General features: G+C 40.3%; 6 protein-coding genes across 7 annotated transcripts; 4 read left to right on the top strand and 2 right to left on the bottom strand.

The window, feature by feature from the left end:
* Window positions 1-83,768: 83,768 nt before the first annotated feature.
* On the top strand, window positions 83,769-115,197 carry LOC140994851 (chromodomain Y-like protein 2). The gene is made up of 7 exons (XM_073464668.1): window positions 83,769-83,893; window positions 99,489-100,089; window positions 104,583-104,800; window positions 112,245-112,417; window positions 112,506-112,716; window positions 113,352-113,495; window positions 113,593-115,197. The coding sequence occupies exons 1-7, from the start codon at window positions 83,870-83,872 to the stop codon at window positions 113,749-113,751; spliced, it is 1,530 nt and encodes a 509-aa protein (XP_073320769.1). The 5' UTR covers window positions 83,769-83,869; the 3' UTR covers window positions 113,752-115,197.
* Window positions 115,198-118,594: 3,397 nt separating this feature from the next.
* Window positions 118,595-120,632, bottom strand: cmc2 (C-x(9)-C motif containing 2). The gene is made up of 4 exons (XM_073464666.1): window positions 120,355-120,632; window positions 119,551-119,667; window positions 119,386-119,457; window positions 118,595-119,277 (listed from the first exon to the last, which is right to left on the bottom strand). The coding sequence occupies exons 2-4, from the start codon at window positions 119,629-119,631 to the stop codon at window positions 119,194-119,196; spliced, it is 237 nt and encodes a 78-aa protein (XP_073320767.1). The 5' UTR covers window positions 119,632-119,667; window positions 120,355-120,632; the 3' UTR covers window positions 118,595-119,193.
* Window positions 120,633-122,096: 1,464 nt separating this feature from the next.
* On the top strand, window positions 122,097-125,600 carry cenpn (centromere protein N). Its single transcript, XM_073464894.1, has 10 exons — window positions 122,097-122,409; window positions 122,632-122,677; window positions 122,774-122,833; window positions 123,142-123,215; window positions 123,334-123,507; window positions 123,628-123,729; window positions 124,305-124,359; window positions 124,511-124,620; window positions 124,776-124,899; window positions 125,174-125,600. The coding sequence occupies exons 1-10, from the start codon at window positions 122,239-122,241 to the stop codon at window positions 125,293-125,295; spliced, it is 1,038 nt and encodes a 345-aa protein (XP_073320995.1). The 5' UTR covers window positions 122,097-122,238; the 3' UTR covers window positions 125,296-125,600.
* An 836-nt stretch (window positions 125,601-126,436) lies between these two features.
* Window positions 126,437-134,785, top strand: atmin (ATM interactor). Its single transcript, XM_073463748.1, has 4 exons — window positions 126,437-126,792; window positions 129,650-129,775; window positions 130,513-130,712; window positions 130,799-134,785. Exons 1-4 carry the CDS (start codon window positions 126,508-126,510, stop codon window positions 132,570-132,572), a joined length of 2,385 nt encoding a protein of 794 aa, XP_073319849.1. The 5' UTR covers window positions 126,437-126,507; the 3' UTR covers window positions 132,573-134,785.
* Window positions 134,786-136,093: 1,308 nt separating this feature from the next.
* Window positions 136,094-138,593, bottom strand: LOC140995058 (uncharacterized). 2 transcript variants are annotated; one of them, XM_073464954.1, is made up of 3 exons: window positions 138,284-138,593; window positions 137,956-138,195; window positions 136,094-136,983 (listed from the first exon to the last, which is right to left on the bottom strand). In XM_073464954.1, the coding sequence occupies exons 2-3, from the start codon at window positions 138,160-138,162 to the stop codon at window positions 136,150-136,152; spliced, it is 1,041 nt and encodes a 346-aa protein (XP_073321055.1). In that variant the 5' UTR covers window positions 138,163-138,195; window positions 138,284-138,593; the 3' UTR covers window positions 136,094-136,149. The 2 variants fall into 2 exon arrangements, with proteins under 2 accessions (XP_073321055.1, XP_073321056.1); XM_073464955.1 differs by having other exon boundaries at window positions 137,956-138,295.
* A 391-nt stretch (window positions 138,594-138,984) lies between these two features.
* LOC140995286 (protein phosphatase 1 regulatory subunit 3E) lies at window positions 138,985-143,691 on the top strand. The gene has a single exon (XM_073465265.1). The coding sequence runs from the start codon at window positions 139,269-139,271 to the stop codon at window positions 140,190-140,192; it is 924 nt and encodes a 307-aa protein (XP_073321366.1). The 5' UTR covers window positions 138,985-139,268; the 3' UTR covers window positions 140,193-143,691.
* Window positions 143,692-144,179: the final 488 nt, after the last annotated feature.

The following is a 144,179-nucleotide window of genomic DNA, read 5'->3' as shown; positions in this document are numbered from 1 at the left end:
GAGTCCCATCCCCCGTTTTATTTCAATTAAAGCTCTCTCTTTGATTCAGAGGCATCCAAATCTCAAGTTTCTTTGATCTCCTAACCATAAGACAGACAGGAAAATAAGAGTCTCTTTAAACGGGTGGAAAAGAAAGTTGTAATTCCAGAGCAGGGGACACCTTCTTTCCCTGCTGTGGTTTTAACTGGCACAGGGGTACTTAAAAGACCTCACGCCTGGTTTGGCAGTGGCGAACAAAACAATCCACTATGAGAAAGGGAAAAAAAAACCCCACACAGTCTGTCAGGGGCTGAGAGGCTTTCTTTCATTCTGAATCTCACTTCTCAAAAAAGCGACTAATCAAGTGTCTTAATATGTACACAGAGAAGCAGTAAGACACAGCCTCAGACGAATATTAATAAGTGCTATGAACACTGACACATCACCATCAGGTGAAAGAAAAACCTTTACGGTTCTTCTTACAGCTCTTTCCTGATTTAACAAAGCACCTTCAAATCAAAAGGCTGCTGCTGATTTATTTCAAATGAATGTGTGTGCAAGAAAGAAAACTGAACTCAACAATACTATGACACATCAATCATGTCTTCTGAAATAAAATCAAATGTGATCCTAGCAAAGAAAAAAAAATGTTTCATGTACAGAAAGAGAGTTTCTTTCAACTGATCTAAACTTTCATCTTACTTGACATGTCTGTACTTAATATAATATACTTAAATCTCATCGCTCAATCTGTCGGCTGCCTCCATTTGCACTTTGATCCTCTCCCTTGCCCACCAAGGCATGAGGGGACGGCTACATGACAGCCACTGTGTGAGGGATTGTGGGTATTTTCTCCACTCAGATTGAAGGATTATGGGCTGCTAACTGCTTTTGTATGAAAGAAAAACATCAGTGTGAACCGTGTTTGAGCCCCGGCGAACAACAGTGGCTCCCCGGAAGCCTGGATGTTCTTTGATGTGCCGCTGAGCGTTGCGGGGCCACACAAAGTAGAGGAGCACAATCAGTCATCTGTTAGAGAAGGACGAGTAGGCCTCAATACCAGAGAAGGGTCACTCACCACTGGCAGGAGGGGGAGACAGCACTAAGAGCAGACCTTCACATGTTGTCGCTGTTTATTCAAGTGTCTACCTCTCCTCCCTTTGTTCTCAGCATAAGGAAATAATTAACACATCATTTTGATAATTCTGTGTTTGTCTGTTGTGAGTAATATTAATCCATTTAATCAGTGTTCTGTGACTGGATCTCTAAGCATTTTCATGCCTTTTCTCGCAGTGCTTTATATGATGCAAGCATGCATATTAAAGCAAGGCAGCCAGCTGTGAAAACAGCTTAATTAGTAGTAATCACTTCTGATGGAACATGTTTCCAGTATTTGCCTCCATTAGGGATGCCTTATTTCTCTTGCTCTATCAGTCAACTGCTGCCAGGTGGGGCGACTGGAATAATTAATGTTTCTCGGAGGTGAATTTCTTTCACTAAAAAAAACCTTGTTCAAAATATAAAACAGAAGCGCTCATCATGTAAAAATATCAGTAGCTGTGTTTCCATCTAATTGTGAAGTGAACTTTTGAAATGTTGCAAAAAAAGAAACATGAATAAAGTGTTTCCATCAACTTGTTTGGAGCAAAAATAACAAAGCTACAAGAAGCATATAGCTTCGTCAAAAGTTGGCCGTATAGGCTGCATTACGTTTGCAAACTTCTCCTCTCACAGTTGAAACAGCTGATTAGTCATGTGAGTCCATGTTCACTACATCAAAACTTATTTGTAAAAGGTCTTCCATAACTTGATAACTTGAGGAATATTTTGACGTTTTCTTGATAAAATTATTATGGAAAGGCACTGCAACACAATCCAAAAATCAATGTGACAACGCGGACTGATTAAAAGAACTTCCTCTGGATCCAGCGACACAACAAAAGTTACGCCATCAGAGCAGGTAACAAGGAGATTTCACCTCCCACAAATCAAACTGCCTGAGCACTGAAGCAGAGCCGAGAGAGCTGGCGATTCAAAAAATGAGAAATCAATGGTATTAACAAAACATTGATGGCCAAGACAATAGAACATTGAAAATCATTTAAGGCCCCTAAGTTTGATTTACAGCACCTGTTTCCACTTTGTCTTACCATCTAACCTGACACAGTTGAATCGATGGCAGCGCTTGGTAGTACAGGTATTCTTACGGTTCAATGCAAGATTTATCAAGAGGGCAGGATCAGCATTAGGAGACACAAGGAGAATGATGGAAAGATGAGGAAAGCGTGAGAAAGTCCTTTCCAAACTTGAACACATTTAGAGTTAATCACATTTCCATTTGATTCAAACAGCTGTAACCTTCGAAATACTACGACATAATGATGAAAAATACTACTAACCCAACAAAGAAACAAAATCCAGCATTCTTTTTTACAGCACATTCACATCCGATAATTCTAGTTTACATATTTTACAGACTTTATCTTTATCCTCATTACTGTTATTTACTTCGACATTGGTGTCCATTTTTCCCCAGCTGTGTCAGTCATCAGAATCTATAGACTAAACTGCTGTTGATGTGTGTCAGCTGTTTGAGTTGTGATGCATTTTTCTTGCAATATATCTTGTGGCTTCCCCCTTCCCAGTCACGCCACCATTCGATGTGTCTTTGATACTTTGTGGTTGGCAGGGATCCTTAACCATCCTCCATCCTTGGCATTGGGCCATTTGATATTATATCTCACACACACACACACACACACACACACACACACACACACACATCACGGAGGACACAAAAACAGTTAAAGTGAGAAAACCTACAGAAATGTTCCCCAAATACTAACATACAGGAAGCGCAAACACTGAAACCATCGATGCAGATTACACGTCTCTGTCAAGATTCATTTCTGTCGATATTTTTGAGGCTGTAGTTTCTGGTCTTTTATTTGAAATATTCTATACAGTGACGTGTTTTTAATATCTTTGCTCCTCCATTTAAGTGAATGAGGTGAGCAACATGTTAGAGACATTCTAATGCAGTACATCAGGCATTTTTAAGGACAGATGTTTTGGTGTGGTTGAGTAGAAAAGCCAAGGTGTAATCAATAACACTAAAAATCCCTGCAATGGAAGCCTTCATTAATGTTTATCAGTTATACCTGTGCTTTTTTTTACTTTAAATAATTGGATTGCAAGACATTAAACTTCCTGTGCTTCTTTTGTAATGTATCCTCAAGTTTTTCTCTATAACCAGTCAAGTAATTTACCAAATCAGCATTAAAAAGAATATATTCTTGTGGACAGGAGGTTGACTGGTGGCCAGGTGCCTTATTATGTTTCCTGTGCAGTATCTTGATCTACAGTGCAGCTGCTAATTCAACTATTAGATAAACAATGAAATCTCATTAAACCCACTTGGTTATTAGTCATGTATACAATTAGCTTTTGATAATGTTTGTACACCATCTACTGTATGTCTATTTCTTGTTACTTTATTACCTGAGTGTTCGCCAACTCAAAGGCCACCACATGGAGTCATTTGCAGGCGGGCATGCTGTGTGTATGGCACCATAAAAGTCAGCCTGCCATACATGTTTGAGTGCAGTTGAAAAGGGTTTTATGTGAGCCTATTTGTGTTACACGCTAAAAGTGTTACCGCCGGCTTGTCAGTGACCACTTGATAGGCAGAATGGACTTACTATCACTCTTTAACATGCTCAAGCAATCTATCACATAAGCTTTCAGTCAAAATGTATAAACTTTAGGCAAACAAACACACACTCACACTCACACACACACACACACACACACACACACACACACACACACACACACACACACACACACCCATACACACCACCAATACCCATAAAAGAAGCAGATGCCCAAAGGAAAGGACAACATTCAAGTCAATACAGTTAAACATTTCTGCTGATTGGACATTACTGTGCATGGGGATTAGCACTTTGCCCATGGGATAAAGGACTATGTGTGTGTGTGTGTGTGTGTGTGTCTGTGTGTCTGTGTATGTACATCTGTTTGCGTATATAATTCAAAAGAGAAAGATTAATTTAAGAGGACCTTGGAAAGAGAACTCACGTTAGAACTTCACTGTTTGAATCAAAGAGAGAATGAAAATGTGTAAACAGTTGGAGAGATGAATTTGCCTCAGCGCATATCAAGGATGGTGCAATGTAGGGATGGGCAATATATACGATATATATCATGATTGTGTTATGAGACCATAGCATTATCAGGGAAGTATTAAGATGCATACCTCAATCTACTGCAGCTGACTTTAACACAGAAGCTGAGAAGCAAGCCAGTGAAAGTAACTAGCAATGACATAGCGTTGTGGAGATAGGTGCGGCTATGTGAGACTATAGAAGTGCTTGGTCCAGTTTGTCTTTTGCTACATGACGTAGCAACATCAAACATAAAATTTCATCCCAGAGACATCCGAGGAAAGATCTCTGTTAGTCCATTTTCTTGTGGTATCAAAGACCACAAAAGTAATTTGTCATTTTGAAGCATCCATGAAAGGCTTTTCAAATCCAGTCAACATGTATTATGCCTTAGGGATACATACATGTTGTTGTGGTAGGAAAACAATGAGTGCAAGCAAAACAAGGTTTGATTGCAATGAAAACTCCACAGGATACATAACCCCACTGATCTAATTAAATCTGTTCATTTCAAAGTCAGTCCGTGCAAATACTGAGGTGGAGAGATGAGGCAGTTACAGGCAGGGAGGGAAACACTAATCACACACACTAAGACATTAGACCAATTATCTGACAATACGCAAAAACAACCACTTAGGAGAGATACAACAGACCCAATACAAAAGAATGATTCTTCACTGGCCAGCCTGTCCTAGTTGCATTGATGAGGTGTGATGCAAGGAAACCCAATGGGAACGCTCAGTGTCACTTATGCCCCCCACCCAACCAAGAGAAAACACTGATCAATGCTCAGCAATGAGCAGATTGATCACGCATGATATCACTGGCCAAATCAAGACAGATAACTTCCCTTCATTTCCCAATGTGCTGCTGAGCCAACAGGTGGTTTTTCACATCCTTAGATAAAGATACTGTTGAGACTTTAACCCAAAACTCATGACAACGCCAAGAGAGACAAAATATAGTGTGTAATTCAGTCATGACTTGTTTGTACAGTATCTCATCAGCTGCCAAACCTGAACAAGAGCTCTGTTTCTATTCATAAGCAGCCAGGGATAGCTCCAAAGAATGGCTTCTGTAAAATAGCTTAATAAAAATGACCAAAGCCAAGATAATTTAGTAATCATGATAATTCTATTTTCTTTTCTCCTATCTCTTTCAATCTTCTCTTCTCTGTGCTGGTGTTCACAGTCCAGCCTTGCGGCCAGTAAGTATATGCACCATGAACACATTTAATTTTCCCTGTTAGTCCACAGCGCGGCCAGAGGTGAGCTTTAATAAGGATCAATGGCACTTTATCTGGGACAGGACCCACTCCCGTGCATGCAAATCACAACACCAGCAATGGATTCAATTAAAAAGAGAACCTCCAACCACCGGCACTGGAAATTCAATTAAAGGATTTATGCAAAGGTTCACTGGCTTTTTTGTGTTGCTGTTTCTGTTTATGTAATGAGCTTTTCATATCAAGAATCAATACGTAATCTGGAGTGGGGCCATGGGGAGGGTGGTGGGTTGCTTTCTCATATGCATTTTGGATATCATTCAAGAACAGGCGTTTCTATAGAGCAGTTAGCAGGATATCTGACCACATTACTCCACCCACTGGGCAAGGACAGGGGTCTCCTCATCCTGTGGTGTTCTCTTGGACCGCATAACATGCTTCATGCTATAGCCACATATAAAGTTTACGTTATGTATTGATTGGGACACACTTTGAAGTACAGCGATCCTCAGTAAAACCACTTACAGGACTCCCCCTCCCAATTGGCCCAGTGAAGAGGCTAAAAGGCTGGGGCCCCTGCAGCAGCCCCTGTATGCACCCTGAGGTGTGTGTTTTAGCCTAATGAAATGGGATCTCAATAGACAATAATCCTTGTAACAAGATTGAATGGGGACACCCATGTCAATATTAGCAAATGGGATTGCTGGTTTGTGCACCCACACACAGACACACACACATGCTGTCTGTATGCTCTCATACCTGTGTGCCCATCTGTGTAGAAGTGCTCTCTCATTGCTTCTCCACCTAAGTGGAACACAAAAATAAGAGTGTTCTGGCTGGACCTCAAGGCTGTGGGTGGGGACCCATAACATTTTCCCACACCTACACGATTAGAGGATATAAGCCCCCCCGAAGTTCCTCAGAAGTTTTTGATTAATCTGCCACAGATGCGCCAAGAGGGGTTGTTCCAAGATAGAGGTGTAAAAAAGGGATGCTGTGTCGACAGAAAAGAGGCGCATAAAATAAAAGCTGTACAATAAATATCTGGCCAGTTAATGAAGAGGGGCACAGACATTAGCTACCCCACTACTTGGCATCCCCACAACAACTGCCACAGTGGCAGTCTTACACATTACGGGTCAAAGCTCAGTTCGGAGGCACTAAGTGTTCAGTAACATTACTTAAAAGGTTTCTGTCACTCCTATACTTCTAGGGTGCAGCATAAATGTGTGTGAAAAAGAGAGAATGTGGACTGTTGAATCACATGGAGTCACCAGAAAAATAGAAACACCAGTCCGACAAAATGCAATGCAACACACCAGTCCAAATCTTTAAAAAGTTTAGTTTTTGTTGGTTTGACTACACAGAGTATTGACATTTTAAAGTGCTGCATTATATTGAAAGTTGTCTGTCATATTTTGTCCACCTTGTTTGCAGATATACAAGAAACGTTTTTCAATATAACAAAAAGTCAACAACTAAAAATCATATGTTCCACAAAAGGACTGTTGCATTGGATTCCATTAGACTGTACAAGGTTTTTTTTTGTTTCTAGTCATTAAGTTTAGTTTGTGTACACAGACATATTTGCACCGTTTCAAACCATGTTTTACTAATAATATAATTCAAGCATCAGTTACATACAGCTCACACTTTATGGATCTCTTCAATGGAAATCAATCAAAATAACTTTATCCAGGCAACACACCACAAAGAGACAATGTTGAGGGCTCTATCCTACATCCCATCAGCACTCTCAGTGAAGGAGAGGGACGAGATGTGGAGCAAAAGAAGACTAAAATTACCGTCTGTATGAAAAGTGAAACTAGACAGTCTATTCACATCCTGGCCCGGCTATAAATAGGGTAACACACACAGCTAATGTGGTGGATTAGTAGCAGGAAGCAGACAGGCAGTCATCACAGTCCTTGTCGTCCTTAGCCCACCAGGTCCTGGATCCCAGCAGACGTCACCCTATCTACCAAATCACTATCAGCCTGGGGCCGCGTCCATTCACAAAAGCAGCTCCATACAACTCTCAGCCCAGTCGTGTCATTCACAAAGAAGGGAAAGGGTCCTGTTTCAGTAGTTGATATTCTGTCAGGATGTTACTTCCCCTTTCCTCTTCATTGCACCATATTAAGTAAGTGTGTAACACTATCCACACCAAAGGGCCCTTTCTTCATATTTATATAGAGGTTGATGGGAGGAGATCAGGGCTAAAGTGCCTATTTTCCTTCAGATGCAATCACAGAGAGCTCACCAAAGCTCTGTCTCTGACGATAAGGTCTGATTGATGGATACCCCTCTACAGTTCCTGGTTTGACTCCAACCTCATTTGTTGCAGATAAATAAATACATGACAACACTCAAGTCAAGTCACACAAGTAACATAAACACTGTTGAGGAGGATTGATATATTTAATAGAAATTACAATTTGCTACAATTGTGTTGAAATAAAAACAGTAATTATTTATTCATGTGTTTATATTACCACAGTTTATAGTTGTCTTTTTCATCATCTGTTTATGGGATGCAGATAGTGCAGTAAACAGTGACGCATCTGCATAAAAACAGTAATTGCTGTTTTGTTTCACTGAAACAGTGAATACAGCAGCCTGCTGCTTCATCCTGCAAACAGCAGACTGCCAGTAGACACTCCCTCACCTTTTCCTCTCTCCTAATCACCAATTAGGACTCCATTAGTCTGGCCTGGCAGCTCATTTGCTCTGGAGGCGGCTGAGGGGGCCTGGTGCGTGGGACCTCTGCCCACTGCGTTCCGCCCCAGCGACCACGGCAAGGCACGGCTGTCATGGTAACACTGCCACCATGTCTCCCTGTTCCACAAGTGAAAGTCCCTCTCCTCCTCCCTTACCACTTCCTGCCTAACAATGCTTTGCCGTGGCAATCCTCTTCCACACTGGCAGGCTGCGCACAGAGGCTCTCCCTCTGAGGATAGAGGGGAGCGGGAGATGCGAGAGAAAGGCGAAGGGGGGGAGCAACTAAAGGACAGTCAACGCATATCTGTGGAGCCACTTGTTAGGCACTTCATTAAATGTCCGTCCCTATGGTGAACGGGTGAAGTGGGAGCCTTATTAACAGAGTAGGGAGACATCCTTCAAGAGCTGGGAGATGGCTTACAGCCCCAGTGCCAGCTGCCTGAGAAGGGGGGAACGCAGGACAGCCAGAGGTAGAGGGATGGTGGGGAGCTGGGGAAGGAGTTTGATGAGAAAGGGAGCAGGTACTGAGTCACATTCAAAGCGCTAAACAGCCCCTCAGCAACATTGTGAAATTACCCCACAGGCACGCAAGATGAGGCCCAAAGCTCTCAGGAACTTGTTAAAGCCTCTGGCTCCCTCTCCCCCTCCCCACTGCTCTCTCCGCTAATGTCACACCAGTGGGCCTTGGTCAAAAGTTCAGCACGTGCATATGTAAAAAGGTGGGTGAGTGCCAAAGGCAGCAGACGAGGAATGAAATAGGAATAGACCAAGATGCCATTGAGCAAAATGTGTAGGTGTTTGTTCGTGCTCATGAAAAAATGCATGTGTCAACATGGTTGAGTGAGTAGGTGTGTATGAGGAAAGAAGGAAAGAAAAAAATATATATATATATACTGTATATATATATTATATATATATAATATATTAAAATAATATATATGTATATGTATATATCATAGTTTAAATAGACTTTATTTATATAGCGTTTTTTTAGTTTTAGCAAATGCTCAAAGTCCTTTACAACACAAGTCAGCATTCACACATACGTACACTGGTGGCAGAGGTTACAATGCAAGGCGTCACCTGCTCATCAGGAACAATAACCATTCATACTGTACACATACTTACCTCCTGAGCCACAGCTGCTCCTTTTTTTGCATTATTCCCGCAGCATGTAGCGGGAATGATCATTTTTGCATCACAATTTTTATTTTAAAGAAATTAAAAAACTGTTTTATCACACCTTTGCCAAAAAAATTGCAGGTTCTGTGAGTTGCACTTGGCCATATTGCGATTTTGATAATGTTTTGATTAATTGGCAGCCATACATGCCACTTACATATTTATCAGTTTAACCAAGGCCACTCAGAATCAAATTTAATGAATGGTTACTTCAACAGTATCAGTGCTTTTTTACACTTATTTCCGCTCTCCATCTATAGAGCTTGTTGGAGGATCACGAGCTTTGACCAAATTGCTGTCCACCACAGAGGTGCATGTTCAACATAAACAGTATGAAACTGACACACAGTATTATGCTACTTTCATACACTGTGTTGTCTTATATAAGTACTATGCTTGGCTTGCCCGACTACCACAGCTTTCTTGAATGCATTAAGGATATACAATCACTGTAAGCAATTTTGTCAAGTGAGTGCTGAACAAATCAAATATAGCTAATGTATATTTTGGCTTTCTGTAGTTCCGTTTTGTTAGCCCATTTCCAATATGCTGGCATCTGCAGTCTCTGTAATCTCCATGGATCCCAGGAGCATGTACAAGCAATTAAAACAATAGCGTCTTTACGCCCCTGCAACCAATAAACAAGCTAATGTCACTGCTCTATAAAGACACTTGGCGTCTGGGGCAATACCCCAGCTGGATTAGAACACAGCTCTGTGCTTTTAATACCCCATCATAAAGACGGTTTAAAGAAATGCATGCACTTTATTAAAGAGACTCCAAGGAAATAATATCAAATACATAACCAAGACAACATACTGAAGTTAGGGTGTAAATTCAGAGAGAATCCCATTTAAACTGAAGTTTATTTACCAACAGTCATTCTGCATTGTTTGTGTCTTGGGACAGTTTTCTTCAAATTCTTTTTGAAGGAATCTTAAATGTGGTTATTTCTACCTCTCAATTAACCAAGGCATACTTTAAAATAAGTGTAGGTTCCTGAGTTTACTCCGGTCTACTGCTCGCTAGATATTCAGCCATTTCAGTATAAAAAGAGGGTGATATACTGTAACAGCCAGTGTTCAATGTATATGCACAACATCCATGAGCTGAGATTTGCCATTAGTTTTAGCCTGAGGCCTGAAATAAAACCAGATATGGTTGTTGAACTTTTGTGGTGCTGACTGGGCATTGGCAAGGGAATCTCCAGCTCTAACCTCTGGAGGGGAACAAGAGAGCAATGGGATCCCACACAGCCACAGGTGCCATCTGGGTCCGAACCTGAGAACTTCCCTCTGCTCGACCGCACCACAAGCCCAAGGGCAAGGAAGTCCTTTCCATGAGTCAGTGCATTTTTCCTGCTAAATCCTGACAATAAGAAGAGAAAGGCATTGGGGGACATGTGCACAGGGTGTATATTATGGAAGGAGAGAGAGAAATGGAGAGTGTACTGGCGTTGGTGGGAGGAAAGAGACATGAAGTGTGTGGGACCACATCTCAGGTTCCTAATATGCTGCTTTCATTGGCCCTGCCCCAAAGGTTTAACAGTGCTGTCCTGGGAGCGGTCCAGTACCTTCAGTTTCCTCTTACTCTGGCAGACCATGGATTTGCCCTCACCCTGTTCTCTTTTTTTTCCTTTTCAGATTACATTTTATTCTGTGTTTTACGAAAGGTCTGATGGGACTTTCCTTTACCCCAGGTAAATAAGCCTTGCAGCTGGGCAAACAGAACCCCAACCTAGCACCGGGGTCAGTATAAAATTGGGTAAGAGGAGAATGAAAGAGAGACTTAGAGAGGGAAAGTTAGAAAAATGAAAATAGTACAGTAAATGTGAAATTTACACACACACGCACAGTGTTCCAGGTTCTGCTCTGGGCAAGGAGACAAGCTCCATAGCCTCCAAGGCCAGGTTATGCAATCTTCTGCTAAAGTGATGGGAAGAGCTGGCCAAACTGAGCTCCAAAGGAGCCTCGGGGAATGTGGCGGCAAATTCAGTCAAGACAGACAGAGAAGCAAATCTTGAAGAGTGAACTAAACTAGAAGATACTGTCTGAACCGTAATCCACTGCAAAACTAAACCAGCATATATTTTCCCCATTCTGATGTATCACTGCATCATGTTCCAATAAGTTTGCCTCTTTCTTGTGCAACTTTTCTTCTATTGTGTATGTACAGGTTTACAGTATATTTATATGGGGTCTTTGTGGCTATATGTGCTCAATAGCTAAATGCAGTATTGGAAGACTAGCCCTTGAGGTAAAAGATACCCAAATTAAGTTACATAACTGGACTTAAGTAAGTATAATTCAATACTGATGTCACAGGCCTGGAATCACCGTCAATCACACATGGAATCAGTTTGAGTATCTTCCCCCACCCACTTGTCCTTGTAGCCACCCAACAAGTGTGGTGACAGAGGTGGTTTTGAGCATCACACTGCTAAAAAAAAGTCTGGTGCAACACAAGAACTAAACTTTACAGAATTCAAAGAAAATGAACTGAGGAAATTTGGGTTTAATTTTACTATTAACTTGTTAACATAACACAATGAGCCCCTGATTAAATATCATGCAGCTTTGCAGCCCACATACTATGCCAAGACAGGCCTTTCTGCTTTTTTGTGTGGGATGGAGGATATAAAGAGTCAAAATGAACCGTCTAAACCACAAGCCTTTCTTTCTCCAAGCCTTTTCAAGGTGACTGAGATGGAGCATTACATCTGTTAAACTTATCACAACACACAGCATTTGGTACGATCACAAGAACTGACGAAGAACACAGTGTTGAGATTCTTCTGACTTAGCGAAGGCCTTAATGTCGCCATCAGTTACACAGTTACACAAGTACCGTAAATGTATTTTCGTTTAAAGGAAGGAGTGCTGCCAAATAGTTTCAGTTGCTGTTGGGCTCATCCTTGGCTCCTACTGAAGCTATGAAAAGACAAGAGAAATGTTAACAGCAGCAGCCACAGGAACTTCTGCCTCGGTCAAGGAGAGGTTAGACAAGAACACAAGAAGAGACCTGCTGTTCTCAGGCTTTTGTCTGAGGAAGGCAAGAGAGATTTCCTGTGACAAAGGGAGAACTTGCTGCTGTCTTGTCTATTGTGAGAAACACCAACGAAGGGTAGATAAAATGGAAATCATGTTTCTGTCTTTCACAAACTGGAATTCAGCACTTTGGAGGGAGGCTACAGCTCTCACGTTGCATCATGAAGGACACAGGGCACTTTGCAAAACACTGCAGGTGTTGACTGTCTTTTTCTTGTAATGTAAGAAATTGTGCTCTGTCACATAGTCAATCACGTAGTACTGTGGTATTTAGGCAGATCTTCAGCGTTAAAAAAGCATCACCAATTTCTTTCAACATCAAGAGTCAGTCAGATAATTCGAGATCAGATTTATGAGCAATGAGGTCAGAGCTTTACTGCTCACTTTAGCTAGACAGTGTATATCAGTCACTCTAATTTAGGCAGGTCCAAGCACCTAGTGCAAAAAAAAACTTACATGGTAGTCTGGTCCTCCCTTCGCACAAGGGTGAGAACTGGCTTTTGGGACTGACTGTGCTTAAGCAAAAGTTTATATCATGTCAGAAATGGATTAAACACTAGTTGTGTTGTTCTGGTTGGAAAGATGGTGTCGCAGACTGTTCCTCCTAGAGCACCATGTATACTGAAGAAAATGTCTGATCATTTCAAGTGGGTCATCGGGAGCCAAAACTGCTGGAGCACTACATTTGGTGGCCTAATAAATAGTAAGTAAGTTATTAGCAACAAAAACAACAACAAAAATAATCTGCTACACTATTCTGGATTTAAGGTAAATTAAGGGTCTTGCCTGTCACCTCAAGCAAGGACACACTGAATAGCTTCATGGTGGTTGCCACAAACGACCGACCATAAGCAGGATAAGATCTGTGTAAAATACACAAGAATATCTGCAAGGCTACTTTGACAGAGCAGAGAATGATTCCAAGTAACAGAAAGAGCAGGTGGGGAGTTGCAGGATCATGAAAGGTAGCACTGGGAATAGCATAGCGCAGCTTTTTGCTCTAGGACCTCAGTACTGGGCAAGAGTTGTTCCTCACACAGTCAGTGCTGCCAAGAAAAATTTTTCTATTCTGAATGACGGATGTGCCCCGCTATACTGTACCTTTGAGTTTACTTTTGTTTTCCATTTGCAGTCTACATGACCTCTTTTTAAACATTATCTTAAAACACTGCTGTGGCAGTATATGAAAACAAAAGGTGAACAAAACCTTATGTACTGTATGACTATAATAAAGAAATCTTTTGAAAATAAGAATATGGTCTTGTTTATCTTTGGGATGTTTGGAATTGACTATAAAGCTAAGGACAGACAAAGCTGTAAAAGTGTTCTCACTTATACAGCTGTGAAAACCGCAGCCCTGTCATTGTGGAAAAAACCTTGGCTTAGTGTACCTGGTTCAAATGATGAAAAGGTGATATAATGGTGTGGTTTCAGTACACTTTGTTAATAAGAGCTGATTACCACAGTAGTGTCTTTATAGTTCTTAATGGAAGATATTATTTGATGCGTCCATCACGTCTGAATGTCACTTTCTTATCTCTGATCCTTCCAACAGAGCTGGCAACAGTCAATGCTTTAGATGGCTTCAAGGCATGTAAAGAGGGTTTTCCAATGCTTAACTCCAACCCAACACATCACAGGACACCATGATCCAGAAGAACATGACAATGATTTAAAAAATACAATGTGTGCTTCCAAAGGAATGTGCATACTATTTTTTTGTTTTTAATATTTTATTTTTAAAGGTGTGTTTCATCCTGCACTACAGTACTGCTCATGACTATAGCTTAGTAAAGGCACTTCATTGTCATAACATCATTTCTGTGTCAATTCTTAAAATTTCAGTGTTTATTTTATGAAAATTGACCAAAAAAAGTGTAACTGATAGAACTATGACAAACACAACTAGATGATAGACTTGTGTAATTCCCAAACATAAAACAGAGAACTCACAGTGTACAGTATATGCAACAGATGGATCTGTTTAGTAGCTCTAGGCCTATTCATCTGTTCACAGTATCGCTTCAGTGTGTGAGCATGAAGAAGTATAAAACAGAGATGAACGCAAGCCTTGCGGGCACACGAGCGGAGAGGAACCAGTGCCAGACAGAGTGAGACTTGGCGTTGGCAGAGCATCGGGATGTTTTCACAGCACATTATGTTTGAGTACACATCAAACATGCCACGCGCCGCTCTTTGATTGTCTTTGGTGAAGCTGCTTTCTGACAGGTGTTAGACGAGGTCCCTGGGTAGAAAGGCGAGCATGCTGTAAATACACACTCGTAATGACACATCATGCACTTGGCAAATAGAGAGATGACAGGGAGCTCCCAGATGATGTTTATGTTGAGGTAAAGTTTGTGAAAGCAACACAATTGATATGCCAGTTATACTTTAATCAGATAATTGTCGAAATAGAACAGTGTCAAGCTTTTAACGAGCACACTTGTTAACCAGTGAACTCCCCTCAGCTACAGCTTGCGAAATGTTTGAATGAAACCAACAACAAACCCCAGCGACTTTTCAGTAGCATTCAAAAAAAGGTCAGCTGTAACGTTCCCCTTATTTGGCCAGCCTCACTGCATCACTACACCAACAATAAGAGCCACAAGCTGTTTAATATCAATTTGATGAGAGCAGGTTTACACTAAACAGACGCCATACAGAAAGAACAGACCAGACCACGTATATTGAGTATTTCCTCAGTGCCTGTTATTACTGTTTGTTCAGTTTAATACATCTCGTCTCTCTGCGCCTGTTTCCATTCCCTCATCATCTCAAACCACAGTGAGTTAGATATTAGACAATCTTCTAATTAACAGTAAAACCACAGCCTAGTGGTCACATGTGTAATTTCTCCATCGGACACATTCTCCACCCCCAGTGATCTGTGTGTGGAAGCTATGGGCTTTAATCGCATTGCCCCTTACGCTAGAATAACTGTGAGTACTTTCTTGGCAAAGGCGTCCACAGCTGAGGGGTTACTGCATGGTCGATCCTCCAGCGAGGTCCTTTCCATTCTGATTCAATCAATCTTTATTCCATCCTCTGCCAAAATCAATTGCACTCTGCCTGGGATGCCTGGTTAAAATGTGGGGAGCACAGAGTAAGGCAGGGTACTCCATGCTACTGCTATATCTCAACAGCCTGAAAGGGTTCCCTTACTCAATAGACAGTGTAATGTGCAGGACCAGTCCTACGCCTATGATCAGACAATCACGCTTTATATTATTTTTGTATCATCACACTTAAGTGCTGCGTTCATTTAAGTTTCTTCCATTTGTTTTTTTACCAGCCAACAGAGTTGCGGTTGGTAATGTTTTCACTTTGTGAGTCTGTATGTGTGTGTCATCATGGCAAAATATGGTTTTGAAGACACCTTCAATCCTGAATCTTTGCAGCTGTGTAGTTGAGATCAAAATAAAAGCTGAGTTTGAATATGGGTGAAATCCAAGCAAGGGTGCCAGAACTAGGGAATCTGTTATTGAGGTGCAGCTACATAAACGTCAATTTCAATTTTGAAAAAATTATGTCAGTCAAAGTCATTTTGTTTGGTGGAATGCTCCACATTGATAATTTCCCCTTATTTTGATACTCCTATCAGTGCTTTTGGATTTCTACAATGTGAGAAACCAAATACTTGCACTAGAAATTAAAGCCTTGAAGTTGCAGACTGACATGCTTTGATGCACAGTCTCTGTACTTTCAATAGTTTGTGGCTGGTTCTAGCCAGGCCCTCCCCCCAACTGCATGGTTTCCTTGTTGTAACCTTGCAGTTTCCACCCCTGCCTGGTGTAGACACACTGGCCTCTTCATCCCAGTCCATGGCCGCCGTCACACACCTGGCAGCTGAAAAAATATGAGGCCTTCTTAATGAGTTCTTTAAGAGAGTTGGAAGTGGCTGACGTTCATGGTCCAATGCCCAGGGTTATGAGATAACTGAGGGCCTCGACAGACTGAAGCTCTAAGCCTCAACCAACACTGAAACTACAGATGAAGGCCTGCAATGACAACTAAAAACCTTGTTTGAATGTTAGTAAATCTTGTGGATTCATACTTTGTTAGTTTTCTAGTCCAAATTTACTCGTAGTCCTTGTTTATTTTGAATTTTAAAAAAAACATAAAAATTAGATGAAAACAATCAAACAAACAAATAAACTGTAGCTTATCTATACATACATATTTGTTTATTCATCTAATTCTTTAGTGCACATTCAGCAGTTCCTTTGCACTTCTTCATCATTTTAAGTACATATTTTTATTTTCAGCTGTAAACGGTGGTGTCTTTAAGCAGCTAACAACAACTTTGGTTGTGTGAGGACATAAAATCCTGTTCAAAATCAATTCAAACCAAATGCTCCTTTTAAAACTACCAGTATGATGAGTATGAGCCTTAAATATTATTCATAACTCCTTTCTCATCCGTTTAATGTTCTTGCTTTTCTTGCATATCTACAATATGACTCCCTCCGACAGTTGATGATGAAGTGATGGAAAGATGGAGAAGTCTCTTTGAGGCAAGGTAATGACTGCCCCTGATTTAGCTGCTTTGCAGCAACCATCCCATATGGGAAAGGAGGGCAGATAGAAGAGGCTATTGGCCCCCATCCAACACAAACACAGCCTTGAATCCTTAGCACAGAGCTCTCTGCCAAAACACTGGTTCTCTGTGAAGGCAGAAAAAAGGGGGATAGGAAGGGAGGAGGAGAGGAGACTTGATTAGGAAACCTTAATGGGACTACCCTGTCACATTGCATGGGTGTCTGGGCCATGGTCCAAAGCATTACTGACACTGCACTAAAGTAACAAGGAGAAGGTGAGGATCATACAGCTGCTGCACTAAGAGACTTCCCAAAACTCAATTCCTCACTTACACTATGTGTGAATAATGCTATTAGACTCAGGTAATTAGTCTTTAAAATAAACTGCAGGTGCGACAGCACTTTACTGCACAATACAACTGTTACCGTAAGATGGGCTATGTAACCAGAGAGGCTTTGTGCCTCTACTTGAAGGCCTGTGCCACAGAGTAGATTTTGTTAAAAAAACATCTTCTTTAAACAATATTTTCATTCATTACACCGAAGAAAGTGACTGAGTGTGGACTGGGAAAAAACAAAAAGGAATGGTACAATGTCCAAACTGGAGGTTTAGCCACTTGAAATATAACCATGGTGCCACACGCTCAAACAATTACACAACTATTTAAAATGTTGGCATGTAGATGGCTAATTTGGCCGCTTTGATTTTCCCTTTCCTGAGTCTAAATGCAGAATGCCGAGGTCCAGTGAACAGATGAAATGCATGAGGTGCCTGGGCGGCCCCAGTGCAGGTTCACTGACAGCTGGGAATGATGAAGGCTGAGGTGTGGCCTCACAGCACTGACACACCATGTATCAAAAATCAAATAGTCAAGAAAGACACTGCTTTTTTTCTGTTCCAGACAGGTTAGGCGAAATACATTACACATTTTATAGTGGAAACCAGAAATTCATAAGAAGAGCTATAGTTGTAGTAGGTTCTTGACTTCTCCTTTGCATCACAACTATATTGAGTAAAAGATTGTTGTTGGCTGGAAAAGACGGTTGACTATTAAAGCAAACTGTGAGATACAAGATAAACAAAGTTAAATGAAAAGGGTCGAAAAGAGCGTAACTCAGACCATGGTAATTGCTCATTTGTAACCCAAAGCCTGGCTCCCCTGGTGGGTGCAGTGGAGAGAGTGATGGGGTGTGCTAGCTGGGCCCCAGTGTGATTGGGTGCTCTGAGCCAGCACACCCTCACTTGGTTTCCATGTATGGCTTGCTTGATTTGAAGAGTGACCTTGAGTGAGACAGCGCTCCTCTTTCGTTCCTGCTCTCCTCCCTAAACCATCTTTTCCCTCTCTCTGTCTAGGGAATGAAAGCTTTGCCAAGCCACCGTCAACACAAGAGCTTCAGAGGAATTACAAGCTGCCTGAACCAGGGCTGTTTCGATGAATGAGGCTAGTGTCCTCACTCCTACTGTGTCTTTATCCCTTCAATCCTCTGTCATCCTGCTCCAGCACTGTGTTCAACATCAATGAGCAGGTAAGCATAGAGAACAGCACAACACTGCCTCTCTGGGATACTCAGTTCCTTTTGGTACAATAAATATCATTTAACGAATCCTGACAAGGATGATTTTTCCTGAAATGAACCAGGTACAGTGAAGAGCCAGATACTAGAGGTCCTTGACACATGACTTTGTAAGGGACTGGTTGCATCTAGCCAGAAATTCTCCTCTTACCCTTCTCCAGACCGCTGGCAAAACATGGTCCCCAAGACCGAATGTGAGGTGAGGAGGAAAGGGTTACAGCTCCACCCAAGCTCCCTGGAAAAGATGCATCCAGCCTTCAGAGAGCCATTTCATGTGGATTTTCTTCAAGGATTTATCTCCGCTCACTAGGATTGGGTACTGTTGACATTTGAACCGATAAGGTATTACAAAAATGTAATATCGGGACATAGTATAAAATCTCTAATACTGTTTTAGAGTACTCAAAGGCATTTTGGTAAGGAATTTCAAATACAGCCAGTAGCTGAGCTTTGGCTAACGCTAGTAAAAATGCTAAGATAACATCAATCAGGACAGTAAAAAAAGTGCAGTTATCTTAACTATATACCAGCAACAAATTATACAACTAGCTAGAATCGTAGAAAAAGTCTGAGGCACTCCAGAGGGTAATGAGTTAAAAAGCCTTTAATTAATCATCATCAGCAACATCAGTAAAAACATGCCTAAGCGTTTCAGCCATTAAGGCCTTCATCAGGGCAGTACACTTAAGGTTTGGCCGTTCATAAAGGGGTTTAACTCTCCATTAACAAGCGCAATGCTGGCTGCAGGCGTGCTAATATCAGCTACGGGCGTTGTGGGGAACTTGGGGTTCAGGCAGTCAAACACTGAGTGTTGTCCTGACCCACTGTGACTCTTTGCAGGGTTGACATCTCGCTCTTTCTCTTCCTTTCTATCCGCTAAAAATTTGGCAAATATATGATAAGGTTTGATTTATTGTGAACGGATTCTCTGTAGTACCGACGTAATTGGGTCGGTACTCTTAAAAGTACCAAGTTCAGTATCTAACCCTACCACCCAACTTTAATAATCTATCATAAAAATGTGTGTTTTTATATAAAATTCTTGATCTCGTAGCTATGTTACTTCCAAGGCCTTCAGTCTCAACTAGATAAAATCCTTATTCAACTCCAACCGTTCCCAAATTAAAGACAGTTACTGAATGGCGGGTGCAAAGAGACCAAAGGAGGGAGTCTTGAAAGTCATAAGAGCTACAGCCCAGAGCGACACAGTAACACTGGATCCAGTAATGCAGAGTACAGATAAGTATTTCATGAAACAACCAAAGACATTGGAAAATATGGCCCCATGACGACACAATAATGACAGGATGACAAAATAATAATAGGAAAGAGGAATCATCCTGAACAGGCCTTAAAGCCCCCTACATTTAGCCCATCATATCTTTTAACATGCACAAACTGCCATAAGCAGAAGGAGCAATTTCCACTACTACAGAGCACTGTCTGGGTTTAGATGAGGATTAAGGTTTGGCTGTCGAGTCAGTATCCAAAGAGAAGCCTTCTATAACAAACTGAAGTAATTAACAGCTCACTTCTAAGGCTAACCTCTTTCATTTAGTGTCCTACGGAGCTGCCTCTTCCCAGGAGTGAAGACCTTAACAAATGGCTTTAATAGGCAGACCTTCATAATGTAAACCCGTAGTCTTGTGGGACAGCTCAGGGCTTTGACCACAGAGCAAATATGAGTAATTTGTATACACGTCTGCTGGGAGCCATAACAACCGCACTGGGAGGAATTACTTTATGTAATTACTTGAGAAAATATCTGGGTAAGACACACGCATGGCTATGTCATGCTATGAAAGAGGAAAAACAGAGGAGGAGATGGAGAAAGAAAAAGCGAGAGAGAGATTATGTGATCTATCCCTATGGTGGTTAGGGCGCTCGCTGGAGAGGCTATGAGGCAATCACAAAGGCTCTTCAAATGCACCCGACAAATTTACTCACATGGAAAATTAAGCAGGGACGGCATTCTGTCCCCCTAAAGACTTTAAGATATATGGCTGCTTTTGTAATTATCATGGGTCAGGTCCTAAATTGAGATATGTTCATATACCAGTGATTTCAGTGTAAATCTTCCTGTGTGTGATGATTCTTTCAACAGCTTACTTGCATGTGTGTCTGGCTTTTCATTTTACATACTATGTTATCTATGTGTGTGTGTGTGTGTGTGTGTGTGTGTGTGTGTGTGTGTGTGTGTGTGTGAGTGCATGCATGCATTTGTGTGTGTGCATGCAGTGGGTGATATATGAGTTGCGGTAGGATTGAGAGAACCCTGTCGACAGCTGCTGGCTGCCATTCACACCTGAGAGGACCCATGTCCTGATGAGAATTAATGTACTCTGACATCCTCTGGGACTCTGGCAGCCCCCAGAGGGCCTAATGAAGAAATACAACCTTGCCAAGAGAGAGGGGGCATATCAAAAGGCTCCCTCAGGCCCCAGGAGAGGGCATATAGGGAGGGCATGGACAGACAGAGGAGACATGGGACAAGGATATTTGGGAATGAAAGCGGAAAGACTGAGAATATTCTTGGGCTGGTAAACATTTGTTGAGCGTCACATGTTCATCATTATGCTGATCTGCCTCGCTGTGTTAATTAAACATGCAAAAAGTGTCACCAACATATGCTGGGGATTTCTCACCTGCTCATTAAAAACGTAATAATCAATCATATTTTTTTTTTTTTTAACTCTTGAGAATGTACCAATTGCCTGCAGGTTACATTTTCTGACCTACCAGCAAACCAGTATAGAGAAGGTCTGCAAGGTTAGAGGACCAACCTCTTTGGGTCATCTGTGTCCTAGTAAAGGTCACATACGGTCTATCTAGAAGGACCTGTGTTTGGGATTTGAGTATTGGTCATTATGCAAAATCTATTCGGGTCCCAAGTGATGTATCATCCAAGTACCAATTAAATTTCTTCCCTTTCAATTCAGGGTGACTTGTGCATCTCTGAAGGGACAGATGGTAAAGCATAATGGTATATTTGTCCAGCCCAGCTCTCCATAGACCACAAAGTCAGGGCAGGAGGTAAAAACATAGATTCCAATCCTTCAACCTCGGCCCTTTCTCTCCCTAAATCCCTCATTTGCTCATCACTTTTCTTCCCCCACATCCTTCCCTTCAATCCGTCTCCCTGAAACAAAAACCAGTACATTAGATTTCCAGCACTCTGCCACTCTTGGCAAAAAGGGGGGGCTTTCACAAGTTTTTTCCTTTTCACGAGAATCAAATCTCAGAGGAGAGTGTGAAATTCTGAAATAAAGACTCAATATGAAAGTCTGACCAACAGGAAGACAGACAGACATAGTAGTGAGGGAAAACAAAGAGGGTGGGGTTGTTTTTGGATGAAGATGTCAGCACAGTACATTCAGTTGTTGACTGTAAATGAGACCCAGGGCTTTGGCTCCAGGAGGGGGGTGCCTGGGGGTAGCCTGGGGCCAGTACAGTTGAGGCGCTCCCAGAAGTTCAGCAGAGGACCAAGGCAGAGAACAGAGTACACTGGGAGCTCATCCAGGAGGACCAGCAGCCTCTGGATCCCCTTATGATGTTGACTAGCCATCCACAAACCACCAGGAAATGGCGGTAAGAGCTGACCCAGACAGAATTCCAGGCGTGTGACCATGTGACGTCAGTGCAACCAACATCTATCATTAGCACGTCCACAAGCTCTACCCGCATGTCCTTCTGTCCATTCTCCAGTGTAGGAGAAAGCCCTGTGATGGAGCCGACTGGGGCTGTCAAAGTGACCAGATGGCTGTCTTTTTGCTATTGCGCAACAGCTAATTTGAAGTTCACTTCAACTGCTTTTTTAACAGCTGCTCAGTAGTTGCACAGCAACACTCATTGCCAGGATATCCCTGTCTGAATTTGGCTCTGCCACTAATCCCTGAAAATTACAGTGTAACTGCATCCATGGAAAGTCACGGTGGCCACTCAGACCATCCTGTTCACTCACAATGAAAAAGCCTAGAAATACACGCATTTTCACTGAACTTATGTAGAAACATATTTCCAAGTTAAGATTTAATCCTCTGCTCCCAAGCTGCAGACGTCCTTTACAAAATACGGTTTGCCACACGGCCAAGTCTTCAAATGGGATTTTTTCCTGATTTGTTTTGAAAAAAACTTTTGTCGGTTGCAACCCTCAAAAAGACTTTGCTGCATGTGAATGAATTAAAAAATGCATTTTTCATTCAATTAATGGCCAACAGATTAAAACTATCATCATTCAAACCTTTGAAAGAGTCAATTCTTTAAAAATGCATTTGTCAAAAGCTAAATGTCTGTTAACATGCGCAGCCGTACAGTGACGTAGAACAGAAAGGAGGTGCTTTCTTCTTAGGCTCTAATGTTTGGACAGAAATTACTCTTTCATCCTCCATTAAAATTTCCCACAGATTTCTGTCAAAACAATCCTTTCAAAGTCTCCTGTCAAACATGTATGCAGATGAGAAACACTCTTACCCAGTCATCCTGTGGGCAAACATTACTTCCAGCTGAGCAAACACACCCAGACAGAACAAGCGATACATGACAGAAGGCTCCAGTTTCTTGACTCCATATTGCTCAAACACTATTCATATACTGTACTGTGTTCCATGTTACAGCCTCCAGCGTTATGCTGCTGCAGTTATACTTTGTAAGCTAAACTAAAGGATCAAAATTAAAGTGATGAGCTACAGGTCTCAATATTTGTTTTATAGAAACAATAATCTGCGTATAACCAAGCTAGACCTCTCAACTAATGCAAATTCTCAGTCTCACGTAGCCAACTTCCTTCCGAGTCACTCCAACATTGCTTATATCACACAGATGAATAAATTTTTTACAAAATAAAACATTACAAAAAAACCCAGAGGTACTACTTCATATATTGAATGGCATCAACTTAAGAGTGACTATTATTTAGGCCATAACCTGCAAATTAAATCAATCACAAGAGAAAAGTTCTTACATCCTGCTGTAAGCCACACAGGAAGTCCTGTATCTAACTGTTAGATGAGTGGAAACCTGGTAAAAAAAAAAACAAGTTGAGGTTACGTTCACGTAGAGCACTGGGGTTGTTATGTACTCTATACTGTTTTCGGATGGTCCTTTATCACTCTCTTGTTATCGTTTATATTTCATATCTATTTTTTGTGGTTTGGGCGTTTTCTTTGTTTTTTGTTTCCTGCCCATGGTTATAGGAGCTAATTGTGGCTTACTATGATTTATGTACTGGTCTCTGCATGGATTTGGAAGCTGGGGAAGTTAATAAAGGATTTTTTTTTTCAACTCTCTCTCTCTCTCTCTCTCTCTCTCATTAAAAGAGAGAGACAACAAACCTTAATCAAGGTTTGGTCTTAATTGGCTTAAGTGCGGGTTTATGGAAAAGTCAATGAATCTCTAGATACCAGTTTGATGTAATCATTTTGCAGCTGCAGGGTGGGTGAACTCTGACCCTACGTCCCTACAAGATAATAGTGAGAGCAGACCCTTGGCCTCTTTCAATATCAAACCGCTCATATTGGTCACAATGGCCACGTACAATGTCCACCGTGACCAATAATTGATGGTGTATTTTAAGCCTCTCTTATTTCATGAAATGCATCATTTTAATGAGGATGTGTGTGTCTGAGAGAGACAGAGAGAGAGAGAGAGGGACAGAGAGAGAGAGAGATGCATTTTTTCTAAAAAATAAGAATGTATGAACAACATGTAAGCAACATGTTCAGTTGAGAACATGGGCTGGCAGTGCGCTTGTACCTGTTCCCCCTAAACCAGGAAAACAAAGAACAATCAAACTCCCTCTGCTTAGATACACCCTTAAAACCATTTTTTTTTTTTTTGCAATAGCTGTTTAATTGTAACCCTTCACTAAAGACAGAGAAATTGGACAGCTTCTCTTAACAATATCCAACTACATCGAAGTTGCTCTGTAGATCTTAGGGGCGGTTCTGAAAGTCCTCGTTATGTCATATAGGAGCACAAAAGCAGCTAATGCAGCAATCTGTCTAAACAAGCTCAGCACATTACATTCTTCTCCTATGGAGCTTCACACCCACTGCTGCCATGGGAAGGAGGGTGAGAATCTGAAGTATCTACCCTATACAAAATAATGCAGGGACATTTTTTATTGTGCACTATTTTTGGCAGACAGTATGGAAAGGAATGAAGATTCTACTTTCTAACATTAGAAAATGAAGCCAAATAAGTAATTGGTTGTCATATTAATTTATTCATTTGTATCACTTGAAGGTAAAGAATATAGTATGATGGAAGTGGGTGGTGAGATTAACTATCCAGTCATGGTTTGAATTTTTTTTGAAAAAGGAGGAAGACTGAGTCTAACTATGAAGACGTTTTGGGACTCTGAATAAGAAACTGTGGAGTGGTGCTTGCAATCGTGAGAGTGGGTCTTGGAGAGTTATGGCTTTAGCTAGCCTGTAGTTTATGTGCACTCTGGGTAAAATGCAGAGCACTTTGAGAACATTTATCATAAAACACAGGAAGGGACCGGGATGTAAAATGGCTGCTCTGCTCAGCCTCAGTATCTGCGATCTGATATAAACTCTCCAGATAAATAATGCATGACTGCACTGTTGAAAAAATGTCAGAGTGCCTCTTATTTCTTGCTCTGACAATTATAATGCTTTGTAAGGTTTTTGTTTTCCTCTTTTTTCATTTGGGAAAACTCTACTTCTCTTTTATTGTACTTAGAGCCAGACATTGTTTTGCCTGTCCTAACGTTAACTTTACTATACCTCAGAACCTTTTTTATTCACATTGGTGTGATGTGTTTAAGGAAATTTAAGGCGGGGGACTGAGGAGATGGACGGGCTAACAGTGCTCGGATAAAGCTCAGATGGGGGATAGATAAATGTTTATATCATGATAAAGTTTATTTAATATTTCATGCACTTTGTAGAGCATAAGGGTATCTGACTAAATCTATAATTAATTTTATGAAAAAATACAGACTGTAAGAAAACAACTTACAGGTGATGATAAATCAATCAGGAAATCCCTACATACAGATAAAATGAACGCTGTAATTATTTTCCATTATCATTTAATCTGCCAATTGTCTTTAATGAACTGATTATTCATTTAAAATGTTAAATGTTACTCTTCCCCATTGCACCACACCTTTTCTTGTGTATTTTCACAAAAGACATAAATACAACCTACATCCTCCCTCTCTCTCTCTCTCTCTCTCTCTACAGAACGCAGGCAGCGGGAACTCCATGCACATTGGCAGCATTTAGCAGGTGACAAATGGAGTTTCCCAGGCTGAACCAGCCCAGAAGGCTCACTCAGATGGGTTGATGAATGTAGACTCGAGCCCCGACAGGCAGGTTTATTTTTATTACGTCTGTCATCGTACCTTTGCAGTGTCTCCACAGCAAACACACATACACATTATGCTATTGCAGGAGGAGGAAGTAGTCTTGAATCACACTGAAGGCTGTATAGAGTTGCCATTACAACATTTGCTTTCACAAAATGTTCCACAACATGCCTTGCATCTGAAAATGTTGCATGTGACATAGAATACGTCATGAGCAAAGTGGTTGAATTATTAAAAATAGCCAATTTCCTTGTTGTTTCCTCGAAGACAACATTGAGGGATGAGATGGTAGGAGGCAGAGAACAATGAAAAGGAAAAATGTAAGGTTGATATACAAATAGATGGTAAGCACTAATCAAATATATTACAATGACAAACAAAATCTTCTGTGTACCCAACTACTGACAGAATACCAAAACAAGACGACAAACGGACAGCATACAAGCAGTGGCAAAAGAACATCCACCATCATTTCATTCCTTTTCTCTCCCAACGAGAGAAACACATGATGGCAGGGAAAAAACACAGTTTCTTTATTTGGCTGCACACAGAGTACTTTATCTATTTGACAGAGGATGTGGAATCACAGAAAAGGAGAGTGGAGAAAGGAGGGAAATATTCTTTTTACGAAAATGATGCATGGGCTCGAGGCTGTGCAACTCATGAGTCAACAATGTACTGTCGGTGTCTTTGGGGGTGTGTTCAGTGAGGGTGTGTATCAATAGGTAATAAATCTAAGAGCATTCCCAGGATGTGGACAGCCTCACAGGTGTCTCACTCTTAACGCAGCAGCTTCAGCAGTACACACAGGTCATGGAAACACTGTGACTCAGTGTAGACCACAAGTCAGTTTGGAACATGGTGTGTGTGGTGACACCAACGTGAAACCACTAAAGATTCACTGGAAACTTCAACCAATCAAAAGAGGAAGGAGAGAGGTACAACTATCAAAGATAATGACTGGAAAATTCAAACACACACTTGCTTTCACCTCGTCTCACGTCAAGCTTCACCATAGAACTCAATCAAATTAAGAGCAGCCAAGCTGAGACCCACTCTTTTCCACTCATGAGCAAGGAAAGGCACTATGACCTGCTTAATGGTGATAAAATGGTCTTTAATGGGACCGGTGTGAGAGTTTTAATGTAGTGACTTAATGCTGAGGTCTCTCACCTCTCCCCAGGGCTCCAGGGACAGCTACTATTACGTGATCAAAAACCCCTGCCACCTGATGGGCTAGCTGGAGACCTTGTATAATCAAGGTCAGTATGGGCCTCTGGATGGTGCAGTGTAGGGCTGCGACTAACAATTATTTATATTGTTTAGCCTACAGAGTGTCAAAAACAGCAACACGTCCCCATCAGAAGTTACCAGAGTCTATAGTGATTTTTTTTCAAATGAAAGTTTTTGTTTTGGCAGAACTCAAGAAATGCAAATACTGTACATGCATTTACAATGACATGAAACAGACAGAACAAGGTATTTTTCAGATTTACTTTAAGTTTACATCCAGTCAAAATTGTGTTTTTCTTACTTGTACTTAATTTGGATGTTTGACCTTAATTTGGATCTGCAATTTGGATCTGTTTGACAGATGTCTGACCAGTTTGAAGAATGATGTATGTGATCACCGTAAAGGGACAGTCACCGCAAGAGAAGTGAGCGAGAGGCTAGCTGATTACGCTAACTGAGCAAGTCAACGTTATAGCTCAGCCGAGTCAGATGCCGTTAAGGTTTACATTCACAAGTGTAGAAGCGTAGAGTAGAAGCATGTTTCCTTCTTCGGATGATGTGATTTAGTTTAGTAGAAAAAAAGTAGTTTTTATATGAAACTGTTTTACAACAAGGTCTGTGAATTATCCTGAGTACCCAAGTTATGATTTTTGGAAAGAGACAGGGCTGTTGAGTGCTCAGAGTGCCAAAAAAAAAATTTCTGGCACTCTGAGAGCCACAAGCAGAGTGCCATCTAGTTCCATTATATTTGAGAGAAGGCAGACATCCCTACAGCTGATACCTCCAAAGCTTGGCAACTTACACCAAAACAATCTAGATGGATAAATAGCACTACAGGTAAGAGGAAAATATGCATTTTTGATTTTGGATGAACTGTGATTAAGTCGGTAGATACAAACAGGATTTCAAAACTAGTTTGGAAGCTCATCATGGACCAATATGCAACTTACATAAGTGTGATGTTGAAACTTGAAGGCTCTAGTGCACGCACACGGAAAATGTACTTTCAGTGATGTGGGACTTTGGAAAATGAAAAATATTTGCATATCCATGGTGTTTGCGTTTTCTAATAAGGGAAAATGTGTAAATGCAATTTCAATATTTGTTTGGGTGGACAAACGTATGAGACACAAATTATTAATCAACCACTAAAATTATTATATATCTTAAAACATGTCTTAGGCAAACCCAAGACACTCAGTTAAATTTGTGGCAGTAGTGTTTCTTTTGGCCGCTGTTTCTCTCAGAGACGAGGACGCTTTTAAACCTGGCACAGGCATGTATGTCAGTGTTAACGGGAGATAGTTTCATCTGCATGGTGAGACGGCCATTCATGTCAGAGCCACGGTAGGAAACAGCGGCTACAGTGATGAGCTAATATGCAACTGCTGCCTTACAACAACACTGAGGGGACATGCTGCCTCAAATTCATAAACAACAATGTCATCATCCATCACAATGTTTCAATGTAGACATCGTCATATGCCAGTTCGGCAGACATCGCCCAACCCTAGTATGTACATAACGTTACTTTTATGACAACCATTTTTTATTCTGTAAATAGCAAGTGTTATAATTACTGTCTCAGAAGACATCAATCCCTTTCCGCTTTCATGTGGTGTTGTTATGGAGGCGTGGCAAAGCTGCCAACTGCCAACTGACTGACGTCGCACAGGCGACACTGGATCTCCAGGAAGCAGTGAGGTCCAAAAATACACCTGCAATTGCAGGTGTATTTCTTCGAGATTGCCACTTTAACAAATAATCAACTAGCCTAGTATAATTTTCTTGGCACTCCCCAGCCATTTAAACTACCAGGCCAACCTGATCAATCAGTTTTTATTCTAACAATTACCAGTATTAGCTCCAAGCAGAACACTTACTATAAAAGCACAACCATTTAGCACTGTGACTTCAGGTCAGATGTCTAACTATCTGGTGAACTAAAGACAATACGCCTGCAAAATATTGACAAGCTTTATTTCTTCCATTTTACCCACAACAACATACAGAGTGGGTTCAGCGAGCCAATTTCTCCCAGTTCCATGTTGAAGAAGCACAGTTGCGTATCAGCTCTCTTTACCCTGAGATCAAATTATTACAAATTTGAATTTCTCTGCCTGTGACATTTCTAAACTAATCGTTCTGTTGTGTCATTTCTGTTTTGTTCAGCCAGCGGAGGTTTTAGTCTTCAGTTCATCCGGAGTTCAAATGGAGCGTCAGGGATTGTTCACCCTGTCGGTGTCTGTGAGGTGTCTTATAAGGAGCAGCCAGGGAGGAATCCTTTCAATTAGAGTGATTTATGAGAGATCTTATTGAGCTTATTACGCATGGGCTAAGACTGCGAGTGTTCGGCTCTCTACAGAGGGTCATTTACGTGTTGATTACAGGAAAAAGAATTGAAAGCTTCATAAATATTCCTTATAGTATCAAATCTGATCTTGACTGTCATCAATCTACAATAGCTTGCACTCCATTAGTCATAATGAAGCTCATCTACCAACAATTTCCTCTCCATTTTCAATTGTTTACCACTTACAATAAAACTGACAAAATAAAAATGTTTTCAAACAGATTCGTCTAAGGTTTTGTCACATAATAAAAGGGGGGAATTATTAAACTCTCTCTGCTTCTTTTAGATTTGCAAAAAAAGCATATTTTTGCAGTTTCACAGACTACCTACCTTCTCCAAGGATAGTCTAATGGTGGCACTAATAATGTTATCTTAGAATGTATCTGTGCTGCAAAGTAAGCTTTTAAATCTCAAACAATTATGTCGGCCTCATTATGCAATTCAGCAAAGACGTTTAACTGTAATGCCCCAACTTTGTAAAGATAAAATAATGTATCTCCAGCACAGTTAAAAAGGTATAAACACATGTTATTTTTCCCTTGTCTTGCAAAAAATGGGACTGGGGAAAGGTTTAATGACAATTGTGTAATTTCAAAAGTCAGCAGAAAGGCATTATTAACATAAGGAGAATCGGCATGATGGTTTCACTGAAAATCAGCACGAGCCTCTTTTGGCCTAAAAGTTTGAGAAAACACAGTATCTTTAAGTATAGTTTAACTACATACCAGTACTGACCGATATTGTACAAATGATTGTACAAAATACTCATACATTACCTTTACACATTTGCTATGTCAACATGATAGTGATTTGAACTTTTGATCCAGTTGTCCAATTCGTGAAAGGTTTCAATTATCTACATTAAAGCTGCTGTAAGCATTATTTCCTCATTAAAATGAGTGTTAAATAGCTCAATATTCCAACATTAATCACTGTTATGGAGTGTTTGGTCAGTAACTCATGTCACTAAAAGAAGAAAGATATTTTCTGGTATCCCTGTCCACTTTATCCAATCAGGACAGAGAACTCCATAAAGAGGCGGTCCTGCCCGCTTGGTGAAAGCAAAGAGAAGGATCCTCTTGTTCTGGTACCTACAACGGCAATGGTGAATGAACAGGGTAAGCTGTCAATTCCAGCGCTCTCTGTGACGGCTTATACTACCAAACATGCCAGGTGAAGAAAAAACGCTTGAAGAAATGAAAGAGGCAAAGAGAGCTGACTTGGGGAAAAAAGGAGTATGCAAGTTTGGTGACGTAGAATGAACAGGAAGTTAGCTAAAACAACAACAGCACTTACAGCAGCTTTAACCAGCCTTATGAACTTCCAGTGACTGTTAGTTCATAAGACTGGCTAATGTACAAGTATTTTCTATGTGAGGGGTTGTCCTACACCTGCTGACCCTACTCACTGCAATCAGTGAACAATTAGATTTTCATTTTTAGTGACATGTTTTATTTTCTCAGTTCTATTTTTACTATTGCTCTTTAATAAGCAGAAGTATTTCTTACCCGATCACTCGATTCATTGTTGGAATAATTGGAAGAATACTCGATTATTAGAATAATCAATAGATGATAGCAATTTACTAAAATATTTTATGACAGTAGTTTCTGACTAGAGAAGTAATATATCAAGTGAGAAGTGTGAATTCAAGGCTTCACTTCAATACAAGTACAGGCTTCTCGAACAAACAGGCTCCTCAATATGATTGTTATGGGTAGACTGTGAGATAGGGCAAAAAAAAATATATAAATTATCAAGGCAAGGGGGTTTATGTGTGTGTGGGCAAGGGCACATAATAGGCAACACTACTCTGATCCCTGGAGCTGTACGGAAGTCCCTCAGTCGATGCTGATGAGAAACACCAAGGGTTGAATCTCTTCTATATTTAATAGAACTTGTTAAGTAGGCATGCAATATCATTAGAGATAAAATAAATCCTATCTGACAGCTTTCATTGAGGTTGTCGTTTAGAGATATGGAATCTACGCTCTTGTTCTTTCACAATAGAAACATTGGTTCATTTCCTGTCTACACGGATGAGCTGCCCAATTTTACGCCAGCCTTTGAAGGTAATTTTACATTGCCTAGGCCTCTCTGATTTCAACTTTATATGCATTATTTACAGAGAAAAATGGGGGGCAGGGCAGGTCTATCGAAATACTCCTTGCCCCAGGTAATTATCCAGAAGTCTTAGTCCAGCCCCGTTGATGAAATGTGCTCATGTTTATGCACATGAAGGGGATTACACATTCAAACAGTCGGACCACTATTTCACTTCCTTCGCTGTGTAATTATAAACGGATTAGACTGCATTCAAAATGCAAAGACACCCCTTATTTTGAACTATATCCTGCTCCAAATAATATTGCCCGTATGAATGCATGTGCTTGTCTTATCACAGGTTATTTCTTTTGGTGGAAAAAAAAGCAAGGTGTTTTTGGAGTGTAGAAAGAGAAAAAAACCCAAAATGGTGAGACAATCATTTCTATTTCAAATCCATGGAGCTTCAGAGTGTTAAAGTCATAATGGGCTGCAGGCAATGAGAGGAAAGACATGGTGAATTAATTAGCCTGGCAAACAGAGAGCCGCCCTGTATTGACCCCTCAGTGGTTTTCCCCCTCCGCCTTTCTGCCAGCCACACAATCAGCAGTGTCACTAATTAAGAAATACCAGCTCAGATACTGTCCTTTGTAACTGGCATTAGACAAACTCCCCAAAAAAGAGGAAACAGCACACACTCATTAAGTGAATGAACACGAGCACAGGCTTTATAAAGACACTTCATTTAGCCAGTTTGTAGAATTAAGTTATCTTCTTTCTGTTATAATTTTGTATTTTGTGGTCTGTGTTGGGGTAGAGTGCAACTATACAGGAAGCATTTTTTCAAGAAATAATACGCAACGTATAATATTATTTCATACACACGCACACACACACATCTATAATAACATCACCAGTGGAGCAGAGAGTGATAATAAAAGCTAGTAATCCATTTGGTGCTTACACATCCATATAGAGTTCAAAGGTGACACTACAGCTGGAGCTGGACCAGGCTCTGACAGTAAACAGACTGATACTTTTGCAGACAAATGCAGAGTGTGCCTATATGCTGATTGTATTTCTATATCTATTGTAATGTTTAGGCTTCGATTTGGAAGAGATTATTAATCTTTTCAGATACCAAAATCTGATGTTTATAGCTTACAATGTATTCTGTGCCATACGATGGGTAATCAAATATATTTTTTAATAAAATGGAGACGTGGAATTAATAGTTTTTAGTTTTTCATGGCTTTTCTACTGGTAATATCACATGTCTATCTGATCTAAAATGTCTAAACAACATCATGCGGTCATATCTTAAGAGGTTTATTGACTACACATCTTAATTCCCTCATTCTACTGAACTCTTAGTGCAATGCTACCAGCATCACTTCAATGTTGTTGTTTTTTTTTTACTTTAATCAGGAAGAAGTCCCGCTGCACCATGCTGTAATGCTTGCAGACGGGCAATATTACAGCTAAGGGAGCACTCTGGCACATTAGAGAGGTGGAGGGTGAGAGAGCAGGCCCTAGTCATTCGTACAATAAGGAAGAGCCACACCAGAGACAGAAACAATAACTGCACTTCCTCTACAATGGTGCCCCCATGCACCCAAATGCAGAAAAATGACAGGAGGTGACGTTCCCCGCTGCATTACTTTTGAGTTACGGAGGTGATTTGCAATTCAAAGAGTCTGAGGAGTGCTGACCACAACACTAACGCCTCCACGGGCCCACTGAGGCAAATAAGACCTGGGGCAATTTGCAGCCCCTTTTGCTCGGAAACACACTTTTAGGCCAAGTCATGTAAAATAAAAATATGATAAATACCAAAACTAATGAGGCCAAATTTTGTTTTCTGAACTAAAAATAGAGGCGGGTGTTAGGACTTAACTTTGTGTCAAGGCTACCTTTTCTTGGCGCAACTTTGATAGAGTTGGCCTTGACGATGTTGCAAAGTAGCTTACATGTTCCACTTGTAAATGAATGCTTTGCATATCTGCTTAAGTGGTGAAAATACTGGTAAAGTCTTACTTATGAAAATTGTATACAATGTTTTGATTTACATTTATTTGAAGCAAGTAGAATTCAAAAAGGCGAACTTGTGATTAAGCATTTCTGTGTCGGAATAAAAAGCTGTTATTTGAGAAGTATTTCAATTATGACTGCCACAACCTGAAACAGTCTTACCTGAACTATTAATCATAGTGTGTGACTTCTGTGCTGCCATATGGAGGAGCAGCATGTGAAGAGCACCAAACTTGCTGATCCTCTGTAACTGGGCCCAATTAATCCTGCCGGCTGCATCTTCCACATCAGGTCTGTAGTGTGCTGTGCTCCAGCCAGAGAGAAATACGAGTACTGTATTTCTCCCAGCAGCCTGTCTAGTCAGAAACAGGAGAACTCAAGCACCTGTGATTAATGATGGAGAGTTGAACTACTATAGATGATTTAAGATGACATGGGAAAAGGAGGGGCAAGGGATTTAGACTGAGGTTTAGCACCATAGTTAGGACAGGTGAAACTGACATATATTACTTAGCATTGATTGCTAAGGATGGGTGATAAAAAGGTAATATCAGTGTAACAAAATCTTAACTCTATTCTTAATACAATTGCATGTAAGGACATTGACATTAAAAGCAAATGACATTTTGAACCTGACAGGATGTGAACAACTTAAGTATCATTCTCATGCAAACTTCAGCAAGACATGCAATTCAGCCTACATTTTAAGGAACATTTGCCTGATTAGGAAGGTTCCTAATTTGTGCAGTGGTCAGAGGAATTCCTCTATCCTTTAGCCTATGAAATACCTGAGGATGTTTTATTATTATTAAATGGACAAATAATAAGAGTATAGCCTTTTACAAGCAGCTTGTAAAATGTACTATGCAGATAAAAAGGTTGTTGATCTATCACTATGCTCACCTTTAACAGCATGGAAACTCTTTCCATTTGTGTTTGTATTAAGGAATCATGCAGACATTATCGGGCAGCACTTATGAGGTGAAAGCAACATCAGGTGCCATTATTTGTATAATTAGTTTTTGGCTCCCTGAATTTATAGAGTACTGATTAGATTTATTCAGCAAGATGTGGATTCTTAAATATATTCATGGATAATTGTTTTTGAACTATGTTAGTAGAAAAAGTTGGTCTGTTTCATGGACATTAGTACAAAGTCAATTTAACTGATGTACTGTTGTACTTGTCTACATTTTCTGATGTTGCTACCTGTACAACCAATTGATAGATAGATTGATTGACCTCTGCAATGTGAGAAGGCAAAAGCCACTTTCTCATGCAAAAGAATCAATCGGTACTACAAGGAGAATCTATGGCTTCTAATCAGTTACTGCTTGGCTCAAGGTGAAGAGCCCTGTTTTGTGAATCAAGATGTGAGCACGGAGCTGCTGTAGGTCGACAACACCTGTGAGTTTACATATAAAACAAACATTTTGTATGATTAAACCAGAGGTGCTAGCACAGGGGTGTTTAAATAAGGTTGGATTAAAAAATAAATGAACAGCAAGATTTGGTATATTAACTCCAGAGGTGCGTAACAAGGTTGGAGACACAAGCCTAGTGTAATTTTCTCCACAATGTCCCTACCATTATTTAATTTTTTTTTTTGAAAAATCCAACACATCAAGCGAGCCTCAACGATGTAACATCCTCTTTTTGTTACTTCTGATGATGTGACTTCGGTACAGTTACAAAAGAGAACTGCACCAGTGTTTTTTAGTGTACTGGAGGACCTGGATTTTATTTGTATCAGATCTACAGAATCTACACAACACCTAAACTACATTAATAGGCAGGTGGAGATTATTTTACACACTTTATACATTTTATAAGCTATTAAAACGTGTCCATATTATGTGTTTTCAGTCTTTTTATTTTGTCTTTTTTACCTCATTATCTGCATAAAATAATACAATTTTAGTTAAAGCCAAGCTTCTTTGCTTAATAGCATATAGTCATTGTAGTCTAAAGAGAACTACTGAGAAGTCTACAATACCAATATGGTTATGCTATCGGAGAATAGCAGCATGAGAAACTTGGAAGGTAGAAGCTAGCAATAACCAGACATATTCGAGTCATTTACAACTAATTCCCAACAAACCAGTTTGCCCTGTAACTACTTTTTTGAGATACCACAACAGCAGCTGCATTAAAAATACATCCAATACTAAATCTATGTTGTTGTCCAACAGGTGCAGAATCACAAATCTACACCACCCAAACTATCCTGTCAAGGACATACTATATAATGATGTCCCGTTTCAGTCAAATTCATGTTTGTGGAGACACAGAATCATTGTACTTGTCAGCAAGGCGTCAGAGGGACAGTTTGCTGTTTTATGATAGAGGGCAATTAATTGCAGATGCTGTCAAGCTGACTTTGGCAGTTGCTCTTACTTGTTTAACATACAATGACTGACTTAGAGGGTTGTATTTGGTTATTCCTTGCTATGTTTATATGTACACAATAATGAATTCACTGTTAATACTGCAGATATTGTGAGGTCTCACAGAAGAACAATGTGATGGTGAGCCACAAAAGTTTGCACCACAAAGATACAAAATGTGCTCGCACACAATGAAATCTCAACACAAGGTAAATTTGTCCTACGATGGCATAAAACAGGCTGAAGTCAGAGGTCAATATTTAGGACTTGATATCAGTGACATTTCCAAATGTAAATATTAACCCAAAACATTTTAGTGTAGATGAATGCCATCAAAATGCCTATTTTGCTTTATTTTGTATCAAGGGAGTGTGTCTGTGTGTGGTGTGAATAGTGAATGCATATATATTTTTCAAGCACATAAAGGAGTAAACAGAGTAAATGCACAGAACAGAAAAAGAAACATGTTTTGAGGGTGGAAAAAGGCGACTTGAAAGTGCTTAAAATAAGCAAGTGAATCACATAACTGTAGATAATTATCACAACATGTATAGCATTCAGCAACTCAGCATCTCATTATAGTCCAGCACATATTTTGTTTAAAGTCACTTTGATTGTGTTTGACTTGAGCAATAACTGAGCCTGTTGGACCAGAGTCTATCTGTGTTTGCGTATAACTCAAACCAACACAGCACACGCTCAATGCAGCATCTGGCTTTCACATTACATTTGAGGCTGATTTTTGAGAAGCCTCTGAAATGTGTTGGAATTAAATTAAAACGTGCGTTCTGCCTGGGCAAACTGGACATTTTCCAAGAGTGCATTTCACACACCATAAACACTAGAGAAATCTTTAAACATATAACCTAAAAGGGCACTGCTGAGCCTGTAAGATTTGTCGGGCAGCATGCATTTAAAAATCTCCCAAAAATAACAAGCTGTTTTGCATTTGAAAGAAAGAAGGAGGCACTAAATTCCTCTGAATTTATGGTTCTTGAAATCAAAAGTTTTCCTTTTTTTTCTCGCTTGTTTTTAACATCTATATATTTCACATTGACTCCAGAATATATCTGGTGTTGTGAGGGAGGTAACAGTGTAGGTGTATGGGAATATATTATTGTAAATAATAACTGCAAACATTACAATCAACAAGAATTAAACAAACTGTATATATTAACATGAAAGTAAGTGAGACGCAAATATAAAATGACTGCAAAAGGAATAATCTCAATCCCGTCCCTTCTATTTGAAAATTGTCATAATCTTCCCTTTTAATTAACACCACAGCTTATGTGATGTTGCACACATTTTATTACATCTTTGTGGCTTGTTTACGCTCTTCAATTCATTCAAATGAATTTAAGCAAGGAGGAGAAAGAAAACAAGATCAGAATCACAGCTTCCACAATATCATTGTGGGTGTTCAAAGAGAATGCCTTCATAAAAGAAGTAAACAAGAAACAGCTTTGAACCACAAAGGAAAGGTGTTTTTCTAGCAGTGCTCTCGACACAGGACCCAGACTGCTTGGAAATCCTTTTAGCCCACCCCTAATGCAATATTTTACTAGTTATCGAATTGAGGTTCACATATGGTGTGGCCTCTGCAAAATCCTAAAAACAAACTGTTACTAAGACCCAAAATCTATGTCAAATAACCACCATCTGTACCAGGGCCGATTTACAGTAAAACCAATGTCTCGTTAGCAGCTTTAGCAAAACTACTGCACGATATGGAAAAAGATACGATTATATAACATAATACAATAACAAATCTGGTTAAAGCTAACAGGAGGGACAGAGACCCCATTCAGAATCTCAACCTCTTCTTATTATTCCTCTCCAAATCTAATCCTGTCAGACAATAAACGGCATAAATGCGTCTAATAGGATTACGGTCAGTGAAAATATGTTGGCGAGAAGAGGGTTAGAGAAACGGGGGAAGGAGAGGGAGGAGGAAAAGTGAGCGAGATAAGTGGGGTACCTTTACCACTTCCAAACACCTTCACACTGTGAAGGACTACAAGTTTCCCAAACTGTGGATCAGAGCTAATTCCCCTTTTGGCTCATGGCTGAGTGCTGGGTTGTGGCTTCAAACAGCAGTGCGTTTATTTAGTGGGTCTCTGGAACATTCCTCAAGTCTCAGCTGAAGCTGAACAATAAGATGTCTGGTGACCAAATGACCTCTGTTCACCATTTTCATTTTCAGTGTCAAAAAAATTGTATAATAATTAACAATTGTGGGTGTTCCCATTGCATAACCTCTTTTGGTTTTAAAATGTTCTTTTCCTCCATTTGTGCTTCAACTGTTGATTATGTTTCCATTTACCATTAGCACTGGTCCCACACTGGTCTGAGCATGTTTGCCTTGGCCCGAACCTGCTTCTCCCCACAAGGTTATAAGGCTCAGTGGAGGGATCTAGATCTGCTGACATCCACGAATACGGGCAGCAGTCATATTTACACAAACTGGCACAGAGGAGGAAAGAACCCTTCACAGCAGAGAGCTGAGCAGAAGAGTGAGTGAATAAAAAAAGATAGACAGGACAACCATTATTGTGTCTGACACTTTGCATTACAAAAAAATTACTTCAGTAAATGCACATATACAGACAACCGCACAGGCCTTCCCTCTAATGGACTATTGCACTGTGATAAACGGTCCCGTGTCTCCTAAGGACCACCTACCCAGCAGGAAAATCAGGTCATGCACCTGGAAATGGTCAGAGCCACAAACACTAACAAACGGTTTGTGATTAAGGTTGGCTATTACTCAAGACCTTGGCCCACACCAGAGCCAGACGGAGGTGGAGATAGGGAGCACTGTGAGCTAGGAGAGGGGGAATGGACTACATACAATATAAGGAGGGAGGAATTATTAATATAAGCAAAGAGCCAATCCAACACATGGACACATAGGGTACTAACATAAACACAGGTGTTGGGACAGACTGGCACTACATATGATACATATCTGCTTATCTGTATCACTGGCTTGTAGGTGAACACAGGTGACCCCATATTTTTTTCACCAAGATATAATGTTGATATTATCATGAGACATCCATTACAGGAAAATATCTTTTTATTGTAGCTGTTGCCATTTTCCAGTATGAGCTCAAGTCTCTGACACTATCAGATCCTCTGTTGATCAGGCCAGGACGTTGACTTTTACTCACACAATGGATATTTCACACTGATCAGAATATTTGTTTTTTTTTTATTGTTGTTGTACATGACATAAAATAACAAATATCCAAAGCTAAAAAAAATCAGCCAATAATTTTGAACTTAAAAAATACAAATAATTATGAAAATACAAATAAAACATGTAAATAACACTTGTTAAAATTGGATTGAATAAATAGAAATCAAATACACATAAGTGAATATCTGAGATAATACAATAGTAGACATGCTTAAAAGAAGGTCTTACAATGTGCCTTCTTCAATACACAATGAAGAGAGGGAGTTCAGTGGTCACTGAGGTTAATTCTATCTTCCCCACAGTGCAGCAGGCCTCTGTCTGGCCTGGCTGAAATTGTTTGTGAGTGACCCCAGAATGTGTCTGCCAACAGCAGAAAAATCCCAGATATGTGAAACAGCTGCTTGACTTAAGGCCATTTACGCAGGACATAGTTGATTCCTTGGACCTCCACCAGTAAAAACTGGAAAAAGAACAATTTAGGGAGCCATAACACTCCCGTAATTCCTGCCACTTGCGCAAAGAATCATATTATCAACATTCAAGATCCTCTGTAGTGTTTTCAGTGTGGGTTATGTTCTGCAGGACATTATTAAACTGGAAGACCTATCAGGATCTGGATTAAAAAGGAAGCACTGCCTCTCAGTATTTGGACAGCGGACAAACATCCTCCCAGTTGTTTGTACTGTAAATCAAATTATGCTCCACAACGCCCTCCAACAAACCTGCCGTCTACTAACACCTCCTACTGTGACACATTAATTATAACTTCCTGTATACAGCCTATCCCAAGCCATGAATACGTAATGCTCCAGAATGAGTCATATTCACATAGCAGACGCCCAGCAGTGAATAAATACAACCTATCCATCACACACTGCCCAGTGAAAAATTATTGAAAGCCCACAGAGGCAGGCAGGAGGCTGGGCCTAGCCAACGGAAAGAGTGGAAATTATTATACTTTATCTTCAAAAGAGTGAAATCCAACAATTTATACTGTCTATGCCAAAGAAGACGAGAGCACCTGAGAACCGACAGACTCAGTGGAATTATGTCAGAATCAGAGCAGGTAATCAGCAGGTGCTCTTTCAAATACTGACTTCATATCATTTCAGTCCAAACAAGGTTCTTGCATGGGGTGTAACACTCCTGAAAGCCATCTCTGTCTTTGCTTAGGATTGTGAAAAATGCAGCAGAACCTGGCAGGTCATTCGTCTCTGTTGTCCCAGTGGGTGGTGTTTGCTACAGGTTGACTAATGGTCCTGTTGAAATGCTTCAGATGTCTGAGTAATGACAAGCTATAAAACCTAAGCTGACTATAAAGTCAACTAATCTGAAATCTACTGGCTGTTTTCCAGTGATGAGAGCTGCTAAGTTTTAGAATAAGCAAATGTCATAGCAATTTGGAGTAGGATTTGGCGATGTCTAGCGTATCGGCATATGGCGATGTTGACAGTGAAACATGGTGATGGACAATCATTGTTGTGTTGCTCATTGGCTCAACACTGTTGTCACCACTGTTTCCGACTGTCGCTCTGACGGCAATCTCCAACTGTCTCACCCAACCAAACAAACTGTCTCCAGTCACCATCAACGTAATTTGGGTTTAAAAGGGTCCTCATCTCCGCTCCACATGTCCATAACTTAGCTGTGTTAACAACAGCACAACAGAATAATAAACAAGGAGACATAACATTAATGCAATGAGTAGCACAAGCTTCTTTTCATTTTCTCTCCCACATGCCACAAACATCAACTCTTGACTTTTGGCTACTCTGAGGGGACACACTTTTTTTGCTCTCTTGCAGAAGGCCTTTTAAATCAAGCTGTTACAATTGTACAGTGCTTACTAGTCGATGACCGTCAGCCATCTGCAATGGACGATGGCATCTTCATTTGGTCCAATCCTAATATGGAGCCTAAGTTAAGAGGGTTGGATCTTATCCATTGATAATCATTTACAGCCAAAAAGGCTAGCAAGCAGGGCATGAATGGACAGGGGAAAATACAGACTGAAATTAAGTTGAATAAATATGATTCATATGGGAAAAATAAACTAATTAGAGTTTGCTGATGTTATCATGCTGACCTTAATTCCACTAAAATTCACCTCGGATCCTTTCTTATTTGCTAAATTGCTTCCCCCATGATTGTTAATGACTGACAACAAATGGTGGGGGTAGTGGACTCAAACCTTTTTCAGCTTCTGAAGGGGGGCAAAAACGTTTATAACCACTGCAATAAGGGATTTGAAAAACGGACGATGATTTCATAAGTGGATTTTAAACTGTATTTAGATTTGATAAAATGCTTCCAAACCACAAACCTTGTTGACAGTAGCTGCCTTTCTCAAGTTCTTTTGATTACACTGGATAAAATCTTAACATTACTGGTCCTTCCATCTGTTTCCTGACATCTTGGTACTTAAAGGAAAGTAAAAAGGCAAAAAGAAGGAATACCAGGAGGCCAGAAATAAAGAAAGTAAAGAGAAGTAAACTGAAGATCTATCCTGAGTCCAAACATCCACTGCCCATCCCACTTTCCCTACCCACTTACCCCCCCAGCCCTGCCTCCCCTTCTGTTATTGCTCCTTCTGCTCCTCATGTCTGTTAAGTCAGCATGACATTTTATGATGCCTGGATATTAAAAAGCAGTTTCTATTATGTGTGAGAGGGAAGTGGAAACAGCCATGCTCATGCTAGGTAATTAGGGGAAGCAGGCAAGGGGATATTTATGAATGCAGGGGAAGGCTAGGGGGAGACCAGGGGAATTGGTGTGTAATGTCCAGCTGTCAGTAACAGTTTTCTGTTTAACTCTATACGGAGCACTGTTAAGGGTGGAAATCGTTTTGAATCTCATTTATGATCCATGATACCACTGAATCATTTGGTCCATTTGCCCTCGCAATGCGTCCAACTAAACAATGCCAATTGCAGGAACGATAAAAGTAGCGCTGAGAATTTTTCGTAGATAAGGCCATGGCAGGTTAGATATCATTACACTCGATCAGACAAACACAGATAGGTAATACAGTTAAACAGACTGCTTAGGCTTATAAACAGGGCATTGACTTCTGTGCACTTCAGCTTTCCTGTTGAGGGCTCAAGGTTGCAAGATAATTCACTTCTGAAAATACATTTTGATCAACAGGATCGTATCTTATAATTCTTAGAATTTCATTTAAACCATTGTGTCATGTTGGTCAGGATTCTGCCCTTAATTTTTCAATTTAGCTTTTACTTTATTTCATACAGATTGTTACTTTCCTGCTGATTGACTAGTTGTTGTATTTGTGTTTTCACTGCTCATACAGTAATTCTCTTTGTCCATTTGATTCTTTTTAACAGACCTTAGTTCTTTTTATATCTTATGATCTTACTCGTTATGCTGCTTTGTAAAGTACTTTGCAATACTGGTTTTAATAAATGCCATATAAATCTTATTATAACCAAAACAGATTGACATTTTAAAAAGAAAAAAAATCTACTTGTAATATCCTCTCTATTAAAAGTCTCCTTTTGATTTTTCTAACAGAGATTGCATGGCGCCAGTAGCAACATTTTTCACAGATCGCCTCAGCAGATATACTATAAAACCGCTCTGTGTTCTTCCCTCCTGATGTGGTCAACATATCCGTTTCTGATACTCACTGGAGAACTTTGATCAGCTTACTGACCGCAAACCGTGAAAAGTCATTTTCATAGAAACCAGAGTTGAAATAATAAGTTCACTTAACCTGACTTGAAAGAAAATGTACTCTGTTTAACAGCTACATAGGAAAATGGTTCCTTTGAATAGAGAGTCTACGGGAAATAATTGTTGATCGATGTTTAGTTTTTCAGTTTTGCTCAGTGGTCCATGTACGGATCAAACACACAAACACAGTGTGAATTGCATCCGTTACCTTGTACGATCAGGGTTGTGGCTTTTGGCCCTGTGCAGCTGTACTTTATCTTGCCTTTCTCTGTTCAAAAACATTAAACAATATTTCCAGCCGGCCCCTCCAGGCCCCCAGCTCAATAACAGTTTGAGGCTATGAGAGAAGTGAGTGGAGGTGGTTCAGACACCTCGGGGCCTTGGGGGCTGCTCTGGGCTCTCCCTGGAACCACAAACCAGCACAGGTCACACACAAGTTTGTTGCTTTTCGTTTTCTCCACAGCTCAGGGACAAAATGAAGCCTTAACCTCGTAATCTACCCAACGTGTCCCCCGGTAGCACTTCTGGATTTAGAGCTCGGAAATTACACTTCAGGCCTGAGAGGTGAGGTGGGAGATATGTGATTTTGAGAATAGCCGATGAGAGATGGCCGTCTCGATCACTGAACCACAAGGCCAGGTTAAATTTTTCAGTTTTCATGACTTCCAAACATGACATCCCTCATAGCATCAATAATTGAAGCAAGCAGTTACATGTTCAAATAAAGTAGCTAACAACATCTGTATTTATTTCTATATGATTTTATCTTTGGTGGTTTCTTTTGATAGGTAGGGAGGGATATAATGTGACAGCGCTCTCACTGCCACCTGTCACGGTGCGGCTTCGGGGGAAACATTCTGTCCTACCTTCTCCCCAGAGCCGGCTCAGGCCATCCAGCCCACTCTGTCTGCTGCACAATCAGTCCTCTGTTCGTGACTCAGGGTGGGTCCCGCTCCTTCCACCCGCATTACTGTGAAAACAACCCAATCTCAAACACACTCTCACTCTGGCATACCCATGTGTAAATAGACACACACACTCCTGGACCCACTTCTAAACCCATTGCCCACCACGGTGCAGCAGGACCTTTGGGAAACCTAACCCCATTCCTGCCACTTACCATTATACTCCTGCCTGTCTGCTTCATTGAAAACACATGTATGCGTGTGCGCTTGTGTGCTTCATGCATAGATGCATGTAAATGTGGGTCTGCCAAGGTAATCCTACTGTAACTTTGGGTGTGACTGTGCATACAGACTTGAGACCCCGACAACATTGGCAGGACACACTATTCCTGCTATTTCATGCCCTCACTCCCAGCCTTGATCTTTGCCCACCACTCAGGCTTATTTACATGTGCAACCGGTCTGAAAAATCTAACCACGCAGTCTGAATATTTACACCAGACTGTATTAATGTAGTGACTACACTCACAAGCTCCTCTCACACCTGTGTCTCGTTACGGGAATCTGTCAGGTCAGTCTCATGTCTGATTAAGCATCTGAGTCACTTTTAAATCAAAGCCATGATGGTTTTCTCACTAGGTCGGGTGTAGTAACATCTCTGTAATGCTTCAAACATGGGACATGCCTGAATTAATTACACTGGATTAACCTAAAGGTTGCAGCAGCATAAGGTTGAATATGTACAAGAAATGTGTCACTCCATAAAAATCAAAAGATGATAAGGCCATATATTGCCTCACTGTCTCTTGCAATACTATTATCGATATACTGTTGCCAAATATGGCAGTTAAAAAAAAACAGCTCTCAACAAATTCCCCTGACAATTTGACTTACCAGAGTCACCACTTCATGACTCCGTGTAATGGATCGTAAGATGATTGTCTTGCAATGTATCGATTATTGCAGAATTGCTGTATCGTGATACTATCATCATCGTCGTCAACGTATTGTAAATCATATCGGACTGTGAGTTTCTCTTGATTCCCACCCCTACTTAAGAAAATAAATTCAGTTTGATAGCTCCCAAGACCCCGTGAATGCTCCAATTTTATCTCTTCTGTTCTTCCAATGTCAGCTCAATCTAGAAGAATAATTTCCCCCTTTTGGTGCAGGAAAGAGAGTTTAAAAAACAATTTAATAACAACAATAATCAGACTAGTACTTCCTTTCTAAAATGCTTTCAAAATAGCTGGCAGAACTTCCTAATAATGTGTTAGGCTAAATGATGAAATTGCAGAGAAAATAGTCGAATGACTTTGAGAGGTGGGGGCAAGCATGCAATTCAAAATAAGTCTTAAAATCCATTACTAATGCAGCGTCAAAGAAAACAATCTTCTTCCTTAATATCACAACTTTTCATTGTAATGTTGTGACAATGTTTCCTTGCACAGCCGGGGTTCAAATATTATGCAAGCACATAGCTCTTTTCATTAAAGTCCGGTAATTGTCAATGAAGCCATAAGAGACATTAACGTAATAGAGATCTATGTCTGAATTACAAAAAACAACTACTTTAACAAACAATTGAAGACAGCAATGTTGTGTGTCCCCTGTCTGAAAAAGGGCAATACAACCAGAGAGCTTGTCTGCAGAATAGAAAAGAATTTTGCTGTCTCACGATCCTCTCAGGTAAGTCAAATGATTCATTGTCCTACATGTGGACAACTTACCACCTCAGCCACGATATATGGCAACAGGGACGAATCACCTTGTGTGAAAATCCCCGTTCTCCCATTGTATGTAATGACACAGGGGTATCCTCTAAATGTATAATGATGAAAATGTCCTGCCACTGTGACGAGGCAAAGCCTTTGCTTCACTGTGAGAGACCCATGAGCCAACATATGGTTCAGTGTATTGCAGCCGACATTGACGTATTGCGACTCGCGTCGGAGTGGGGCTCACATCAAGAGGAGGCTCGTCCAAACCACTTACTCTATAGATCATCTGAGACAGAGAGCTCTCCCTCAGCCTGTATGCTCTCCTAAAATGGGCCTATTCAGTCAGAAATAAAAATAGTTAGAGTACAAGTGCATTTACGTGTGTGGTATGAAACTCATACAGACACAGGAACATAAGGGTGGGCCAATACGTCTCACTTAGACCACACACATGCACACAAAAATAATCATGCACACATACAGATCTACATGCGCACTAACGCACACACACGCTCACTCAGACACATTTGAACCCCAAAACAACACAAATGACAACCACAGGCCAAGAAACACAGGCCTACACTGTTGCCATATCCCCTTCCAGCGACACAGAGAGCAAACGAGCCTCAACACTTTCCACGGCTGGGTGCGCTAGTTAAACGCTCTCAGAAGTGATGTCTCTTTGATGAGCTGTGGTAAGTGATATAATAATCACACTGTTGCACGTTTGCCAGAACACTTGCCCATATTGCCCCGCCAGCTCAATGCCCTTAGGGGAGACTCAGCCAAATAAACAGATCTCATTTCTAAAAGCAGAGGCTGGTAATGAGGAGGCATGCTCGGCCAGATCAACCGCCACCCCATTACCACTACCACTCTCCCGCTGAAGTGTTCGTCCTGTTAGCATTCCTCACTCCCAACAGTGTTATCATTGATGCTGGAGGCAGGACTGAAGTTTATACTGCCACCGACCAAGGCCGTCCATCTCTGATGAGAACACATTGGAGGGCTTTGTGTACTAGAGTATATCAGACAGAGGGATGGATAGACAGTAGACAGACAGAGGGGTGAACATAGATTGGATAAGCTCTTAATGGCAAGCACATATGCAATACACTGATTGATCATTTCTGCCACCAATGCATCAGATGCCCCATAATTCACTATGAGACAACAACCATGAAAGGCAGTGATACACTGGCTTAATTTTGAGACAATAAAGTAGACTGGCAATTTTGTAAGAAGATAAAAGAGAAAAAAAAACTCCAACCCGTGTTTTTTTCATTACAGTTTTGTTACTTACAGGCCATTTTATCGACCCCAATTTTGTCCCAACTGACACCACCCATACCTGTTAGAAGCAATATCTACTGTCGTCTCCCAGACTGACAGATATCTCTTTTTGTCCTTACAGAGTATTAAGGACACATTCCCACAGTATGCCCTGCACATAAAAGGACCGCAATGATAGGTGATACAATGATTTCGCCAATCTTACACAAAACAGCTTAATTATCTCAACTGCATAAAGCCGGAGTCAAGAGGGTTTCATTTGTTTCTACTGCAGATGATATTGGTGGCCATGAAATCACAGAATCACTTGGTAATTTATGATAATAAAAAAAAAACATTATTATTTTAGTCATCAAATTATTTTTAGATAGAGGGGCCAAGAAACACTTCAGCCAAAGGGGACAAAGACTTTTGCCTCTCGGACACATGAAATGTGAGATCAAACCCCTTAATATTAATGATTCTTTAGCAGGTTAATATCTATTGAAGTGTGTACCCCTGAACATGTCTTCTTCCTCATAGAGCATTGAGAGCAACTTGCACTATTTACTTGCCTTTCGAGGCAGCTGGATTTGCGAGATCACAAGTTTGCGAGTTCGATTAGGCGCTCACGTAAGAATGAATCTTGCCAGACTCAAGTTATGCAAGCAATACTGGTTCAGACCACTCAGCTTCCTATAAGGAACAACTGGCAGCTAGGGGTGTGGTTTGCCTACCAGCATGAAGAGCAACAGAAGAGCAAAAGGCGAATCGTAAAGAGGTTGGTGTAGATTACATGGTGTAGATTTGTGCACATTTGTGAGATAAAAATATAATAGGGACTTCCTCATTAAAACGTTGCCCCATGGTGTTAGTTGAGATCAAAACTCCACAGGATACCTTTACACAATACAGAGAAACCCAAAGTGTCTTTGATAAGACGGAAGACATCAATTGTGTTTTCACCAGTATCAAGGCCTCAGTAGTATGTCACACATTAAGCTGAACAGAGTGGTACAAGGGACTAGTCCTGTCCTACTGGGAAATCGCCTTCTGCGAGGAATTAGTCAAGAATGAAATACCATAAATGACAAACAAGTGTGGGGGAAGATGATTAAGAAGAACTATGCTAAAATACTTCCATAGGCCACATCGTTACTGAAAAAAAGGAATAACTGGTCCGTATTCTCTTCATCTTCCATGCTCAGACACCAAAGTGGTTGATGGAACTGTGTGCTTGTTCATAGACTCAGAGGTTAAAGTGTGTGCATATGAGATACCAAACAAATAAATATGATTTGGCCCATCAGTCTCAATATTGACAAATCCACAGAATCCTCCACCCCTTAGCTTTTCTCTTTCTTTCTCGCCATCCTTATTTCCTGCCTGGTAATAAGTACCTGAATACATAAAAGATGTTGCTCAAGTCCTTCCTGTTTATATTAATGTTTTATTTAGTGTTTTGTATTATCATAATCAAAGTTCCAATAAAAATAACAAAGTAGAATAAAATATACATATCAAGTGACAGCCTAGTTCCGTAACCTGTCCCGCGCGGAATCTTGATGTTATGTTAACAAACAAATTAGCATTTAAATGAGTCCTGCATTTTATCCTTCAAGGTTATGTTGTTATGGATATTAAATTAGAGTGTGTGGATTTGCCTGTGTGTGCACTTGTGTTTGTGTGAGTCTGTGAGTGCGCGTGTGTGTGTGTGTGCCTGTGTGTGGTCCGTAAGCTGCCAACCGACAAGTCCCCCAGAGAGGTGTTAGAGCAGGTTTGTTTAGGGTTGGTTTGGGAGAGAGTGGGGTGGAAACGTGCATGTCCAGTGTGAATGTGGGTTTTAAGTCTGCACGAATTCGAAGGGAAGCAGTCCAGACTTCTGCAGAAGACTTGATAGCCATTTCTGACAGACAAAAGTTCCTCTAAACTAATGTGTCTAATTTTTCTTTTCTTTTCTTGAGGGCGAAGTCTGCAGAAAACACAGCAGAACGGTTTGTCCCTGTGCTGGCCTGCTTTGGATTGTTATAATTTTGGCTGGGCTCCTAAAGCAGCAGATGAAAGTGTGTGGACTGTTATTGCAGAGGTGCTACACAGTGACTGTTTAAACAGCAAACAGTGCTTAGATACACAGTGCACCCGCCAGATGGTTCAACTGCCAGTTTATAAAGTAAATTCCAAAATAGAGACTTTAAACTGGGTCTACTGTGCTATCACTATAATGGAGAATCAAGACTTCACAAAATCTTGAATCTACAAGATGATCTACATTCTGCACTTGACGTGTCAGCACTTGTTGTGGATGCAGTAGCTACTTTTAAAGCCAGGTGTGACAGCTCCCTATCTGATTAAAATAATTTCTCATACTGCCAGAATAAGAAGTCCTGTAACGGTGACAATGAGCTCCATGCTACTGAACCAGCTAATCTGTCCACATACATGGTTTCTTCAGGTAGAGATATAACAATGTTTGATGAAGCAGAAACATTAGGTCGAAACTCTCCCTGCACACATTCAAATCTGCAGATGATATTGTGGTGAGTCCACACTTAATCTCTACAGCAAACTAATCTCCCCTTTAATATAGTTGATTCACGAACCTGCTCAAAAACATGTTGTTTTTAATCTACCCCTCGCCGGCTCAGCAGCCATAATAAAATGTGGATTAACTTGTAAGCTGGGTGATATGTGGAGTTTTTTTTTTTTTTTCTTCTGATTCTTATGGCAGAGCGTCTCCTTCAGTCTGCAACAGTAAATATGTATGCTAATACAGTAGCTCATAAAGTCTTTAAAAACACCTCCCCATGATATTACAGGCAGAAGAGCTCACATATTCAAACACACGCACACTCCATATGCTCATACACACAAACATACAGTACACAGTGATGACTTTGCCTAAGGCAGTTTACGTCTATAAGCATCAAATATATTAAGCCTATACCAATTTTTGCATTAACTCATTCAGTCTTTCAGTTTTTTCACTCTTTAAGGTAAAGCCCAGTCAAGATTTATTTGGAAGTTGCTGTAGGTGTTAACGAGGAAAAAGACTTAACAACCTATTAAATAACACACTTTTTGAGAGCTGGACAGATTCATATTTTCTGAATTTGTTTGCTCAGCATTGATTTCAATCTGACAGCTTTACTATACTATCGCTTATTTTTGATACAGAAATATTGTATTGATGTTACAGTTTGGATGGAATTGAGCTGCTTTTGATTCATTTTTGCCTTGTTTTTGTTTCACTGTTTAATCTTTACCTGAGTCAAATTGAGATTTCAACGATGGACAGGAAGCGCTTCAAACTGGGTACACAAGAGGGAATACTGATAGGCAACAGCAAAAAGGAGACAAAGAAAGTAACCAAAGAAAATCGAGAAAGGGGAGAAAATGTATTCAAAGCACCTTATTTATTCAACATTACTATTTCTCAGATTCTGACAATCCTAAGATAACAACACTCGGTTCACTTGTTGTTTAGTCATATGACCTCTTGGGGAGATGTGTCATCTGCAAGGTTTCAAAGGAAGATTCCAAATAATATTAAAAGACTAATAACAGAATAATGTCATGTCCAGCATTGTTGATGTTTTTTGTTTATACCATTTTAAAAGCATCTTTTCAAGTCTTTGGTTAAAAAAGGAACACCCATTAACAAGTACGTTATCCAGCCACACCATTTAATCCATAGGTGGGGTCCAGTGATTTGATATATCATGCACAGAGCTCCAGTGATTAACGCCATGTGGGCTTGGTTACAGTTGGACCCACTCCTGCCTATTATTATTGCCGTATCTGAAACTAGAGCCGCACTTCTGATCACCACTTGGACATTCCAAGACACACTGATCTATCACAGGGAACGTCAGCCTGGAAGCACTCAGACCCCTAAGCAAACCATTTCCTGAAGCCCTACCTCCACCAATCGCCCAGGCCAGACATTTATTTATTTAGCATTGCTATCCTGTGCAGTTTGGGTCATTGAAAAAACTAATTTAGGAATTTATGGAGCCTAGTTTCAAACGCAGGTTCTGTAGTTGAGTGTCTGATATGTTCTTGTGGGTTTGTGACAGGAAATAAAGATTTACAAACGGAGTGGAATTTGCTTCAAGACATGCCAGTGTTAGGTGGGGTGTTGTTATTCCAAAGTCAGAAAATTCCGCCTCCACCCCAGAAACACATATCCTGTAAGTCCACATCCACAGTACATATCAGAGCGGGGGCTCTGCCTCAAAGGGTTTATAACATCATTCTATCTGAAAACATCTCAAGACTGATACAAAAACATCAATGCCAAACACACAATAACACTTCCAATACATATGACAAACAAAAAATGAAAGCAAATTATCTGACACATTTCATCTTGTAAAATATTCACAGGTGCACTTTTGGAAGTTCATGAAATGAGCCCATGATCAATGTCAAATGACCAATCTGTGAACAGTCAGTGTTCTTTGCGGGGAAAGTGGCTCGACTTTTGTCTGTGTTCAGTCGATGATGTATGTTATTTGTTCTACAGCACTTCTCAAACAAGAGGAGGCAATCATAGAGGGAAGAACAGATCTGAGGATGAATCACCACTTATTTTACACTACAGAAAGCTGTAGTTTATCGGCTGGTCAGCAGCTGCTCAGACCTTTCTTTCATTACTGAAATGCACAGGACCTTTGTCAATGCATTGGGAGGCAAGGAAAAAGGCAAACTAAGGGGACTTTAGCTCTTTCCCCCTCGCACTGTTTTATCTTTCACACCCCCTCTGTTTCCCACTCGCTGTCTTTCTCCCCCTCATCTCTCACACACACACACACAAAGTACAAGGGACTTGAAAGACCTGTTTCAGGTGTTTGAACTCATCATTACCAACTCAAGCCTGGGGATCTGCTCAACCTGACAGCCTTGTTGATAGATTGTAATTGTATGGTCCCAATTGATTGACTGCGCCACACTCAATGTAATATGCATTTGTTGGAGGTTACAGGTAAAGGGAAAGGCAGTAATGACTTCCCTCCTTGTCCTTTGGCAAATGACCCTGTACAAACTCTGATGGACACTTTACCATATTGAAGGGGGAAAGGATACTTTTGAATTTCTCTGTGGATATTCTGCTTACCAGGCAGAAGAAGATTCTAGTTTCCCTTTTAATCAAATTTCAATTATTCCAATGGAGGAGAGGAAACACACTCGTTTTGTGGCGGTCCCTCTCTGTGTTCTTGAAAACCAGTATTTTCCTCCAGCAGCTCCAGGTAATTAATCATCCATACATGTTTTAAAACATCAGCGACTCTCCTCGCTCAGTTCTCTCAGTCAGTACTTTGCCTCTGTTGTCCCAATGTGTGAGTGATTACCACCAAACTAAATATATTACATATTCCAAAGTGTGGAAAATACACATATGGCGTGGTCTTTGAAACAGAGTTTTATTTGAAGCATAAGCGGAAAAGAAAAAAGGAGGCTGAATGGAGTGTGACTTCCAATGTACAGGTGCAGCTAACGAAGTTGTGGAAAAGGAAAGGGGAAATGTACAGTAGCAGGTCAACATTTTTCACTTTTTTAACAAGCCAGGAGTGAGAGAAAAAATACTTTCTTGCCAAACTGTGTGAACCAGCCATCAAATTGCTGGCTGGGAAATATCTTGGCTGTATTCAACCACTGGTTTTTCATGGTATGGTATTTCTTGGTGGTTATTCTGACTAACTTCAAAATAAATCTTAAATCATCATTGTTTTGAACAGGAGCCATTCTATTTCTAATTTTGCACAGACTTGGCCCTCTAACAGACTCTGCATGCTCGCTTGCCCACCCACTTCTTTGGAGCAGGGCACTGAAATTTTCGCCAATCAGGATTGAACCAGCAATCCCCCACAGCTATATAAAGTCCACTGCACCCTAACCCAGATTATTAACTGTTAAAAAGTCAGGGTTGGCTCTCTCTCTCTACGAATGCTGCACTGATCCTTCCGCCCTGGCCTGACACTGCTGTTGGTCTTTTCAACACTGAATATATTAATTTGGCGGGGGACACCCAATGCTACTCTAACAAGCATTAATGCATGGTTTCTGGTGATGTTATTATAACCTTTAATTACACAAATTTAAGAGTTTTTTTATCAGAAATCTTTGAGGCTGTATCTTTTAGTAACTAGTGAATGTCACTACAGGGAGGGTCAGTGTTTTGAAAGGGCCATCAGCCTGTTACTGCAAATAAACTGATAGTTGCATACACACCATAAACATTCACCTTTTGTGTGCATTGCATGAAGGTGGACACAGAGGGCAGTAAATGTCATGGGATGAGAGGTTTACACCAGAGGTTACATTAAACCTCTTGAGGGCTCACCAAAGCTATGTTCCTTTCATAGGATAGAAACCGCTTCCACAGCAGATTGTATGACATGCACACACAGGTGCAGACACATGGCTCCCGCTCAGTGATACTCCCATACTTTGCACACAAGTTCCGGTGTCTAACAATACAGCCATAATTCTTTTGTTTCATTGAGAACGGTTGTGAAGCAGAGTGGATCTAAATCAAGCTTCTAAAAGCTGCATATGAGTCTGAGATGTTTCCTGGGTTATCTGACAAAGACAGAGGACATAATGAGAGACAGATCGGTTTCACCTCCATCTACTCCTCCTCTTCCTCCCCTTGCTAAGTCTTCCCATCTCTCTGCTCTGCCATTCTGAGATACAGGACCTGCACCCAGGTCTATCTTAGTGCACAACCGGATCATACCAGGCCAATCTTCCCCCTAGAAATAGAGGAGGGCCGGAAAAAGACTCCCGTTTGCTGACGTCACCTTATCGAGAGCAGGGGACACAGGGGAGAGGTAGCGAGTAGATTACCGGTCTCTAAAAATAAAATTGAAATATGGCTTCTGTTCTGCAACCTCTCTTATTCTATCTCTCTCTCTCTCTGTATGTATTTTGTTGACTGCTTTTCTCCATGTGCCAAATCTCTATAGTGTGAAACATACTGTTAAATGTGTGTTGACTTTATGATAAGGTCTAGCAGTTGACCATGATACTTGCTTAATAATATACTTACATAAACATATTATATAGGTGTGGCCTGGTTGCACATTATTGTTTTAAGCCTCGGCCTCTTGCTCAGTTTAACTGGTCTCAGAGGACGGCGGGCATTGAGTACTAATTGGTTCCAGAGCGAACCATAACATGGACTCCACCAGCGACCGTCCGCCTTCATCACCACAGGACCGTAACGAGTGTTTTGCAAACAACACAGAGGGGCTGATAAGAGGCCAGGTGGATAATTGATGTGGTTACTAAGTGGCTAATTTGCATTCTTTACGCATATCAAACTAAGCAAAGGGAGAGATAGGGGTAATAAGACAGGGTTGGGGGGAATTACAGTCATAAATGACAACATGAACTCAAAATTTTGTCTGAAGTGCCCAGAATTCTAAGAGAACACACATTAATAAAGTGATTAAGGGCTTTAATAGAGTTGAGTGCACAGGCTGGGCAATATGGCAAATAATGTTTTCTCAATAATTTTTTCCTTGTCATTTATAAATTAAGAGAATATCATATTTACATCCAGTTGAAAACCTGCAGTGTAAAATGTTTGCAGACAGGCAGCTAATATTGTGGGTCCATTCCTTCCATCAGAGCAAATCACCACTTTTTGACAATATATATCAGAACCATATCTTTTGCAATTAAAAAAAAAAAAAAAGAATCAGTGAATCAGGGCTCACATTAGCCGAATTTGCTAGTATCCTGTGAAATGTTGTTACAACATTGAGAGTTTGATTGAAGATGGTTCAAACCAGAGTGGTAGGAGAAGTTCAACTGTGCAGGAGGAGGAGTTGTAGGCTCTACTGCTGCTAGGAATCTTGAAGTCTAATCCCTGAGCGTCCACAGCCCTGGCTCCGAGGTCCCAGTTGAAGTACTTCTTCTCTCTCCTCACAGGCAGAGCTGAAGACTAGGGAATGACTGGAAGATGGTCTTTAATACTTCTAGTGGTGACTGTCAGTATTTGGTAATGCCATTTAGATTCACCAATGCTCCCGCCGTCTTCCAGGAGTTAGTTTATAATGTTTTCTGTGATCTGATCATCTGATATATGTATGCATTCTGCAAAGGCTCTTGGAGAATCAGTTCTTTGTTAAAGCAGAGTGTTAGTTCCACACCTCAGAGGTATCTTTTCTGGGTTACCAGATTGACACAGCCAAAACCAAGGCAGTTACCTTCTGGCCTACTCCTCCTCCAACACAATTCTTATTCTTCAATGCCTATTCTGCTTTGCAAATTCTACAAGCAGTTCATCCACAAACCACACATCAGTGGCAGCTCCCCTCAAGGCCCTGAACTCCCAGAGTGTGCCTTTTTTCGGTGGTCCTCCATGGCTGAAGCAGCTTTTGATGAGTCACAGTCACATTTCACCTCTCTACCTATTCTCATCTTCCCAGATCCCACTCACCAGTTTATTGTGGAAGTGGGTATCTGGGACACCGGTGTGGGGATAGTTCTTTCAGTCGGCTAAGGATCAGAGGGTTCACCTGTGTGCCTTCTCTCCAGAGGACAAGAATTACAATATGAAAGTAGGAGCCGGGGGTTGTTTTTCAGTGGAGCACGCACTGGGATAATAGAAACAGTGGTTGGAAGGGGCGGAACAGCCATTTATCGTCTGGACTGACCACAGAAATCTGGAATACATTCATTCAGCCAAGCAACTGAACTCTCGTCAAACAACTGGGCCTTCTTCTTTAACCATTTTAACTTCTCCCTTTCATACAGACCAGGCTCTAAGAAACGTCAAGCCTAATGCCCTTCATTGCCACTTACAGCCATAGAACTCTCCATCCCAGCCTAGTTGGAAGTTATACTCCCTACTGCATATGTCATCTGTGCTGTAACCTAAGAGGTAGAGAACAAGGTAAAGCACTCCCACACTGAACACCCTGCACAGAGCTTGTCCAGATAACCAGTTGTTTGTTCCTGCCAGTCACCATTCTCCATTGAGGCCCCTCTTCTCTACTGGCTTGCCACCCTGGGTGAGATGCACATTAGCAGTGTAACGACAACGCTTCTGGTGGTTGTCAATGGGGAGGGACACCACTTGCAAAGGTCTGCCCTCAACATCAGAGAACTTACCAAGTTCCTTCTGGTTTTCATCATTCCTTGCCAGTATCTCACCACCCCTGATCCAACATCTTTACCGATGGCCGGCCTACCACCCTCTGACCATAATACGGTCATACACACTGTCATTGGTCATGTTTGTAACGCTTCTTAACTAATTCCATGACCCACCGCCAAAGAAACACTTGAAGCTATGTTGCAACACATGTTCCGACTGCATGGTCTCCCCAGTGATGTGGATTCGCCCTCTTGCTTTTGGTTAGGCTTTACAGGCTGCTGTGGGCCACGGTCAGTCCTCCATTGTCTGGTTTACACCCACAATCCAATGGCCAAGCAGAGAACATGAAACAAGAGATGAAGATGGCTGTGTGCTCCCTCGCCTCCCACAAGCCCTCCACCTGGTTGAAGCAGCTCTCGTGGATGAAGAATGCTCATAATTCCCCACTCAGCTACCGATCTCTCACCTGTCCAATTTTATCAATTCTGATATAAATTGCAATTCTTACTTCTTCAGTAAGAAGACATATTAACTATACTACAGGCAAAAACAAACTTTTAAAGCAGATTCAGACTGCTATTATTTTCACATAAACAACAAAATAACAAGGTTATTTAGGATTCTTTCTTGCTTGATGCAGAATGCATTTCTACAAGTTGTTAAGCAAATCGTTGCTACAGCACACATATTTAAAGAGGTAAATAAACAATCTATTAAAAAAACATAACAGCTGGAGTAATTCTTTTCCATGTAAGGACACACAGCAGCTGCACTACTATCGCATGATGTCTGACTGTCTGCTGGTGGCAATGATGAGCTGTTGTACAGTGACAACAGTGGGAGGAGGGATGATAACTGGTGACATTTGGAAAAGTAATGGGGAAGCAGATATGATGAAAGCACCACTAAGACTTATTCTTGTACCGCTGTTGTTGCACATTGTTTTTGTGCTAATTGGCCAAAAATATAGGGTATCTGGTGCTGTGGGAGTATCCTATAAACCTAATTTACAGATGCTATTACTATTATCTCACACAGCTCATTGTAAACTGTGAGCAAGAACAACTCTCTCAGGAATCCTGAAGCCTCTTTCCTGACATGCGATAGGGGACCAAATTAATGGACTCTGCAAAACACTGTGGGTGATTCAACAGGCATTTAGACACATGATTGAATGGTATATGAGTGTGTGTGTGTGTGTGTGTGTGTGTGTGTGTGTGTGTGTGTGTGTGTGTGTGTGTGTGTGTGTGTGTGTGTGTGTGTGTGTGAACATGAACATGTCTATCATCTTGTTTGGGTTCTCCTGTTTCACCAAAGACAGCTAAACATGTTGTGGCAACCTATTCTACCCTACTCTCATCTTCCCTGCAGAAATAAAGTTAATTAAGTGAGAAGTTACTATTTGTAGACTGAACCACAATAATATGGTATTGATACCCAAGCTGGGCCCACCTCTTTTTATATGTGCATTCTTCTCAACCTGTTTGCTGGCATGGCTCCGAGCTGCCTTGCTCTCCCCTTAGGAGCACATCTGCCGCTTTAATGCTCCACCAGAGTTTATGGAGGTCTCAGCACAGGCCAACGCTGCACCTGCACAGCCATCCAAACAAGAAGAACAGCACTTCCATTGTAAAAGGAACTCATGGTGTATCAATCTCTTCTATCTCAACTCTTAAATCACATAATGTGGCTGGCAAACTCAATCAGTGTAATAAATTGGTGAATGGAAATGCAGAGGAGGAAGGCACTGAGATTGGGGGTAAGGGAAATAAGAAGAAAATGAGGCACGAAAAAGTGACAGTAAAAAAGGGGTAAAAGAAAAGGAGAGAGAGAAAGTAGTGTCTTGCTGTCAATTCCTCTTCCAGTATAAAGAATCGCTGAGGCCACCTGCACCAGATGCTGGCTAGGATCATTAGGCGGGTGGCTAAAGGAGAGGTGCTTACCCAAAGAGGAGAATTGTGTACCAAGCCCACCTGCCCAAGGGTAAGAATCTCCCTGGGACTCTTATACTGAAAGAAAGAGAGTGCTGAGCCTCTCTTAAACAGATGAAGCTGAATAAAACCAAGGCTATTTATCAGTGTAGCACTCGACTTGTCACTCCTCACCCTTCCTCCTCTCCGTTCAACCATTCATTCACGGCGGCGCTATCACCTCACACAAAGCAAATCAGATGCATGAATCAGGAAGAGCAGTATGGCTGAAGTAAGCCAAAATTACTTCTCCAGCTGGCCGAGAGGACAAATTAATACATAGAGTTGGGCACCACTTGAGAGTCATTGTCATTTGACTTTCATCGCACTTTGGATTATGTGGAACCACACAAACTTAAAAGCTGTGTCTGGTTGTTGTTTTTGTTCGTAGAGGGCATTCCCATTGTGGCAAACATTTGTGTCATTGAAGTTCTGACCAAACACTTTAGAATGACCTAGCAACCGCACCATTATCCAACTACTAGTGCTTCCTGGGAAAGTCCCTTGGTTTAGCTGTAGATCAAATGGACCATCAAAAATCATGAATACTGTCTAAAAACACGCAATCGTTTGGTCAACGGAAAGCACTGGTGGTTCCCTTTCCCCTCCATGTCTATCTCCAATTCTCATCCTTGCAACAGTGAGGTGATTTCTACGCTCCATTCATCATGTGAGGAGCCAACAGCTAAATCCTTGTCAGAGCTGAAAGAGTGATTCCTGCTGCTACTGTGTATCACTGACGCTGCTCCCCTGTGGCAGATTTTCCAACACACTCACAAAGTGGGAGACAGATTATTTTCAGCAGACCTACCCTCTCCAGGGGGCAATCTGTCTGTGTTACACTGGTGTTAGTCACAGGGATAAAGGTACCATGCTCTACTAACAGTCTACAGAATTTCTCTCCTGTTCCTAAGTGCTATTAAAGCAAAAGTAATTATGCATGATATGTTAAAGTAAATGAATGATCGTGGTGTGTACAAGTAATTGCCTCCCTTCTTTACCATTACCACTGTATCGTACTGAAAAGAGAATATGGGGAAAAGTTAGAAAGCAGCATAATGGGACATTCTGAAACAGACAAAATTGTCTCATTATGATGCATTATACAGACTACTCAGAGCTGCAGCCTCAGAGGTTTGGTAATTTTGGACCCACACGTGTATTGTTTAATCAGCATTGTTATCATTACCACTCTTCCTCCTCCACTCCTCTACACTAAAGTGCTGAAGCAGGTGAATTACACCATGGAACTTCATGATACTCAGGTGTCCATTGTGCTAGTAGGCTGAATCCAAACCACTAACCCCTCAATAACCTTTAATGATCAGCTAGTGCCCTTAAAAATAGATGTACCTTGCAAAACCAGCTCTACTGTACGTGTTTGTTTTTTGAGGCATCATATAATGAGCTGTAATCCTTGATATTGATACGTCTCCTTGCTTTTGTACAGCCGTAATAAGAAACAGCGTCAGTGGTAGGCAAACCATTCAGTGCGATAGCCATGTCTAATGGGGCTATAATGCAGGGTTGAATGGCTCTATCTGCTGGGGAGAGGCAGCCCTCTCAGCAGCCCCTCAGGCCATCGCCTCAGGTCCATTTCAGAGGAAATGCTCAAGTGTTTCATAATTTCCATTTATAAATGGCTTGTTTTGATCACTGAGCTATAGCATTATGTCTTTTTAGCAGTTTGCTGGCTGTTCGACAAATCAGATCATCAGCTTTGTTCATCCTTAAAATGATTCCTGCTCATAATGGAAAAATAGACAGTTAGTTTGTAATTTATTTAATCATGTCACTACTACAGTACAAAACAGCTTAGGAGAGATAGCCAACAAGATCAGGGTAAAGGACAGAAAACTCCCTACAGTAAAGCAATGTTGCATCCACAGTGCACTTCAAACCCAAACAGTCGAGATAAACGTGGGAAATGGCTCCTTTATTTCATTTTATTTTATTCCTTTATTCCTGCGCGCTGGTCTCTGAGGAGTGCTGGCATCGATTGCTGATTTAATGAAAGCGTCTGTTCCTCTCCCCCATTCCTCACTCCTCCACCGGGTCACTCCGCTTAAAATGCCTCCGTTAATCAGATTTCTGTTAAAAGCCGTAAATAGAATCAGAGGTCTGGTGCCAAGACACACTCTGCTTTACTCTAGTCTTCACTCTGTCTCTCCCATTTCTACGATTTTCTGATCTAGTATAGTGAATTTGGTGGGCCTCTCTTCTAAGGTAACGTTACGTACAATGGGCAGGGCCTCAGATTCACAGTGTCAAACATAGTTTTGCACAACAAAATTTAGGAATAACCAAACACAGAGATTACATTTGTAGCCTCTTCTGTTACGCAACACAACGGTGGTAATAGAAAGAATACTCGATTAACTGATTAGTTAATGATTAGAAAATTAACTGGCAACTCTTGACAAACAATTAATCATTTAAAAAACCTTTCAAGCACAAATGCCGAACACTCTGAAGTTTCAAGAGTGACCATGTGCAGCTTTTCTTGTCAAATTTGACTATTGGTCATACAAATCAAGCTGTTTCTTTGAGATGCCAATGAAAATGATCAGCAGATTAATCAATATCGAAAACAAGGATTTGTTGCAGCCCCAGTTAGTAACAATGTTGAGACAGGAGGTAGATGTTTGCCTGATTCCATTCCAAGAACTATGCTCCATCTACTTTAGCACTTGATTGCTGAGACTGCCTCCTAGTGCTTCACCACTTCTGGGATGGTATCTCATTCCCTTCTCATAATCCTAGTTCTCAAGTGTCTGATTAGTGTCTAAAGTGGTGGTGCCTGCCTATATATTCAGTCTACGTTAACACAATCTCTACATAGGGATGAGTGTCATTAAAGATAAAATAGCTAAATGTAAAATATTAAAACCGACAGTCAAGAAGGATTTGTCCTGAAAACACCCAAGGGGGGATTTTTAAAGTTATGTGGTGCAAATTCATTTTTATGCCCAGTTCTTTTGTTCACTATAGTTTACATATGGAAGTAATCACCAAAGAAAACCCTCCCAGTCCCCCCTTCCCCCCAAAAAAGAATGGCCTGTCAACAGCTCCATATGGAAGAAATGAAGGTCTCAATTTTGTTGTTATCACATGATTTGTGTTGAACCTTTCCAGAGTAGAGGAACTACTGTGAAATGAAAATACAAACTGAGAAAGTAAAAAAAAACAATCTGCTATAATGTCCCTAGTAATGTCACAGTGTGACAGAGCATCACCGTTGATTCTTTAAATATTTACCTATGAAAGGTAATACAAAAGGGGATCAGAGTACTGGTTGGCTAAGGATTCTGGGGGGTTGGTCCTGGGGCCTCCTTCACTAATCTGCCTTGCCTTGCAGAGATATATAAAGTAGTTCTTTACCACCACCCTATTTATTTGGAAGAGTTGGACTTTTTCCAATGATCAGTGTCATCAAGCTCTTGTTCCTTTTGAGTTTGCCTGCACTCCCAGTACAAAAACATCTGGCAAATTCATGTCATATAATACATAGCCCAACAGACAATTGAACGCACTTGCGTTTGCACCTCCTCCTCAAATGAGAATGTCTACATGGAATTTACCAAAATATTATTGCAAGTTAGCGCCCTTGTCCTTTAGAGACCTTAAAAGTACAGTAGTGTGTCTTCAATATCACACTCCAGAGCGTGCTTATACATGTGTACGTACAGTATGAAGTATGTGTTAGTTGTGCACATTCTCACCATGTTATCGTTTTTATTTAAACCATTTTATGTGAGGGAATAGTATATGCATGGTTTATGTGCATATGAATCATTTATACATCTGGCCCCAGGAGTTTGGAAGAGACATATGTTCAATTTAATGTGCTATGTACGTTTTGTTTTTGATACGATTTGATAATGCAGTTTGCCCAGGAAAAAAGCACTCCTTGGGCTTACAAACCCTGATTAGTTATTGTATATGCTAAAGGATCCTTTAAGATGAGACGCTTTACTTTACTTTCCAGCAGATAAGCAGCACTTAGTCTGCCACAAGGGCTAATCATCACATTGTTCCTGATGAATAGCCAGCCAAAATGATTATGCACTCTACAAAAACTCTTAATTAGCAAAATCTCTTCCTCAATCAAGTATCTAAATTACATTTGTACAGTTCAGTGATTACTGACCAAAAGGAGGATTCTTGAGCTGTAAAGAATACGCTGGCCCATAAATGGTCCCATCGAATGGGTGACCACTCACTGAATGAATCATGTCTTAATAATTAAATTGTATGGCATACCGAGAGTGTTAACTTTAGTGGATGCACATTGAGCGGTTCTGACTTCTCAATAGGCTTTTAAAGAAATTAAGTGATGGGCTTGGACAATAATTTCTCTTTTCTGGGTCATTGATTGTTCTCTTTTTGGCTCCTCCAGGCCCATTTTGCTCCTCTACTTAAGATTTGCATTCAGAGACGCTTGTCTTATCCCCATAACCTCAGACAAGCCACGAGAGTGAAGAGATACGTGAGGCTGAGCTGTCAAAGCTGTTACTGTTGAAATGTGGTAGTCAAAATATTTACCTTGATTTTAAATCTTTTTGGATTTCTTACTTTGTTTGATAGTTATTCACTTAACCACTATAATTGTTCCATAATTACACATTCAGACATATAGCACTTTGTATAGTAGAGATGTGTAGAGAGTCACAAAACAAACTAAAAAAGGAGGGAGACCAACACCATATAAAGAACATAACATATGCAGACACTTGCTCACTAAAAAACATGAATATGACGTGTTCACATCAAACATCAGCGTGATGTACATTGACATAACTAGTTAATATCACACAATCTTATTAAATTTACTTGTCATTTACAGTCACATCTATCAGGTTAACAATGTCTAACATCTATCACATTAAATCGCAATCTGAATATATTGATATGCCTATTCATCAAATTCTGGACATTTTCACTTTTAATTTCAATGATGTATCTCATGAGTAGCGCTTTTATCCTGCCAATGCCTGTGTTTAATCAGTGAAGTGATGGGCTGCTCCAAAGAATAGTCACTTAATGCTAGAAAGCTTAAAACACTGTTGCCACAGGAGTGAACAAACCGTAATAAAGCTGTTAATAGAAGAAGAAAACCAAAAGAAACAGCTGCTACGGTTATCTGAAATGTTTAATTATGTAAGCCAGTCAAAATAGCCCTGATGAATTAGCTATAAGAACATTTGTTTAACACATTGAGACTGTCAAAACAGGAAAATTAGTCACATCACAGAAAGCTGCTTTTCCCTTTTATTACGTGTTCATTTTTCTTTTCGTTTTTTGACCTCAGAGGACTAACAATTTGCTGCAATCTGTTAGCATCCAGCTATTAATCTAGTGGTTGCTGAAAAGCCTGCAGGATTGTTGTGATTTAAGGGCCATAACAGCGTCTTCGCTCTCCATTCAGGCACCTGCATCCCATTTGTTTCAGTTTTTCTAAGACGTTATAAGCAGCCTGTCAGCATGTCATAATATTAGGCCAATAATCAAAGTCAATTAGTGTCCGTCTGCCCTCCCTTTTGCACCTAGTCTCTCTGCCTTCTCACTGCCACGTCTTTGACATTTAAGAACAACCATCGCTGCCTTTCTATGATTTTTTTTATTTTTCGCTTTCCAAAAGGGTCTGATATCAAGCTTCTTCCTGATCAATAAATACAACTGTAGGCTAGTGCCATTCATCACCTCCAAAACAGCCTACCTGTCTCTCCTGAAGAACGATAGATCTCCCATGCAGTCTATAATCTAAAATTACTCATAAAGACTGATTAGGACCAAATCAGAACCTCCCTCTTCTGAATCCTGTACATATCATCAAAAAAGGCTTCCTGGAGTCAAGCAGCCGTATGATGGACGAGCATTCTCAAGCACGAGGCCAGAGTATTGTGCGTGCCATGAAGCTTATTTTATAGGGTCCATGATAGATGTTGTTTAGAGCGATTTAAGCGGCCCTTATGCTGGTGTCAGCATCTGACCCCTCCGCAGTGATAAAGCTATCAGAAAGAGAGAGTAGAACCAGAAGTGAAATATGGAGGGAGGGACACGTGTGCCAGATAAACTCCTGCATACTGGGCACCCGCCCAGCTCTGGGAGGGGAAAGCCTTCAGTCTTATCTGCATAAAACTGGAGTGGGGGTGAGAGGGTGGGGGTACAAGTGCAGAAAGAGTGGTTTCAGTGAAATTGCCTGTGAAGTCCACTAACTGTTCAACTTCCAAAACTTGAGTTCAATGCGAGCATTTTCCCAAGAAGAACAAGCGCAAACCGCCTTATCAATTTCATCAATCAGACCTAGGTTTAAGACATAAGCAAAGTAATATAATTAATTAAATCAATCTGGGAGCAGTTACACTGTGCACAATGCAATGGCAGTGAATGTATAGCAGCACCAGACAAGCAATATCACTGGTAACATTAAAGAAACAATAAGTACAAAGTATGATGATTAAAAAGGGAGACCAAATGAAATTTGGGAAAAGGCTTCAAATAAAAGTGAGTTTTAGGAAGGCACTTAAAAGATGACACTTACTTGGCAGACCGGAGATGCTTAGGCTGAAGCTGGAGGACAAGACTAGAGGGCCGTTTTCATCAGGTGTCGTAGGGCCTGGTATCAAATATAGAAAAGGTGTTACCCTGAGTGATCCAAGCCCTCAGCGAGGATCTCAGATGCACTGTGATTGATAACATGCAATTTCTAAGATGCAGATTGGGTCAGTTTACTTAAATTACAAAACAAATATTGTCTGACTTATCCCTAATGGTACAAAGTCATGCAGATAGTCACTGTTTATTTTGCAGAGGTGCAATATGCACCCCACAAATACGCTTGGGGCTGCAACTTCAATCCCATTTTTTAGACAGTATCTGTTTAAAGCTCCAGTGTGTAGGATATAGTGGCATCTAGTGGTGAGGTTGCAGGTTGCAACCAATTGAATACCCCTCACCTCATCCTCCCCTGTAGTTGCTGCTAAAAATGCAAAAAACACGAAAGGCCCTCTCTAGAGTCAATGTTTAGTTTGTCCCTTCTAGGCTACTGTAGAAACATGGTGGGCTCCTTGGAAGAGGACCCGCTCCCTCTTTAGAAGCATACGGAAAAGAAAACAATCCTTTTTTTCAGATTATTATACACAAATAAAAAGATAATAATGAACATTATATTCCATTTCTGCCAAAAGATCATTGATCAACCTAAATCCTCATTAATCACAAACTGGACCTTAAACATTTAAAGCATGCCAAATCAGCATTTAGCAGTTCTTGTTTGTAGTGTACGGATGGATGTACACTGAATTTCTTTGATGCTGAAGAAAACTTAAAAATGTTATGATTCTCAAGTAGGTTCTAAAGGAATATTATTACGCAGATTTCTGGACATTTATCTGTGATGTAAAAGGCAATATCCTTTAAAACTCACACACTCAAAAAATATGTGTATTATGTCTTGAGTTATGACAATGAGTTATGTCTCAGAAAAGTTAAGAAAAAAAGAAAATGGAAGAAAATGGCAGCTTTGGTTATGTACCTTAATTGCCTCTATGAGCTGCATTTTATGGCCATGGCTGCTGCAGCTGGTGACTGTATTGATAAGTGGGTCAAATCAGCAGACAAACCACTAACACTAACTTCCTGTTGTTTTACCTGTCCCTTTAAACTCACACATCAACTCCACCTCTTGTATCTGCCTCTTCACCATCCCTTACAGCTTTTTCACACACCCTGAGGAGGAATGTATCATAGTTTGAAAACCACTGCTCTGGGTAATCCACAGACCTCACTGCAGAATAGCCCAAATGCACATGTGGCTCTGTTATCAGCGATTGCCATCCAACATAATCCTGCTAATCTGAGCCACCATACTCAATTAATAATTATGAAGAAAGCAGTCACATCCACATTGATGTCAACAACTTGCTGATGGGTTCCTCCCTTCTTGACTTTTGCTTACAGATCAGTGAAGAGCAGACCAGACAGGAAGGTGATTTTTAAGGCTAAAAATGGCCACGGGTGATTGCATCATCATTTGTTTGCAAGACAGCACATCTGAAATATCATTATTTGTTTAGCCATGATATCACTATCAGTAGCTTATAGCCTAAAGCTTGTTCACAGACAACTTATTGTGGCTAACTGCTTTCCATCAGACCCAACTTTATAGCCCATTAATAGCAGCTAGACTGTTTCGTCCACTTTCTCAAACTCGATGATCCTTTGCATTGCTGATAAATTCGGCTGTTTACCATCCTCAAACCACAGGCCATGCTGTCACATTACATCAAAAGCTCTGTCAGTCAAACTGAGTGAAAATTTGTGTTAATCTCAGTGAATGAATTTAGTCACCCCCTTATTAATCTCACAATTACAAAATAATTAAGTATTAATTATCTACAGCAAAGACATCTGAATAAAAAAATGAATAAATAAAAAAAACATCCAAATCTGTCATTTCAACCAGCTTGAAAGACGCAGAAAGAAAGACAATGTACAGATTCAGAGTTGTACAGCAGGTAAGGAAAAGTGCTGGCGCCAAAAATATTCTTCACTACAGAGGTTAGTCTTTTAGGAAGGTATTACAATCCCAATGGGACATTAACCTCACCTCCCCTCTCTCCTCCAAGCTCTATAATACAGACACTGCCCCAAATGAGTAGTTGGTGTTGTCATGTGAAATTGAGACCTATTGGTTGTAATCAGGGAATGCGACAGGACTGTCCCCTCTAAGAGCAGGTCACCTCTACTCCCCCGCCCTCTTCCTGTTCTGGTCCGTTCAGCCTTCATGAGCCCCATGTTTTATTCCCCATTTCTGTCTACACACATTGGCCCTGTCATTTTTCACCCCGCTGACTGATTACTGGTTACACTGTTCAGCCAATCTCCACTTACAGCTCCTTGTCTTCTCTGGCTTTATGACATTATTACATGTCTTTATCACCGCCATCAATACTCCGGGCCCCATAGTGAGATGTTTCAACACACAGTACAGACTGGGCATAAACATCATAAGCTTAGCCCACAAATCTTCAACACACACTACATTGCACCATATACAGTTAGTTGGAAAGAGACCAGAAGCAATACAAGTTTAACTGAGTTAATGTATTATCAATTCAATATCATCAACATTATTACACTTCCATTAATAAAGTAGTAGTTACTTGCTCAGTCCAGGATATTTTTTTTTTCTGGCTGGCTGAACCAAATTGGCCGTGATAACAGAAGTTCAATAGTTTGACCAACCAAGCATGTGTAAAATTTGTAATGAGATTCATCATCCTCTAACTCAAAATGAAATTCATTTTGAAATCAATGGAAACAAGGCAGTAGTCCCTATATCACCAAGTCTAGTAGGTTAAACATGTGGGAATGGTGGAATTAAGTCACACAGAAGAAGAATGGAAAAAAGAGGGTGAGATAATAAAAAGTAAAGACATCTCTATACAACTGTGTGTAACAACACGTTTGTAGTGTAAGAACTCCTATTTTCATTCATCCTTACCACTTACTAACCAACATTATTCTTTTGGGTGCTTTCTCTTTTTCATCTCTGTTTACTTTTCATATTCTTTTATTCAGTGTAATATGCATTTATGTTATCATTCTAATACAGTTTAATTGGTGTTAAGAAAGAAAAATCACTTCTTTCACTTTCAATACTCAGTAAAGTTTAGTACTGATATCAATGTTCAAAAGTTCTAATCATTCAAATTAATGCTACTGATTACTACTGCAGCTTTCTCCAATATAAAGCAACCTGAACATGTGAGCAGTGCCAGTGTAACCCTGCAGATGGTTAGTTTAGGTTAAATGTTTTTTTTGAGCTTCCTGGCATGTAATTTAAATTCATGTCAACAACAGCAGTAGCATATTTCAGTCTACTCATAAACTCTGACGAGGTACCAGTTGTAAGCGAGCAGAATAGTAAATATGTGGCTATTAATAAACATTAAAAATGTTAAAACGAAAAATAAGCTATACTTATCTATATTTTTGTCATTTTTCTCAAATTTAAAAGTGAGCACTTGTGTGTGTATTCTGAGTGTGTACCTATGTGAGCATTAGTGTCGGTTATTTGAGTGCAGTCATGCATGCCTGCCCCTGGGTGGGTGTGGGGTTGTGTCTCTGCGTGTCTGAGTGTGTTCTCGCGCAAGAGCTTGAACACATACAGTAACTTGATTGAAATGGGGAATTTTAACATGAGAGAAGCGTAATCTTGGTCTCACAACAGGGCGCCTCAATGTCAGAGGAGCACTGCACTGGTGGCAATTACTATTGACATCACGCTAATTGTAGCTGAATAATTAATCCCTACTGTTCTGGAGTACAGGGAACTGAAAAAGGTGAGCTGGATGTGGCAGAGATGAACTCTTGCAAAGCAGAATGGTGACTAATTGGATTTAGGATCATTGTGTTTATTGGGCAATCACAATATTACCTATTCCAGTTTAGGTCATGTTTAAGGAGACACAGTAGCCAGAGTTAGACTCTGAAGACCACAGCATACCAATTAATAACAATTACAGCATGAATTCTAATATCTGCACACAGTGTTCTTGAAGATAAACATACATACACAATTATTGGATATGCAAAGCTGAAGTCATCTTATGAAAACAATGTAGTGTGTGTGAGTAAATGAGCACAGTGAAACTCTCAGTGATTACATCTGTAGCACTTGTCTGCCCTCTATTGGACACAATGTTTAAATGTGTCTTTCTTCTTCCAAGGATATTGTGCAAAATGTTATATTTTACATTTTAAGATGGTTAATTATACTGAATAAAATCATGGTGGTCCAGATGATTTAGGCCAAACAAGACAGTCCGTACTAGGTTTAATGTATGTTTGTAAAATCCCTTTGTACTGCCGTAAAAGCTGTGGTGACGATGACATTACTTTTGAAGTGTAAAAAGCAGGTTGCACTTTCCTGGAGTGTGAGACCACAGAAATAATTAATAGCAACCCATCTTTTTTTTCTGACAGACATTATTCCGCTTGTCAGTCATCAGAAGGTTGTTTTTTGTTGCCTAGCCCATGTAGAACTTGTTTAATACAAGAAAAGCTCATTAATGGCATTGAATTTGTTAGTTGTTTTGATTTAAGAAAAGTAATACAACATGTGAAGTAGGGGTGGGTAAAGAATCGATTTACATAAAAACCTAGATTCTTAAAACGAAAGCGAAAAAGATTTTCTGAATGTTAATTAATAGCGTGATGTTGACGGAAAAGGAGAAGGTGGAACTGAGGGCAAGCCCCCTTACTTTGTTGTCCACATACAGGCATGCATGCTTTCAAATTCATTAATTCATTAACCAATCCTGTCAAAGTTAATTAATCAATCAAAATTAAAAAGGCTGCAGATTATTTATATATTTTTATTTTTTTAACTCAAATCAAGGGTCTAAGGACAGAGGATGTCATTCACTGTACTGATTGTAAAGCCCACTTAGGCTCTGTGATTGTGATTTCGGGCTATATAAATACAATTTATTTGATTCTATTCATTCAATAATCGATTTTGAATCGAACATCGATTCTGAATCGAATCAGACACCCAAGAATCTGAATCAAATCGAATTGTGAGATTGCCAAAGAATAACACCCCTAATGTTAAGAGATGAAATTATTAAACAGAGCTATCATAAGTATTAGACAGGCTTTGAGTTTGTGTTGGTTGTTGTGTGTTTTAGTGGTTGTGTCATGTATTGAGTCTTACTGTGACTATGAATGTTGTGTATAGATGTATTTCCTGTTATTCAAGTATTTCTAAAAACAATAATGCAGAAACCAGGAAGAGTAGCTGCTGTTACAATACAGACGCTAACGGGGATAAACTTACAAACACATCAGGACGCTTTGAGAATGACAAGTCCAACAAAGAGTTTTCTGTATGAGTAAGGCATCCCCTGATCTTTGACCTTCCTGGAGACCCAAAAAAATAATTTCACCAAAAGAACCATGAAGGTATCATGGGACTTTTGGCATGTTATGCAAGAAAAAGTAACTTTGATCACACAGTTTGTTTGTTTTTTGTTTTGTTTTGTTTTCATTTTATTTAGAGATTTCACTTCAGCATTAGAAAACTAAATTGGTACAAAATAGTCACATATTTTGTATCTTCCCATGCAGGGCTGGGCAATATACCAATAATATATCATTATCCTGATATGAGACTTTATATTGCATTCGATTTTGGATAAAAACCTTAGTCCATTCTTTGGTACACAGGAAAGACAGTCCACAAATGTGAGATTCCACTTTATGATTTTTGTGACTGATTATTATAATATGAGTTAATGTACTGTTCCGTTTGAGAAAAAACAGTTTTATCAGAGTCCATGTATAAAGCTCAAAATTGTAATAATGTTACATTCATAATTACTCTTGCATGCTGTAGTTGTCTCATTCTTACATGAGAAAAAAGATTGGCAACATTGCTAACGATATTCAATCACTAGTCCTTCTAAGAAGGCACCCTTACACAGGACATGACGGTAAATGGAGTGTATTGTGGTTTGCTATGACATGACACCTTTGATCATTTACCAGGATATAGGGGAACAAAATGTACTTGTGAAAATGTTTGACGTACGACAGCGGCATAAGGAGGTGATTCATCTTGCCTAACACAGACATGTGATATAACCCAGTTAATCTATGGTTAATGGTCCATCATTATCTTCTTATACTTATCCAATCTATTGAGGTTTCATTATTAGTGGAAAGTTGACTCATCGGAGCATTTCCTGGTGACTCACCATTGTGCATACAAGACTTTGTATTTAAGTGACAAGTACAAATCTGTTTCCTCTTCCCCACTAAAGAAACACGAGCAAGATCTACCACAGTGAGGGCAACCAGACCATCTTAATGAAACACAACTGGTAGACTCATGGGTTCAGTGTATAGTAAGACAATGTTGCCATCTAGTGAGTAACACGGCAAAATCCTTCATGACCCATTAGTTCCTATCATGACAGGACCATTTCCACTGCTATAAATAGTTTTCACCACCTCACCTGTTGTGAAACTGATTTTCCAATACTTATTCAGTGGGACTTTATTTTATTTTTAAATAGTTGGTTATAATGCTTTGTCTCTAACTGAATTATGTCAATAGTCTATACTTTCTACCAAGTATGTGAAACAAGCTTCTGGGCAACAGTAGTTTATTCCTCAATGAGATATGATAATTCAATTTAATTAATTTTTTTTATTTTGCTGATTGATACTCTGTACTGCTCCTTTAAAATCTATTTATTTTGAAGACAACTTCCAACAGCAAGTGTAAGATGATATCGACTGTGTATATATATCTGTTACTGGGTGAGGTCTCACTTTTACATTTAGATGTGTGACTGAGATGAGTGGCAATGATTTCTTTTAGCAAACCCGACTGTCATGAAAGTGACAGTTATCACTTATCTATCAGAAACGTCCCAAGCAAATTGAAAAGGACATTAGATAATGCTGCAGTACTGTTAATCTTACCTATTTTATCATGTATGAACATAATTATCAGATTAGATGGTGATGAGATGTTTTGACAAGCATATTTATGTTATCATATGTTAAAGCAATTATGTGCTCAGTTGCCAAACTGTCACATAGCTTCTTATATCTAATATCTTCAGACATATCAGACACATCAGACATCTCTCCTCAGTAACACCAGCAACAGTAAACTTTTTGCTGTACACGCAAATAAACAAGTTATTGTAATGTTTCCACTAGAGCTTAATCTGATCTGTGAAGCTCACCTCATCAATGTTACACGGTAAGTACGTTTTTCATCTCAATCAAAGGCTCAGGTCTATTTTTTCAAGCTTGAATTGACAGAATATACAGCTCTCTGGCTGCAGCAGACAGGTGCAGTACAACATGTACCGTCATACCAACAGGTGTATACTTTATAGTCTACAGAAGCCATCCTGTATGTAACATATCCATGTTAATTTGAAAAATGGATCAAGCCATGATACTGTTGTGTTGCAGGCCACACATAAAATTCACAGTTGTAAATCACAGTTCACAGGCAAAAGCATTTTATAAGGGTATTACTGGAGCAGATTTTTTTCAAATGTCGCTCAAATAGCAAAATATCTGCACTGCAGCCCCTTATGACAAAATCAACAGTTGTGTTGGCAGTATCAGGGTATACCTTAATAAAACCTCATCTAAAAAGAGATTCATCTTCAAAGGACAAAGGCCTAACATGGTCAAATTAAGAGTTGTTTGTGTTTACGCTCGGTTTTCTGCACCTGATATGAAATTGATACAGCTGTAGCAGCAATGGAAGAAAATAATCGATGAGGTTGACATTTGAAAAGTCGTGCTCATATCAAAAAGTATGAAAAGACTTACAGATGTTCTGCACAGAATCATGAACATGGTCTTGACTGAGTACTGTACTGACAAATGCAAACCTGGGAATATTCCAAGTTAATTCAGCCCTGTCCGTGGTGCTGATTGTGTCATTATACAGTGCACTGTGACAGCTTCAGTAAGACTGCCTGTTGCTGATGGTCTGTATGTTTTAGGTGTGTTGTGTGCAATAATGATGTTGTTTAGTTTAAGTCAATCATCAATCATCCAGCTAACCTCAGCAAACCCCACAAACTAACACATTAGATTTATTAAACTAACTGAGAGAGCCTTTTACCTCATTTCACATCCACTCAGCTTGAATTAACAATTCATATCCAAGTGCATACCAAGTACAGGTTTTGACCAAACAGAGAACAGAGACAAGTCACACTACTGAATGAATTTCCTCTGGTTCCTCACTTTTTTATAAAACTGTTTTACAGCATGCTAAACAGAACACGGGAAAGTAAAATATTTTTGTAATTGTGTTTTAGGTGCCTATGGATTTAAAACTGACATGATTCCAGTCGTACAGGCGTACATAACAAATATGGACCAAATCACGGTGATGTTCGAATAACAACAGTCACTTCCCGGTAGAAAACCTGCAGATAATGTGCATTGCAGAGCTTTGTGAAATCAGCAAACCTGTTAAATTATGTTGTTATTTTCAGCTGTAACATTTAAAGTAACATAGTAAAACACAGTTGTCCGACCTTTCCCACATTTCGGCTGTGGTGCTTTTCTAGAGTCTGTGATTCCTACTCAAGAGCAACATCCCGGACTAACTGCTAATTTTGAGTTAAAAATTGGAGCTGTCATTTTTATTAGTCTGTGGCCTAACAGGTACCAGTAGTTATTTCAGGAGATATTATGCTTTTAGAGTGCATACTAGCAAACACATTTGCTACTGCTGACAATCAAATCAACGCAAATCACACACTGAACCAGAAGCTGTCTGGATAGGATCCTGATAGTCCAGTTTGGCAGGGTAGTAATCAAGCCTTGAACATCAGATGTTCATAATGTGCTATCTCTGTCTGAAATGGATGTTTGTGTAGTCTGTAGGGGATGTGTTGATGAAGGCTATTTTTTCTGCATCAGCAACAGAGTCAGATTGGGTCTTGCAAGAAGGAATACACGATACTGAATATATTATTAATAAATGCCAGTATTTCTTTTACGTTAATTATACACTTAGTTTGTGCTGACCTGCAGCTTTGCCAGACGTCCACATACAAAATACTGCCCTTGCTTGTTTTAAGGGGTGATTAAAGCTTTAATGGTAGCGAGGCTCCAACAGCCATTTAATGCACTTGTGTCTCTTTCATGAGTTTGGTTATTCTTGTTTCTAATCAGATTCCATTATCCTTTACGGTATTTTCCAGATATATACACTATACAGTTTATATTTAATGTATTTTTTCACATTTTTTTAATAATTAATATCTTTTAGAAAAATGTTTGCCTGATATGTGGCTTCAGCAAAAATAAAGTGTCAAGCAACAGAAGGAGCTGAGTTAGAAGCAAAAATGTGAAAGCAATGTAATGCAGCAATTACTCAGTCACTGAAGATCTCAGTAAACAAACGTGAAAATATTCAGAAAATATTACACTCAAAAACCAATACTGATGCTCACTCACAACTTAATCACGGTTATTAAAATGTCAAACTAATTCATACAGCTACACTCACCACCATAACATAATTCAGTCCACTCTTCAGGCCACTTGTCCAAACTAGGACAGGTATGCTCATGTGTTAGCTAGCAGCTATTAGCACGACGAACATTAGCAAGCGCGAACGTGGCAGTTAGGAGCTCACTTTAACATTACTCCCGCTGTACAGCTGTTTTCACCCTTCAAGCTGTCCTCAAAATCTGCGTTTTTAGCATGACTTTGTTGCAGCTTCTGTTTCTTCAGTTATTAAAATAAACTGAAGGAGAAATAGTCTTACCTCCGTCCAGCTGCAAGGTCTCAACTTCTGTCTCGAACCGTCTCTCCTCCTGCGTGCAGCAGCAGCAGCGCCGCCCTGTGGCGTCATGAAGAAAAACAAACATGGCGTGTAGTCAGAATGCACTTACAATGGACCTTCTTCTCCTGGACGGGAAGAGTTGGGCCTACGCTTTCTCTCTTGGATAGCTTACTGACACTCTCACAGTAATGGGTCCCTATTAATTACTTCCACCTGGGCTTTTTCCAGGTATGACATGTCATAATGCCTGAAAAAGGTCTATCCAAGAAAGAATATGAGAAAGCAAAATTTCACTTGGCTTTATATTATTAACATTAACATAAAAATATTTCTTTAGGCAGAAGAGAGGGCTTGCTATAGCTACTGCATAATATCTTATAATCTCAACGATGATGACTCAAAGTATTAACTTATCAATGTGAAGAATTAGGCTATCTGTTATATTCTCCATCATTACTAGGGCTGCCAATATAACCGTGTTCATTTCCAGCAGCTTTGTAAACATAACTGAGGCAGATGACTCAACGCTGCTGAGCATAGACCTACTGAATGGAAAAAGTCCCACTCCAGCCAGTTTATAACTGTTAACATTCTTTCTCAAACCAACAATGGGATGTGGTTCATTCTTGAATCGACGTAGCCTCTGCGTAGGTGCATGCAGTACGCCATAACCTGATGTGCCCGATGTGACTTTCTGAAGGGTGTGCACCCCTTAAAGAGCAGCAACGCAGACACGCCACATGTATAAATGCTCACTACGTCATAGGTCACTTGCGTAGGTTACAGCGTCGGCTCTGCGTAGAGACTACTCCTGTAGTCTGTTCCATTTGAGCAACAGCTTACTTTTTTTAAGTTTAAGCACAAAAGTATTCAGGCTTAAAATATCTGTCAAAGTTTAGAATGTCAACCAATCATTCATTCACTCATCTAACAAAATACATTTGCACTGAAATATTTTTAAATTGCTATGTGCAATTCATTTTGATTAATTAATCACAAAGCTTGTAATTTTTTTAATCGCTTGACAGCCCTAAATATTAAGTTCCTGTAAACTGGAAAGTGTAGCACTGGCTTTGCTGATCTGTCCTTGATTTCACAAAATCCTCCTTCTGTTCCTTTTTCTTTGATGTTGCATCACACTCCAGTACAGTCTCCTCAGCTGCCCTCCACAGCAGCAGGTGAGATGTCATCGTATAATTTGTGGCAACACGGACATGATCATAATCATCACCTTTGTTGTGATGATTATTGTTGGTTGTTGTTGTTGGTAGGGTTAGACGACCAATTATTGATAGAACTGTGGACAGTGGATGGAGTAAATGGCTGTATTCTCTTCCTAACTTCTAACTTTACGCTTACATATACCTAGTACAAAGCTTTTTTTTAATTTTATTTACAAGTAAAGTGTTTCTAGAATCTATGTGGACATTTAATAAAGTTAAATGATCTACAAACCTTATGGTATTGTTTGGTGGCTGAAGAGGCTTGGTTGGTTGGTTGGTTGGTTTGTCTGGTGGACTGAGCAGCATGCAGCTGACAACAGGATCATAGTGTTAGTGTTTTTCAGCTAGCATGTTGTTTGTTAGTGTTGTTAGGACACTGTGTATGCTCTGTTTCAAAAGTGGGTCAGCTGAAGAAGATTGTTTGTTGGCTATGGTAACATGCTGTCATGCAGTGTTTGTTGGTTGGTTGGTTGGTTGGTTTTATGGCTCAAGCATCATGCTGTGTAGTTGAGCAGGCTAGCATGCTAGTTAGTTTAGTATGGTAGTTGAAGATGACTGTTTCATGGGAGCAGCATGCTGTTTAGCTTGACGTGGTGTTAGCCGTTAATATTCTACAGACCTGGATACAAGGGGTCCGCTCAGCCTTGTTTTCAATTTTGCCTAGTGGCCACTCGTGGTATTGCAGCAAAAAATTCCCCCGTGACTCTAAAAGCATTTTCCCCATAGACCACCATCAATAAAAGAGTTGTCTGTAAAAACAAGGTCAATTATGACTCTTCTTATCATGTATTATGGAGGTTTTATGTATTTGTAAAACTTTCCAAAGCCATAAAAAGCGAAAAATCCATGACAACAATGTAAAGTCTATGGGCAGAGCGGGAACCAGGGCAGGCGGGGCCAGAGTGAGAAACTCTACTGTGCATATTCAGTGGGCTCATTGGACTGAATCGGCACCATCATTGCATTTATAGTTCTTCTAAACAAATCTATGGGCGTAAAATGGCTGTTGTTAGCTAGCATGCTGTTAGCTGATGATAACTAGTGATGCTGAGAGGGTTCCCAGCTGATGACTCTGTTGAATCGCCAGCACTCTTACACTCACACAACTTCATAAATGTTAAATGTTTTTTCTTTTCTTTGGTAATCCAGGTGTGGTTTCTCATAGGAGAGGTTGCTACCAAGTGGCCTAGACTATAGGGGCTGGATGAGCAGGCTATGGCCCTCAAATGAAACTGCCTATACAAGCTAATGGGGGTTTAGGATAAGCAGATACAATGTCGTTATACAGACCCTATTCACATGGCGGCCATTGCCCTCTGGCATCAAGCTCAGGGTGGGAAGCTCGAACACTGAACACTGTTCCAGATGGCAAGTCCTTTAAACAAAAAAACATCCGACAAATCGTTATCATTTCACTGCATCCTGACTGATCAGGAACTGGAAAGACAATGGATAGTGAAAATCTGGAAGGACGTTGGGCTATATTTCAAGGTGATTAATATATAATCCATCAGACAACATATAGGCTAACATTAGCATTTTACCACTTCCTAGCTACTGTTACTGTTTGATAGTGACAAAATGATATAATAGGAAAGGTGTAAATGAATTCTAAAAATATCAAAGCACATCTTAGACATATTTATTTAAGCCTGAAAGTGAAACATACTGGGTGTAATCAAACAGAAATGTTAGGGAAGTGGTTAAGTGGTAACTGGTTATCAAATATGTTATTTTAACTTGAAATATGGCCCAATGTCCCTCCAGATTTTAACAATCCATGACCTTTTCAGTTGTTGATCAGTCAGGAAGTGGTGAATTGATAGCAACTTGTCAGATTCCCTGTGTTTATGTGACATGCAACCTGGAACAAAGCCGCATAACATTATCCCAGCATTGAAGCGTCTCACCCTGAATGTGACATCAGGGGAAAATGACTGCCATGTGAGTTAGGTCACTGGCCTGGTTTTGGCATTTTGCTTGGGTGAGTGTAGGATTTAGAGGCAATTTAAAGGTACTTTTAGAGTAACAGAATGGTGTCACCTGTCAGAGGGCTGTAGTTTTATGATGGTACAGCCTGGTACCCACTACAGAACCTAATGATAGGTCAAAACAGAAATAATGGGCTTCCTTTTGCGATGGAAAATCAACCTTTGGCACGTTTTACTGTTACTTGATAACAATGTGGTGTTGACTAGAGTTATGGTAATAGACAGACAATTTTTAACTGCAGAGGATGTTAGTTTTGCAGTTAAAGAGTATCTTCTGTAATCTTTATCATCTAAATTCAAATGTTAATTGACAGAACTGTTGTCACATGACAGAAACATTTGTTAAATTGGCTTTTGATCAGTGATTCACATAAAGTCGGCTCCTGCCAACTTACAGTGTTGCTTGTGGTTGGACTGGAGGCTGACTTTGCCAGGATGATTGATAGAATCAAACATCACTGTGGTTTTGATTGACAGCAGTCTGAAAGCACATTGCAAGACATCTTCTCTCCCATAATCATTCTTGAGGAGTTTTTCATGGGGACTGCGGTGTGTTTAAGCGTCCAGCGGGTATGCAAGTTGACATAAATGGAAAAATAGAGGGAGGTTGAGGAGAGGCTAGAAGCAGCATTTGAATGAGTCACATGAAGAAACTGTTCAGTTCATGTTTCTCAGTAGAAATGTGCAGTATAACGCTTGCACCGCGACTGGTCTTATGTGATTGTAGGGCAGTGATGATAAAATCAACATTACATGCAAACAGCTACGCGGACACACCCAAAAATTAGATTTGTGTAACTGGACGGTTTGCACAGTAAAGACAGAGAATTTTCTACCCTACCTGGAAGGAATGGTTAGCAATCAGGGAGGTAAACCACAGGAGTCCAGATGTTCTCCTCACCAACTATGGTGGCAAAAAGATTTGACAGAAGAGAACATGTGAGAGACAAGCAGCTGTAGCAGTGTGAAGCGATGCAAGGAGCACAGAGCTTGCAATGTGGACTCTGAGGCCTGAATGGTGGTAGTCCGAGTTATTTAGAGGGAAGGTTCCAAAACAGCAATTTTAGCATTTAGAAGCACTGAGCATGTTAATTTCTTAATCTTAATCGCTTTGTATTATCCTTACTGAATATTAACCTTATTTTTAGTAACTTTTTTCATTAGAGGAGCTTATAATTTCATGCCTTTGCCTGTTTGCTGAAAAATTAACAATGGGCCATGGAATAAGTTATTAGGTTTTGTTGCAGCTAGTGCCGCCCCGTGGTTATTCATGAAGCACTTCATATTTCGGCTGAAAATTCTTTAATCACAAGGTTATTTGGTCTATAATTGGATAGCCTCCCCCAAATTTTGTAAATTATTTTGGTACATTCAAGGGTACTCTGTGGAGAAGTGCTTTTTTTTCTAAAATACAATGTTTGTTTGCTTCAGGCCTGAATGCATTCTCTTCCTCAAAGATACAGAAGCCAATTTTTTGATAATTAAAATGTGGAAGAGGGTTTGTCACATCGCCACATGCTCTTGTGCCAGAATGCCAACCACAATACCAAAATCCCAAAACTGGCAATTTATGTCAAGAGGCAAGTCCTTCTGCAGCCATTGTAATTATGAAAATAAACTCTAAACAATTAAAAGTAAATATAATGTAAATAATGATTTGCATTTTGCAATTTGTCAATTATTCATGATGATTTTCTGTTCAGAAACGTTGTGCTTCAGAGTGTTTCTTTCACACACTATGACAAAACATCTCAACTCTTGGATGAGGCTTAGTATGAATAGTGGAATGGGGCCTACTCAATAGCTAAAACATTAAGTTAATTCAAAGGTGACATAAAATTTGGGTTACTAACAGAATGGATTTACATGCACAAGTGCTCACAAAAACACATCAGTTTTCTCATACTGTTCAGTGCTGCAGCTCTGTATTCCCCCTCTGTCTGAGACAGTGTGTTTTAGCTCCTGTCTCTTTAAGGTCCCCCCTCACAAATAACCAGTCTACTCTGATTGGTCAGCTCACACATGCCTGACCCAGGACCGCTAACAACAACAGAGCAGCTGTGTTAAATCAATTCTTACATGCCAAACCAGCCACTAGGCATAAATTATGCAAATGTGTGACATGGTGACGTAGTGTGATGTTACAGATTCATGGAGTTAAAGGCGAGACTACTGACGAGGCGTTTCAGGAGTCAGTGTTTTCTGTGGGAGAGAGGAGCCTCTGTTGGTGCAGACTTTGACCTTTTTAACTTTGAAGATCTTTTACATACACAAGAACATATAAAAGACTGAAGTAAAGGAAAAAATGAAAAAGCATCACAGGTTTCTTTTAAAATCACAATGATAATTTAAAAAGTGAAACTGAAAGCATGGGTGCAGCAAAGATTCCTCTTCAGTAAAGGTTGAATGCAAGCTGAACATTCAAAGTTATGTATTAAGGTACATGTTACTGTTGCAATAGCTGAAGATATGGGATATTAAAGCCAAATTCTTAAAGCAACAGTATGTAGAAATTTGGCGCACCCCAGTTTCTGAGTGAAACACCACTGCAGTAAATACAAATCCCAGGTCTGCAACAACTTGTCAGACTGGTGCTAAATATAAACAAAACTCATTACATCATAACAACGTTATGTGTTGAAAACCTGTAATTAAACATGTATGTGACGCTGTGATCCTACCCTCTCACTGGAGTGTGCCTGAGACAGAGACACCATTCACCCTATTACAGGACACTGTGCCATCAACATGATTTGAAGCTGTTATTTTAAGGTAAAAAGTTACATAATGTTGCTTTAATGTCCCTTCACTGTACCATTAGTGGACTGATCAGCTGCCAAACAACAGTTAAGTCACAATCCCACCTGCTACAACAGAAAATGGCAACTGATTCAACACTAAAGACAGAGGAAATAACATCTCTGTGACTATAGGACAAGAAAGCATTCATTTCCTCTTTTCACAGATGACTGTACCTGCACCGTTTGAGATATGGTGCAGTGCTGCCAACAGCAGATACTGGTGTCACTTAGAGACATACAGCATGCAGCGTGAAACATGATCTGGAGAACTTAGCTCCAGACCGTTGGGTTCTTTTATGATAAATATTTTATTTTTCCCAATGGAGAAAGTCTATAGCAAACTGCCTCCTGACCAAACACTTCCTGTTTTGCCATTTCCTCATCCTTCCCACATATTGACAGTTTAAGCTGATTTTCATTTACAAAACAGGAAAAAGGCAGTGTGAACTCTGTAGTAAAAACACAATAGTTATCATTTTAAATTGCCTGAAACTGCATGATCTCGCCTGCTGCAACTGTTTTAAAAACATTTGAGTTTTGTCAGCGTGACACCATTAAGGAAAGTCCTATGATCCCTTTTCCTCCCATTCAACATCATTTCCCTCTTTAGCTTAATAAAACATAACTCTACAGTGGCTTTCAAAGAACGACTACATGGAGTCCACTGTAACAGATGCCTCAGCAGCCACAATAAATTGTGTCACAGGATCCCATTAAAGCTTTTTACATGCACACACACACATTTCGACTGATATATTTGGAGGACCTTGAGTCACATAATGCATTCCCTATTTCTAACCTTAATCCTAACTTTAACCAAACAGTTTTGTTCATCGACTTGTACGATATATACTGTATATTCTTCAGTCTAAAAGACTCAGGTAAACTCTGTGATACAATAAAATATAGGTAAATGATGATAAATAAATTGTGCATCCTGAAGTGGATGATCATCATGACGTTCAGAGGAAGCGGGCAGTTATTTTTTAGCATCACAGATGAGGCCACTCATTTCTTGTTGGTAATGTCAATATATTCTAACACATGTCATTTGGGTTCAACAAGTCCACCAACTTCCTCAGTCACATAAAATGAACCTTGAACTTCCAACATTTTTGAAAATGGAAATCGAGATAACATCTGTTATTTTGCTGAAAGCCATTCTGTGTAGTATTTCAAATCGCTCCAACCAAGCACAATGCACATCCATAATAAAGGAAACATATTATGCTCATTTTCAGGTTCATAATTTTTTGGGAGGTTACTACTAGAATAGGTCTACACACTTTAATGCTCAAAAAAACACATCAGTTTTCTCATACTGTCCAGTGCCAGTAATTTAAAGGTGACATACTGTGCTTATTTTCAGGTTCAACATTTGGGTTACTAACAGAATGGATTTACATGCACAAGTGCTCAAAATTTTCTCATACTGTCCAGTGCTGCAGCTCTGTATTCCCCCTCTGTCTGAAATGCTCTGATATGGCTCCTGTCTCTTTAAGGCCCCCCTCCCATGTACCCAGTCTGCTCTGATTGGTCATCTCACACACACCTGAGCCAGCACCACTAACAACAACAGAGCAGCCGTTCCAAATCAATTCTTACGTGCCAAACTAACAGCTAGGTATAAATTATGCAAAAGTGTGACATGGTGATGTAGTGTGATGTCACAAAGTGACAGAATTAAAGGCGGGACTACTGACGAGGTGTTTCAGGAGCAGTGTTTTCTGTTGAAGAGAGGAGCTACGGTTGGTGAGACTTTGACCTTTTTTACTTTCAGGATCTTTTTCATATACAAGAACCTATTTAAAACGCTGATGGAATGGAAAAAAACGAAAAAGCATAATAGGTCTCCTTCAAACGAAAGTGCAAAATAAGGCAACAGAGTACAGCCCTGCTGTAATATGAGCATGGCCTGTTCAGTCTTTTCAACAGAAATGAGGTGCTCAATTTTCTTCAGCAAATGTTTCTAAAAAGTGATGGTATTTTTTTTTTTTATTGAAACAACATGGTGAGATATTTTTAAGCTGTATCACACACACAGGAACAGTTATGCTCCAAATATAGTGTGGCCTGGAGAACAGTTGCACATCATCTGCACTGAGCTCCTTCCCCCAGACCCTGGTACCAATAATGTGAAACAGGCCAAATTTGTTTTCGAACACATGCTCCTAGGCATTTGTTATGTTGTACAGGTTCTCAGAAATGTGTTTTTCAACTACATTTTCAGTTAAAATGTAAATGAAAGGTGGTGACTAAGGGTTCCTTAGTATAATATTTTAAGAAAGAATATTGAGGGTAATTATCAATGACTGTCGATTGTTATTCCATTATTGTGAATGGTATAAAAAACACTGAAGGCTTAAAGGCAAACTTAAACTTAAAGGCATCTCCAGTGGGAACTAAATGGAGAACACCAAAGGAAAAAGACAAAGACTTAACCATCCTTTAATGATCTAAAGCAGGGGTGCCCAGACTCTTTCTCTTGGAGAGTCAAAACTGAAAATTAATGGTGAGCCACAGCCCAAAAGCAGGATCCCAAGTTCTCTTAATACAACTTTTTCACAGCAGCCATTTTGACATGAAAAAGAAAGTAAACACAGGTGTTACTATTCACGTTAATTAAGGCTCTGTCACTAAGAGAACAGAACTTTCATTTATGCGATTAGTAACCCCCGTTTACCTCCTACTTCATGTCAAAATGGCTGCTGTGAAAGGTAGTGACTGACTTCCTGCACAGTCACTTACACGCAAAATAATAATAATACATAGTTAAAGAGCCTTATACCTTTATATAAATCTTTTTTAATAAATCTTTATTTTTTTTGTTTCTCGAGAAACATCTGGTGGGCCAAATCGTTTCTCAATCGAAGCCCCACTTTGGACAACCCTGATCGAAAGTACAGTGTATGCATGTTCATTACACTGTGACTACATCTTCAGTTTGAGCCACATCACTTCAAAGTCTCCAGTAATTAATAAGTCATGAGGACATGCTAAGTCATGTGGTCCAACAACAATAATGTCACGATCACCCGGCCAGTGGTGTCCTTGTTGAATGAGATCATTTCATTGGGTGCAACAGGGGCGATTGTAAAATGAAAAGAAGTCATGCATTGTTTACATGCCTGCACATTCTCTTTATAATAATATAATTAACACACTTTAACAAGGCCTATATATTGTTGAATTGATGGAGATTTGTTGTAAGGTAGTGAACTGAACAAAAGCACAGCTCTGCAGCCTCCAGTAAGTCACCATTCATTACAGATAGCTCCACTTCATTTGTTCTTGATGTGTCCTAATGACTCTAAATGAGGGTAAAAATGAGCTCAGGTAGTGGACAGGTAGAGTTGGTCACACAACAGTAAGTACCTCAGCTGGTGTCTCTGAACACATCTACCATATCACCTCCCGTTGAGTAGTTGGATTGCAACAGAGCTCAGAGGAGCAGGGCGCATGCAGACCATCAGCTTGTGCATTTTTCTTTTTTTCTTTCTTTTTTTTTTCTTTCTTTGCCGGGGACTAATTTTCAGTCCTCCACTTGGGTCTGGGTAAACAGCACCGCCCCGATGGTTGTTTGTTTTAAGTGTGGAGCGATCCATCGCAGAGCGCCGGGCTCGATTGACGCTGTCTGCTGATCTGCTACTGCGGATTGCTCAGAATAACAAGGCTGCTCGCTAATTCCCGTCTATCGGGGCTTTCGCCGAAACACCGAGAGAGTAGGGTCCAAAAAAAAGCCAACAAGGCAGGCAAGAACGCCGCGCCGCCGGAGTCCGCACCCCAGAATGGCTTCAGGAGACCTTTACGAGGTAGGATAAGAGCACGTCCAGGGGAAATGCTCTGTAATATTGACGAATAATGGAATTAGGAAGTAAAGGGGAGGGCGTCGCGTATGTAAAAAAGCGGTGTACTAAGCCCTTTAACAGGCGAAACTAACCCTTCTCAAAGCTTTGCGAAGACGAGGCTGGTTAATGTACGCGTGTACTTTACGTCGCTTCTGATATACTTTGACATAATTCTTCACGGCTGTAGTAAATGGACGAGATGTCATGTACGGGCTCAACTCCTCAGGCTGTCGCCGAGTTGAAAGTCGTGGTAAAGTGACAGCAGCAGCGCGGAGCGGACGGACATGGTGAATAGCTACAGACAGGAGTGATGGTCCTGAAGGTGCGCGTACATGCCAGAACATATTTTGTCATCACAGCCCTGTCCTCGCACAAAACGCCGTGACTTGTTTTCTGCACAGAAGATGAGACGCCGGTTTATTTTCGTCCGAGCCGTGTAAACAGGTCCTGCGTGAGCCTCTTCTTCGTGGTCCATGTGTGAAATTTGCGAATGCGGGGACTCCCGACAGTGTAAAAGTTGCTCAAATGGGTGGCACGAAGGTCACGCCGCCCTCGTGCGCAACATCACTCTTGGAACCGGTGCCAGAATTCGCGTGAAGCCCGGTTTCTACATCAAGCCACTTACTGTCATTTGCTGGCTTTGTTATGGTGATTTGGTGTCATGTGTTTCAGTGCATGGTGGTGACACAGAGAGGTGTGGAGGGGGTTCAGTGTCTGATGACCTCAAAGGATGAACAAATAAGTTTTTTTCTCTTGTTAAAAGTACAAAAATCTACTCAGAATTAGTTAGAGGTGTTTGGATATTTTATGGTTTACCTGAATTTCTGTTTTGTGTTCTGTGAATATTTGTATGCGTTGATGCACCCATCTCCCAATATCCCTAACTTATTTTTGAGCAGTGTGTCTTTTTAACCGTGCCACGTAAAACGTCCATCTGCAAAGAAAGTCGGGGATCCTCTCGTGAGTGTTCGAGCAGATAACATTATCTGCTCGCAGCACGATGAGTCAAGAAGACATCAGTTGGAAGACAATAGAATAAATTAGTGAGAAACAGTTGGTAATTGCCTTTTAGGCCCAATGACTAATATATTTTTTAATTATTGCTCTTTCTCCTGGAAACACTTTTAATTTAGAATATGATGACACAGTGCTGCCAAAAAAAGGATCTGTGGAGTCCATATTAGTACACACCCCTCCCACCTCCACCCCGAGCCCGCCATATCAATGGTTTTGGGCTATTGTCAGTTTTATTTATTTACTTTTTCTGCCGTATACAATATATTACAACGTGGATTTTAACCTGCTTCATTAATAATGTTTCTTTCATTTGGGTAAACCCTCCGAGCAACAAAACTTGCTTGTTTTATACCACATTCATGTCATCAGGTATCTGAGTGGGTAATAACATACACGTCAGTGCGGAGACGAGTGAATGTAGCGTTACATAAATGATTTAGCAGTGAGTGATATTCTACTTTTGTTTTGAAGTTGGACTACCTGATTGAGAATGCTGTTTATTCCACACAAACTTTTGGTTTGATGTGAAATCTGCCTCACGTGGCAGCCTGTACCAACAGGTTTCTGGTTTATAACGAACAAAACATGATTTATTTTTGCTGGTAGCAATGAGTTGGCAGTCATGGCCCGTCGAGAGTCAGCTGAGTCTTTGGGCTGTTTCCCTACGATCATGACAACAGCGCCATGGGTGACAGCTCTGTTCAGAGTGGCCAAATTGTGAAGCTGACAAGAGCTTGCTTGTGCTGTACGGCTTTTATTTAAAAAAAAGAAAGAAAAAAAAGATTAAAATAAACATTTTAAGAAGGAGAACGGTGACATATTGTTGGTGTTTATGGTAATAAGCTCGAGGAGTCTTTACATTGTGCCAGCACCAATAAACCAGCTAATAATGTTATGTAGAAGTGCTTTGTTTTGTGGTTGGTAGGGCCGGTCAGTTCTTTGTCATTCTGTCTTGTTTAGTTGTGTCCTGTTATGACAGTTTGGGATGAAGTGAAAGAGAATAACTCAAGAGATGTAGTATAAGTATTGATAGACTCTTGTATGTTCATTAACACATTTATACAGGAGGGATTCACTCATTTCAAATGAACTGGGCCAACCTCACAAGCTGATAATAAGCCTGGAAATTTTCAATGAGGACGGACATCTTGACATCACTCATAGGTTTCTAAAAAAAACATTGTGAAGCCTGGGTTTTTGGTCATTAGACGTCTTTAGAGCTCCAGAGATAGAAAATCCATATTTTGGAAAGAAGACGGTGGGGAGTGAGGGAGATGGAGCTCGGGCTGAAAGGCTGTGGGATGAGCCAGCAGTGACCTCCAGGGCTACGTGAGACAGCCTGAGGAACATGGTTGGATATTGAAATGTAGTACTTTGTGGAAAGTGAAAAATAATTCACTATTTGACCTATAATGATCTGTCCAGATTCAATATTCAGTCTTAAAGCACAACAGGCTGTGCCTCGTGCTCCAGTGGGGATGTTCCTAAAATACAGTGTCACTCTGAACTATTGCATGCTTTATTGACCTATCAGTAAACAAGGCCATTGTTCTCTTTCTTAGTGGAAGATGGAATTAACAAGTGAGTTGTGCTGAACATATGATGACATTAAACCATCTGTAATTAATGTCTGAAATCATTATTTTTGCAAAATTAGGTATCAAAAGTCAGTTCTTGCAAGGAGTCCTCGCCTAGGAGTGATTTAGGAAAATTTATCTTAGTGAGGAGGCGTGGTTGATGCTGTTGCTAGGTGTGATGGATTCTTTTAAAAGCTTTGATTGGTTATCAAAAAAAGAAATATATAAAAAAGCACTTCATTTCAAGCACTTCTTGATTAGGATCATCCTAATCATAGGATTTTTAGACTCTATTAACCCAAATGCATGGAGGCTTCTACCGTTGCCACAGTAACCGGCATCAGTGTTTTGATTTTTATTTATGCCTTACATTAAAAATCCCAAATAACCCAGTAGTAGAAGTGCAACATTATTAATTACGCATAATATTAATTGTCATTAGTAATTCTTTCTTAGACAAGGAAATTTAAGCTCGATAATTTTGTGTGTCACAGTTCTGATTTAAAGTCACCACCACCGCACTGAACTAGTGACATGTGGCTGCGCGACAGCCAGGCTCGCAAGTTAGAAAGCTAGCAAGATGTCAGAGAAGGCAAGGGTTTGATTTAACTTCAAAATTTGCAGAGATGACCCCAAAAAGTTGAGTGCCAGATACGCCAAAGGAAACTTGCATATCACAAATCTTCTACAAGTTTGATTTATCATCTGAAAAACGTAGGTAACAGATTAGCTGTCTTGCAATTGCTAGAAATTTCTTCATGGCTTACATATTATGGATTTTGGTCCTGTTCTGACCAAAAGACAAAAGGCCTCTCCGACTGCCTCTGAAGCTTCAAATATTAACCTCTCACTCAAGTTTCGAAGCCCCAAAAAGGCTATTTGGCACAGCCCTACCATTAAGATATAGTGTAATTATGAATATTATTTTATGTAATGAATATCTCTATTAGCTGTTTAAAATTGCAGGCCTATTAGCCTATTCAAATGCAAATAGTTGTTACATTTATATGCTCACAATCATTTATCATGCTAGTAATTAATAGGCTTCCTTAATGTAAACATTTCTAAAGGACAATTCCATCCCGGTGTTAGAGCGCAAACCAAGAGGCAGGCCCTGGAGAATATAGTGCAGCAGATAAATGCCTCATTCCCTGTGGTTGTGCGCACCAGTGAGGAGTGTGATGTGTTGCAGTCTAAAGCGACAGGAGGGGGGGATGTGAGAGCGCTGTAATTGGAAGGTTGCTGATGGAAGGTTGTGACAGACCCAAGTCATCACAGCTGCACTGCTGCATTTTTACAGTTGCCAAATATCTTAGTGTTGTGATCACTAATATCCCTGCACGATCTCAACTGTAGTGTTTCATTAACTCATTGTCATTCAGCATTTGGAGAATATTTCTCCTACATCTCTGTCTTTCCACCATTTTCTTCTCTGCTGAAGAAACTGCTGAAGTTTTTGAAAGTTTTCCTCCCTCCTCCAAACTGTTTTTCACAGTATGAGCTCTCTTTAAAGGCTAAGATAGTTTGTGAATAACTTTTATCTTTACTGGGATCAACTTCTCACTGTAAGAGAAAGTTCTGAGAAAAAGTCATAATTCTAAGAATTTTCTTTGAATTTCATCACTAGGAGAAACTCTCTGTACTAGGAGGCTTAATGAATATGGCCCCAGAAGTGTTAACGTGCGGCATAAATTGCTGTGGAGTTTGATTTCGTTACATGGGTCAGGTTGCACTAATGATGCAGGAGGAGAATCGGCAAAACTCAAAACTGGCGAATCAACGAGTTCTTCATGTTCTCTCCTGTGTCATTTTTTTTCCCTTAGTACGGACCAGATGAAACGAGCAACACAATTCTTAGTGTCAGGTCATTATATTTGATTTGAAACATGATTATGAATATTATATTCCATTTCTGTCCCTAAATCTGACACACTTAAGCAAAGAAAGCTGCACGGCTCTTACACACCGCGTAGTGAACACACACAATGCTTTGTTGCTAGGCAACACAATAGTTGTTGATAGAGATACTGTACTCACCTGTGTGGACAAAATTTTGTGCCAAATCCTCCTGAAGCCACTCTTGGTTAAACGTTTTTGCTTGACCATTCTCAGTGCATTTCATAACCGGTCCACTCAGCCTCTCTGTCCCACTGCGCTCCTCAAACTTGTCAAACATTTTGAGCAGGATGAGGCTTACTGTCTTAAATTAAGTTAAAGTTTATTTTATTTGGAAAGCACTTTCAAAAACAGCTGCAGCTGACCAAAGTGCTGCACAAAGCCAGACTCTATAAATAAGAACAAAAAGAAAAAAATCCCAAAGAATCAAACACAAGAAATATACAAACATGGCTAAACACAGTGTAAAAGCAGCCTATACAGGTCAGGAGAGCTGGACCACTGATGCGTAAAAGTATGTTTTGCTGAGACAGAGGGAGCAGAACCGACCCACAAAGGCAGCCTGTAAATGTAAAAGTAAATGTGGCAAATGTAGAAATAACTGCTGGGTCTTCCACCGTGAGCATTTTAGCATTCAGCCTCCTGCCAAAACCAGCACGCACCTGTTGGTCAGGCAACATCTTTGGCATGTTTGATTTGGGTCACATAGTGTGCTCGACAGGTGGTGCATTAAATCAGTGATTGATTTAGGTAGATGTGATCTTTTTTTTTAACTATGCTGAGGTACAGTGTTGCAAACCCTAACCAGTAAAGACATGAGACGGATCATCACTTCTTCTCTGGACATGGAGCTCTGCAGCTGCAGACCCATCAGCAGCGTCCTCTCTGCCGCAGCTGCTGATTTATCACCTTTCTTTTGTTACATTCTCACCCATTAATCATGCCTTTTCATGTCACTTTTATTTTTACAAAAAATATCTTAACATCTGCTTGATAGATAGAAAACAAAAGCACAGACATTCATGGTACCCAGATGAAGTATAGTGAGCCCTGTGTTCCAATCATCAGCCAGACAGAAATATGACGTATGACATGAAATGTAAATGTGTGTTCCTAATGACCAATTAGTGATCTCGGTCTGGGGAACCTTACCTTTGATTATTTTCTAATGATTTAACTTTGGCATAAAAGTTTGTTGTTGTTTTTTTGCACAGAGTTGCATAGTGACTTTATTCCAGGATCTAGATCCTCTTTATTCATGATTTCCACATATAAAAAACGGACTCCATATAAAGTATTTTTTTAAAATTAGATGTAGATGAAAATAAAATGATAGCAGCGTGAAAAATGATAATAGCTCATTAGAGTTGCATAATGGCACACAGATATGCAAATTGGCAGCTTATGTCACCTGCTGACATACGGCCTTTTCAATCATGCTTAAGCAACACTAGGTCATCCCTGAGCACCATCAGGTTGACAACATTATTATAAGTTGCTTGTTCAAATATGTAAATCAATAAACTAGCAGGCCATAAATGTTACAGCAGCAACACATGACACACATTGAAGGCACATTAAGGGACAGGCATGAATAGCCACAAAAGTACATGGCAAATAAAGAGTAGATGAAATTAAATACATTTTTCCCAAAGATGGTTTATGTAGTTCTAGTTTTTGTTTTCACTGCCCGAGTTCATCTTTATATATGTCATTGCAGTGCTCTAAGTTGGCTGGTACTCTTACATTTTACTCATTGGTGTATAGTGACTTTTTCTTATGTACTAGCACTTCTCCCAAGCTGCCAGTACTCTTTTCCACCCTCTTCATATCACACCGGAGACACGCAGGAGGACTGCGCCCTGGCACGGACCTCCGAGCGGGCTCGCATTCTGCAGCAATCCTTTAAGCATTTGTTTTATTTCTGCGTGTGCTGCAAGCGAATCTGGCAAGAAAACACACTGATAATGGTATAATTAGAAATAGTGTCACTGCTCTGGCCCTTTTAACTTTAACAGTATTGCAGAAAAAGCAAAGTTCTGCTAATATATGAAAACATAAAATGCTTTACATTATAAAGTCTTGAGGTTATTATAAAGATCTCTGCCCTAATTAGAAAAGAGCAAAGGAGCAGAATTGACCAGTGCCGGAGAAATGCGCTTCAGAACAGCCAGACCACCGAGCTGAAAGCACAGCTGTGACTCTTGGGGCCAGATTCATTGAGAGAAAATGGCTTTGTGTGAATGTGCACTGTGTAGTGTCTGATTAACTAAGACAGCAGTTTATTATGCAGTCAGTTGCTGGAATGATTCTCTGTGAGTGAATGAGAGCTCGTAGGTTTCAGTTCAGCAGTGAGATTTCTGTGCGATCAAGGTCAGAACAGACCTGATAATGTAGGGAGGGGTGTGGATTGTTCTCTGTCGGGGATGACAAGACAGTTGTGTAAGGCACACCCTTACATCACTGTTTTGTGTGGTTACAGGTGAAACAGAGCACACTTATGACCACACCCAAATATGATGTCAGTGGACATTACACGCCTGTCTTGACATCCCTGACAGACATTTGTAGCCTATGTTGTTCTCACTATGTTTTGGGCTGGAGGATGCTGAGAAAGGAATTTGGCAGCTGAGGGGAGGATATGCCCTCCTCCACTCTTCCAGCTCATACTTAATCGCTAAGTGTTACTAAAGCTCTCTGATGTTTGTAAGCAACTTGGCCCTTCTCTCTTCCTCCTCCACTTTTCTTCTCCTTTTCTTTGCATGTGTCTCTGCTATGCTGTTACATGGTTAAGTGTGACCCCAGCTGGGATCGTAAGCATTTGAATCTCCGTTCATTTCAGTGACACCCCTTCAGCTCTCCCATCCAAAGCTCAGATTTCAAAGAATCTGAGAAAATGATTAGCGGTTGCAGCCACATCTCCATTTAAACTGTCAGTTTAAACTTTCCAACCATCCTACATTTCTGACTTAAGCAACAATAGGCAGTGTCAGGTCCCCTCTATTTTCCAATGAAGTGAATGGGTAAAGAGACACATGATGCTCCATCTGGTGAATTTTCACGTTTGTGTACCTTTGAATGAACAAAGCAGGCATCTTTTCGAATCTAGCACAGTAGTAGAAAATATTGAAAATTTTGATCGGCTTCAGCCGAAAGCAGGATTTCCAGCCGAGACAAGGGGCTAATGGTCTTGTCACTATATATACCTACGGTGCAGTTTCCATGTATTGTACAGTGATAACGTACTGATGAGTCACTACCAATTATCTCTTCATTAATAACTGTAGGAGTGAGGCAGTTAAAAAAGCAAAAAATACTGTAATGTGTTTAGTGTCAAAGTTTTGAAAAGATATGGAATTTTGTTGTGACATTTTTGGATTAGGAAATAACTTATACACCCAAATAAGGCGAAAGAAAACAAACAATTTAGCAACAAGCTAGAGTTTTTCCTTTAACAAACAATTGGATGCTTTTTATTCTTTGTCTGTTTATTGTTATTATTGCATGGAAAATTCAACATAAGAAGAAATGGTGTTGGCAGTGGCAAAAGTATACGAGTGAATTTTCCAGTTATAAATAGATGTCTGACCTTGGGCTTGTGTGTGTTAATACGCCTTAACACCACTTACTTCCTCCTACTATTTTGTTATCGATCATCAAGCATGACATAGCACATGGTCTTAGAGTGGAAACTAATAGCTAAATAGAATAAAAAAATTCTATTTAGCATAAATACATGCACAAATGTTCATGGGCATAATGTGTTAGTTTTATTCGTGTTACATTAAGTGTCATTGCTGGTCGTCCTTTCTCTGACTCTCTCCCAGAAGTTAGAGCGACAGGCGACCAAATGAAACCCGCGGTTACCTTGAATAAACTTGTGGATTTCTCTGGGTTTGAACAGTGTTGGGAACATTTGGGATAATGTCAGTACACAACTCAACAAAGTATATAACAAGGTCTGGTTGGTTTAAGACATTTTAATGCAGGATTCTTTAAAACCACTGTAATTTGACTGGATAGTAGTTGTAATACATGACATGTTCAGGGCTTGCCATCAAGTGTTTTCTGGTAAGGACAAGTAAGTGAAAACGGATCAAGAATAATAACAATTTTCTTGTCCAGATATATTAATAAATAAACTTGCAGGCTATAAACGATACAGCAGCAACACGTGATATGCATTTAGACACATTGGGGAACAGGTCTGAAATCTTAACACAGTTTTTCCCAATAGGTTTCATTCAGACAAGAGGGCAATTTATGATCACGAACTCCAGCTTACACATTAACCCACCCAACAGTAGCTGCCAAGCTTCATTATTCATTATTCATTATTTTGCGACTGCAAACTGTTTTTGCAGGAAAAAATAGCAGCCAGCCAGGCTAAGCAAATTTTTCCAAAGTTGGCATAGCCGACTGCCCAGTTACACTGACTTACCATTAACCAATTTATATGTTAACAATAGAATATTAACATAAGTTAGGCACAGGGCGTCTCTCCATCTCTCTTGGCTGCATCATGTTTTCCTTTCTGCCAAATTAGAAATAAAGTGTGTCAATGGATCCATTATTGTTTTCTGACCAAACGCTTTTGGCGTTGAAGCCATAACAATGTCAGTATAATCTCGTCCATGAAACTAATTGGAAAATGTAACTCTCGGGGCTTGAGTACCACACTGTGACTTCCTCACAAACAGACCCCAGACTGTTCGGATTTGGCAATCACACCTCTTCTACTTTGGTGCTCAACACCGAGGCCCCCAGGGCTGTGTGCTCAGCCCCCTCCTGTTTACGCTGTACACCCATGACTGCACTCGAATACATCAAGAGAACCCTACTGTGAAGTATGTGGATGACACCATGATCAAGAAGGAAATCAACAATCTCTGCCAGAGAACAATCAATAGCACAACAGTCAAACCAAGAAGCTACTTGTTGATTTTAGAAAAAAGGAGGCAAAGAGCCACCCCCCTGTCTACATCAATGGAGCAGAGGTGGAGCAGATGAACAGTTATAGGTTCACACCCAAAAGTCAAAATCAAATCGAATTGTGAGATTGCCAAAGATTCACACCCCTATTTATGATATTAAGAAACATGTTATTGTGATGATCCTTCACCTTAAACATCAGTGTCCTAAAAACTATGGGCTAACTCCAACAGATTGTGCCCACGAAGACATTTTGCTACCATGCACACGGCCAAAAATAAAGCAGTAATTATTGATAGGGTGGTCCAATTTTACTTGAAGTTCCACATGTAAAAGATTTCCTCTTAACGGCAGTTACAGTGGTGATCTTGGGCAGGAAAGATGAGAGGCTTTGATCATAATAGAATTGGGCACCAGAAAATTCAGTATGAACATAAGAGGGAAGAAAAAATGGATGTGTCAGAAAACATTATACCTAAACCTCCCTTCGCTGATATATTGTTTTCCCACTTGAAGTCACCTCAACAAGCTTTAAACATTAACATATTATATTATGAAATTCTAATGGTTACAAACAGTTTCAGTTTGCACATCCAGCACACATGGAGCGACATTACCATTAATTTGGAGCTGTGTTTCTTGCCACCTGATGAATTTAAGTTCAGTATTCACTCTCACTAATGCTTCATTTGGTATTCACTGACTCCTGAGGGAAATATCTGGCTCTTGATTTGCTAAACGCTCCACTGTTTTTACAATCTGGTCACTAACATTGTCTGCCTGTGATGTGGTGCTGGACAGATAGTGTGCAGTCAGTTTATCTGAGCATTTTCACTGAAAACGGCTCCCTGCGGCGGTCAAAAAACTGTGCTGAGAGAGCAATGAGACTGAACCAAGACGATAACGTTTCTGGCAGTGGGTTCGGCATAATGAGTGACCCATTTCACTTTACACCTAACCAAACAGGTTTTTTTTTTTTTCCTAAGCTAAATTCAGTCCTTTAAAAGTGAAAGCAAAATTTAACTTTATTAACTTTAAGCAAAATGTCTATGCCAGCGTGACCATTCTTTGCGTTGTAGAACTGTGTGTGTCAGCAACCTCTGGTATTTACACTTGGTCAGTTAAACAGGATGTAGCAATGCAATATGAACCACACTTTTACACTGAGCACTTAAAAAAAGAAAATGTTTTTTTACTTAAAAAACAGTGGTTTTGAATTCTATGTTTACCTGAACACACTGATGTGAAGGCTGCAGTAGCTGAATGGTCTAGGGCCTGTTGTAAACATACAGATTTCACTGAAAGTAATATTTTTCCAGTGTATTAAAGCATTATGAATCGAGTATATTAAGTAGGAGTCGGACATCACAGTGTGATGCCAATGGTCATTGCATAGAGCTGAATGTTTTCAGGGGTTTTGGTTATACTGTGGTGTTAGTACTGTGGAGCTTGTAAGTGTAGCTGGTTATCATTTAACTGGACTAGGCTGGTACAATTTTCTAGACCTATTTGGTTGTTCTTGCTAATTTTTTTTTTTTTTTTTTTAATAGGTTTGGTCAATTTATCAGCACCATTAAGACATTTTACAAACTACTGTTATCTGTGGATCTTTGCTCCAATAGCAGGCTGGCTTTTAAACTGGCAGCCCCTGGCTTTTAACTGGCAGTTAAATAAAATTTAACTTTATAAGACAGCTTTATTTATAAATTATGGGCAGAACGTTGTGTTTTATGTCCCACTTACCTGTTGTAAGCTGTGATTCACAGTGCTATTGTTTGCCAACTGCAAAGAGGGAGAAGGCGATTAGGAGTGCAATGGCTCACAAAAGTCACGGTTTGGATCCTATCACAGTTTGAATCAAGGGTTGAGTCATTTTTGAGATCAGAAAAAAAAATCAAAGTGCTAAATTAATTTTAAAATGTGCTCCCTTGGCTCTGATGTAGCAGCTTCTCTCAGTCTGCAGTCAACCCTCTGTAGTCTCACTTAATGTCACGCCCACAGCACCATCTGATTGGTTACGTGTCACAAGTAGTAGCCTATCAACATTGAAAGTCACTGTCATTATCACTGTCATGGAAATCATTACTTTACAAAGTAACAGTGGCAGTAAAACTGTATTTCATAATATGATGGTAAGATTTTACAATTAATCTGTGGTTCAGATGCGTGCTGAGTGGAGTGGGGGTAGAAGTGGGGGCTACGGACGGTCTTTACGTAGGCAGAGGTCTCCACAAAAAGCCCTGAAAACGTTGAAAAACCAGACAGCTTCATGTAAACCTAGTCTTACTGTTTGCTCCTCATGTCAACATTTGTACTGATGGTTTGTCAGGATTTATACACAGCATGTGATGAACACAGTACCGTTACTGGTTCGTGTTAGAGGAGACTATTGCCCTCGCTCTCTGCCAGCTCATACTTTCTAAACCTCTCCAGTCTGTGTACACAAGTTTACCTCGCACTATTTCTTCCCTTCTCCTCTCTTCTCTGCCTGTGTCTCTTTCTGCAATGCTGTTAAGTGTGACATTGTTTGGGACTGTAAGCAACCTAATCGTCTGTTCATTTCTGTGACACCCCTGCGGCTCACCCTTCAAAGGCTGTTTACTCCTCTTAATGTGCGCAGCACATCTGAGAACTTGATGAGCACTTACTAGCACAGCTGCGCTAAAGCCTCTGATGAAACCTTCAAACCATTTTCAATGCTACTTCTAAATGTCTTTGTGAGTATTGTTTAACATACTCCTATTAAAACTTTTCTTAAAGTCTTAAAGACCAAACATTTGCATCCAGCATTTGTAATGCAGTCAATAACTGCTGTAAAATCAGAAGAGCCATATATGATGCCTGAGGATGTTATTGGTGTGATTTTTTATCGCGCGTCATGTGTTTGGCTGCATAAATGTACTCCTTATGTCAGCCAGTGATACGAACTTTATTTATAAGTATCCAACAGAAAACCTGCATGTTATACAAGTGAGATGTCTTATGTTTTATGGTGGTGTGTATGTATGACTGTTAATGATGCGACATGTCCTGTGTGTTATATATTCTTTGTAATGAGATGATGTGTCATTGTCTTAAGTAATTTTATGGACCAGTGGTCTAAAATAAAACAAGGCCTCCTGTTTTCTTTCCCTTAAGAAGGCTTCGGTCAGTGTTTTTATGCCTCTGAATGGCCATTATGTTTTGGGCTGTCCGTCCGTCTGTCCCATTCTTGTAAATGTGATATCTCAGGGACACCTTGAGGGAATGTCTTCAAATTTGCCACAAACATCAACTGTGAATCAAGGATGAACCGATTTTGGTGGTCCAAGTTCAAGGTCACTGTGACCCCAGTTACGTTCAATTCTCTTGAACACAATATCGCTGGAATGCCTCGAGAGAATTTCTTAAAATTTGGACTCGAGGATCAACTGATCACATTATGATTTTTTGACATGATTTTCACAGTATAGTGTACAGTAAGTAAAGTCAGTATTTTCTGCCAATGTATTCGTCTCTTTTAAAAAAGAGATGTCTGTACCAGAGCAGCTTACAGCCCAGACATTTCAGCTCGAGTCTCAGCAGCACCTTCTGAATTGCAAATCAAGTTGAATGCAATCAAATTGAATTGCAAAGTGATTCTCACTCTTATTATTTGAGTGATTAGTCACATTGTGTGAAAATGGTAGGCGACACTATCATAGTTATTTTTTTTTTTGGCAAATGATGGAATATTTGAGCTGCTCTATCATATTCAGACCCCTTCACTTTTTTCCACATGTTGTTATGTTGCAGCCTAATGCTAAAATCGTTTCAATTAATTTTCCCCCTCATCAATCGACACTAAGTACACCATAATGACAAAGCAGAACCAGAATTTTAGACATTTTTGCAAAAGTATTAAAAAGGAAAAACTGAAATATCACATTGACATAAGTATTCAGACCCTTTGCTATGACACTTGAAATTTAGCCTCCCATTTCTCTTGATCATCTTTGAGATGTTTCTCCACCTTGACTTTCCACCTGTGGTTAATTCAATTGATTGGACATGATTTTGAAAGGCACACACCTGTCTATATAGGGTCTCACAGCTGACAATGCATGTAAGAGCAAAAACCAAGCCATGAGGTCGAAGGAACTGCCTGCAGAGCTCAGAGACGGGATTGTGTCGAGGCACAGATCTGGGGAAGGCTACAAAAACATTTCTGCTGCATTGAAGGTCCCCAAGAGCACAGTGGCCTCCATAATGCCCAAATGGAAGAAGGTTGCTCCAAACTTCCGGCCAAACTGAGCAATCGGGGAGAAGAGCCTTGGTCGGAGAGGTGAACAAGAACCCAATGGTCACTCTGGCTGAGCAGAGATCCTGTGTGGGGATGGGAGAAACTTCCAGAAGGACAACCATGCAACCACTGCAACACTCCACCGACCTGGGCTTTATGGCAGAGTGGCCAGATGGAAGCCTCTCCTCAGTGAAAGTTTGCAAAAAAAAGCACCTAAAGGACACTCAGACTGTGAGAAACAAGATTATCTGGTCTGGATGAACCAAGATTGAACCGTTTGGCCTCAGTTCTAAGCGTCACGTCTGGAGGAAACCAGGCACCGCTCATCACCTGCCCAATAACATCCCATTGTGAAGCATGGTGGTGGCAGCATCATGCTTTGGGGGTGTTTGTCAGCGGCATGTCCTTGAGTGGCCCAGCCAGAGCCCTGAACCCAATCGAACATCTCTGAAGTGACCTGAAAATGCCTGTTGACCGATGGTCCCCATCTAACCTGACAGAGTTTGAGGGGATCTACAGAGAACAATGGCAGAAAATCCCCAAATCCAGGTGTGCAGTGCTTGTCTCGTCATACCCAAGAAGACTTGATGCAGTAATCGCTACCAAAGGTGCTTCAACTAAGTACTGAGTAAAGGGTCTGAATACTTATGTCAGTGTGATATTTCAGTTTTTTCCTTTTTAATAAATGTGCAAGGGATTATGCAAGATTGATGAGATTTTAGCATAAGGCTGCAACATAACAAAATGTGAAAAAAGTGAGGGGTCGGATTACTTTCTGCATGCACTGAATAACCTATAATTTTCACTAGATATGATGACAGAGGAGAAAGACAGACACAATCTAGAGTATGACAACACTTGTACTATAATGGCTATTTTCTTCCTAGTATATCTGTAAAATTCACATGCTTTTCTAGTTTTGGTTTGACCTCGAGAAGCTGATGTTTAAGGCTTCTTCATGATAGCAGCCTGCAGCTCATCTCAGCTCCTCTCTGGTCTCTTATCTTTCCTGTGCAGGGAATTAGCCCTTATCTTAATCTCGGCATATGTCACAAAATGTACCTTTTTTAAGATTTGACACTCCCTGGCAACATCTCAAAATGTAATTCGACTTTAAAACGTACATCATTATACGCAAAGAAGGGCACTGGAAGGGCACCCTAGAGGGCAGAGAGTCCATTCGAGTCACCTTCATGGATTTAATTCAGTATATCTCGTCATTATGGGCTGTCTGTGCCATCACAGCAAAAACAAGAGAATTCATCCTCAAGAATACTCTTTCTTGAGAGTTTTTCGTGACCCCAAAATACATTACCTCAGTTATACATGCATTCTGACCATAGTAATTTATTTATTCTGCCAAAAATGTAAACGTTAAAGGAAACAAGAAAGCCCAGCATCACTTTTTTGTTTTTTATTAATAGATTTGCAGCAATCGATCAGCCAGGGACCAGAACTGTTTTTAGCATGAACAATCATGACAGGCTACCGGCTGATCAGTGTCAGAGAAGTCCGATTCTGTGCCGGTCACATTTTATTCAGAATCGGCAGGTCAGACTTTTAAAAAATCAAAATCGGAATCAGCCAAGATCTTTTTAAAGATACAGATTTTATAGCCTGTGTTAAATTCTGTAGATAAAGAATGGGAATGCATTCAGTATTTTATTTTTATTTTTAGAGATTATTTAACATAATATAAATCTCTTCTAATGCACTGTGTTATTTATCATAACAAGACAAACTGTTTATTTTTCTTAATTTCTTAAAAACAGCAGTGTTTTTGGAGGGGAAAGTCCTAGTAAATGTGTATTTTACATTGATTTTAATGATTAAAATACTTTCTAATTGCCTCTCTCCCTCTGTGTGCTGCCTTCAGGTGGAGCGGATTGTGGACAAAAGGCGGAACAAAAAGGGTAAGTGGGAGTACCTGATAAGGTGGAAAGGTTATGGAAGTAAGGAGGACACATGGGAGCCAGAGCACCATCTACTGCACTGCGAGGAATTTATTGACCAGTTCAACAGCTTGACACTGCACACACACAAACGTCCCAAAGTTGCAAAAAGCCGTCAAGAGCCTCGCGTCACCAGCCACCCATCGGCTGCTGAAAACTCCAGAGCTCGTTCTGAGGCCAGAAAGAAGAAAAGGACTTGTGGTCCAGCTGTTGGCGTTAGAGTAGGAAGTGTTCTAGGGATTGGAAGTGGAGGATCAGGACACGCTCAGAAGCAGAGGAAGGTGGGTGTAGCGCCTGGGAAACATGCTTTAGGAATCAATAAAGCCATGACGTACAAGGCTCCTCCACCGGGGGGGCCTCACTTTGTTCCTCCAGCGAGGGTTCCTCATAATGGACTCCAAAATGGAGAGATGGAGCCTCTCATGTACAGGACAGCACCAAGGCCACATAGACTGCCTTTGGACAGAGAGGATGGAGAACTAGGAGACACGGATACCACTGGACAGCAGTTCATCACTGAACTAGGTAAGACGTTAAGAAATTGCTGATTTTTAGACAGATGTTGATATTGTAAGGTGATATTTAAAAAACTGAGTGGGACATTTTAGGACAGTTGTGAGATAAACTTGTCAGTGCTCTCTGTACTGCAATGTCTTGTTACTTTTTGGCTGTTATACTGATATATCCCATAAAGCCAATCAAGCTGATATCAGCCATGCAGATGCATTGGTTCCGTTCTAATGGAAAATGTACTGGAGAGTGGACTTTATGAATAAAACAGGTAATGAAATGTTCATAACTTACCAGGCAGGTAGGCAAACTATACATACTGATTCATTGTAGATTGCATACTGTTATCTTGTATTAAAATCTTTTTTATTAGGTTACAATGATGAGATTTCCTGTTATAAGATAAGATAAGATAATTCTTTATTAGTCCCACAACGGGGAAATTTCGAATATTACAGCAGCAAAGGGGGATAGCAAAAATAGAACAATTAGAAACAATTAAAACAGCAATAAATAAGTTAAGTTTCTCAGTCATCCAGGTCATGGCAATTCTGAGTGCTATATCGTAGGCAATTGGACTTGAAGATGTTTCACCTCTCATCCGAGAGGCTTCTTCAGTTTTAATTAACTGGAAGGGAGTTGCAGGCTTTGTGTCCTTGCAGAGCTCTTAAAGTCACGTGTGAGCTCTGAGTTTCAGAGTCTCCATGGCCACTTGTGAGTCGTTCACCCAACCGGCCTTCATGTGAGTTGCTAGGGCTATGTGAGCCCAGGTGTGAATGGTTGTTAAGCTGTCTGGGGAGGGAACTCAGTGCTGCATTGTAGGTGGGTGATAAGTAATGTCATAGGCCACCTCCTCTGTTGAAAGACGGCCGTTCCAGTTTGACATAGATGGATTCCTTTACTCCTCTTTCAAACCATCTGTCTTCTCTGGCCACGATGTGTAAATTGTTGTCCTCAAATGAATGATTTTTGTCCTTGAAATGTAAGTGGACAGCAGAAGTCAGGAGCTCTCCAGTGCTCTCAGAGTGTCCTGCATAGGGTGGGAGCCGTTCTCCATCAGGGATAATAGCTTAGCTATCGTCCTCCTTTCTCCCACCACCTGCACTGGGTCGAGGTGACATCCCAAGACAGAGCTGGCCTTCTTGATCAGTTTGTCTAGTCTCTTCCTGTCAGCAGTCGTGATGCTGCTGCCCCAGCGGACCACTGAAAATGGCTGATGCCACAACAGAGTCAAAAAAGAGTCTCCTCAGCTGGTAAAGTCTGCTTTGACCTTTCCAGTAAAGTGCATTTGTGTTGTCTGTCCAGTCCAGTTTGTTGAGATTGAACACACAGGTACTTGTAAGAGTTCACTATCTCAATGTCCATTCCCTGGATGTTCACTGGTGTCGACCAGCTCTTTGGTCTTCTCTGCATTAATCTGGAGGCGGATCGCTGGCACTGTTATACGACAGATTGCATTGCTTCTAAAGATAAATACAGTATAGGCTCACTTTTACACCATAGCGACTTTTGCTGACACACTACTCGTACTGTGGTTCTTTATTACAGCAGCAGCTGATAACACCTTTGAATTTCACTTGTGGGTCACAGTCCAGGGCTGCACCACAATAGTTAATCATTACATCAGTTTTAAAAAAGGCATCCTGGCTTGTTGAACAGAATATACCATATTTGAAATACCAAATATACAGATAAATGGTAGAATTAATATACAGTTTGAGCATTCTTACTGTCCATAACACCGAAAGTTTTGTCCTCTGTTGCCTTTAGTATGCATAATATGTGCATATTGATATGATTGTTATGTGCTTGTGCTCTCTCCATGATTGTTGGTTTCACTTTGTGTTATTGCTCATCTCCCATCTACTTCAGTCATGTTACCGAATGTATTTAACAGATGGGTGCAGTGAGGCCACATCACAAATTCAAGGTCAGCACACCATAATGTGAACTCGAAAGCAGAACATTTCCATAAAAGTGCCATATGTTATCTGTCGGTTTTCACTCATTTCAAAGCACTGCAACTTAATGAGCGATTGTGAGATCTCATCTGAGAGCGGCTCTGTATGAGAACATTAGGTCCACCAACCTAACCGGTGTAGGAGCTATTATGGATCCTAATCTCCTAATCCTCAAAAGACTACCCCGCTCACCTCATCCAGCACCCTCGGCTCCGCCCGTTAACATGCTACTCTGACAGAGTGTCTCTCTGACTGTGGACTGGTGACAAAATGTGCACACGAGGCCAGACAAACCCAATGAAGGTTTAGTACGGAAGCATCGCAAATAACTGTGTGCGGGATTTTGCTTGCAGCTCTTGGTCCGCGCGTCCCTCTTCTGTGCAACTGGCTCATGAAATAGATGTGTGAAATGTTTTTCTGTGTCGAAAAATAGAAATTTGTATGACACATTCCCATCAGGTTTGTTTGTCACCACAGAAAAATTCATTTCTGTTGTGGTGTCTGTACAGTCATTGTTGCATCTTTTTTTTTGAGCATATGACCAAATTAAAACCTGCAACGGCATGAAAGAAAGTCTTACAGTAAATTTTTGGAATGAGGAAAAGAGGCTGCAAATATCTCCATGACAATCAGCTTGGTAACGGTCGCACCAGTCGCAGACAGCATGTGTTGATTGTCCAGAAATTTATAGCATCGTGTCATCACGCCTCTGGGGTACTCTCAGTGTGACCAGAAAAACATTTTGAAGCAGTTAGATAGCCCATCTAATCAGGCTGATCACTTTTTATGGTCTTCCTCTGTTGAATTGAATTGACACAGACTCGGAGTCACAGACAAAATCCGTGTTAATTAAATTTTGTATGGCAGAGTCAAACTCCAGATGATTCTGTTTGTTAGAGGAATTGACCCCAATTTACAAAGTCTAACTGTCATTTGAAACATTTTATGTTGAGTCTGCATTTAAGAAATGATTTAATCTTACAAGTGATTTAACTATTTAATACCAATTTCTCTTGTCTTCAGCCTAAATTACTAGTACCTAAATTTGTTGTTATAATACCCAGCTCAATCCGTTTGCTGTTGCTGTTTCTGTCTATGACCACTGGCTGGTTCTACTGCCTCACTGCATTATTAATCTTGAAATCACTCATGGTTAAAAGCACACACTGAGGATCTCATTGAGGGCTTTTCCGCAGTCTCCACTGAGAGCAAAAGGCTTTTTTGTTTTGAAAGATCAGACTCAGCTTTTGTATTGCATTTTGTAATGTTCAAAAAAGCACTATACTACTTGCTATGGTGAGAAAAATGGTGCTTGAGTACTCAGATCCTGAGTGATGTCTGGCCCATTGGTGCGTCATTGTTTCCTACCGCTGCATCACTGGATCTAAGATAAAGGACTCTTGCATCGCTTAACTTGTGTTTTTTCGTCTTTCATCCATTCGGCTGATGAAAGTGCACAGCTGAGATTGTGTTACTCAGCGTTCACAGAAACCTTTTTATCAACGTAGGTGATTCAGAACAGTTCTTGGATTAATGTTGGTCCTCCCGAGATTGCACTGCCCTCATAAGTCAAGGTTTCTTCGTGTGAAGTGAAAAAGGGCCTGAAAATTATTGAAAGTATTGTTGACTTCTTTCCTAATGTGATGTGAAAATTCTGCTCTGTGTGTGGTTTTCGAGGTAGAAATATTAATGCAATCAAGAAAAGTTCAAATGCAGTGAATCCTGCAGTGACAGCTCAGATGCCATGCAGAGAAAAAACTGTCATAGAGTGACGTGCCTGAAAGTGTCTCAACTGTAAATTTACATCTTTCACCAGTCAGTGCCCTTTTTAATGATAAAGAAGTGTGGTTGTCAAGAAAAAGTCAAAACTTAAAAAAAAAGAATATGTTTTAGTATACCTGTGTAACCTGCATGCGTTTAATGCTGCAATAATATAATAAATGTTGAAAGTGCAGTGAGATGGCAGAAGTACACACATTCTTTACTCAAGTAGAAGTACATTGTACATGTAGAAAAACTTAAACCACTGTATGGTAGGTAAGAAAACTAGCTCACAGCGTTGCAGAGCCAATGCTATGAGGAGGGGATGCATTCAATGATCAGATGTGCAAACATATTGTATACCAAGTCAAGTCAAGCTTTAAATACTTCAGTATCAAAAGCCGGTCTCAGAGTAAAACAAGTTACCCAGTCACAGAGCTATTATAAAGTCTTCAGTTCAACTACATTATCTAAACCAGTGGTTTGGATAATAATTTCACTGTCTGAAGAGAAATTGAAGGTCAGTGTTTAAATGTTTTTCCCAAAATGTTCCTTGTGAACATCTCTTTTCAAGGCAATAGATCCTTCTTAATGATCTGTGGATTTTTTTTTCGAGCGGTGTCGCTGCATTCCCAGATCTCAGCAATAAAATTGATGTTAACAAAGTTTTTACTAATATTGTAGACTCTGTCATGGAGGTGTTTTAATTATCTTATCATTAGGCGTCTAATGTCTTCGATCTTGGAAGTCGTATCGAACTGTTTTGTCATCCCTCCTCTGTGTCAGGCTCCCCGCTGGCCAACGGCAAGATGCATTTCCACAGCTCAGTAAAGCGGAAGTTGGCTGAGGAGAAAGGCTACGTGTTTGACAAGCGGCTCAGGTACAACGTGCGGCAGAGTGAGAGCAACTGTCGATTCCGAGACATCGTGGTCAGGAAGGAGGAAGGCTTCACGCACGTCCTGCTGTCTAGCCAAACGACAGACAACAACGCTCTGACACCAGAGGTGAGAATGGAAATGTACACACTGTTCTATACACTTGTTTTCATTCGTGCACGTCCATTGTTCCCTTGTGTTTCTCTGGTTTGTATCAATGTATCAAGACCATTTAATTATGTACATTTTTTGATTGTATCCCAGTTGACATGGAGCTCTGTTTGGGGAAAAATACATGAGAAAAGTTTCCTCATTAACTGCTGTAGAGAGGCCCTAGAGCTGTGCAACAATTCCCCAGCTGCTCCAGGGGAGCTTTTCAGGAGACATCTTTAAAAAACTGTGCTTTTATTTGACAGCTGCCAAGTATGAATATGTTTAGCTGCATGAATCTTAGAAAGGGCCATTGCTGAAAGATAGCATCTATACTCAGCAAAAAAAAAAAAGGTTAGGAAATAGATCTCGGGCTCTGTCCTAGGTACTGATGGAGAGTTTCCTCAAAACTGCCTCCTGCCAAGCAAGGTCTCCACAAGTAGAGCAATCACTGGTACATATAATCCAGCGTTATGCCATCTGTTGTTATTGCAGCAAAATGTCAGTTAGAGGAAGTAGTGAGGAAATTATGCAGCAAGTTCATAGAGGAGAGCATTATGTAATTATTCTTCAAGAGAACCCGAGACCCCAGAGATGGCCAGATATCCAGTGATTTCCACCGCTTGCATTGTAGAGACAACACCGACATCTCTGCTAGAGACTGCACAGTTGAGGCTTTCCTGTTATGGTGAGGTCGTGTCAGATCTTGTGGTTCAAACAGGCTGTTTAGCAAATGGCGTAGCAGTAAATTGATTTGATGACACTATTTCATTAACGATTACATTAAAAACGACAAGGAGTGAACTACACCTTTTCCATGTTGCTTCATCAATTTCGTTCTGTGCTTAATTGCCAACAGGTGTTTCTTTAAAAAAAACAAGGTAACATTCCTTTATACAAATACACGTCAAAGAATCAGCAACAATCGCTAATATGCAAACATCTTAAATAAGATTATGAGATCCAAAACCCAGATACAGAATGTATACAATTCCATAGGATATCATCAATAAACATCAGTAAGAAGTACATACATTTCCTCATAAAATACATATCATAACAATTGTCAGAATTTATACAATGCCAGCAAATATCTAAAATACCAGGGTACATAAATATCCTACTATTGTATAAAATACAATTTAGGTTGTTATACAAAATTCATGATATATTACAAAAAATATGGAGATCATACTGTAAATATACCTATTTAATAAAGGAGGAGAGGTCAAGGGTTTGTGGCAGGAGGGCTTTAGTGGCTCAACTTTACCTACATACATCACCTGTAGGCACAAAGAGACAGTGTAGGTTAGACAAACAAGTACACATTACAAAAATGGACTGAAGTCTGATGTCTCATTTGTTGAGAGTATGTATCCAATATGCTTCCCTTTTCAATAACTGATTTATGATGTTGCCACCCCGAGGGTTAGGACTGACTTTCCCAATCCGTGTGAAAAGAAGCAGCAGAACAATGATTTCTCTCCTTTTAGTGTATCACAATATAGCCTAAAAATATCACCATCACCAATGTTAGAAAGGAAAACCCAGAGAATGGATGACTTTTACAGTTTTATTGAGATACTTTGATACAAAAGCAGCTTTTAAAATAAAACGACAGTTTCGTGGTGACTGAAAACCCAGATGATGTTACTTGATGGCATTTAGAACAAAAAGTTTTAGTAAATTATCAATAAATTGCTGATTCACTAAACAAGATCTTGCTATTTTTAGGAGCTCTTCTGATTACATCTGATAATACACCAGCTGAGTCTTCTCTGCAGGCTTTTTGGGTGCATAATCTATGTCAAGCTGTGTTTGCTGGCTTGTGACATGTTTTCTCAGTCTCCTCAGCAATTTGTTGATCACCTGCTAACTACATGTCAGTCAAATTCCCCAAATAAAGTCAGCATCTATCTACATCTTGAATCAGGAGTTGCACTGTCATTCATAATGATCTGTCACAGTGATGAATAGGGATGTGCAGGTTCTATCAAAGCCTATGATTTTAACATAGGATGTAACATGATACCTTGTGTATTTTGGAGTAGTGTTCGTTTAACTGCTTTACACGAGCCATCCTCAATTAAAGTCGTGAAAACCAGTTTAATAACGCTGGGACGGGTCTATCAGCAGCACTGAATGCAGTTTAATGGCTCTCTGATGCTGTAGCTTCTTGCACGGTGGTGATCCACTTGCAATAAATGAACTGCCTGCAGGAGAGTACCAGCCTGTGATTGGTTCAATCAACAACAAGCTGCTCCGTTTAATTTTCTCCCAGACGTATTCGGTAACTGGCTTTCACGTTTCGGTAAAGCCTTTCCCCAACTGCACTTTGTAATGACTACTGTGACATTTTGTAACTTTCTGTGTCATTTTGTGAGGATAAAATGAATGAATGTTTTACAAAAAAAATTTAATTTGTCAAAAATGAAAAATGTCTTTTGGAATTATCCAGAAAAGTTTTGATAAATCGTGAAAACTGCAGACCATGAGACATTCAGGTCACATTTCTTTTGCTGATATACTAACTGAGGATATCATGAAGAAAATTATAGTTTATTAACGTTTTCAAACATTTTCAATCTTGATCTATTGTGGGATGAAACTTTGGACACATTTTAAACACATGGACATAGAGATTTGAATGTTTTTTTGTTTGTTTGTTTTTTTGTTTGTTTGTTTTTTGCTGATACCTGAGAAGTCCATTAGAATAGTGAGTTTAGCCACAGATAATGCCATGTATCACAATCCTCCACCTCTGCCTCATAAATCAAAGCAAACAGGATTTGCGTCTCCTCAGGCTGTAGGATGCGTCTCAGATCTGCCACAGAGGGCGGTTCTGGCTTTGATACAGCCTCGTGTGCACGGCATCCTGCACTTCACAGGCACTGAAGTGGCCTAAACTGAGCACTGAGCGTGCATGTGTGTGTGTGTGTGCATGTGTGTGTGCGTGTGTGTGTGTGTGTGTGTGTGTGTACTTTCATGTGTGACAGTAAGCCCGTAAGCTGTGGGCTTATCAAACAGCTCTGATAGCTCCTTCTCTGTCTCTCAGTCTTTGAAGCTACAGGAACAAGAGAGTCTGCGGATGTGCCTACTGAATGGATTTCACTGGGAAAATCATCCAAAATATCCTTGTGCATTTTTCATCCGAACACTCAGCGCTCGCTTTCAGTGAGAGAGTACCCCGAGTTGTTAACTGGTACTCTTTCTGTCACATCTTTGGCCCAACACCCAGGAGCGCTCTGCATCTGTGTACTGCTATTCAGATATATTTGAAGATCCCACTTTTTATCACCTTTTTTCAAGCAGCACACACATAATCTTGAAATTATATTAAGACATATGAGTAAACAAACATTGACTTTTTCCTTTATAGGGACATGATCTGAATCCATTTGGCCATTTGCCCAGATTTTGATCACTCTCATCAGGCATCCGTAGCATATCTGTATGTAAATATTGTAGACATTATTGCTGCACACCTGCTTTTAATAAAGCTTCAATTAAGAGGGAGAAAAGAGTCATGATAGGCCTTTTCACAGGAGACATTTTGACTTGTCATCCTTGGAAAAGCACAGGTGTAACAACATTAACAGTGGCTTTTTGTTAAATCAAGTCAAAGTTTATTATAGCACAATATAACAGAGCATCCTCATTGGGCTGTACATGTGATAAAAACAGCAAATAAACAACATTAGCAAACACACAAAAACATTAAAAACAGAATATTTGTTACAGTAATGAGAAGCTTTAGCAAAATATACAAAAGCGTACAGAAGTCATACAGCACATATACGTGAACACATATATACTGTATAAACTGTAACATATACGTAACCATTCCAACATAGACTAAGTAAAAGTTGGATAGTCCCAGTTGAGTATTTAGGGCAGACTAAGGCCTACTCCGCACATACACTGGTATTTTTGGAAACAGGGTTTAAAAACAAAGTTTTTAGCGTTTTAGCGCTGTTTCAGACCTAATGTCCGTACATACTAACGCACCTGAATACACAGATCTCATGGCCATTCACTTACACTGAGCATTCACGTGTCGTCAACAGGAAGCAGATGGTATTCTCTGTAGGTAGTTGCTTAGCTACAGAAAATGCTATGAATGAGGCGGGGAAACATGACTGCTCTTCAGAGTCCTCCTGGATAATGCTATTTTGTCAGCAAAACATTGTAAGCAGCCGTTTTGCTCTCTCTTTTCCATCATTGTGTTATCAAAGTCTGTTTGTTGAAACTACATAGCTGGGCCTCTCAAATTTTTGGTAGGAATACAGTTCCAAAGAAGAGGGGGTCGGATAGGTCGGATATCCCTGCCACCTACTGATGTTTTATTTCTTTTTGGAACAGTTAAGGGACAAGCAGGTCTATGAGGAGTAGCTAGAGACGATACAATGGTCTGTGTAATATCTCATAAGTAAAATATTGAAGTCAGATCTAGCATGTGCAAGAACATGTTCTCTTCAGGTCTCCTAGGAAGCCATGAGAGTGTGACAGTGAGTGACGTCTGTGAAGAGGGCCTGTTAGAATCTTAGAAAATGGACATCAAACATTTAGGATGTTGGTAGAGCACTGCCAGACAGCTGAACTGTGTCTGCAGGCCACAAAATCTCAACGGCACGTACACCATTTTATATTAAACATATCACAATGCAGTGCGTTGTATTTTATAGACGCGCGTACACTTGTGATGATGCAAAAGACCTCTCCACAGCCTGTTCTGTTGAAAGCAGTGAATGAGGTGGCAGTAAAAAGGCCGGCTATTTCTTTTTGGAAAAATCAAATACCGTCCTCCAGAAAAAGACAAAACAAAAAAACAAATAAAAAAAGAGTCATAGGACATAAAACATTTGATCGATTGACTTACAAAAACCCCTTGAGGTAGTGAATTCAATTCCAGGGAGCTGATGCATGCTGTTACAAGTCTTATTGTTGTAGATAGCACCTTTTGTTTGTCTACAAATGTCCTCGAGGCCTCTGCTCACGGCTCATGAATGTCACTTTGACGGCTCCATTCCTCCTCTCTGTTTCACAGACTGGAACCAGCATCTGGCCATGTCTGCCTCATCTATCTGCGCAGGATTTTAATTCACCTTTTTTAGAATCACGTCACTCAGAGTCACACACAGACGCCACATCCAGTTGAAAGTGAGGACAGATTATGTGCTTGGTGAGACAGAGAATTAAGTTCACTTTGAGGGTGAATGGTTAATGTGGGTCAGGGGTGGTAATCTGATTAAAAATTGCGCAGAGCGTCGGCAGACAGTGATGTGCCGTGGGGGTGTTTGGGTTTCCAGACGACTTCTTATCAGTTCGGCTTTCTGACAAAGGCCAAACCCTGTCTGTTGATGCTGAATGATGAACCGCTGATATTAACTGACAGTTAAACTTGTCTCTTTTCACACACACTGCTACATCAGTCCCATTTGTTGAGGTAGCATACTACAGGTGTACTTAACTGAACGCTGACCACTGATTGATTTTTTATTCAATCATTTACTTTGAACTAATTAGGAGATAAACATAGTTGAGACATTATCTTTCATCTAGAAGCCGTTGGTCTCACACTTCAGGCAGCAGGAGAAGCTGCTGTCAACGCATGGCTAAGTCAGCTGCCGGTGTCAGGCAGGCTGCCCAACAAGTTGTCATGTAGACCTCTCAACTGCAGCCTGCCACTGCTCAGAAAGTAACGTTAACTAGCTAGAAAACAACTCACACTTTAATATTTTTATACTTTATATTCTATACTGTTTAAAACCAACCAAACATTTACAATTTGATGCTGAAGAGATGACATCTGCTGAGGAAATTTTTCTTCTTCTTGATGTCTCTGGGAAGCGTGCAATGACCAAAAAGCAGCAGAATCATTCATTGTGTGAAATGATAATGAGGTTAAAACTTGAGCTAACTGACATTTAGTCAACAGAAGACCTCAAACAGTTCTGGATCTAAAAAACAAGCCATTGAGCATCACTAACAAATCACATTATAAAATGCATCGTGCTTTCAATCAGTGCATCAATTCATTATACTGAGGATCGAGAAATGATAAAGATATCGTAACCTTTTCGACATAAACTCTTTTATAATCCCTGTATGCTCAATAATTTATGTTGTGTGAAACTGCTTATCTAGTAGTGTTGTCATACTACTGGAATTTCTAACTTTGATACGATACCTTAAAGAATAACATTGTAGGCGTAAAATTCTAGATTTTCATTGAAAGATAAATATAAGAAAGCTTGTGACTGTGTGCACGACAGCATCTAAGTGAATTTTTCCTATCAACTGAAACTCTGAAACTGTCTAAGATTCCTCAGGCCTGACAGCTCTAAGGGGGATTAGTTTAGCTTTGAGATTTACAGATGGCTGTTGGGCCAACAACAAGACATGACACTTATCAACAACGGTTTACTGGGTCATCTTTAATACTTTTGTGATGCTGAAATTGGAGCTGTCACAATTGTTCACAGAGGTTGACGTGCCACTCCTCCAAGTGCTTGGCTAAACTTGCTGTGTAAGCACCTTGTGTTAAAGCCATGCTTGTGTCCTTTGCCTTTCCTTGTTCATTTGCCTCAAAGACAAAGTATTGACAAACAGAACTCCTGCTGTTTTCTTTGTCAACCAAAATCCGTTGCAGAGGCGCTGCACTTACTATCTCGAACGAGCAAACACTGTAACAAAACAGAGCGAATGAGAGGGAAGACGAGAGACAGTATTTTAAGTGACTGAGAGGAGGCGGGGCTGTGTCGGCACTGTAGCGATACGCGTGTCAAGCGCAGCTGGTTGAATCCATTTCACATATTCTGAATTGATTTGTTTGTCTGTAAATCTATATTTTTGACAACACTATTATCTAGTGCTAGTTTTGATCCATTGAAATATTGTTGTCTATTTTGAGAAGATGGTTATTCACTTATTTGTAGTTTGTTGACATCATGGTAAAAAAGGATATATTGAAACAGTTAGCAAAACAACTGAAAGAAAGTAATACTTTTATGTACAAGAGACCAAAGGTATGCATTATCATTTCTCATTTAATATAACTTCAATAATCTGATAGTATTTTTATGAAAAAGGCAAATAAAATCACTGGACCTACTTAACTTAAACACCAGCACCTATAAAACCCTGAAAATCTGTGGCCCCTTGAAAATATGTTGATCACATGGTGCCTAGTTACTAGATGAGTAACACCATTGTAAAGGCACATTTCCAGAAGCTGTCAGCATTGTAGCGATGGAAAATTGCATTCTGGCATTGCCAGTGTCATTATTTCTTTGGCCTGTCTGTCTGCCAGCATTTTTTGAGCCTTCCTCTAAAGACTGAATAGCTATAATTTGTCTATACCTTTCTTCATGTGTTAGATGAGTGAAGAAAATAATACACTCTTCTCCTTTTCCCTCTCTAGATCATGAAGGAAGTGTGTCGCGCTCTGGGTAATGCAGCTGCTGATGACAGCAAATTATTATTGCTCAGCTCCGTGGGGACTGTTTTCTGCAGTGGCCTGGAGCCGTCGTACCTGATAGGGCGTCTGTCCACCGACCGCCGAAAAGAAAGCAGCCGCATCGCAGATGCCGTACGGTAATAAGAAACCTGACCCCTATAAACACTGATTCACTTGTCATTAGACTTGACAGAGTTGGAACTGATTGTTCTGTGACCCCTTTAGGGACTTTGTGTTGGCATTCATCCGCTTCAAGAAACCCATCGTGGTGGCAATAAACGGGCCCGCTTTGGGCTTAGGAGCCTCCATCCTGCCCCTGTGTGATGTGGTGTGGGCCAGTGAGAGGGCCTGGTTCCAAACTCCTTGTGCAGCCCTCCACCTCACACCCTCCGGATGCTCCTCTTATACCTTCCCCCAGATCCTCGGTGTAGCTCTGGTGAGTCCCAGGATTTTGGCTGATTGCACTTGACCTAATTTTGCTGCGTTCCTGTCAGAGTCGGAGGTTGGAATTTTCAAGTTGAAATTTCCAACTTCCAACCTTCAAGTCTTCCAGATGCATGATGGCAAAAGTGAGCAAAACATTTGGCTGACCGTGACAAAATGATGTCTCTTTGGCAGGTGTATATATGACTGAACCCTGAGCAGTATGGAGGACTGAAACTGCCGGAAATCAAAATAAATAAATGACTCAATAAATAGATTAACATGCCATTAAATGCACCAAAAAATAATATTGAAAATAAATGTAGGCATTCATTTATTTATTCTTGACTCATAAGGGATGCAAAAGGAAAATACATGAATGAGTTTGGGGAAATAAAAACAAAGCGAACACAATCGGCTCCAGAAATAAATGCATTAATAATTTAATACATATAAAAAATGAATCAAGAATTGAATAAATACATTGTAATTTTTCTAATAGGAGGTCAGAAGTCGCTGGTGTTCTTGAAAGCAGCATTGATTCCTCTTATAACCACCTGATAACCCTGTGTTTACCCAAAGTGGATTGCATGATATCTTGAAAATACTTTGTAATCCCCTCCACATACTTTCTGTGACCAATGGCAGGCCAATGAGATGCTGTTCTGTGGAAGAAAACTCACAGCACAAGAGGCATGCAGTCGAGGCCTGGTGTCGCAGGTCTTCTGGCCGACCACATTTAATCAGGAAGTGATGCTGCGCGTGAAGGAAATGGCATCGTGCAATGCAGTGGTAGGTCCTGATCCAGACAACCCGGCGGGCAAAGTGTTCTCTTGATTATAACCAAATGACCGTCTCTCTTCTTCCTGTGTGTGTTTGTTTAAAAAAGGTTTTAGAAGAATCCAAGTGCCTGGTGAGGAGTATCCTCATGTCAGTCCTGGAGGAGGTCAATGAGAAAGAGTGTCAGATGCTGAAGCAGCTGTGGTGTTCAACCAAAGGACTCGAGGCACTCTTCAGTTACCTGCACAACAAGTCGTATGAGAAGTGATCAAAGGTTATCCACAGCGGGACATCCGAACTGAAGGAAAAGTTGCTTTGTTTCCATCCATCAGTGGAGGGGATTCTCTGGAGTTCTGTTTGCTCAAATGTCTACAGTTCCTTCATGATCTTCTTTTGTGAAGCAGCTTTTTTTTTTTTTTTTTTACTGGACCCACAACTGTCCAGATGTTTGTTCTGTAGGAGTCAAAGCGCAAAGGGCCAAATGTGCATTGCTTAAATCAACACTGAAGGAGGTTCTTCAGGGAGGTACAGAGTGTTTCTGTGCATATGCGAGATTTATTTGTTTATGAAATCATCAGGATGTATGAAATCAATGTCTGTCTGATAGCACATATTAAATTGACAATAATATATATTCATTTATATTTATTTCAAGTGTGTTAAAGAGTTGCTGATTATATATAAGATGCTTTTTTCTGGATTTTTCTCATTGTGTTGAGTTGAAGTGTAAACCAAAGTTTGCATGAGGACACTGTATCTTGCTCCTTACATGCACATTCCTTCCTCTCTGTATGGACTGAAGAAAAATGGCCACAAATGCTCATACGGGCTCATACATGTCAGTGGATCAGATTCAGTGTCATCTTATTGGTAACCGGAAAAGATCATGAAAAACTGGGGCTAATTTTTCATACTGTAAAAGTCTTTATTACACAGGGCAGACATCTTGCTTTCTAGTAGCTTTGTCATCGTTATCATAATCACCAAAAATGTACTTCCGTTAGCGGGAATTGAGATTAATGCTCACGTGCTAATGAGAAGTTCAAGTAGATGAAATGGCACCCTGTTACTGTCAGCATCCATCTGTCTTCAGTTACTTTCACCCGCAACAAAACAAATACGGAAAGAGTTTAATTTAACTCTTATTGTATACAAATCTCATTAAGATCAGGATTTTTCTTTCAAGGGAGACCTAGATTTTTTTTCTTTAGTTTTTTTCGCAAGTTGAAATGGAGAACACTGGAGTATGCAAATGTGTCTGTTCTAAATCAAATGGCATTTTGGCTTGAGCACAAAATGACTCCAGATGATTAAATGAATTGGTGGCACATATCACATGGAAGGATTAGCAATGGACTGTGTCCTACTTCGTTTGAGCTAAGTAGCCTTTACATGCAGTACTGCGGTGATTCATATGTAAAACATGACTTCCAGATAGTTATTGTGTGAAATGTGTGATTTTTCTTTTTCTTTTTTTCTTTTCAGATGATCATTCTGATATTACCTGACAGTTATTTCTTAGTTGTGTATATTTTGGAGCACTCAAAAGTACTCACATTGTGACTTACACTAATTGTCAGTGATCAATATCGTGGAAATGCAGTTTCAGTCGTGTAGCTGGAGTCGACTTCGTCCGTATCTGCATGTGTGGATTTATGAGTTCAAGAAATTTTATATTGCGATGTGTATCATATTTAGGGATCTATTTTGTTTTACCAAAAAAAAAAAAAAAAAGGAAATGTAGGTCTGTGAAAATTGTTTTGTAAAACTGAAGATATATGTCCATTTTTGCAGTGGTACACATGCAGTACAGAATAATATATAGATAATGTCGACTGTTTTGTGTGACTAATTGCATGTAACATACTGTACATATAAATGTGTTGCCTGTCTGAGTACCTTGTATTGCAGGGTATGTTTTGTACCAACATTGTAAGTATTGTTAGAAATGGTGCAGTTTATTTTTGTATTTATTTGAGATAACTGTTTGGATGTGCAGTGCCATGTGGTCTCCTTTGCTCCAGAAGCACCCTGACTCTCCTAATCACCTTTTCTAAAGTATCCCAGAAAAACGTTGATGATTTAAAAAAAATGGGTCAGGAAGGCAGAGAATTTATACATATGATTTCAAAACCAAAAGGTGTAAACACTATTTTCACTTGAATGTTCACCTTTCTCAGTTGACATTATCAGATTAAGTATTTTGTTGTAAGTTATCAAACGCATGTCAGATAGTTTAATATATGAATATTGTGTTTAACTGAGCTTTATGAGTATGAACAGGTGACCGATAAAATGACCCCTCATTGTATTTCAGATTTGTCATTTTCAAGCTTATAGAAGACTCTTGGTAATGCTCTATGACATTGTTTTATGATTTTTAGTCATAAGATTTATTTGTGGCTATTGCAGATGGATGACAAGGTATAACTGGTGGTTTGATGAAGCATTGTTTCGCTAAAATTAACAAAAACAACAACTTAAGGGGGCACTATGTAGTTTTGGAGAAGAAATTCAAACTCAGAATTTTAATATTTACAGTGTTATTGAGGTGATAATACAAATATTTATTATTTCTATAACTGAATAAACAAGCTGTTCTCAGAGGAAAATAAGGTTCCCAGAAGACTGTTTGAAGCTTGAAAGGTGGCAGGGTCCGCCAAATATAAACCAAGTAAAAAAGTATTGAACTATTTTGTCCTTTAAGGTCAGTTTGTTTATTCAGTCATTAAAAAGGAAGAGGGGTTGTTTATTTAGTTTGTTTTGGCATAAAAAAAAAAAATCAGTCAATAAAGATCTTTCTCTCCTGATTAAAGTTTGTTCCCCAACACTACATACTGCACCTTTTAAACTGAAAAATTAAATCTAAGTTGCATCATGGTACATTTAAAAATGTATCCCTTTGTCCCAACTTGTCAAATATATAATCAGAAACAGCTCATAAAATCTAAATTGTTCTGTTTTCACGGCAGTTTGGCAGGTTTGTGACCCAAAACACCTTTGGCTTAAATAATCAAAAGTTGTTAAGATTTTGTGATTTTTTTTTTTTTTTTATATAAAAGGGTTCCCTACATTAACTTCTTTTCCCCATCTGTTGTTAAAGATAGTTAATATTTCCACTTCTTGCTTGGCTAAAGGGTCCCAAGAAGAGGTTAGAAGGACCTGTGTGATACACAAAGCATCGGGTCCACTGAGCGTAAATCACTCTGACCCTTCAAGATGGGGGTCTTTATGTATTTATTCATTATTTATTTTAATTAGTAAAATATTTCTAATTTGTTTCAGTGTGTCACCTGACATAGAAAATGCCTTCCTTTACTTTAAACTATTGGTTTCTCTTTTAGGCATATGATCCAAATCCTCTACTTTGTGTTTGAAGTGTGCTTGATAATAAAATTGAAAGTAAATCAGAACTAAACAAAAAAAACCCCTCACAGTCCATTATTCATCATGAATGACTGTTTTTGACTGTTTTACTGTGTTTTACTGTCTTTTATAATCACAGTTTCATGCACAATCCCATGTATGTGTATTTTATCATTCATTCATTTCTCCCCACATTGTTTCAAAGCACACCTTGGGGTGCCTTAAATATCTGTCAGAGATTGATCCATAAGTTGTGATGGGTGGAGTTGCTTCAAATAAAGAAACAGTACTTTCCCAATGTGTTTTATGTTTTTACATTTCTCAAACTACTAACAAGGCTTTTATAGATATATTTCTAGTCAGGCAACCTCACCCCAAACGCTCTTTGTCCCTTAACACGGCTATTGTCTTTCAACTCAGACTCGTGTACTTGGCATTTCCTGTATTGGTTGTGAGGAAATGACAGTCCTCCTTATTGATGCCACAGGCCTGCTACAACCAATATCTGGAGTTGTATGTGGTGACTCACCGCTGGTCCTGAGCCCTCATCTCATGGTGTTCACTCAGCAAATAGAGAGGGCTCAGGTGTCGTCTCATGACCTAAATGTGAACCATCAGTCATGTGACCACAAGGTCGTCAGCCAAAGAAAGATCAAGAAGGCAAACCACATCCAACACCAGAGACCATCCTCAGACAAAGACGGAGGGGTTTTATGACCAGTCGCCAATATGTGACTGAAGGTTCCCTTTTAGGTCACGTGTTGACGCCTTCACCAGCTGAATGAAGACCATGAGAGCCAGCTGATATCTCAAAACAATTCATAACTGAACATTGAGCTAAGATTTTCTTTACATCTTGTTTTCCAGGTGTCACCTGATTAAATCTGATATTTTTTTCTGAAGGGGCACCATGCAAAAATGTTTTAGCAATTTACATGTATTCACTTTTTTATTAGCCACACGTGAGTGGATTGTAACATGACGGGAAAGATAAGACCTTCTGCTTCTCCCTTGGTTTCCCATAAAATCCTGTGGATGATTTGTTTTAGTTGTTTAATGCTGCCGGACTGTGGATTTCTTTGTGAAGGACTTGGGTCGGATTTTCTGCAACAGTCTGCACATTTCTCAAGTACCTCATCTCAGTGCCTTTTCCCACTCTGCTAACAGAGTTAGCAGTAGCTACGGTTAGTTTTAAAATGGAGTCTGTACTCAATTCCACGGAGCCCCTTTAAAACCTTTTTAATACTACATGATTCAATTAAATACCTGTTGAAAGGTCATACCAGCAAAAGTATGATGGAAAACCAGTTCAGACCATGTGGCCTACAATTAATTACAAGTATACTCAATTTTCTGCCAAGACTTGCCCATTATTTAAAGACATGAACATTCCTATCCATTTAAGCAGTAGAGACAGTGCTTTTTATACACAGGTTCTAGGATAAAACCACTTTTTTGTGCATAATCCACTGTCACAACAATCAAACTTGTAGCTTACAAATGTACATCTCCCAACAGCCCACAGTGGGTCACATAAACACTTCAAAACTAACACAAGTGCCTATGTCAGGTAAGCGAAAACAGGTCAGTCATTTGTAAATTCAATTTGAGACTTTTTACATACTTATAGGGTCTCTATTGACAAAACTAATTTCAATGATTGACACGCTGACTTTTCAAGACGTGCAGATGTGTGTTTTACAGAGGTAACACACTGCATCAAAGCAAGAATGGGTCTTTAAATAAACAGTCAATTACATTTTATTTGAAAGAAATCAAACACGTAACAAATCAATATGATTCCTCACTCAAACTTTCAAATAACAATGACTTTGTTCATTAAATATTGTATGTTCATGGGTTTACACACAGAGTAACACAGCCGCTGGTCATTCTGTTCAGGGTCTTCTCAGATAGAAATGGACTCCCCCTGTTTTAATGAATAAATCAGGTACCAGAATATTCCAGAGGTGTCCTGCCGACTAAAATGGTGATCAGATAAAAGGGTTCTGTCTGCCACCAGCTTCACTAATCTCTTTGATTGAGCTGTAGCTGTGCTGCTAACACAGGGAAAATAAATGATGATCCCCAACAGCAACCTTTAATCCAAAGTACTAGATGCTGCTGTCTTTGTGTTGACCTAAAATGTCCTGGTACCACTGCAAGTTTTAGTCTGTGCAGGTGATAAAAAGTCAAAAGTGTGTCAGACATTAAAACCTTCCCTTTGTCTTGACATAAAACAGCAGCGGGGGCCTGTTACACAGTGTCAAGCTAAATTCAATGTCCCAATATCCGAATGCTTTTAACTCGCAGTTCCAGTGGCAACGCTGCGGTGAAATGTCCTTTAGAGCTGCTCCTTTGGTCCTTGTTTCAGTCTATTTTTCATCATTTGTGCATGCTGCTTACTGCGCTCCCGCTTTTCCAGCCTCTGTCGCATGGGAAGGAAACAAAATCGATCAAAAACATATACCAAAGGTCAGTAAGCAGATATCTTTTTGTATGTTAACCACAGAGTCCGAAAAAATAAATGACAGACCTCTTTCTTCAAGCAATGACGCATAGCGCGGTCCATTTCATTACACGTGCCAAAGAATTTCAAGACATTGTGCTGAGAGGGAACATAAAACAACATTCAGATTGTTTTGTTTTGTGTGTTTATGAAGAATGCAACAAAATTAAAAAAACTGAGGGAGGGCCGTACCTCTGCATGGCACTGTCTCAGCTGAGTTATCAGGTCATTACACTCATCTGTGTGGAGGTGAGGTGACAGGTCGGGGTGCATGCTGAGTTAAGGGCTTACTGTACCACTGCGGCAATACTGAAAAGCCACAAACAAGAGGAGCACTGATTGACAATTACGGGTGAATGTTACGATAAGAGAGTTTCATTATTGATTTGTGTATTTAGTCTATAAAATGTCTAAAATTAGAGTCATCATGGTTTTCCAGAGCCCTAGGTTCAATTGTTTTTACTGGCTAGCAGTCCACAAGAGAGACACAGGATATCCTTGTGTCTGAGAATCTGAATCAGGTGTATTAACTTGTATTTTAACTTGATAAAATAATGTATTGAATTCTAACGAAATTGTTGTTGATTACTGCTGAATGCCAAGGACTTTTCTTCTAAAGGATACTACAGCCTCCCCACCCCTCTCCGTCCTGATCTGTCATTGTGATGATGGGAGTTTGTTTTTCCAGTGGACACTTACCTGCAGACACACACAGAGAGAGGGAGAGTATACAACACTGTGACACATGTAATATCAGGGCTTTGTAAACTACCTGCAATCACCCTGTATCCTCTGGAAACATGATAACAATACAGTCCTGACTAGAAGACTCTGGATCAGGCTACAGGATCGCTTGAATAGACGTTTTAAGTTGAGTTTTTGACATACGGGTTTGACATAGGATTGTTACAGAATAGCTGGGATTGCTCAACAGATACATACACAGTACTATATTAAAGGCTATTTGGTAAAACTAGATAACAGTGATATGCTTACCAGTTGAGCGGTTGTGTCATATGAGAGGTTCTCCAGCAAACCTCGGTTAAGCTAGCTGCTAACTGCTAGGCCTTAGCTTACGTTAACTGTTTGTAACACGGCATAAATCCATGCAGCCTATAAAGAAGTGCTGAAGGTTCGTCTTTCTCCACGTAGAATAACGATGCCCGGTTCCTAAAATGTCTCTACAGTTTCGGTTTGCTTAATGGTCTTGGACTGACATCGACATAACCTACAGAAACAGCGCGGACTTGTAGGACATGCTGCCTGCTACAACACTTTCGTAACTGTTTGATGGTAGCGAATTGAGTGACAATAGGCAACAGCCAATGGGCGTCCGCTTTCTTTTCCAATCCACCAATGACATGCGTTCTTCTCACAAAAAGGCGGGACTTCTGATGACGGAAGTTTACAGGAGATACAAGAGATTTCCCCGTACCGCACTTCCGTTTTCGCTTGTGGATGTATTTAACGTTTGGTCAGATGTCCTTTTAAAGAGGTGGTTACAGTTTTTGCTACTGGTGATGTTGTGACAACTGTCTTATTTTAGTTAAAGTTATTTTATCTTCTTCAAAGCAAGGCCGTCACCATGGAGTCAACATTGTGGTGGCCAAATCTTCCAACAGGTGTGCCCCAAGAAAAAAAGATACCCCAAAACCTTTGTTTCCCTTCATGCAATTGCTTTTTAGCTTTAAAATTATTTATTTCCACAATTAGGATACAGTTTCAGTTCAAAATGATGTATTGCATTACCTTAACATGTATGTCCTGGCTGAAGTAAATTGTTATTATTGGTACAGTGTTACAAAAATATGTGTCCTTTCAACAAATGATTGGATTGTTACTGGATCCTAACTTTACGTAAATTGGCTGTTAACTAGCTAATGCATGGAATGTGTGCTAGTGAGCTAACATTCTGACAGGGATTTAACAAAACATTGCAAGATGACTTTAATGAAATTATTTGACATGTATTGTACCTACATACAGCTGTACAACTGTGGCCTCTGCCCTGATGTGTCCCCACTATTATGTATCATAATTACAGCCCTGCTCCAAAGCATTTCAGAGATGATGGCCCTGTACTGTTCCAGTCTGTGGACAAAGTGTCCAGTGTGTCCTTAAGTTACTTAACTAATGGGTTTCATGGTGACTGGAGTGGAGTGGGATGTGAACCATCTTGACAGTTAACATACTGTATATCTTATGAGCACCAGAGAAAAAGAGGAACAGCAGAGTAAAAGAAATATTTTAAATGTACTTTGAAAATGGTACAATGGGCAGTCTGGATTGAAGAGGAGGATGAAGGACATGATCATCCATTACTACATTTCACCTTATACTATATCTCACATGATATTATAATGAACTAAATTCCATGTTAATATGTTATATAGTATTATTAAATTAAATACGATATTTGTATTAAATGTATATATTAATACAGACAAACACTGATTTTTATGACTTAATCATATTATATATTAGTCTGATGTAGTCTAACTGTCGCTATAAATCACAACACTGTCACTTTAGCTAATAATTTTGTTTTTAATTTTGTATAGTTCCTTTTTTTTTAGTCTTCTCATATATAAAGAAGTGTTTCAGGTTGTTGCACTGGCACTTTTACTAATGAATACCTCTTCTACCACTGTGCAGTAGCTCCTAGCAGCAGCGGCGTTATTACGACTCCAACACAACAGAGGGCGCTACAGGGAGCGCGTAAGACTTCCGGTGGCATCTGATTGGTCGATTCATGCGCTCTGTTGTCGGCGGTTTGTTTGTAATGTTTTTAGACTGTACTGCCGTCACCGTGGACACTTCACGGAGCTTACATTTTGACACAAAAGCAAAGGTTAGATATCGATAACTATCTGAGGAAGAATGGACGATTCTTCGAAACGCTTACTGCAGCGACTCGTTCGGCGGATACCGGCCCAAACGCTCAGAACAACGCTGGAGAAGTGGGGCCGTCTGACCGCGGCCCAGCAGAGATCCATGGATTTCACTGAGCCAAAATGGGCGTTAACGGAGAAGTTATTGGCGATCTGCGAGGTATGTGGTGTTTTTTTCCTGAAATACACGCTGTTGTGTTTAGTATACAGTGTAAGAACTGGTTGTTAGCCGAACTAACAACATGCTCATAATCAAAATGCTGGCTCGAGTGGGCTGTGAAATCGTTTTACACAAATTTGCCACATTTGTTTTACAGTGGTTTCTACTTAGTTTGGATTTAGCTTGTGTTTGCGTGCATAACCTCACTTGTTTTCGTTACAGGAAAATGGGTTCACAGCTAAACACATCACAGAACTCGAGATGACAAGTGAGTCCAATGAAAATGTTTCTTATTCAGACTTACTTAGCCTTGCCATCAGTCTAACAGTGCTTCTTGTGTTGCTTTGGTTTCATTGCTTCTCAGATGTGATTGACAATCCAAACCAGGGAATGTGGTATGCCTTCCAGCTCATGGACCCAGAAGGTATGTTAAAACTGAAAGTCTGCAGCTTTTCATTCCACCCCAGAGGCTTGTTCTGGTTGAAAGAGCCTGGGTTTCATGTTTTATGCAGTTAAAAAGCACCGTTTTTGCACATTTTCTGTAAGTCTCTCTCATATATCCCTCACCTGTTTGTTCCAGGGAATTAAAAAGCAACTTCATGATTAAGTCGAGTTTGCTATTCAAACCCATATTGGCATTTCTATGGCTGCACCATTACATTGAAATCTGGATTTGGATGAAATAGATTTAGCCTGTGTTAAATGTATGTTTATATTTTCTCTGTTTTCCAGATGATGCCAACTCTGTAGAGCTGACACAGTTCAAGGAACAATTTAAATCTCACCTCAGGGAGCTTGTGAGACCTGTAAGCAAGATGTTCCTCCTTATGAAAGTTACAGAATATTGCTAATTATACAGCTGCATCTTTCTATGTGCTTCGACGTGTTATATGTCATATATTAAAAGTTCACATTGCTTTCAAGGTGTCCGTCAAAATTAAGAAGCACACAGACGAAGCTGTATGGATTCGAATTGCATGGGGAGACAGCTTCTCTCGGCCCAACCACCTGAAACCAACATATGTTGTTCACCACCTTCAAACCCCATATGTCTTTGTGACCAGCCTGACTTCCAAGCAAAAGCCCCTGTTGTCACAGGTGAGGAATGATTTCTATATTCAATCCCTGACATTGTTTGTACAGTTACCAGGTAGCTGTTCTTGTTTTGTGTTTTTTTTCCTCTGTCTTTTCCCCTCTAAAAGTGATGCACCTTTTCAGGCTTTGGTTCTGTCAGCCAGATATCGAGCTATCAAGGATGCCAACCTCAGTGGACGGAAACTCACTGCCATCAGGGACCTACTGATGAGGAAATATCAACAGGTAGGACTGCTCTGATTACAACAGATACTAAATTACTTCCATTTCTAACTTTAAAAAAAAACAACAACAACAAAGCTCTGTATTTCCTGTTTTTTTCCCCCCACTTGCTGTACCATTGTCCTTTATGGGAAATTCTGTCAGAGGTCGAACATTATATCATTGTAAATGTCAATTTTGTTGCAGAATTACTTCCTGATTCAAGTTTGACCTTTGCACTTAGATGTTTTGTAGATGTATGCCATGTTCTTAACTTTCAAACGACTAGTTTGGACAAAGACGTTTAAGTGGAGGTTTTCTGTAACAAACTAGTTGTTTAACTGGTCAAATATGATCAGAATTATCACTTCATTACAGAACCATCACTTGGTATGGTCTGATAACATCAAGCAAACTTTGAACACACCAAGTCACAGTTTATGTGACTGTTAATCAAGTGTTACCTTATTATAACCCTTAATGAAAAAAGCCCATGTATCTTCTCCAAGATAGTTGTTCATATAAACAAAAAGGTTGAACTGGTGTATTTTGTGAATTTTGTTTTTGGGTGTATTTTGATCTTGATTCCTTGTCTCTAGGTGTTCCCCACTATGTACCCCAGCCCTCTTGGAGAAAGGAACCAAGTTGACTCAAGTATGTTTATCAAATAATTTAATCTGACCAAAGCCGCTTTAATTTTTTTAATTTGACTGGTTGTTGAACTTAATGTATATGGTCTTAATGCGTACCTCTGGTAGAATTCTGCACTGGGATTTCATTTCTTTGGCTTTGTTTGTATTTACAGACCCACACATAGAAAAAGAACAAGCTGAGCCTGCAGCAAACAGACTTCAGATGGCCTGTGAGGCCTTTGGTGATGGGACGTTACCTCAGCTTCAGTCTGTAGTTTACAAGGTACCCTGAGGCATGCTTGTGTTTTTAAAATATCAATAGCTGAACATCAAAGTCATAGAAAAACAGAGCATAATGCTGTTTCATTGTATCAGTTCAAAGATGCAAAAATCCAGCTCTGATATTCCAAATTATATTTGGTGTTCCTCTTTCCTCAGCTGGAAACAAAATTCAGAGACCACACCAACAAGACGATGACAGAGCGTGAGGAGTCTTTCAGCTGTGTTGTCAAATTTGCAAGCACCAACCTCCTGGAGTCACTCAGACACTGTGCATCTTCAGGTACTAAGAATTTCTGAAATAATTCAGTAAAACAGTAAATACTTTTGAATGCTGCATGCTCCTTGCAATTCCATAATTGACCACAGGAGGGCACAATCACGCTCTAGAGGTTAGATCATGAATATGTCATGGTGGGTGCACTGGAGGTGTGAGTTTCTAATGAGGTGTTTTTCTGTAACATAGATAATTGTGATTACAGGTTGTTTTTTTTAAAGTTGGTTTAACTAATTAACTAATCTAAGTAACTAATTGAATGTATTTTTATATTTTACAGGAATTGCCTCCACCCCTGTCACACCTCTGCTCTCATCTATTCTCCAAAAAGGAAGGAATTATTTTGTCATCACAGACAATGGCTCTGGTCCCTCCACACAAACACGGCAACCACAGAACTGATGGGCAACAGACTTGATTTAAAGGACTCAGTGTGGCCCACTTTTATTTCTGCTTCATCCAGTCCACACATCTCTTGCTTTTACCATTCTATCATTGATATCCTTGATAACATGTCTTCAGAAGAGTCATGGCTTCCTGGCTTCTGATTCTGATTTATGATTCCAGTCATGTCCTCTTCTGTCTTAATGTGCTTCTAGTTGCACATATGTCAGTAGTTTTCAATAGATAGTCATTTTATCCTCTTCTGTTTGTAAATATGATACTGTCATCAGTCCAAATTGAATATAAAAGCATGTTTTTTTTAATATTCTTGATTTTTTGTATCTTGTCTCATGAGATCCCTTCTTAACACAACTGTAACTGTAACTACCTTCCTAACAGTAACTGTAAGAGACTGGGTACAAAATCCAAAGTCTCTGCTAAAATTAATTCCAAAGTCTAGACAAAGCTAATATGAGGCTTCAGCAGTTTGTGTAAGCCCAGTGAAGTTGGTATCTTTACACTGACTATGGCCCATTATTATTATTATTATTATTATTATTATTATTATTATCATCATCCTTTAGATCTGTGATGCCACCCAAAAGCTATGGCAAAAAGCAAAACAGATCTTTTTTGACTGAAGCATTTCTTATATAAAATTGCCTATGTAAGAATAAACCACGAGTGGGACATAGGGTTAGGGTGGATTGTAATGGGGACACTTTCTAAATTACAGAAAGGATGTTTAGATGAAGCTCTCCTTAGAACACTCTTTGTTTTAATATCAGCTACAACCCACAATAGCAATGTGTGTGTGGTTTGAACAATTAATACCTCAAAGGCTTTCTGTGTGAGACAAATTTATACTGTTTTAACTCAACACTTTAGGTTGCAGCAAGAAAAAGTTCACCTAAAGATGACAATTCACTCATCTACCCACCCCCATGCCTATACAAAGTTGGGTGAAGTTTTGTCATTCACAAAACATTTCTGGAGCGTCACTGCAAAACAGTGTTGTAGCATTCTCTCAAAAAACTGAAATAAATAAGGCCTTTTCAAATCAAAAAATGATTTACATAAGGAAACTGATAGTGACCCTTATTTTGGTAAACGGAAGTAGTATAGTACTACCGGATGTGACGTAGGCTAAAGTGCCCTAAACGTCTTGGTGGAAGGTGGCACAGCAGCCTTTCAGGCAAAGCTGAGGGACGTTATGTCACAGCTCATTCAATGCTGCTTCTGGGGCTCTCTGCCAAACACAGAATGGACTGTCAACACAGAAACATGGCTGCCTCTGCAACGGGTAAGGTGAATAACAGAGATAACGCTGCTACGGACAGTCAGAAATGTCACGGAGAGTCTCTGTCGCAGTCACGGGAAATAATCAAACCCACCATCACGGAGCTGACCAAAGAAGTGAGGACGAACATCCTCTGCACCGTGGAAGGATGTGGCAAGATTCTCCCCAACACACCTGCATTGAACATGCATCTTGTTAAGTCACACAGAATAAAGGTAAATAAAGGTGTTAAAAGCTGTTTTAATGCTCATATGGTTTAGGGGTGTAACCTAGGTAACTGCAATGCTAACTCGGCTAACTCAGGATCGTGAAAACACTGTCGTGGAAAACGCAAGTCATCCGTAACAACTTCGTTTTTAGCAATAGTAGTGATGCTTCGCGAACACGACGTCGGGTAAAAGTTCACCTAGTTTTTCTTTTTTTTTAAATGTGTTTGAAGCTCGCCAACATTTATCTAACTAGCAACGTTAACCGGTAAGTTAGGCGAGCTAGCTACCTTGTAATTAGCCGCTGATGTCATCAATGAATGACTTTGATCGCACGTGATGACGGTTTCTAACTGCAATGTCTGATCATACACATCCTCAGATTTCCTCTACTGGACGATTTGTAGTTGTTAGCAGAGATTAGAGGAATATCTCATCTTAGGGATACATCTGTTTTTATCATCGTGACGTTATGATCTTTTCACCACAAGTGATATTCATTGTCTCATATTCATCCAGTCTATTTCCAGGACCAAACAGTCAGCAAAGTGGAGGCAGTAACAGCATTTGGACTAAAGACTACTGTGGACCCTGGTTCTCGTGTTGTCACTGTGTTGGGCTCTTTCGTGGGAGGCAGCAATTCACTGTTTCCCCTCCATGAATGAAGTTCTTTGCTGGGAAAGGCTGCCTTTTGTCCTGCAGTAGACTAAGCTCTTTGTTAGGAATAGGTGAATGTTAGAATTTGAATGAGCTCTTAGACGTGCACGTCCATGTGGCCCTGCCAGAAGAGTGTTTAAAGGCCCCACCATATGAATTTGACAAAGTCTTACTTAGTCAGTCATAATTTAATACAGGCCTGTTTTACTTCAATGCTCTATCATTACAGGTGTAAACAAACAAAGATACGGGAAACTAAATAGCTTATATTTGTCATTGTCATTTGTCATTAATCCTTCTTGAGAGTAATGGCAGATTCAAATTGAAGGGGGGTCCGTATCTACATGAAACTGGGTGCAGCGAGTACAGGGCAGATCACAGTAGATAAAAAAAAATCAATATTCCAGTGCACACCAGGATACGATTGACAAAATTTTATATATAATATGAATAGTATCAATTATATATTCTAGTTGATATGATGACAAAGTTCTTTAAAGGTGCATTATGTAAGAATTGGCCACCTGTCGAATTCATACTCAAAACAAATAGGGGGCAGTGTACTGTATCACCAGAGTAACCACTAACTGTAGCTGCCGGTGGTGAGTTAGCTCAGTTAGCCATGCAGCTAGTGGTCCGGACCAGAACTCGGAGAATAGGGGAGTGTTGGTGTTTACACTGTTAGCACAGGAGCCCTGGACCAGGGGGGGCTGGGGCTAGCTAGTTTAACCTTACGTTATTTTTTTTCAAATTCTGTTGCTAATCTTTGTACATTTTTTAAATTTTTCATCTAAAATCTGTATATATTGCATCTTTAAATGCTGGAAGAGCTCACTCTCTATGCTTTGTCATCTGCATTATTCATGAAGTCGGACTGTAAGACTGAGGCATGATGTTGGACGCCATATCTGTTTCTATTACATCCACTTTAACGCTGCTGTAGCTCAACTGCATCGTCGCACAGGAGTAATGTATTTGCTGATGACTCTCTCTACCTGATCATGAAGACCGATGCATTTCGTTTGAGCTCGTTCAGTCAGCCCAGTTCAGACTCCTTTCATATGTTTAATGTGACTGTTACGGCTTGGCTCGTGGCCGTCTTCCTGTCCACATCACTTACCTCAGCCCAGCAGTAAGAAGGAGCAGAATTGGACTATTAGTCTGACTTATCACGATAAAAATTGCCACTTGAAATGCTGCGGATTGACCCTGGTGTTGCAACGACGATTCTGAGTCTGTGCTTGCTCCCTCATTTTGCTTTCAGCCAGAATACTGACTGATGGCAAAAAACGTCTTGACATGACTCAGACTTCAGCCAAGGAACAGATAATGTAGCTGAAGCCAACTGCCAGAGCGTTCATTGTTAGCAAAATGTCTATTAATGCTAACTCCTCATGATGAGCCGGAGGGTGTTTGTCAGCTCTAGCTGTTGTGCTCCCTCCAGTGTTACAGCAGAAGGAGGTGACCTTGACCACCAGAAGGCTGCAGTATTTATGACCGTTATGGAGCGTGATGGTTTTGTCTGTTTTCAGTATGCAGGGTACATTCATTCTAGTTGCTGTTATCTGCGATAAGTACGCTATTCATTGACTTTGAATATACAACGTGCTGACAGCTGCTTTAGCAAGTCCGCCTGGGGACCTAATGAGGAGGAGGAGGAGTGGTACATCACTGTTAAACCCTGTGTACTACCAGGCTCATTATTTCTCTGTTATGTAAAGCAAGCTCTACTGTATTAGGTTATATAATATTTACCTACACTTATTAAGGAAAGCAAGGAAATGTACAGCCATCACTTCTATTTCTGTAGGCATAATAATGATGCCTTTGAAATAAGAGTAAAACATTTGCACAAAAGATACTTTTTTGTATTTTTTAGGTGTACAGAGTAGTTGACACTTAGTGCCACTTACAGCAGTTTCTCTAAGACAAATTGTAGGTCAAGTAAAACGTCAGATCATCAGTTAAAATCTTGATAGTCAGTCACAAGGTAAACCTGTTAGACAGCTAACTTAAAACTTTGCTCTATCTCTTAAAAGGCTTGAAAGCACTACAGGCCTTTCTGTTGGTGGCTTATATTTGTGGTGATTTAGGAATTTACAATATTCTATATCACTCACTGTACGATATGATATACAATCTATAATGCAAATATCCCTCTGCTTTGTCCTCTCTTTTTGTCTCTTTTCACTGGCATCGTCACCCTCAGGATGGTATGGTCAATCCCACGGTCAGAAAGGACATGAAGGGCTCTCAGAAGCTCTACTGCTGTCCAATTGAGGGTTGTCCCAGGGGACCAAACAGACCTTTCTCCCAGTTCTCCCTGGTTAAACAAGTAAGCCTTTTTCCAATACCCTGTAACCTTTCTGTGCAATCAGTGGGATAAATTTATGTGGTGTCAGTTCTGTGGAGTAGCTCGTAATGTATTATTCAGCACCAATTATCTTACAAAAATCAATTTTACAGGAGCGATGTAACACTGAGTTTATCTACTTTTCTATGGCCAAGTGTTGAGCAATACAGAATATGTTTGCACGATTTATAAGCCTTCTGCTTAATAAAATCCTCTCACATTGCTAGCCTCTAACCTCTTTCCTATATGGTGAAATGGATTTAAGTTTTACTGCCACCCTACAGTTTCTGGATGACTCAAAGCCTCTTCACTTAAAATGATGCAAGATGTTAAAGAAGTTTACTTACTTAAAACCAAACAGAACATGCACTGTGCATAACTATAAAACATTCAATTAAAAAAAAAGCTCTTTGTGTTTCTTTCCATCCACCATAAGCATTAACATTTGTTCTCTGACAGCTGGAGCATCAAGATCTGCAAAACATTGGGGAAAAAATGCCCTAATTTCCCTTTTTTTCCTAAATGATACAGTGGACTGTGGCTATTTTTGGATCACTAGACAAGAAAGATTCCTGTTGCTTTGATTTTGTGTCTTAGTGTCCTGTGAGGTTTTTAATGTTGTATTTTTATCTTAAACCTCTGCATTCTTTAAGTTGGTAATGATGTTAAAAAAACTTGTGTTTAAAGCAATCGTGTTCTAATGATCTGTTTCATTCTAGCACTTCATGAAGATGCATGCAGAGAAGAAACACAAGTGCTTCAAGTGCAACAATGGCTACAGCACCGAGTGGGACCTTAAGAGGCACATAGAAGACTGTGGGAAGACTTACCACTGTACATGTAGATGCCCCTATGCTAGCAGGGCCGCACTACTCTCACATATCTACAGGACAGGTCACGAGATTCCTACAGAACACAGGCATGTACATGTTTGACCTAGAGTGATTTTTATTGTTTCTTTAATTTGGCTAAAAAAATAATTTTTACTGATTTGTTTTGTTTCAGAATTCCTCCAGTAAAAAAGCGAAAGATGGAGAAACTGTTGAGTGGTTCTGAAAAGGTTAAGATCAATGAGCCGACCTGTCAGATCATGTCTGCCAGTAAAGAGCTGACAGAGACTGCTCTCCCTTGTGATACAACAGTTCACATCCCAGACTCAGTCAATCAGAACTCAAACCCACGTAGGAGCCTCCAGAAGTTGCTCCTACCGAAGCCCAAGATGGCTTTGGTCAGTGTTCCTGTGATGCAGCTTGCCCACCTGCCTGTCCTTCTTCCGTCTACAGAAAGTGGAGCTCTGAGGTCTGTAGTGCTGGCAGTGGACAGCCAAGGCTCCGTCAGCACCCTTCAACTCCTGCCACAGGCCACGGGAGCTGTGGTACCCCAACTTGATGCTAAGAGTTTGGTTTTCAAGGACAGCATGCCGACTTCCCGCTCTAGCCTGGGACTCATTAGCACAGGAGTGCAGGTTAGTCTGGACCCTGCAAGCGCAGAAGACACAGCCAGCAGCCCGGCAGGACAGCGAGGAAGAAGCACCTCCACCACCATTCAGACGGACAAATCGTACTTGTCAAAAATGCCCGCAGGAGTGGGGGTTGGGGAGGGAATAGGCTTGTGCTCTGTAGGTGAGTCCTCAGTGTCGTCCTGCTCCCAAACAGACATCAGCGTGAGTGCCCAGGTCCTCCTGCCGGTCAGTGTTGAAACCCAGACATTCTCCTCCCGGGCCAAAGTCACATCCTCTATTGGAGCGCAGACAGACAGCCAGTGCATGAGCCAAACTCCGTGCTCCTCCTCATCTGTGCCCCCCTACAGAACCAGGCAGACACAGACATACTTCGCCATGCCACAGTCAGAGGAGAAGGCTCAGGACCAGGCTATCATGTGCGCTGAACTATTTGGCAGCGACTCCCTTAGTGTCTCCACCCAGACAGCTCTGGACATGGATGACACCCTCACTGCAGCAGGAAGCAGTATATATGGGGACTCAAAGTCAGCGGGCGGTATGTGTTTTGGGGCGCAGACAGATGAGCTCAACTCAAACAATATGGCAGACAACCAGACCCAAACAATGACGTTGTTGAATGACCTAGAAAACATTCTGTCTGACAGCATGTCGGGCCACCAGGTGCTCACAGAGGCCTCCGCAGGCTGTGGGTCAGGTCTGGGCTCTGTTCAGGAGCAACCCAATGGCATCGACTTTGACTTTGAAGAGTTTCTCAATGCTGTGCACATCCAAACACAGACAGAGGAGAGCGAGCTGGGAGGACTGGGTGGTGACACGCCACTGGAGTCTCTGGACATCCAGACCCAGACGGACTTTCTCCTGATGGATGAAGTGGACCAAGGACGAACCCAAGCTAGCGACTTGGAGCTATTTGATATTCAAACTCAGACGGACCTCAATTTCCTGCTGAGTGCCGGAAGCCACATGCCCCTGAGCAGCATCCTACGACACTCGAGCTTTTCCATGAGCACAGAGTCCTCAGATACTGAAACCCAGACTGATCTCCCTTCATTTGCCACAGGCCTCTCTGCTCAGACCCCCGTCAGTCATGGTGAGCACGGAAGGCTGCTGAACAGCACGGAGACCCAGACTGTGCCCAGCCAGGCAGAAGGCCTGGGACACCTCTTCCTGACGAGCAACGAAACACAAACTGTCATGGATGACTTCTTGTCAGCAGACATGGCGTGGAACATGGAGTCCCATTTCAGCTCTGTGGAAACCCAGACGTGTGAGGAGCTCTGTGCTCTCTTTCAGCAGCCCGAGAAACCCAACAGTTGAAGCCCTCTCAGCGTAAGATTTTGCAGTACCGGTTTCTCACATCTGCTTCCTGTGAGAGGAATCAGTCTACGCTGTCCTCCAGCGGACCACTGTCTTAGCAGTAAGAAGTCTGCGAAAAATGTCTTTGAACATTCCACTGGAGACATCATGTCCAGAGCCTTTCCAGGTATACTGCATATCCTGACAGCTCAGCTGCACTTTATTAGCTCAATGGGCATGAATTATAAGCTCCTGTGACGGTTTACATATTTATTTGCACATAAAGTAACATATTGTATGTGTCTTGTCTGAAATGCCAGTTTACTTCTTATACATTTCAGTGTATAACCACCATGACTGGTTTTCACTGTTTGGTCTTACTTGCAGTTTAAAAATGACTCGAAACATTTCATTAATGTTAGATCTGCACTTAAAAGGGATGACATCTTTAGATGTGTGCGGCTGTCATGAAAAGGCTTAAGAAATTGTTACCCATATATAACAGCTTTCTGATGTGCATATACTGCATGAAACAATCTCATCTAAGCTGTACAGCAAACAACACTGTGCGTAAAGTGTACGTATCTTTGGAAATGTGCATGAAGCCTTCACTTGGTCAGCAGGACATAAGCATTAAAATATCTATTCTCAGCTTGTGTATCTGATGGCTGCCTTTTTTGATGTCGCCTTGTCAGTGGCAGCAAAACTATAAACTCTCAATTACATCCTGTAAGCTTTGCAGCCAGTGGAAAACTTGTGCAGTGAGAAACCGCTTTATGAATCAGCTTTATATTTTCTAACATAAAAACCCACAAAGCCTTTTAACAATGAACAAGGCTTTGCTCAATGCCGTTGAGATGCATCTCTGACACATACCGTTACTCTTACAGACGTGTCACAAATAAAAAATGAAATGTTTGTCTTGTCAGTCGTTGCACATTTTTCATTGAAATGTGATTGTGAAGTTTGATGTCGTGTAAACAGTTTTTTTTTGTGTCTGGGCCTCTATAGCTAAGCAGTCAGGTCAAGTCAGTAAGCAGACTAGGCTGTCGTCGTCTTTGACTTATTCATTAGCTGGGTGTAAGTGTATACAGTAGCAGCAGTACTCAGTGCTGTAGTGATCCAGTGATGTTACTGTACAGAAACACATAGTGGATTAGAGCAAGGATTAGCATAGAGTTGTTGTATGTATTCGCCACCTGATTTTGACTGAAAGGAGTCCTGTTTAATATCTTCTGTTATAATCGGCAGATTTCCACGCTTTAAAAATTGGCCAGTATTTTAATTTGATCAGTTTCTTTCTCTTTTCCCAGCTACTTAACTTTTGATTATATTGTTCACTACACTGTTGCACTGAGTTACCTCATGAAGCACAGGCACCACATGCAGTATGTTCTACTAAGGAACCTAGAGCTATCGGCCTTGATTATTTGTGAATTTTGTTACGTTGGTGCCTTAACCCAAGTATTAGCTTTAGTTCTGTTAAAAACAATTTGCTGCTTTATCTTCATTAACAGATCACACTAGAATATGTTTTGGAAAACGAACAAACACTGAAAATTGCCAGAATCCTTTCGGTCTTTGCTTTGCATGTTTAATCCATCCTGTATTTGTATTTCCATCATGACTGCATGAACTACTGGAATGTCCCTAATTGTTCCCCATAGTTTCTATGGAAAGATTTCTGTTCTGTCACTTGAAATTAATGCTATGCAGCATTTTATCGTAGAGGATTTGTTTCACTATTTTTATGGACGGATGGTTAATTCTGTTACAGTTTGTACTGTAGATGAAGAATGTACAGAACATGACACTGTGCCCAAGTATAACATGCTCTATATTTTGCACCACATCTAATCAGTTAAAGGATAATTTCCCTCTGTTGATAAAGATTTTGACACTCATGTTAAATTTCAACATTTCTTGTGTTGAGATTAGTACTTCTAGTTTGTGGTTCTTGAATTCAGATAGAGCACAGCTGCTCCCTGCTTGTTTAGTGGCACGGGGAAACGTGTTGCTTCAAACAGAACTATGTGTAGAAACCTTGTCAGTCTCAAGTTTCAGTTACAGTGCTTTATTTTTCTCTCTGTTGGGAGTGCATGCTGATACTTTCCCAGCACAAAAAAATCGTTTTAGCAGAATTTGAGTTGCCTCTATGTGTAGAGTTAATGGCTGCCTTGATTAATTGTTAAAGCTACACTACAGATGTTCCTAATAAACTGCTGGAAAGTGTTGATTGTGTTCTTTGTCACTTATTACATATCATCAAAGTACAAACAGGATTCATCTTTGATGCCGTTTCCTCTAATGCTGATTTCTGGCTTGTGCTCGATATAGCAACTAAACAAATCAGTTTTAAGTAACCATTTTATTTTACATGCACGTTCAGGTAAGACAAAAGATAGTGTCAAATTAGGTTAACACCGCTGCCCTCATGACGACAGAACAATCCCACCAAGCGGATTATTTTTTTATGATACAGGGCAGCTAAACAACAAAGAGGTAGTATAACAAAGCAAAGTAACAAGATCCTCCCAGTTGTGAATAATGTTACAGCACTAATTGGCTGGCCTTTAAAGGCCAACATGACACAGTATGTTCAGGGATCTCCACACATTGCTACACTGATGACCATTAAACATAAGCCAGACCCCATCCACAATCACCAGGAATCACCTACTGACTGATATAAAAAAAATTATATAATTAACAGTGACAGAGCAGGTGCAGTAGTTTGGCAACAGTTTGTATCATTATCATTTATAGTCACAGGCTACAGTGCAATACTTAAGGGGAGACACTACAGGGGAAAACACCACTTTTTCATGCAGTGGCCACTTTCTAAAAAAATGATTTTTGTCATACTCTGAGCCATAAATCTCCACTTCAAAGGCACATGTAAACACCAAACTTCCAAGTTTTATTCCATTCTATATTCTGAAGGTTTTTACAGAGGGCTTTGTTCATATACATGTGTAATTCATAGCCTGATTTGTATAATATCCTATCCTGTAAACATGGCAATTTTGATTTTATCTTATGTTCCAAGTTCCATTCTGGAGATGTATGTAAACCAGTGCATTTTAAATACTTAATGCACATTTGCGTATTTAAATATACAATTTCAGAAAACTTGTAAAACAAAAGCAAGTGTCTTAATGTACGTAATCATCTGGGGAAGTTTCATGGTGATATCTTTTTACCCCATTCACCTGTAGTGTCTCCCCTGAAATTGTGACACAGCTGAAGCTTGAGGTTGAAGTTAAAATAGTAAAGTGCGAGGCAGGCACACGGCCATGCTTCTTATGAGGTAGTTGAACCATTGCTAGGTAACTAGAGAAACAAGAACTCATCAGAATGAAATAAAGGCCCAAATGACATACAGAGCTTAACATTTCAATAGTTATGGTTAGTATGGTCTGAAACTGAATGTCAGGCTGAACACTAAACTAAATTAATAGTTACTTTCATGAGCATATCTATTCTTCCAATTAACTATTTTGATGGAAACATTGTATGATGCAAGATAAAAACAGGTTGTTTTTACTTGGATGAACCTGAGAGTTAATAATTATTGCATACATCATCAGCAGCCAAGTTAAACATTTATTTCACAGCCCTTATACAGCCTGACAGCACACACAGTCTTACTTGGGCGCAGACGGACTTGTGCACCTGCTGCAGTGCCTGAGTGTTTGAGACTCCTGCCCATCGAGAAGCTTGTGCGGTGTGCTGTGTCACGTTTGGAAGACAAAGGTACTTGATACCTCTTGGGGAGTGAAACACTTACAGCAGAGAACAAGTCGGGGTTATGCTGACATGTCCGGCACTTGGAGGTCAGGTTAGCAACAGGGTCCACTCTTGTTCCTCTTGTCCCACCCTTCTGATCAAACATGAAACAGTTTTCCTCTATGGTTTCTCCTTCTGGAGCCCTCTTGCCACTGACTCTCTGAGGATTCAGATGTGGTGATTTAATCGGTGGTAAGAATGTGAAGTTTTTAATGGGGACCACTGCATTATTAGGCCTATGGTTGTGCTTCTGTAGCTTAGTGGGCCTGTTCTGCAAAGGAGTCTCTGTGAGCATCCCTTCCTCCTCCATCTTCTCTTCCAGTAAGAGATCCGACATGGCCTTTTGCATTGCATCGAGGACAGGACACTCTGAGGCATCTTTCCCCAGACCTGCCTCAGCAGTGTTACTACACAAGCCCGTGTGCTGGTTTACTGGCATGGATTTCTTAAAGCTGTTACGTGGGCCCACATGAGACTCACAGTGGTGCTCTGCAGTGCTGAATGAGCTGTCTGCATTAGGGACTTGTGGGTCAACAACAGACAAGGGGGCCGGGCTGTCAACCTCCTCATGCTTTGGTTTCTTGTATCTCTTCTGAGTCACGAGTATGCAGCTCAGTGGGGCAACTCTGGCCCAACCTTTGACCTGTTTTAAATGAAATATGATATCAGTATAAAAACAATAAATGAAAGAATTAGAGTGCCAAGTCAATATATATTCAAATCAAAGTAACGTAATGGAAATTATGCCAATTTTGTTACTAGGGCTGCACAGTTAATTGAAATATTCTCAAAATCGCAACATGGCCAAGTGCAATATCCAAATCACATAAGCTGCAGTTTTTTGATAAATGTAAAATGTGTAACAAAACATCATTACAATGAAGAACTGTAGTGCCGCAATGTGTTGTTCTGGCCAACTAATCTTGCTCTCCAGATGTTAAGAAACCATGTTTGTTTGGTACAGAGACAACAGCGATCATCACAATTTTAATAGTTTTTTCAGTGAAAATGAAAATTGGGTTCCAAAAATGATGATTCCCACTAATCATAATTCACACTGCAGTTGTTACATCTGTCAAAATAGCCCCAACATGATTGTTTTTATCATGTCGTGCAGCCCTATTTGGTACCAATATCCCAAAAATACTATACAGATCAACAGGTGATGATATAATTAATCAAAAATTCATGCACAGATCTTTTGTACAGTTGTTCCTCTCATTTGATAAAGTAGATTAAATCATGCGGCCACTTCATTACAACCCCACCTATGATGACGATTCACAATTATTTTGATGTTTCTATTATTTTCAATGTTGTCATTATCATTCAAATTTGTTTTGATTTATGATTATGCATCTTCCTGTTGAAATGTTTGGATATATAAGACCTCATAAATATTGTAACATCTTGTAAAAGACGACGTTAATCTATGTCTGATGTAAAAGGGGACTCAAAACAAAATAAAATTAAAAAAACAAGTTAATGAAAATCATGTTGCCACCGTGACAGCGGACACTTATCAACATGTGCAACTGGTACAACCTACTTCAGCTAAATCAGATAAAAGCAGGCAGTAAACAGCTTTGCAGTAAGAAGATATTCATTCACTTACAGCTTCTTGCCAAACAGAGTAACAGTGATACTCATGTGGCTCCAGCTCTTTCAAGAAGTCCTCCTCACTGATGTCAAGGAGGGCATCAACTTGTGTCCTATCTGGTGTCTTGCAAGGAGGCTGCTCCCCTGCTGCGTCCTCCTGTGCTGGAAGCTGCTGGTCGGATCCATTCACAGCTGTGTGGTCCACTTCTTCTGAGGTCGCCATTATGAAGTTATCTCTTTCACTTCATGGTGATATCTGGGGGAAAAAGAGTTAACTAAGAAGCTAGGCTAGCTACATTGTTGAGTCACACAAACTCAACACACAATGGACTCACTTCACTCACCAAAAGGAACTAACACGAGTCCCTGCAGCATTTTAAACGTGTTGGTGTTATCATTCCCATACCCGCTGCTGCCTTTCGTGCTACTTTTCTCCCTGGTCGACACAGTTTTTTCCCCAAACACAAGCGCTGAAGGGGCGAATGCCTTCGGAGACGAGCGGCAACGCCGTCGTCATAGCAACCCGTAGAGGCTGCAGCGGAAGCCGTGACGTAGCGGAAAGGGGCGGGCCGAAGCGTCTGATCCATTATGAATTATTACATCTCTGTTATGCAATCCTATAATTCTTAATTTACACGGTAACCCCGCGGTAATCCGGTGATTTACACACCATGGGAGAGAGTACAGTGAAATAGAATAGAGGCTTGTGATAGGAAACGGTAAAAAAAAAAAAAAAAATAAAAATAAAATAAAAAATGACAGAAAATTGAATTAAAGTGTGGTGAAAATGTGTTTAATGCTTGTCTATCAGGGTCGCAGTAATGCTGCGACGTGGAGAAACAAAAGAGGAAGTTAACCGGTTCACACAAGTGAAGAAGGAAACCATTTTGGTCAGCTGGAACGTTGTGTTCTGCACGTAGACGTCAAACTGCGCGCTCACATCAGCTGTGTGTGCGCGTGTGCGTGTGTGTGTGTGTGTGTGTGTGTGTGTGTGTGAGAGAGAGAGAGAGAGAGAGAGAGAGAGAGCAGCATGTTCTTCACATGAAAACGGAGATGTGATGGTCGCTGCTCAGAGGGAGGTGTTCGTTTTTTATTCCTTTTCTGACAAGCGGACGGAGGGTTATGTTCTTCAAAAGCCGGTACATCACACTTCGCTGGCGCACATCACATCACAGCTTGGGTTTATTGGTCCAAAGTCGGCTTGTGACGCGGCCGGTGCACCTATCCGCGAGGGGGAACGCTGACACCTGACGGCTCCATCTCTGGACACGCGCCGGTCTTTCCCATCACGACCACTTCGGCTCTGCAGTGCGGGATCTGCTGCGTTTTATGGAAGCGGAGTCTTCGCACACTGTCGTGGTCATGCTGCCGCCAAAGAACTGCCTGCCGAGGAACTACAGCTGCATAGCTGGACTGTTCGGGAGCCTGGCAGCGGCAAACCCGCGGCTCGAAGATGGGGAAGATTTGGAAATAATGAATGGCACCTGTGAGCCCATTGAGAACACCGTCGTGGACGAGAGACCGCGGGGCAGGGAGCTCTTCCTGAAGCCTCCACAGAGTCCCAGCCTGCGTCGGAGATGCAAGTCGCTGCCCACGCCCACAGAGAGAGCAAAGTTAGAGATCTCCCGCAGCAGGAGTCCTACCAGTGAGAAAAAGGTCCGGTTCGCCGACTCCCTGGGTCTGGAGCTCATCTCAGTGAAGCACTTCGATGACACAGATGAGCCAGAGGTGCCGGAGCGCATACTGGCAAAACTCCCCAAAGGACCCCTCCACCTTAATCACATGGAAACTAAATTCCCCCGGGGTCCATCACATTCTGTGTTCATGGAGTTGCAGTTCACCAACCCAGGCACACTCCCCGGCTTTGAGCAGAAAGTGAGGGAGGTGAAAGTCATGCTGGAGAGCGTGGAGGCAGACGAGTTCAGCCTCTCCGGGTTTGTGCGCGTGTTGAATCTGGCCTTTGAAAAGAGCGTCCATTTGCGCTATTCTCTAAACAACTGGATAACATTCATGGACAGTTTGGCGTCCTATGTCCCCAGCTCCAGCGACGGTGTCACTGATCAGTTCCGCTTCAAGGTCGTCATGCCCACCTACCTCGACAACGGAGGCACACTGCAGTTCGCAATTAAGTACTGTGTCGGCGGGCAGGAGTTCTGGGACAATAACAATGGGAACAACTACAAAGTGCGGCGTCACCGGTTCAAGATGTCCCCACCGCGGGAGTGGGAGAATGGATGGATTCACTTTATCTGAGCTCTGTCGTATGCAGTGGGCACACTGCGTGCGTAATTTGCGCGTAATTGATCCCCGGGTACCTTAATTCTGACTGTAGCCTGTTAAAGATTATTTTGTTCAGCCATTGTCAGCTACACACTGAAAACGACTTCCCACAGTAAATCAAATATTTGGTAACAGATTGAGTGTATAAGCCCTTGGATATAGGTGCCTGATGTGGGATGCTGTTAGATAATTTGCCTTGATGTCAGGGCGCTGTACAGCTTGGTGCCCTTTGGGAGGGCATGTTCACGTTATGTAATGTTGAGACACGTGCCACGGAAAACGTGCCGGGCAATGCCGACCTCAGGCATCACTGTTCCTTTCGGGAGATGCGATCAATTTGTACATTGGTGTGGGAGAATATTTAAATTATCGGTTTGGTTTTGCATGTGCGCAAAAATGTCGGCTTAACGGGAAGAATGAAGCATCACATCTTGGCTGGTGTGAACCTATAGGCTGGGGGGACACAACGTGTTGCTGAGACGACAGACAGACAAATGGCGCAGGTTTCATTCAAGAAAATTCAGTGTTTAATTTCCCACTATCATGGTAGTGAAAATGCCTTATTTTAAGCCATGATGTGGGACTTGTGCATTGAATGTTGTACAGTATTTTCTTCAGTAGGCTTGAATAGATTATTAGGTGGTCATCATCATTACACTTCTGTTTTAAAATAAGGCCAACAGGCACTGGGAATGAGTTGGTGTCCATTACCTGTGGCCTTCCAATCCAGGGACATTATACTTAGTCATAAATCTACCTTTCAGCCATACATTTGCACCAATTGTACAATTTGTACTAATTGTAAAAATGATTAATGAAAGTATTTTGACTGATTCCAAAATCAAGTAGGGCCTCACTAAAATCAGAAGTTTTCTTTTCGAAAAGTGTCCCCAAATTAAAACTGCATCATTCATATTCCATCAAATCACGAAAGCTATACTGTGCTGAGATAGGAAGTTGTTGTTTTTTTTTCTGAATGAACCCCTTGAACATGGTTGTTGTCCCCGACCCCAAGGAAAAGAAATCTGGTAGCTGTTTGCAAGGTTAAATTTACCTCAGATGACTGGACTCTTCTTCAGGTTGATCGTTATTTTCGAAGCATTTTTTTATTCCAACGCAGAGAAGTGTTTCTGTACATTTACAGATTGAAAACACAGTGCTCATTCATTTCTGATGGCCCGATTGCACTGTGTAACTCGAGTTTTTCAGAGCAGTAGACAAAGTAGCATTACTATCACACCACACGACTGTGTTTAACCGGCACCTCTCCTCAGTCACCACTGTGCAAGACTAGTGCTGCTCCTTACACCCCAAGTGTATTGAACCACATGACCGGCTGACATCTCCATCCTTAGATGGCAAACTGTTGCTGACTACTTCATTTCCGTACCACAAGCCTTGATGTATGTTACACTCACAGTCCTCTCCAGACATCAGCTAACGTTACAATCTATGTTCTTTTATTAATTCGTTCTTCCAGACATGCTCTCAATCATTTCTTATCATTAACGCTGTGTTTATGGCAAACCGGCTTGCATGTTGTAGGCAAATGAGTTTTCCTAAATGCAGGCTTTTTTAAAAAATTACTTGTATGATATTATCAATGTAGAAAGTTGAGGACTCCAGGTGAGCAAGCAGACGAGAGGCCGGCAGGGTGCTTTTAATTCCAGCACTCTGCCTGTAATCTGAACATCACTCTGTCCTTTGTTTACATCATCGGGGCCTCAGAGGGAGGCTCTCCATTTAATGAGGCCATCAGGTGGGGATGTGGATAAAGACTATTCCTGTAACCACTTAGTTTTTGGAGCAGCTCCACTGTGAATCCATCAGTGATGTTTATCTCTAAATCTGACACAGTTGTCGAGCATGACAAAATAGTTTTGCTGAAGTGAGTTGAGACCGGCACTGAATTGATATTTGCTTTCACCACATGTATCATGAACAGAGCTGCGTTTCTCTCACGTGTTTATTTAAATACACTGTGGATGTAAAAGGTCCGGCCATCGCAGAGCTTATATTGTGTGTTATGTTGTTAGATCGGTGGCATATTGTCCGCTTTGGTCTGTGTACAATTTGTTCAAGTGTCCATGCCATGTAATACCAGAAAGCATTCATTATCCAGGCTGAGACTACTGATTTGGGTACAAAGAGATGCATCAATAGCAATCGGTCGCTGCCAACACAGACTTTACTTTTACCATTTTTGTTTTAACATTTAACAGGATTTGCTCAAATAACTCAGTGTACATTTGGGATTGCCTGACACAAATAACAACATGAACATGATGCTTTTTCCATGTTCCATCACATGTGACTCCACACCGCTGCTGTTATTGGTGCATCCCTCCCATGATGAAAATGAAGGGCTTCTGGTCTGATCTTCACCTCAATGTAAACATAGCATTTTGCATCAGAACTCACTGATATATAGATGTGTATGTAAATGTGTAAATGTTTCATATTGAATGTCTTCCTATTACTGTTCTATTGTGTGTGTATTTTGAAGCATCTTTAAAGCAGAACTGAGAGGTGTGAGAGGGACAAGTTTGCTATGTGATGTGAAAGTTGGAAGATGAATTATGAGCCCAAACTAAAGCACACTTATTGCTGAATTAAATAATCGCGCTTTTCTTCAAGATCATTTAAAATAAGGCTGCTTGTCAAATTGGTAATACTGCTAACTGTGAGCATTTGTCTCAAAGTGATGTTGCAGACTTTTCCCTGAAATATGAACTATGTACCAACATGTGAGCAGTGTTTCTGAAATGAATATATTGGAAACCCCCTGTGCACAACTGTATATGTAAACTGCCTTACTCAAATATGAGATATAATAATAAGAGACATGAAGCACAGATGGAAAAAGGAAAGTGCTTGTTGGTTAAGAAATAAAGTCATTTCAGATGGATGAAAACATGCGGACTGTAGAAGATGATGAAGGCTCATATCTGGGCAAGATAGATAATGTAAAATGCACTTTGGCATTTGATAACTTTTATCAAGAGCGACTTATGATTGTAGCGAACAGACTGAGTCAAAGCAGGTCTAATGCACTTTGAGTGAGAACAAGGAAAGGGGCAGGGTTGCAAGTCACTATAAATATGAAAGCTTCTCCTGTGAATAGCTACTAATTGAAGATGTTTTCAATTCTTTGTTCTGTTGACTTCTCTTTTCTCTCACTGTGGAAAGCCTAATTCACTTCTGTCTTATTTATAACCATTGTAAGGCTGAATTTATTTCAGTGAGTTTTTTTTGGTTTTGTTAATCCTATGCAACCTCTTTTGTGTTGTAACATCTGCAGTCACCTGACTGTGTTCATCTCTACTGTGTGTTTTTTTCCTCTCTTTGCAGTGAATGTTAACCATGTTTGCATGTACAGCTCTAACATACCATTGCATACGTTTAGTTTTTAATGTAACCAATATTTTTGTTAAAACATCGGTTAATAAAGGCATTTGTGATGGAAACCAAACACTCTGTCAGTGCTACGATCAAAAGTGACCATTTCTCCCTAAACATTGAACACAATCTGTTGCACTATTACAGTGTAATCACACCTATCGTTCCTAAATCTCTTATACTCTAGCAAAGCTTCACTGTTTCTACTATGATAACTGACAACATTACTGTGATACACGTGCCTGCAGAGCTGTTCACATGTGTGTCCCCAAGGTGTCAAACCATTAGGTCAGCTGAACATCTCATTATCAAAGGGCTGCAGCCGGTCCCCATTCATGAAGCAGCACACTGCAGTGGGCTGAAGTCATCGCCATTATAGACACGGCTGCAGACATGTCCTTGAATCGATTGCAGTCTGACACCACGCCCCCTTTCCTGTTTATGAAAGGGAGGGGAGGGAGCTTGAAGCAGGAAGAAGTGCAGCAAAGCTGAGCAAAGGCTCAGCAACCAGAATATAAAGGAAATTACATATAAAGCTAATGATAATATAGTATGTTTGAC

This window comes from Pagrus major, chromosome 4 (assembly GCF_040436345.1).
Source record: "Pagrus major chromosome 4, Pma_NU_1.0".
Taxonomy (NCBI): Eukaryota; Metazoa; Chordata; class Actinopteri; order Spariformes; family Sparidae; genus Pagrus; species Pagrus major.
The sequence above is the reverse complement of the archived record's forward strand: the minus strand, read 5'-3'. Positions and strand labels throughout refer to the sequence as shown.

Bases quoted from the DNA above. Each gene is read 5' to 3' on its own strand.
- atmin (XM_073463748.1), top strand. From the start codon at position 126,508: ATGCTGCTTCTGGGGCTCTCTGCCAAACACAGAATGGACTGTCAACAC. The intron at 126,793-129,649 runs GTAAATAAAGGT...CGTCACCCTCAG, and splicing joins TTAAGTCACACAGAATAAAG to GATGGTATGGTCAATCCCAC. The intron at 129,776-130,512 runs GTAAGCCTTTTT...GTTTCATTCTAG, and splicing joins AGTTCTCCCTGGTTAAACAA to CACTTCATGAAGATGCATGC.
- cenpn (XM_073464894.1), top strand. From the start codon at position 122,239: ATGGACGATTCTTCGAAACGCTTACTGCAGCGACTCGTTCGGCGGATA. The intron at 122,678-122,773 runs GTGAGTCCAATG...ATTGCTTCTCAG, and splicing joins CACAGAACTCGAGATGACAA to ATGTGATTGACAATCCAAAC. The intron at 122,834-123,141 runs GTATGTTAAAAC...TCTGTTTTCCAG, and splicing joins CCAGCTCATGGACCCAGAAG to ATGATGCCAACTCTGTAGAG.
- LOC140995058 (XM_073464954.1), bottom strand. From the start codon at position 138,162: ATGGCGACCTCAGAAGAAGTGGACCACACAGCTGTGAATGGATCCGAC. The intron at 136,984-137,955 runs GTAAGTGAATGA...CATTTAAAACAG, and splicing joins ACTCTGTTTGGCAAGAAGCT to GTCAAAGGTTGGGCCAGAGT.
- LOC140995286 (XM_073465265.1), top strand. From the start codon at position 139,269: ATGGAAGCGGAGTCTTCGCACACTGTCGTGGTCATGCTGCCGCCAAAG.
- cmc2 (XM_073464666.1), bottom strand. From the start codon at position 119,631: ATGCACCCCGACCTGTCACCTCACCTCCACACAGATGAGTGTAATGAC. The intron at 119,458-119,550 runs GTACGGCCCTCC...GTTCCCTCTCAG, and splicing joins TGAGACAGTGCCATGCAGAG to CACAATGTCTTGAAATTCTT. The intron at 119,278-119,385 runs GTCTGTCATTTA...CCCATGCGACAG, and splicing joins GTCATTGCTTGAAGAAAGAG to AGGCTGGAAAAGCGGGAGCG.
- LOC140994851 (XM_073464668.1), top strand. From the start codon at position 83,870: ATGGCTTCAGGAGACCTTTACGAG. The intron at 104,801-112,244 runs GTGAGAATGGAA...TTCCCTCTCTAG, and splicing joins ACAACGCTCTGACACCAGAG to ATCATGAAGGAAGTGTGTCG. The intron at 112,717-113,351 runs GTGAGTCCCAGG...GACCAATGGCAG, and splicing joins AGATCCTCGGTGTAGCTCTG to GCCAATGAGATGCTGTTCTG.